The sequence below is a fragment of the Syngnathus acus genome, chromosome 3 (genome assembly GCF_901709675.1).
Source record: "Syngnathus acus chromosome 3, fSynAcu1.2, whole genome shotgun sequence".
Taxonomy (NCBI): Eukaryota; Metazoa; Chordata; class Actinopteri; order Syngnathiformes; family Syngnathidae; genus Syngnathus; species Syngnathus acus.
In genome coordinates, this window is record NC_051089.1 from 5,811,806 (window position 1) to 5,933,701 (window position 121,896).

Genomic DNA, 121,896 nt, shown 5'->3' on the forward strand with positions numbered 1-121,896 from the left:
GATGCTGCTAAAATTACAGCGGGCGAAACACACTTTCGGCAACTTTGCGGCCATTTTGAGTGGTTAACCTTCCAGGGGCCGGCGACAAGGTTGCTTTATTGCCTCGATCAATCAGTCCACATATTGACATGTAAAAATGGTTCCCGACAAAAGCGCAGGCAGTGTCGTTTTTGGGTCAAATTGTCGGCGGGAAACGGCGAGTTATTTAAGTCCTTGTCAGACAAAATGACAAATGTGCACAATCAAGACAATCGCAACAGAGGTAATAGCCAAGTTTTATATTTGAGTGGGATGAACTCATTTTTCACTGACACTTGACTGTCACTCAGATATAGCCGTCCTCAAACAAAGCCGATGTGGAAATACGGACAAATTCTCTCTGGCTGTTGACGTTGCCCACCAAGCTGGAGCTTTTCGTGAGCAAATCCGTTGGATTGTTTTGCTGTCTGTTTGTTTCTCTCATTTGTCTGTTCAATGTACAGTATCCATTTGAAAATACCAAGTGAAATTTGAAAAGGTGAAGGGGTGTGAAATCCGTGTATTTTGTCCTTTTAAGGCTCGGTAATACTCTCCTATCGGTACGGAAATACACAGACACTTTCATTCTGTTGGAGGATTTAGTAATTCATCTGCAATAAGGCAAAACCATATATTTCTTGGGAACAAAAATGACAACGTGATTTGGATGACCTACTTTTTTAAAAACATTGAAAAAATAGGGGCAATGTCTGTGGTGACCCCCCCATTAAATTATGATGAATTCCACTTCAATACAATCACGTATTTCAACACTCCCCCCGGTGATTTCCATTGGCACTGTGACATTTGGACCAAAAAAAATGAATGGGCAGACAAAAGTATTTGTACCCAACATAGAACACAGAAAAAGTTTTCTTGGCATCCAAAAACCGCACAAGCCTTCCAAATGTTGGTTGGCTCTCGCCTTGTTAGGAAGTCTGCATTTTAAGGAGACAAAAGGAATTACGTGGCACTGTAAAATAGCACAAATAATAACCTTTTAAAAAGGCAACACAATAGTCATGCGGTGGAATTAGTAGGTTGTCTCCGGACTCCAGTGAGATACAAACCAATTAAATTTTCTCATGTGAAAGTAATTCAACAACTTCCTTGAAGAAATGTCGGCTGTGTCTTGATATAACGCGAGCCTCAATGCCCTCCAGCCAAGTTGCCTATCCTGTTACTTCCCGCACAGACAGCGATGATATACGGTCTATAAGTTCGCACCGCGGGTCACCATACAACCAATTGTTAGAGTAAATGACGAGTGGCCAGGTTCTGAAAGAAGGGTCAAAGCTAATAAGAATGAAAAAAAGCCATTGCTCGACGCTGTAGAGTAAAACCCAGTCAGACATATATTTGATCCCTTGCAAAGCTTCTATTAAAGTCAATGTGTGTTGAACAATACCAATATCCTGCACATTACATTCAATTTCTATCGAGTAATCCTTGTCTGCTTTTTAATTTATAGCAAGGTTAGCTTGGGTGCTTTCATCTCGTGAGAAATTTTACTCTCATGCAGAAATGTAAGGTATTAATAATAAAATGTGTTTGGGATTTTTACTACATCAGTCGGTATGTAATATTCCATCGCACTGCAGGTGATGTTTTACGTTGATGCACTGGCCGTCACTTTGTAGCCGCTGTTCGTTGGAGTCATCGGGCGGTCGTTACGTTAATCATGAAGCCCCCCCAGTGATAAGTTTTGATGTCAGTGTGTGTACATGTCAATCATTTCATTCAGCAATTGACGTGTTATAATGAACGCCACTCAGTTCTGTAATATGATTGGCTGCTGTGTCCAGAAACGAGATGACAATTTGTGCGAGATAAAACAATCAAATTTGTTAGCGATAGGGTTAGAATTTAGATGGTTTAGTGTGTTTAAGCTAAAATGAATTAAAACAATTATTTTCTAATTTCTTTTCATTCTGTGTCTATTTAAAAAAGTAGACCTCATTTGCATCATCCGTTTTTTTTTTTTTAAATTGTCTCGTCAAAGGCCGTCAATGTATTAAAATTATGTTATTTAGATCCAAATGTTAGATCAGTCCAATATCAGATTGAATTTGGCTAATGAATCAAGTCAATCCCTACGATAGCCACTATCTGGATTCTGGCTCGTATTCAGTTAAGGTTTCGTGGCTGTAAACAACAAAATGCATCTTTTTCTTACAGTAATGCTGTTTTGTTGCGGTGCCACCGATTGCCCATTCAGCGGCGCATTATGCTAATCATCTTATTACGGTTAGAGTTTTAAAGCCCTGGGAAATAATACACATAATGAGCCGAGTGCACGGTCAACAAAAAGGAAAGGGGCACTATTCAGGAGAGCTGTTTAAAAAGCAATGCTCAGGTTCCTCTGGGGCTTGGAGCTGGGCATTGTCTTCAACACAGGAATCCATCTGGCAGAGTCTTAGAAAAAGAACAACCGCTCCATCACGCCGAGTCACTGAGGTCTTCCCAGTCAGACGAGCCTTGACCAACGTCAGCCAATTTTTCTTCTTGCTAAAAATGTGCTTTCCTCCAGGGATTTCAATTGGCAACCAAAGGGGAACGCAGCCATCACTCCCTCCCCCCCATCCCCAAGAGGAAGAGCATTTAAATGAGGCGGACACATCTGTGTTTGCTCGGATACGGGGAGTTGATCTCGCTACGAGCCACGGAGCCCAAAGGCCGGGATGATGAGCTTGTGAGGTCTGCGTTCGGCTCGGCCGCCTCCTCGTCGACTTCAATCAGATTCTCGGTTGGAGGAAAACAATTTGCATCTCACGCCCCAGCGGTCAAGTCTCCTATTTTGTTAAAGCTTTTTCAGGGGTGTTACCCTTACCGGCGGGGGGCCACCTTGGTATTCATCATCTTTCATATAGACTCCATCTTCAACTTGTTAAAGTGATCCAAAACAGGCTGATCGAGTTAGAGGTTGTACTTACATACAATTGTACAGTTTATAGGTGGAAAATTTGATTAAGTTTTTTGGAAAACATCAACAGCCCTTCTTACTTTTTTCCCCTTTATAAAAAACATTATTTTTTTGTCTAATCCTCCACCCAAAAACATTCATTCATGCATTCATGCATTCATTCATTCGCCCAACCGCCCGCCCGCCCGCCCGTCCGTCCATCCTCCTCCTCCTCTTCCTCCTCATTATTATTATTATTATTATCATTATTATTATGAAGTGCTCTATGAATTGAACTGAGTTGACTTCTTTGGAGTAACCGGAGCCAAATTAAGACTGTCGGAACAGTGCCACTTCTGGTCGCAGCCAAGTGGAGCACCATGAGTAAATACAGTGCAGTAGAAAAGAGGCATAAGCCTGCGGTTTTAACCCGAAGCCTTCAGCAGTATCAACTAACCTAATTGAATGGATAACGTAAATGAAATGGCTTTTGACTAGGTAAGTGTGGATTATTGTCGCAGCTTGATGCCAAATCCTTCCCGCTTATGCAAACAGGTTCAGTGCGCCACTCTGTTTATGAGTGAGGTTGATACCAAAGTCCCTACTCTCGCTTCTATCGACATCATCATCGCCCCCCAGTCTCCTTCATGCCTTCATGAAGCGCTCATCAAGTGATGTACCAAGAGGCAAGCGCTGGGTGATAGGCTAATTTCTTCTGTGTCCATTAGTTTGGAATAACTGCTGCAGATGGTTTAAGGCTAAGGTCCAGTCAGCTGGAGAGAGCTGAACATAACACAGCTGTCCCACGGGCTCACACACTGCATTATTGCGGGGAGTCGTTGGCGCGAGGCCGTTCAAAGACGACTCCGGACGCCTTGATGTTGAAAGGTCACATTTTTGCAGGTCTCGCTGCCTTCGAATCAATCCATCTTGTGCTGAGATGCTGTATAATTTTGCACTTTCAGTGGTAAATTGAGAGGTTAAATGAGGACAGTTTGAGTTCTTGATAAGTGAGGTGATTCTGAGTGTTATCATTGAGACGTGATAAAAAGTGACCGCCACTAAAAAATGAATAATTAGAACCGTTAACACCTAAAAAATGCATAACAAAGTTGTTTCAAGAACTGTCCTTTACAAGGACGGACATTTGACAAAATGTGCTAGACCAACAAAGGGTGTAATTGATTAATTATTGTTTTTTTGAATTTCTCTTGATGTTTTAACACCAGTGTAATATTTGAAATTGTGCCATAGTGGATGTCTAAAGATATACAGGACTTCGAGCTTCTTCTTCAGAGAGTATACTGGTCGAAACTAGGGATGTGGTGATATACCAAGAATTATGGTTTGGTACAAATATTTGATTCAAGGTCACAGAGTTCAGCTCATATTCTTTGTAGCAATGTAACAAAATAAAAACTGCTTAAGTTTAGTGTAAACAGGAACTAATTAAATCCAGGTGACCAAACGTTTTGACACCCACAAACATAAAAAATGAAGGCATTGAAGACCACTTTAATGCCAAATCCATTTGACAAAGACAAATCATCTAGTGTAAAATTCTTAGGTCACAGAAAGTATCTTAAACGGGCCTACTTTTGCTGCAACGTTAACTTCGATTTAATTTAAGGCATTTTTCTTATGAAAGACAAAATGCTGTATTTTTCTTGCTGTCAAAACTTTATTCATGTTAATAAAAAGAGCTAGATGGAAAGCAGCACAATTTTTTTGTGTTTAAACTCTCTTGGGTTTGAACTTCATGCACACACAGAAGGCAGAGCCTGCTCATTGAGAGCCGTGAACTAAATATAACCAGCAGGAGGCACGACGACAATAATGGCTATATTTTCTGCTCCAAGCTTGTTATGGCAGAAACATTACAAAATCATTAGCCTCAGATACAATTTCACCCCAAAAAGGCAACGTAAAGTACAGCATTGGCCTTGACACTTCATTTTGCGTGGCAAGGCTCATTAAAATGACAAAAGACGTTCATGGCAGGAACGACAGGTTTTTTTTTCTTTAAAAAGAAAAGCAATATCAAACATAATGAAAACAACAACAGACCACTTGCTGTATGTCACGATGAGACTCAGCCAGAAATGTTGTGACCACAGTACCAGATTATTATGGTGATCCATCCCGACAAAGAAAATTCTTGTTACAATAGTAGACGATAAAAGAATACAAATTACTTGATGACATTTATGGATGGGAAGAAAAACTGCTGTGAAAAAACATGGGCTCATCTAGACTCACTATTGCTAAGTACCGAAACCAAGTATCCGACTATAAAATTTATATCAATCAATATCTGGTCATCATTACAGTAGTTGTGTACCAATGGCATGGGGTAGCCAAAAGATATTTCAAGGGGGCAGCAAAACAAAGAAAACATTTTTTTTTTACAAACAACAAAAATTCCTAACAAAACTTGAAACATTCAGTACATGTTCCCTATGAGACAAATGTGTGTGTGGGGGGGGGGCAAATGAAATACCCAAAGTCTGACTCGGCTTCTGGGGGGGTCCAAGCATATTTCAGGTGGGGGGTGCCCCGTGGACCCGTCTAGCTCCGCCAATGTGTAGGAAATCATGGACTTTCATTAAGCTGCTTTTGACAGTGACAACATACTAGTCTAAAATTATCTATTTTTAATTTTAGCTGAAACCATGTAAATGTTATTGAATATAGCTAGCACTGATAATTTACATAACTACAGTCACACAAAAGGCCTATCCGGCGATTCTGAGACACTCTGACATAAAACTTTGTAATGAAAAATTGCTGATTAGCAGAGACCGATCCTGTTGTTTACCAATTTGTCGATGGTGGAAGTCCCTTAAACTTTTGGAAAACTGTTTCCCCCTAAACTCCTATACAAGTCAAGACGGCTTGCTTTTGTTTATCTTACACTTTACGCAGCAGGTCCTACTGTCAAAATCCAAAATGGTGCTGAAATCTGATTTACATGTACTTATCTAAGGATATTTCATGGATGGGGTTTTACCACGCATATACCGCCATCACGCAAATCGTAACTAGGACACATAGGAGCGCAAAAAATTAATAAATAATAATCAGATTTGCTGTATACGGTACATACATTATACCCGACCATAGAATTTATAGCAGCAATATCAGTTTCATATTCTAATTTCATATCCACACACTGTCTCATTGAGCGTCACTTTCAAATCTGATTGACAGTCACCATAATCCCTTGATGGATCAAATGCTTCTGGGTCATGATGCTGCAATGCGTGCATGTGTGCGTGTGTGTGTGTGTGTGTGACAGAATGATTGCATGCTTGTGTGTGTGAGTAGTCCATGTGGACATGAGAGAGTGATGAGCCATGGAACGTATTAGACATGTAATCAGTGATGCTGTTCATATCTCCATTTGGGTGAGTGAAGTCCCGCGGGGAAAGTGTGGGCTGCGGATGACCCCCCGAGGGTCCAGAGTACCAAAACCTCTCATGCCGGCTTCTGCAGAGCCTCGTAACGCTTGTGCCAGAAAAAGAAAGCGGGCCTGATGAAATAAGGACGTCCCCCACAGAGGAGAGTCTCTGTCAAATCTCTCCTCACTGCATGCGTTCCGGACTGCAATCTTCCGCAGTCTCCTCCACTTTGCTCCAGTGCCTCTTCACTTACGGCCGCTTCCGCACTAGCACTTTTTTATCCTGCTTTAATTGAACTTTTTTCACCTTAGCCTTATTCCTGGTTCCTTTCAGTCAAATGCAAACACGGTAATTGAAATCGGGTGCCGAGCAAATTAACCAATCATCTGGAAACAAACAAATCGGGGCCTAACCTAATTTTCTCAATGAGCAATTGGTGGTGGAGGCGAAAATCCATTATGTTATTTTGTTTTTCTCTTCTTAAACAGAACATAATTGTAGATTAATAACAATAACAACAATAGACTCCCCATAATGATCACTTTTGATTTTGATTGACCAGCTTCCTGTTTGTTCTCAGATAAAGTCCTTGCATAAAACCAAAATGAAATTGAGGAAGCAAAATAAACACAAAGAGAGAAAAAGAGAAAAAAGGCATTCGGAAAGGAGTGAGAAGAAGCATAGCTTTACGCAATGATCAAATAATCAATTGTGCCCGTCATCGGCCTTTAGCAAACCTCCTGACAGCAACCGTATGCGGTTGCTTTTGTGCTTTAATACTATGAGAAAAAAAAAATGAAGCAGAAGCGAAACTAAAGTACAAGAAGAAGATTTCTTCAAGTGTGAAAGTATGCCGAGACGTCCGTCTTGCCTGTGGGCCATTTTGTTGATCTCTCTTGTTGAATATACTGCAATCATTTGTGGTTAAGCAGTTGCTTTGCCATAATATGAAAATCTGACCTCATCTAGCAGCGATCACATGCAATAAACACCTGACAAGAGGCCGAGCTTCAAGATCTAATCTTCTCCGTTGCTCCGGTGTTAGCAAGGTCACCTGCCGTCCTCCCTCCCCGTGGTCACTTCCCGCCATTTATATTTCCACTCCTCTGCTTCCCTCCCCTAAGCGAGCCATCAGATTTATATTGATACTGACCTTTCGCCGAAATTAAGCGTGCCGATCCCCGAGCAGTGAGAGCAAAGTTTAAACCAATTAACGAGCATTTCACCAATCAGCGGGGCGAGGCTAACGTCGAAATAAAAAATTATTTGCACTGCATCAAAAGCCGCTCACGGGGCAAAGAGTGTCAAAGTAATCTTATTAGGTGAGCCATATAAAAAAAAGACCGAAGAAGCTCCTCGGGGTTCTAAATAATACAACAGCAAAGACAATAAAGGCACAAATGGTCCCTTTTGCTGACCTATACAAATAAAAAATGGTGATGCCGCCAATGACAAATAATGTGAGAATGACTGCATGCGTTATTGACTTCCTGTTGTTTAATCACAGCGAGGACTCACTGACATTTAAATAGTGTGACAAAAAAACAAAACAAAGTGATAAAACAGCTATGAAACGTCTCAAGAAATAATAACCACTGTAGTCATAGCTGACCCAGCAGAGTGGATGACATTATTTGCTGACATCTAACTTGGAGGAGTTAATGACCAGAGGGATTCTTCCACTTCATCCCCCGACAAAGTCGCAGCTCTGACACGGAAAGGAGCTACAACTTTGGGCATGGGGGCCGCCTGGATGTGATTATACGCTCATCGCCGTCACCGCCGCCGTCTTATTGGTGGCGTGAGATGTCTGCAGACTGTCGCAAGACATTTGTATGAGAGGCCATCACTCTATCGTTGGGAAAACCAGCCTACGGGTAAACTGGAGTTTGGCAGCAAAAAGCTAGAATAAGATTTGTGTCCAAACAAAAGCAGGGCACGTTACAAGAATCGAGATCTCATAGAAATGGTCCAATTTACAATCTGCTCTCGACAATATTGTCGAACTTTCAATCTGCTCTTCACAACAGGACATATTTGATGTCAGAAAAGGAAGCAGATGAAGAATAAAAAAGTGATGGGACATATGAAACATATTCTTTCTGTAGTGCACATCAAATAAAGCAGATCAAAGTTAAACACTAAGAACAGGAATTCATCTCTTGAAGTTTTTCCCTTTTCTGTCGACGGCCGAGGGTGTACCAATCGTCTCGGATGTGTGTCTCTTTGTTCGCCGTCTGACACTGACAAGGAATAGTGACAAAGAAACGGATGTTTCTTGAACATGTCATTCCTGTCTCATGAAAGAGCTCGCTTTAATTAGCGCTGGTCAAACTTCCATTTGTTCAACTCCGAAAACAGCATTTCTGAATGATATCAATTATATTTGAAAAAAAAAAATGGTGTGCCTTGTGACCATTCTAGGAAGTATCCATTTCATGTTGAAGTAATAAAAATGAATTAAAATGGAAACATCCTAAACTATTACAACCGTTCGGGTGAACAGGTGCTCCAGCCAAAAAACTACTACATAAATAGTAAAAAGCCAATTTCCGTAAAATATTCCCTTTAAGGCTTTTAACTATATTTCACCTCCAATAGTCAACAAACAACCAGTGCTTTGCCAGGGCTGTTTTGCGAAATGGCAAAGCTGTGACGGGGCGGGGGGGATTCATCTCGATGTTTACAACCTTCTCATATGAGATTGATCGACGCAGCATGGCGGCACGGGAGGCTTAGTTTAGCTCGGTGGTGGAAAGCGCCTGACCTTCTATTGACTGTCCGTTCACTGGGTGTCACCTTGTGGATCAATTGCAGTGAGACGCTACCTTTGGGGAGCCGGTGCGTAAAACGCAAGTCAGAATTTCACGTGGAAGATGAGGTGTGGGTGGAGATGAATGGAATAAATCTGCCCGCAAAGCATTCTCCCAATCTAATCTCCTAAATGTTTGTATTCAACAAGCTTGTCACCTCTGCTAATCCGTGCCTTTTTGCTTACTTCTCATTGGACATAAATGCTGCTTTCCCTTCATGTTGAAAAAACAAAATAACAAAAACAAAAAGAAGTCATGAATATTTAACACTTGTACTGACTCAAAGGGAATCAATATCGGCGCCAAAACCCAACAAAAGATTTGCTTTTTTTTCCATGCGAATATTGCCGAGACAAATACAAAAGCAACAATTTCTTTTTTTTTTATTATTATTCCAGCCATGACTCACAAGCCTAATCCAACCTCAGGCGATTTGTCCTCCCACTAGAGGAGATTGAAAATTTTGACGTGTCTCGAGTCGCCACACGCTATTCAAATGGTGTCATTTATTATTCCTGGCCCCATGACAAATCGGGCTTAATATGATATGACTAATGTGCGCCAGTCTAATCTGTATTGCATTTAAAATATGCAAAACGTTGCCTGCATGTGTGTTCTTACGGTGCATTTAGATCAAGGGCAAATACACTGGAATGTGCCGTGAGTCATACATCTCCAAATTGGAAATATCTTGAAGAAATATGCCTCTCAGGCTGGGGAAAAAAAAAAGTTCCAAGGTCTAACCATCAAGCAGGATGTCATGAGCGACTTCTAAAGCAAAACGTGTAAATCTCAAAGATTTTGGAGTATGGACAGCAAAATTAAACTCTTGTAGCTGCTTAGTGCAATTCCTCCATTTGGTGAGTAGATTATTTGTTCATTTTCTATACATTATGTGCTCATTTGAGCGTGCATACAATTTTCTGAATTTGCTGCAATTTTGCAATGTGCTTGAGATCTGTGACTGGCAAAAGTGGTCGCAGAGTGACTTACTCGTATTTCTGTCCTGGCTGCAAAGTACAATGTAGCTAAAACAACATTAAGTAATTTTCTTGTTAAAAAAAATATGGATGACGGTTAAAGACCGAGCTTGCAATTTTCATAAAAAAAAAAAAACTAAATAAAAAAAAAAAACGGTCACATTATCAAGTGACGTGATGGATATGATCGAGAAAAACAATTTACGCGCTTAGTCTCAGATGCAGCAATTTCCAGCAGGTCAATTTATAGGCCTGTTTTTTTTTGACAGTTTATATTTATTAAATGCTCCTGTCAGGTCACATTGACTGTTTTCATGAATATGCAAACTCCCTCTACAAATGCACACAATTTACTATTTATTTAAACCAATGCCTTTAAAACAGACTGACAGGAACAGATTAATCTAATTTCCATTATTTTCAATGGGAAAAAGTGTTCCTGAATACAACTGGAATTGATTTTATTTGGAATTGATTTATTTAATTTTTCGGAATGGGTTTCAACCTATAAGTTCCTCTGTACTGTGAGTGTTATTTTTTATGTTCCCAGCTCTTGCTCACTCTCTCACCCATCCACTCCCCCCACGCCCTCAAGCTGCCGCAGTCCATCCTACCGTCCACGTACTCATTTTGGCAAAAGGGCAAAAGTTTTAAAGGCACAACCACTGGAGCGCTGCGGTGCCCACGGGAAGTGACTTTTGCAGCTTAAGGGGAAAGGTGACGGAGTGAGGCCAGGCTGAACCATCAAGCCGCGGCCTCTGTTCATTATCTATAAGTGAGCCTCGCTGCAGTTCCTTTGCCGGAAAGGCCTCGGAGGATGGTCGGTTGATAGATCACCACGGGCGCTTTCGGCACATGGTCATTGGGCGTGTGACATCATACAGTCGTAAAAGACCCACATGGAGATGTGTCTCGATTGTGTCAATGACATATTGGTATCATTCAAACAGCTAGCTGGTTCTCCATTAAATTTCATGGCTCCCGTCCATCTGTCTGTCCATCTGTCCGTCCAACTGTCCGTCCATTCATCCATCTATTTTGCAGGGGGCGTAAACATTACATTATCTTTAATGGAATTGGAGCGTTTTGAATGTTCTCTTTAAACAGCAGCGATATTGAGCAGAATAATGCTGCCTTATGTGCCATTGCAGAGATGTAGCTCAGTTTTTGACGTGTTTAACAACCTGTCAAATGCTGCTGAACGTTACTATACTGATGACAGGGCCATTTCCTGCAAATTGACTTCTTGCAATTTGTCTCTGAAATTTGTCAGTCTCTCCTTGTTGACAAATCAAAGCATGTGTTTTTCTCTAACGGGAAAAAACTTCCAGTAACTACTGACTACAGAAGGGATCGAAATCAAAAGTACTCAAACATCACAGTCAATTAGAATTAGAATATCTACCCTCCTGGATATTGATTTACGTTGAATATATATATATATATATATATATATATATATAATCATATAATTCTGCCCGTTATCAAATGCGGCAATCGAGTGCATCAACGCACCATTTATGCTCATCTCTTCCCACGCGCATATTCCCACAATGGCTCTCCTTCCTCCTTCCTTTCTGATTGGGCTGCTCCAATTTAATTTCGGCATATTTTTGTGGATTAACCAGAATCAGCGTGCCCTTCGATCCCAAGATGCCCTTCATCTGATTGTCCCTAGATTGGAAACCGAATAAAGGAAAAGATATATTTAGCAATGCTGATTCTTCAGCCTGAAATGAGCAGCAAAGTAAGCTCAAATTGCCAGGACTAGTTACGCCGGGAGAATTCAAAACTACTTTTGGCAATGGGAACTGAAACGTTTTGGCTCCAGAGCAGAAGGAATATCCCTTGATGAGGGAAATAATGTATGTTTCTCATGTAAATGTCATAACATCACAATTCATCATGTTATCTGATAGCTGCGTTACTGCTGTCATTGTATTTTGTCACCAACTGAAAGGAGCATCATTATCTTAACTTCACCTTGTTCTTCCTGGTATACTTTATTCCTTATTTCAATCACTTATCTTGGATCTTGGCACACTAGCTTCTGACAATGAAATGCAGGGACAAAATGTTCCCTCTCCATCTTCTTCTATTCTCATTGTCTCTCCATGCGACCAGACAAATGCCAGGTGCAGTTGGTACGCTCGTCCTCTAAATTGGGATACCGGGTCATTCAATAAAAGGCAGAGATTGAACTTTTCTCCGACTAACTTTGATTGGCAGAGCGGCTCATTTCTCTCTCGCCCCTCCTTCTTTTCTCTTTCACCTGTCACAGCTCTGTTCATCCCCCTGACATCCCATCAACTCTCCTTCCTCCGGATCAAAGGGATTAAGACTGCAAGGACAGCAATTGCTCTGCTCTACCTGGGATTTAATACAGCAAATAACAGACATGTACACTAGGTACTCTGCTGAATGCTGATGATGGCAACAGCAAGATTGGCTTATGACTGAAGGCATTATATTGATGAATAGTTGTGCTAGCTACTATGTGCAAGTATTCAAAAGAACGTGACCAGCAAATCACAAATGCTTTCTAGGACAAATAGTTGGCTCTCTGTACCGCCTGCCAGTTCCTCAAGTGTATAATTAGATAATCAAGTAAATCTTGAATGAACAAATCTACATAAGAGACAGCACTTTCATTCAATAGACTCCGGAGTCATGGCAAAGCCAAAAGGTAAGCAGAGCTGTAGTGTTACCGCGCGCAAACTCTGCCCACAGTTGTCATGGTAACAAAAGCCTGCATTGGTACTGTGTAGGGTGGAAGGTAACAAATGGCTAATTTGCATAAACTGGGGCGGCCCCCTAAAAAACGGCAAATTCCCGAGACTAGAAAAGTTAGCCACACACTTGTTGTTAGCCTTATAGCATAACCCCCCCACGTCATTTTAATTACTGTCAGGTTATCAATAAAAAATATCAATGCAGTAGCTAAATATTTTCTAAATTACATCACTAAAATAGTACTGACTCAGCATTCCCGGAGAACCAATTGACCATGTACTAGAAGTAGCTAGAGAATCTGTGGTTTAGCCACGTCGGTATCGTCAATTGAAAAGGGAACAAATGTCCGTTGACGCAAGAACCCGTTGGGCCGTACGTTGTTGCAAGTTGGTAACTTTGGAAGTGTGCTTGCTGTATTGCAAATGATATATCTTGTCACATTCCTTGGCACAATGATCAATGACCTATTTTACATATGGGTTCATTTTTCCCTTTAATGAAGCTACGATGAATAATCTGCCATATCCTCCCCTCCATTGCTGAGGTAACTATAAAGTAAAGATATGGAGCTGACATACACTGAGCGCTATCTGATTAGTATGTAACATACAAATGCAAGTTTAAAAAAAAAAAACTATAATAATTCATGGCAAGATAGAATCTCAGCCGGAATGGAAATGTCCCAGGAAGGATACCATTAATCATGTTTTCCACAGTCATTGAAGCATGCATACATTTCACCATGCACAGGAAATGATATTTACATATTGCTGAATGGTGCCATCAAGGCCTGTAAATCGGAACTGCTTCATCTGTATCGTCTTTGCAGGCCAAAATTTATTCAGTATCGGTCTGTCAGACTTAAAAAAAAGAAACAAACTTTAATAGTTTTTCTTCTTGTTTAATTTGGTCCCGGTCAGAGTAGCAGACAGTAGACGAAAAGATGAATAAATCCATTGCAACCTCTTATCCAAACAAAACAGAAGGCAGGTTCATTCCAGGTAAGGTTTTGACAATAAATGAATAAAAATAACTTATGGTTGCCCATAAGATAGCAGGTCGAGCTGCATCAACAGAAGAAACTGAACACAGATTTTTCTGCCTTTCTTGTCCTCAAGAATTTGCGGGTTCATACTGTATGTTATGACAGAAACATTACTACCAAACAACAATCCTCAGGTCCAACCTTTAAAAGTATTTTATGAAAATGTCAGTCGCTACGAGGAAGAAATTTAACAAGCTATACTGCTGCCAAATTGTTTTTAATTAGCCTCTTTATACAATCTGTTGGTTTTGTATTTTTCATTTTTATTTTGTCTGGACCGGCCAATTTCCAATAAGGGATGAGGTAACGTTTGATATGGTTAGTAGCACCTCTTTAAAGTGTAATTAAGTGTAAATGTAAAAGTAATAGATAAAAAATTAGCACCTACTTGTTGAATTTAGCATGCTAGATTATTTTCACTCCCTTAACCGTGATCGTTTTGATCATGATAATCACATGCATGTTTCCTTGCACTTCTTTCAGTGCAGGCTGATTTCTATTTCTTCTTCTAAAGCAAAAAGTCAACCTTTTTTTATATTTCCGGTCAGAAGCACCTCTCGGGGGTACGCCCATTTGTGTGTGCTGATGAGATTCCTTCCGTGAATAGCAAATGCTCAGCAAAAAGGTCAGCACAGACACGGAAAAGGGGAAATTTCCGGTGACAAGTAAGGTAAATGACTTATTAAATCAGTAAGGTCCGAAAAGGAGGCTTGGTGAATTGGGAAAAGGATGATTAAAATACTGGTCTGATGTTTGAAATGGGCCCATTTCCCAATGCAAGAATATGATTGGCTTGACAGAAAAATTCAGAAGCGACAGAAAGTTCAGTGGTGTAAAATACTGCAAAATTAAATTCATTCACTATTGTTGTACAAATATAAAAGCACTTTAGAAATAGTGGGAGTTTTCAAGAATCCACAATGGTCTTGGAAATATTATTATTATTATTATTATTACATTACTATAAACAATAATAACAATAACCATTGAATGCAAGTCACGATTTTGTCCATGAGCCTGGACAATGCTCAAGTTGAAAATGTTTGAAAAGAACCTCACTTCTGAACAATATATATAGCTAGCAGATTTTTCATTCCAACATTTTCCAGTGTGATGTAAAGCTAACTTTGTGTCAACAGCGAAACAACAAACACTATTGCCGCCACGCTGCGTTGTGTATTATAGCGTTTTTATCGTTGTATATTTCCAGTGGTGCAATAACACACAGCGGGAGCGTGTACAGTTCCGCTTTGTCGCCTTAGGTGCGGAAGCATGGTGGAGCATTTGCATTTCCTAACTATCAGTATTTGAATAACTACACATGACTCTTTGAAATATGCAGAGAGTGTGTTTGAATCATCAGAGCGGTGTTAAAAACTTATGACCAATGTGTGCTAATCACAGTAACAAGAATCAGCCATAAGTGGTCTCATTATGTAAGATGAATAGAGACAGATTTGTTTCTTTTTTTAATGTAGGCCGAGATTGATTTGTTTCGCTGTGATCGGTTGGCAAGTTTCAGGCAATTTGAAGGGATGCTGACTCAGTGCGCCTAGTTTGCAGCTCTGATGAGTGACCTAGTTATGTGTGAAATTCATCTGGATTTACAGTGGCAACCGGGACTGCGCAGTATTTAATATTTGACACTCTACGACTACATTCTGCAGCCTTTTTTCACACCGTGAGATCTGGATTTTTTGAAGAGCTTTTGATGTGAGTTGCAGAAACACAAGAAAAACCAAAAAGTCGGTTTTATCGCGACTTGCCAATACTATCCAACACACGCTATGTGATATTAATAATGTTAATGCTAATCCTTATTTCTCCAATAAACATGGCAAAGAGTGAGATTTTTTCCAGCCCAACTCACACACTGATGAGAGTGAGCAATTCAAGCAGAACCAATAAAAGACCTATACTAGGAAAGTAGGCAAGAGCATAAAAACATACCTGCTGAGAGTTTTAACAGAAACAGAAAAGCTAGTGGACCAAGCTCACAATGTCATCAAAAGATTGCTCATTGCGAGGGACCCCTCGCAGGGGACAAAGGACCACCACATTATCCTGCACTTTGCACTTTATGAGCACAAAGTAACATCCATCCTTCCATTTTCTGAACCGCTTATCCTGCTTAATAATCCCAGATGCAGTACTTCAAAAATCTTCCATGAAAACTGCACTTAAGGCAAGACACGAAAAATGTATTTTTAATTCAATATTATCTGAAGAAAAAAAGAAGAGCAATAAACTAAACGAAATTACAAGGAACTAGCACTCCATCATGAACGGAGTACATTTTCCTTAATGCTGCCTTTTAATGGGTCTTTCTACAAAGACACTTTTAAGTCTCCGTTTAAGTCTGATGATCTTGCACAGTCCTCTTTGAAAACATGTATGAATTGATTTTATGGTTGCTACGCATCACAGACTCTATAAGTGCTATCTATCGTTTCACCCCGGGGGGCAGCGTGTGGGGGCGGGGCTTCTAAGGAGTCAGAGACCCCATCCACTAGCCAATTATCTCATCAATTGAGTTTCTAAAAGCAAGGGAGGACTTAATTAAACACGTCTATAGTTGTAAGATGTTCGAGTCCAAAGCTGTCAAGGCCACAAGTGATGATGCAGTCCAGTGTGCTCTTCACGCCATCCCAGAGGCCTGCATCACCATATGGCTCTAATGAAATCCTACTCCAAAGCCGCTGCTGTCCACCCCGCTGCTCAACTAAATCCTTTCTATCAATGCTGATGATGCTCTGGAAATCTATTCGCTATTTTTCAACAGAGCTTTTACTGGACGGCTTCCAGGAAGTGCTTGTCGGTGAGGGTGCTGCAGGTCCTTGAGGGAAATGCTAAATCACTTGAAAGGCACAAGTGCCACACAATGGACAAGTTGTTCAAAATAAAAATAGATGTAAAAGATTACAAAGCTTAGTAGTTGGGGTCTGAAAACTTTTAAGCAACAAAACATTTTGCCACTTGCTGTCAACTGAAAATGACATCACATGATGGGCGCAGCTAACAACCAATCGCGGCTCAGCTTGTAGATGTCACATGACCAAACATACTCACATGTATTTACTGTCTTTATATGTATAATTTCACACTCAATTGGTGGACCCCACTTGATGCCCAACTTTTTGAATACAAGCAGGTAAAAGTGAATAAGCCCTTTAATATTGTTTGGCATTTTTCCAAGGTCCAAAGGTCCCTCAAATAACATGTCAAGGTGGAAAGTCATCACGCAGGTGATTCCCAGCCTGCCCACTGCCTTTTACCCTACAAAGTCGTTCTTAAGAATTTTACTCATTGATGCGCATAGAGGCGAGTCCAGTTCAATCACGCTGCTGCTGCTCCATCTTCCACAGCTCCTGTCACCAACAACGAGGAAGGCTTCCACATCCCGACAACCAATTTGCCATCTCAGGGCTCAGCGAGCTTACACCCCCCCACCATCCCCACCGCCTCACCTTGTGATGATGCACCCAACCCAAATATCCTACACAGCAGGAGGTGTGGAACCACGGAGCGATAAACTGTCGCTTTTTTATTTGTTTGTTTTTTTGTGCTTGACAAGACCTCATGGTTGCCATCAAAGCGTTACTCGTTCCTCTTTTTAAAATAGCCACAGTATCAAAGCACACTCCCTTCAAACTCGAAACCAGTTGCGCAATATCTTCTGGCGTCCCCACTTTGCTAAATGTCTGCCTTTCATCACTTCCTCTTGAATAGGGCACAGCAGATTCGCTTTCTTCCGCTGCTCAACTTCCCTGTTTGATCTCAGTAATACGGCTAATGAGGTTTTCCCCTCTGGAAGGAAACTGGCACACGCGCCGACGAAGATGGCGGCGCTCAAATTGTGCTGCGAGATGTCCACTCGTCGTCCAGGACCACCCCCAATCTGACTCGGCTGCCATTTCGGAAACTATCAGGAGCACTGATGAGGCGTAAGAATCATATTTAATTGCCCAATGTTAAAGAATAATCAGAGTTTAAGAATAATACAATATAGGTCAAAGGAGACTTTGACTTCAACTGGTCAAGCCATTTGCCAAATTCAGCTTTAGAGGGTCCACTTTAAAAAAATATATCTTTTGAGCAGCGATTCATCTTATTTTGCCACGGAAACAGGGGAGCAGGGGGATTTGTTTTGCTTGATTAAGTTGTGTTGAAACGCACAGCCATAAAGAAGGATTTTCATGACTTTGAAATATTCACCGCACAGTCAATTGTTTCATCGGTCATGCCCCCATTCCCAGTGAGTCGGTGTCCCCCATCAATTCCGTTTCGGCATACGTCAGCGCAAATGTACATACTCAGTAAAAAATGTTTTTTTTTTCTTTTTTATCTTTACAGTGTGGAATATGAAATGTGCCAGACAGATTTGTCTCTGGAGGGCTGGGGGAACATCTGAGTCAGCGGTCTCTGAGGCAAATGCAAACCTCTCCAAAATGCTAATCTTTGATTTCTTCCAGATTAGTGAGACTCAAACTGATCTCGGGATGCAAGAAACACAAGTAGCTGGCAGCCGTCCTATTTCGCCTGAGCGTGAGATGAAAAGGAAACTTGCGGCTGCATACTGTGATTGTTGAATTAAAGAAAATCACAGCCGTGGGTGATGTTGCCAAAGGAGAGATTTCTCCTCTTTTGTAAGAGCGTTGGGTTTGGTTTGCATTTATAACGTGGCGCCCGATGAAACCCTTGTATCTCCACTTCAATCAGAGTTTGGGATATTTAAAGAGGGATATTCTTTGTAAAGTACTAAAACGGGTGTGTAGCTAAATGATCATGTTCGTTTTGAAAGAAGAGCAAAGATAGAATGTGATTAAAATACAGTTCCGGTTCTTCCTAAAGTAACCGAAAAAAGTCACGGGGAAAGAAGTGACAGACGTTGTCCTAAAGCACCAGTGTCAAACTCAAGGCCCGGGGCCCAAATACGGCACGCCACATCATTTTATGTGGCCCGCGAGGACAAATTGCGCATCGAATTCATGTAAATACTAAAATAACATGATATTGCTAGCAATGTTTATTACCATTTATATTTTTAAAATATTTGAACAGTTTTTATTTGTCTTCGTTTTGAAAACTAGTTATTATTAAAAAGTTTGACACCCCTGTCCTAAACTAATTGCATATCATCACAATCAATTTTTTGAAAGGACTCATGCATGACTCAAAACTAAGACATTGAAGCCTTTTGAAAAACACTGTCAGCTGATATCAGAAATCTCTTGCCCATCTTTTTCCTTAATAAAATGGTGTTAGCAACAAAGAAAGGGAAATCCATGAATAGCTGAGGTCACGTCTGTTTGTACTGTTGCCCAAGGTTTGCTCACCCAAAAAAATGAAAGCTTTTAATCCTTTTTGAAAGCGCTTATCAGAACCGTGTCTCCTCTGTGGCCTGCTTGACAGCCATGTCCACATCCAGGCACAGATGGCATGAAAGAAAGCATGAACCATTGAGAAGAAAAAAAACGGAGGCGTCCACCTCGAGGCTCACGAGGTGGCAGTAGGGTGGAACAAACTCGATGTTCACACCATGAGGATCCAGCAACTAGGGTGCCTTTTGGACTTTTCAAATCAACCAAACTCTCTGCTGTACTTTCTCTGCTTTAAGGGACGGTGGCATACTGTCAAGACGAGTGATCCAAGGTCAATTCTCAGAAGAAACTACTATCAACAATTTTTGAACAGTAAATGTGCAGGGGAAAAAGTTATGTTGAAGTCTTGATAGAGTATGTCCCACCTCAGGAACTTTCAATACCTGAATATGTTGACTAAGCTGGGTTGTTAAAATGACATGTTTGGACAACCAACCTGCTTTATAAAACAGAGAAGGAAGTGTTATATTTGTGAATGTAGCTTAGCTTTCAATACAAAATACAAAAAATGTGCATCATCCAGAAGATATATTGATTTATTGTTGCTGTTTTTTTTGTTTTTTTTTACCCTTTCTTGTCAGACACCTTCGCTCAACTGGATGCGGGAATATTTGACTACTTTTGCATCAATTGCCTCATGCCGTTCAGTGAATTATAATTCAATTCAAAAGGACAACATGCAGTTTTACAAAATGCATGTAGAATCACTATTGGACAATCTTTATCTTAAAAGTAACAATGGTTTATGAAATATGTCACTTTTTCAGCCTCAATGTTTCATTAAATCCAACAAAATGGATGTTTGTTTATCTCCAGCAGGTATGTTGCGGAAACAAACTCATTTGAAATTCAACTTCTCTGCATGTGAGACATCACCTCGGGGAAGCGAAATGGGAGAGTAAAGCAACAAATAGACAATCTGGCAAAGCATTTACTCAGCAAATTGCTACAAGTCTCAGGTGACATATCAATCCTATTAGGTGGAGAAGACTTGTCCCAGGTGCGTAACTCTGCCTCCAAGCGAGGAACCAGAAACACGGGTGTACACGACATGAGAGGGGGATGAAATGCAGTGCAAGTGGCATTCCCTCATTAGGTGCCACGGAATATGTTGACTAAGCTGGGTTGTTAAAATGACATGTTTGGACAGCCGGCCTGCTTTATAAAACAGAGGAGGAAGTGTTTTATTTGTGACTTTTTGACAAGTAGAGTCTAAGGTGAAATTGTGTTGGGGATGCAGCTCATTTTTTAAAGCAATGTCAATAGACATAGATGGGTGGAGAAAGCTTAACCACAGCAAAACAAATATTCTAGGTCATTCTTATGGAAGCCAAAGAAAAACCCCAAAACAGTTTTGATGAACCGAGGTCTTGTTACGTCACATATGATGCAGGCTTTTCTTTTCTTAGAAACAACACGACATCACTCATCTAGATAATATATCATTTATTTTCACACCCCTGTCCCAGCATTAAGTCTGTTTTGGATTTCAGACGACCACTAAAGTCGGTCAACGTTTCTGCTTCATGCTGAAAAAAAAAAGGAAAACGCCAAAGAAAGGTGCAGTATGTTTACCCAGGCATTGACAACTTGTGCCGTAAATATAGTCAATGTCAAGTGATGGTGTGTGTAGCAGCAGTGGAGTCTGCAAATAATGAAGTGTACGCATCTGATAATAATGAGTCGCAGGGCTCCATCAGAGGGTAAGAAAGTGCTGAGCTGGGAAAATAAACGGGAGTCCCCTATGACTCATTTGAGAGGAACAAGGTGCTTCCAGCTGCTCAGAGGCCACCAACGAAAACCATTACAAAATATACAATTATACGTAATTACAGCCTTAAATTTGTGGGCAAAGGGACTCCTTTACCTGCCATATTGGCCCAGGACTCCGCTGTGCCACTAATTACTATTCTCCTACCAGGTTAGAGCCTCCAACTTTGACCTGCTTTGAAACTGCTTTACGAATCATGTTTTAAAGCCTGTCCGTACATCTCTCTCCCTCTCTCTCCCCACTTTAGACAGCAAACTAGCTAAAACTAGCTAAAAGTGAATCAACAGTGCCCCTGCTGGTTACAATCAAGTAATGCACACCATTAGTTTCAAGACACAATCGGCAACAATTCATCAATTGTTATCTCAATGTCAAAAGAAAAACATTTTTTTAAAATACACAAATATAATAGCTCAGGATGCTCATGACGTTTCCTGACTTTGATCACAAAAGAGGGGGAAATTTTCAAATTTGGCTTAGTTATCGGTATGTAGGTTGTGAATAAATGACGACGTGTTGAGTCGACGCTATTACATCTGTGGCTATTGACTTGAATAGCAAAGCCTGGCAGCTAACAGGAAGTTGGAGGGTGGCCTATTTTTGTCACTGGCATAACATACGACGTGTTCTCCGTGTTACTTTCTCCAGTGATATGTGACTTATTTCTCTTCTTATTTATCAGATCTTTTTCTTTGGTCTCGCTGTGTCATTGTTTCCCCCTGTGTTGCCCTGACCCATTTGCTCCGCTCGCTGCAAAATCCAATATTTGTCGATACGCTCCGCGCCTCACTCTCTGTAAATATATTTTCAAAATCCCATTGATGTTTGTGTCTTTTTTCCTCCTCCTCTCTTGCTCTCATTCTCTTTCCGTCGGTGGCTTGTAATGAGATTGATTATTTTAATACAGACGGGCGGAATCAAGCTCTCCCGCACAAGATACTCTCATTCTCCCTTTCCACAGTGTTTATGAAGTAGCAGAGTGAAGAGCTTCCGTTTTTTCGTGTCGTGACGATGTCAGAGAGGACGTGTCAACGGACGACAAAACTGATTATGTGCCAAGTGAATGATGTTTCCTTGTGACATAAATCCAAGCGTCACTCGATAGTGGAAAATATAAATCTCGGTTCCCTTTACACATCATGTCCGAGTGGCTGGAGTCTTAAAAGTGCTCTGTCCTTTAGATTAATGTTTATCTGATAGGTTGGCCCTCTCATCTTGTAGCCCTACATCAAAATGGACAGCACTTTTGAAGCTAGGCCAGGGTTCCCAAACTCTGGGACTTTGGGAAACCCTGCTTTAGGCTAGTAGATGAAAACCTAGCATCGCTCCCTACTTTCCATACAGAAATTGCAACCCTAAACTCTTTAAAAACATATTGTCAAAAAGAGGTGATAAAGAAACTCTCCGTGAATGTTTTTAATAACCTAAACAACAACTACCTGGAGGCTAAGTTTATCCACAGACTACGATAAAATGTCAGTTGCTAAAAACATACCACGCTTAGTGACTCTACTTCTCGGAAATGCCTTTTGGCCAATAAATGGCCGTAAAACTGTATTTGGAGGAAATGGGAATATGGTGCTGACTGCTGAAAGAATGAGAGACAGAACCGAGCCAATAAGTGGTGCTTCAAGAAATGACTGCCATGTACAAACTAAGCAACGACTGCAGGAAGGCTACGTGACACTCCCAACCAATTAGTCAGATTGTCGGTAACGACTGACATGTTTTCTGATGACGGTCAGTAATATATGCAATAATGATGGACATGTAGACCAACCAATAGCAAAGACAGAACTACCTATTTCGGAGTGTTTGTGAATGACATGCAGACCAACCAGAATCTGAAGGAAGACTGTGTGACAGACAAAAACAGATGACAGACTTGTAAATGAATGACTGAATGGAAAATTGGGTGGCAAAAGCTACCAATCAGCAAAGCTGCCTGGACGGAATAATCCAAAGAAAGCAAACGAGAAGACAGACGAGGCCCATTTGTGGTTTTGCCAACTTTGATTGACATGTCGAATAAGTATTGACTGCAGAAAAGACTGTGTGACCGAACCGACCTATCAGAGGTTCTGACATTAATGACTAACATTTAAACTAACCAATCGCCGCAGGCAACTTGCGGACTAATGACGTTAAGCTCTCAAAAAAAGATGTTACAGAAGAAAAGTCGATGCCTGGTTACCAAAGGTGACTGAGGTAATACACTCGCCATTTGTTTTAGTTGCGGACAGGTTCATATTGTTTCATAATGAGGTCATGACTTGGGCTTGAGAATTGCTGGCCCATGAAGCAAATTCTGCGGTGCTTCATCATATATTTAACAGTGATATAATATGTTTTGATGGCTCTTGGGAGTGCACGAGTCCCAAAGGCCTTTGCAGAAAAGGAGTTGTTCCTGTAGCTACAAATGTCAGCATTACAACAAGGTAGGAAGGATGGGATAGCAGGATCTTGGGGGGTATAGACATGTCATTTACGGAGCGCTGTTTTTTATTGCTTTGCTATATGGATCTACACACGACGCTCCGAATATGAGATAAAACAACAAGACAGGGTGCGCTGTGAGCATGCAAATGAATTGAATTTTGTGTTGAACAAATTGTATCAGGTGCTCGATTCCGTTGTGACAGTGTTGATGTCGTTAGTCATTTATATTTTTGCAGTGTATCCTGTTGTGAATAAGAGGGTGAATGAACGCCAAATTTTGATGATTAGATGGGGAACAATAGGGGAGGCAGATAATTGTGTCACCTGTTTGAGACTCATGCAGCAATCGGGACACGATTTGTGTAATTCATCATATTGGTGGTGAAGTGCGGCCCGATAGATGCCCAATGCAGTTTTTGTGTACTTGGGAAATGTGCAGTTTGGGTTCTGCAGATAGATAGAAATAGCATTTCTAAACAGAATTTTCAGAGTCTTATAAATAAACAATGAGCTGGATACAAACTAAAACAAAAGCAGATTGAAAAGCAAACTATTGTGTTTACTCTCGTCTCCCAGTCTATCCACCATATACAGCATAATTTCCTTATACGCTGAGAAATCTTGCGATAAGAGCAGATGTGTCCTAGGCACTTTTATGATTCTATCTCAAGCTGACGCCATTTTCTTCTCTGCATTCTACGCCGACATCATGCTGGACCTGCTTTATAAAAACGACCTAAAGTGATCAAGTCGGTTTAACCACGTCTTGGTGCAGGAACAAAAGAACATATGAGGCACGCGGATGACCCAGTTTGTGAAATTTTTCGAATTTATGTGCCCTCTCGCGCAGAGGGACTACATTTTTCATTGCGTCATATGGCCGTCGCTGGTTTTGGAGTGGAAGTGTGTCGCAGACAAACAGGGAAACTAATGAGCATGTTTGGCTCGCCGTGCTGTGGCTTCTACTTTACTGCTGATAAGTGAAGACATTAGGAGCTACTTTCTAAGAATAATAAGCAGTTCGGGAAAGCAGAGTGTTTCCACGGACCCTATTCGAGCGCTGTGACAATCCTATTAAGAAAACACTGTGTGCTGTTAGTGTGACGTAAATTGGCTACAAGTAGCCTGGCCCATCTCCAGGCATGACTCAAGGTGACGGCACCGCCTCAAAGGCACAGAGTTACTGTCAAGATCAATACAGGCATATTGATGGCGTGGGGCACACAGCCATTTGTTTAATGCGCTGCTCTGTAATGCAACTAAACAGGAAGGTATACAAACCGAGAGCGCTACAAAGTTTGTTTGGGTTTGCAAAATTTGGAATGATCACATTGATACTTAGCCAATAATGACAATAATATTACAACGCAGCGATGGTGATGTAATTGATAGACTCAGTCTACTTTCCCCATTACAGAAAAGTTTCACCACAATGCATTCCATTAACTTTCAAAGTTAAATCTCTTATTGGGATCAAGCATATCTGGAATCATTTGTTCCACAACTCTTGCCATCATAAACACAATTAACCGTCAATTAACCGTACGAGCAATGTTTTAAAAGGGGACACATTATAGAAAATTGACTTTTTAATTGCTTCTATAGAAAGTCGGAGTGCTGGCCAACCCACTGAGTGTGAAATTTAACAACCGAGTATTTGTTAGCTGACTATTTCTGAAAATAAAGTTTCTGAGCAGGTTGAATAGAGGGTTGCTGATTTTACAGACTTGAAATGAATCTGTCATACATGAGTTATATTTCACACCAATCAGCGTTGATGAGGATGCCGGTGATCAAGCAGTCAATGTTGCTAATCTGCGTGAAGCGAGGAAAAGATAAGTGAATCTTCTAACGATGATTATCGCAATGCAACACAGTGACAACGTAATGATGATGCCAAGTAAAATGGCCTTGCTTCCTCTCATCTGTGACTTCATCTTTCATTTAATTAAATCTGCAGTGTTTCGGAATTACGGAGGTGAAGTAGACGAGATACGGGTCGTTTTCAAGAAAAAACTGGCAGTCGTGCGAGAAAAGACGCGAGCGAGCGAGCGAGCACGTCACTTACATGACTGCCAAATGAAGACACGATTTGACACAATGTTGAGTCAGAGATGAAAAAGATCTCAACTGATTCAGTCAAAGGTTGTTTTTTTTTTAATTATCCTCTTCAAAAGCTTTCAATAAGCCAAAGGAGCATTGCTGGAACTTGCATCATTTTTTATTTTCCCACTCTAATTGCACTGCTAAAGTATTTTGGGGAGGACGGGGACCAAAAAAAACCACAAGTGGCGCACGACATAACAATGACCGGCCGTACTTGAAATGGGCCGGCTTGTTTCCCCACCTTTGATCCATTTCCTGCACTGTGTGACAGTCTGGGATCCCGTCGAGAAAATTCCCACAATCCTTTGCCACAATGGCGAAAGAGTGAAAGAGAGAATGCTACCGCAGGTCAGTGCTTGCCTAATGAAATGAATTATAGTTCAGATCTGCGGAACTAAGCTTGTGTTCTCCTTTGTATTCTATTCTTGCGCTCAAACTTTTATCTTTTAATGCAACCATTCATCTCATTGTCTAACACGGCGGGGTGAAAAAAAAGTATCCCGTTTTCTCACAATGGTGAATAAATCATAGAATCCAGACGGAATCCTTCAGAGCGCTGTCGTCTGAGCTATTGTAAAGTCGTTGGTCAGAAAATACTGTATCTTTTTTGCCCTCGAGGAAAATTTATTGGTGTGAAAAAAAAATGCCATTCAAAGATAACTCACCGTTTAACAAAGCAAGCATGAAGTCATCATTTTTATGACAAAACAAAAGCTCATGAGTGATATTTTGGAGGAAGTTGGGAGTCATTGGCAGTCAAGTAGCATGGTAACCATCCTCTGTCTACAAAAAAAACTGAGGATTGCACAAGTGGTTTCCATGTCTATGAGAATTTTCTAATTTTTGTTTTTTTTACTCTTCATATGCAGGGACCAGCCACCAGGGGGCGACACTGCCTCACTTGCCTGCCATGACCGCACGTTCCTGTCATTCTGATGGTGCTGCACAAGCTAGTTGTTTGTGTGTCATTCGTAACCTCAAAACGTCGCTATTGTTGTAAATTGAGCAATTCCTGTTGTTCCCTGTTTTATTTTTTATAGAACCGTTTCTTTACCGCCACGCAAAATCTAACCTCAGCACAGGAAGTGGCTCACTGTAAAACAAACAAATATGGCCCGCCGTGATTGTTTCCCCTCGTTTGTAAAGATTTTGGTAGAGGTCGAGTTTGCAAATGATACCTTTTGGAATACAGTAGTTAAGCAGGAAAGCAGGTCATTCATCACTGATGACTATCCGTGACTCTCACGATTGCAAAGTGTCACTCTCAATCAATACAATCGTATCTCAAGCAGTCAATAAGCTGCTCCATTTTATGTTCGCTGCCGGTGATTTGCTCTAAATGTCTCACAGATTTGCACTGTTGACTTTTTTCACACAGATTATCATCACGTCGCTAAATATTATTGCCATCTTAGAAGCTTAAGCAAAGACCCTGTTGACACAAACATCCCAAAGCAAATTCATTTTTTAAGTGGCTTGTCGGTTAAAAAGAATTAAAAAGTTTTTTTATTTTTCTTCAAACGAACAGATTAATCCCAGGATGGGCATCACATTACGCATTCAATAGTCGCATTAGCCTCAATGATATGGAAAGCCGAGCATAACTGAAAATGTCAAGCGGCTACACTCACCGATGATATTTACACTGATTGTGATGCTGCGGGTCCATAAAGCTAAAAAACAAGGCTGTTTGAGTGACTACTTTGGCATTAAGCAGACACCAGTGGCGATAACAATCACATCAATGAGTCTTCTATGTACATTTGGCCGACGACCAGCCGAGGGTTCAACCCCGCCTTTTGCCCAAAATCGGCTGGGATAGACTCCAGCTCATTCGTGAACCCAATGAGGACAAGTTGTACAGCAAATGGATGGACGGATAAAGTTTTCGATACGACTAATGAATGTCATAGTTCATATTTTTGGAAGTAACAGCGACTGCTATTAAGGTACATATGCGTGTTTTACAAGCACTCACGTTATACCAACGTGGCCTCTCGGGTGCCGAGCCTTGAATATTCCACAGATAGTGCTGGCTGAAAATTTTAACGATAATTCATGAAAATGCGGAAATGTGGGTCCTTCGGGGAATGAAAGTGATTATATATATTATTTTTGCTTCCTGCAGACATAACACTTTACACCCTGTTTGTGTGTGTGTATGTGTGTGTTGTTGAAAGAAAGTAATCAAGCAGTGACTTATTGGTCATAAAATTGGATCGAGGGACATCTTTATGGCTTTATCGTATATTACTGTCATTATTATTTTTTTTGTGTAAACCAGGATATGAGACTTGCAAATAATTAAAAAGTTAGTGTGTAAAACAAATCCCTCATTCATATTAGTTTTTTTGCATGGTCGTATATCAAAAACACTTTGTACATAACTAATCATACAAACTTTTTATGTATCACTGTTTTCATTTTAGGGCAAATAATTTATATTTTATACAGGCAGTGTTTTTGAAGCCCAACAAAACATGTCATATTTATCTACAGCATTGAATGTACGTTCATCCATAGTTTGAGAAAATTCTATTGAAATTGTTGTGGGGGGTTTTCATCTTATAACAAGCCAGTATGCCATCAAAATTATTTCAAATCGGTATTTCCAAGTCAAAGGACTAGTGTTATTAGTATTTGTAGTTTGGCATTCATACCTGCAATTTGATGGTCCTGGGTCAAGAATAGAGGTCACTAATTGGCAGACTGTGGTCCAGACCAGGACCCAGAAGTTTTCCACACAGAGTTAGACCTAAAGCCAAAAAGAGAAATTCATAAAATTGAGTTATCAGCAAAACTGTGCTAATTGCTAGTCATGCATAAACTGCGACTTCAGTTTTGTGTTACCTGACATGTTTTTGAATTGTACCCAATGAATGTTTTGACTGGAGGTATTTGATTCCATGCAGTTGTAATAGCCCAGCCCTAGAAGTATGAGGGTTTATTATAATAATTGTAATTACGAATCAAGTATCATTGTATAAATTGATTGGAAGAGGTGCAATCGTATGGAAGGCGAAACTATGGCATGAGGGCTGAACAAATCTGATTCGCATCCACTCACACCGAGAGCAAGGATTTGTTCTAGACAAAAAAGTCATTTGCAATTTGAGAGCAAGAGAGCGAGAGAGAGAGAGAGATGGACAGAGAGAGAGAGATGGACAGAGAGAGCGAGAGAGAGAGAGAGAGAGAGTGCGAGAGAGTGCCACGGAAAAGCTAAGACTCTAATTTCTAGTGTGTTAACGTCGACAATATTCCGTCCGATATAATCCTCCACGGCGACACGTGCTCCCTTTCCCTTCACGTCTCCGGGTCATACTGCTCCTTTAACGGCAGAAAACAATCTCGGGAACAACATGAATGTGCTTCACTCAGCCCTTCGCCGATCCTCGGGGGGCTCGTGACTCGCAACTTGCACCATCAAGAGTAGATGCGGTTTAATTAAACATTGCCAGCAATGTCACGGACCACGGGGGCCGCCGCCACTGCTGGCTTCAAATCACTACTTCCTTCAGTAAACTTAATTTAAGGACAGCGTTCCAGAATATGACAACGAATATAATGCTGAGTACTGTGTTGTCATGGTTACAGGGCGAGTCCAGGACGACAATATACAGACGTGATGGTGGGGTAAGACGGATATGAATAATTATTTACCCCAACAACTTTTTAATTCCTATGGTATTTAGACTGACAAATAGTAATTACCGCTATGTTTAATGGGTATTCGGATTAAGAGGGGGATGGGGGAGAGGCTATCTCTCCTGTAAGGAGTCCTTGAAAACCCCTGAAGTATCCGAAACGTGAGTGACAAGATGTTCATGGAACAAAATCAACAAATAAATTCATACTACTGATTAATTCTCCAAGCACATGCGGCAATGAATCCAGTTCATTACACATTAGACATTCTTTTTGTTGTTGTTGTTTTTAAAATCAACCAAGCAACACATTCTTTTCAACTTTTTAAAATAATATTACTCAACTAAGCCCTTCCATGCTTTGCTGAGGATATGCTCTTCACAGAGACAAAAAAAAAAAAAGAGCACGAGCCTGTAAAGCATAAATTCGGTAAGATGAATCAACATTTTTCACTTAACCCAAAAGTCTCAACACAGAAAGGCAGAGTAGGCCTGGTCACGGCAGTGAGATTCCAGTCAAAGCCATTATCAAGAGATCATTAGAGCCAGCCCAGTCAAGCGGAAAATGGGATGTTCAGCTGTTTTAGTCAGGTTTAAAGGGCCGATTGCTTTTTGCATCAAGAAGTACCAAAAACTGAATGAATTCATCTAAAGTTGAATCATCTCTTCCAGAATGAATCAGACGCTATTTCATATGATTTCAATCGCTTTGAGCATTGAAACCAGTTGTTTGTCAGTCTATAGACTTTGTATACATTAACAATGAAGTGAAAATTCTGAAGTCAAATAATTCAAAATTTTGATGGACAAAACAAGGTTGAGGCAAGCTACCAGCTTCATGCTACGTTCCGTGAACATGAAAAGATTGAATGTGAAAGCCTTTTGCGGGTCTAAGAACACTTTCATGATAAAGAATAGCATGTCCCTTTCCAAGTCTTGGCCAACCAACTGAATTGACCACAGTTGGAATTTATTTAAGTTTAAGAACGATCAGTTTTCAACACACTGCCTGCATCGTTTATCAGGTGATCCTTGCTCGGTTCCAGTGTAAAGCTAACGTTAGCCTCGCTGGCTGACATCATTGCAACATGATGAATAGCATATAGATTAAGGAGCGCAATTCCATGTCGCTAATATGACTGGAGGTCTCGTTTTGGAGATATGGCTAATCTTTACACGGCTCTCCATCTCCATCACGGCGCCTCCTCTGAAGCCCCAGGGAGACGCCCAAGACCCCAGCTCCCTCCGTGCCCCCAGCCCCCCCCGTGACATCCCCATTAGAGCAATCCTGCTGATAAATGCCTTGCAGAATACACAAAAAAAAGAGGGGGGGCGCTTTCATTTCCAACATGCTCTTTCTTAGGGTGCACTCAAAGATTGGCCGTAGCTTTAAATCAAAACCTCCGCTCCTTCACATGCTGAGATCGTCATACGCTGACGATGAATTATGCATCGGGTTAATCAAGGCCTTTCAGCGGATGGCCTATTGATTGATGTCTTGGATACGGCTCGCTTTAAACTTAAAACGTGACAGGAACAAGCAGCACTACCGGCTCTCATTCACCTTTTTACGCTACATTCACACTGACTGATTCCAATTGAACACTCTTAGTTGGTATTGATATGTTTTTGTGACCAAGGGACTAACGTCGTTCTTTTTTGTGACTGGTGGTGTGTCGAACAGTGTGTGAAGATGACACGAAAGCTGATGAACGTTTTGCCTGTGGCAAAAACATTCAGACTTAAGCATGATTGTGCAGCACTACATCAAGATTACAAAGGTGATAATGGACCCTCACTCATACGCACTCAAACAAATCATGGCCGCCTGACTGCAATGCAATAACCATGCAAATTTTGCAGCTCACAACACATCCGTTTTTTTCGCTTTTTTTGTCGTTTCTGTAAAAACCTTCTTAACCTTATGATTTATTTATAGATTTGCCCGTGTTTTCGCTTCTTAATGTCATTTTTGCGCATTGACCAGAATGTGTGAGAAGGGGCTGTCCTGTTCTTCTTATTTTATTTATTCATGTGACATCTCGTCCTTTCGCCTCACTCGGCCGCCGCGATGCTTTTTTGATAGCGGACCCATTCGAGGGGGGGGGCGCACGTGCGACTGGCTCGGACAACACCATTAATCTCCCTTATCGGCATCATTGCTGTGTCTCCGGCCCTTGAAATGTGTGTTCTGCATTGAGGTAGCTTTGCTCAAAGGATGCTAAATAAACACATTGCTCCCCGCGGCATCGCCTTTTAGTGCAAACTTTACAGCCCTCCTTGGCTGGAGCAAGCATCACTCTCTGAGTGGCATTGACCACTTTGTGATTGTTCTCTCCGTCAAAGTGTTGGCGGCAGTCTCCCGACACCCAATAGCTTGACAATTTTGTAATTGCATTGTGTGATAAAAAGCTAATTAAGTTATAGAAGATGGCTTATCTGTTTTATTTTCCTCGCTGCTATCCAGAGGATGACCTCGATAAGATCAGTCAGAGGCTGCCGGTTGGATTTTTCCTTTTTTCTCCCCTCTCCTATTCCACACAAGCAACGCCTTAATGGGAGACACTTACAACCCCGGCGGATGGAGATGAGAAAGAGGCTCCTTGATGACAGGAAGCTTTACACAAGATACAAAGATACCAGACCTCAGATAAAAGACGGGAGAGCGCCAGAAGGCGAATCATGCGCCGACAAAGTTGGACTTCTTGTGATCCCATAAACAACTGATAAGACTCGAAAGCCTAATGAGTGGATTTACTTTGGTGACACTCGGAACATGCGAGCTGACTTGTGTCTTATGAGAGGAAATGACGGCGCTCACGCTTGCCAATTTGCGCCGGAAGCCACATAAAGCGACTTTGCGAGTTAGTCTTCCGAGGCGACAGGCATAAAACTAAATGGCACTTAGTCTAAATGTCAATACAAGTGTTAGATTAGACCTCTTTGGCAAGCGAGTAGATAGAGGACTTGAGCTAGGCCGTTGTGTCGCTGTGACCTTTTCGCCGGGCTCTGCGTCTTTCCATCTATCTGCAACCTTGCGCACTTACCACTCGAAACTACTTAAGACTCTGGAGTCACACATAAAAAGTTATCAATGTGGTGTTTTTTAGATTAGGCTGCGTTTGTGTTTTGGAGAAGACAGACCGTCTTTCACATCTGGCTGAAAACGACTCAACGGCCCTTTCTCAGAGAATATACAAACATCCAGTCTTCTGGTAGTTAGTGATAGTCTAATATTGTGAGAATTCAAGATAAATGACTGGCAGAAGTTTATCCCAACTTTTCACAAGCAAAGTCCAAAGTAACAGAGTAAAAATTGTTTTCATGTTTTTGATTCTGGGCCATGTCACAACTGAATTATTCATGTTCTTGTTTCTGGCCACATAACACGTATCTCCTGCCACTTGTTGCTAGGTAGAATTCATAGGGCTTCATCATAACTGCAAATAAATAAATAAACGAGGGGGTGAGGGTCATGCACCTGACAATTTAGTGACAGAGTTGTGGAGGTATGATACAAAAGAACTTTTTCAGTCTCTTTCAAAAACATCAAGATTTTCTATTTCAAGTGACTGCAAGTCTTTGGAGAAGAAGAAAAAAAAGAGTGTATGGCACATAACTTCACACTGCCTTGTAATGAGATTATCCCAGCGTAATGTAATTCAAGTGAAAAAAAATCTGCCATTGTTTTGGTTTAATAGGATGCAAGCGAATCAAAAAGTCCTTGGCAAGCACTCACGATGAATGAGTACACGAATATGCCGCAATGTGCTTTTTCCTATTTCAATTCCTTTGGTGGCGTTGTGGCTGCTTTTCAGGGGGAATTTGACAGTGCCCTCGGCATGCATTACCTAAATGAACGGTTATCCCGGCCCCTTGCCGAGGTCTTGTTTGCTTTTCAATAATTCACAATGTTCTCCGTTGCAAACTTCCACTGCATGCGTGTCACGTCTGAGCTTACTTTCTGCTCCTCTGCGCAGAGAAAGATTTTGTACATGGATGTGGAAGACCCTGGTGCCAATTGTGATTCTGCATTGGGAGGAAGTGAGGCAGTAGCACAGAAAATCCAACAGAGGGCGCCGTGTTGAAAAAGGCTTGGTACTTTAAAACCTGTTTGTTATAGTAAGCAAGTAAGCATTAATTCATTCTAGAAACGACTAATAAAGGCACAATTGTCCATTCGAAGAAATAAAATGACATAAATTGACCTTTGCAGCTTGAGATTTGTTATTACTCACTTAATTTTGTTGTCTGAAAAGAACACAACAACTCTCCCAGGGAGCTAATTACCAACAAAAGTTCCCATAATTACAAGCAGTGTAGTTTAACCTTAATAGATATCTGGATTATTTGCACTAAGTGGTTGCTGACATTCCCCCCCACAGTTTTAATACAGTATTTCAACTTTCTCAGCATGGCTTTCATTAAGTCATTCGATATTTAACGGTTTGTGAAGAGAGCATTTCTCCCGATACCAAGATGTACAGAAATCCAATATGAAAAAAAAATCTTACAGACAAGTAGCAATGTGAATATACAAAAAGAGCTTGAATAAGTCTGAGACTGACGTTACTAGCCATACAGAAAAAAATGCTGTAAGCGTGAAATATTCTAAATGTATGACTGAGTGAGAGACAAAAAGACTAAGAGAAAAACGCTAGGGACAAAACTGGTTGTGCAATGACATCAGTTTGGCAAAGTGCAGGTGAAGAGTTCAAACAGTGCTGTCCTTTACCATATGTTCGAGAGGAAGGCTTTTTTCATTTCACCTTAACCCCGTGGCATTTCCCATAATGTTCGTAGGCGCAGCTGAACTTAATGCCGGATTATTGCTTTGCTTGTCTCCATCGTCTTGTTTGATCCATCATCTTGCTTGTTCCTCATATGTTTGTGTGATGTCTAGCTGTACTGACAGGTTGTTTGTTCATTGGTACAAAAGTATTCCTATGATTTTGTTTCTTTGGTCTTTCTATCTTGTGAAGTTGATTCCATGCGTTTATTTCTATTTTGGGCATCATCCTTCCACTGTGGCTCTGTCCATCTCTTTGCATTACAATTCGTATTGAGTGGTTGGTATACGCGTTATACTTATTCTAAGTTCGATTGTCTGTCTGTCTGTCTGTCTGTCTGTCTGTCTGTCAGCCTGGAATTGGTGGCCTTTTTGGTGAGAGTGTATAATGCATTTAAGGCATCATTTTCTCTATGTGCTGTCACAGGATATCAATATCTCATTTAATTTGTAAATTTACGGGTGCGTTAGTATCACCTGACTTGTCAATTTGTCGTCAAACAATGCTTCCACCCTTTACTGTGCTAGTGTGCCTTGGTTCACACTGGCTAAGGCACACTGCATGGATTTTTAATGGACCCCCGCAGGTCTAGTCACGTTAAAAGTCAGTTCACACTGTAGCCGGGGGTGTTATCACATGTGATCAATACACCAATCCATGCTGGCTCTGCGTCTGGGGAGGTTGTCTCACTGCGTTTCTTTTTTTTTTTTTTTTGCAGAAGACGCAGCTCTGTAAGTCGTAGGGTCATAATGGAGGGGAGGCCACGTGCCAGAGAAGTAATTAGCCTGTTGGGCAGTTAAAAATTTCTGCAAGAGAAGGTCTTCCAGGCGAGCCGTGCTGATGGAAGCTTTGTTCGAGTGAAACCTCCCGCTGCACGCACACAAAGACCAGCGTAAAGACTAATGAGGGAAGCTGGAGGTAATACTGCCGAACTTGGATGAAACTACGTTCAAACTCCGCCACCTTCCGCTGCACCCACGCTTTCGAGCAGCTATCCAACAATATTATGCTCTTTTAATTATCATCTGCTTTTATTCATGCCAATACTTATATTACAATGTGGTGTCACGCGGCCACACCCTTGGCCAGAGTCACTCATGCTTACCAATAGGCCATACGTACTGGGAAAAGAAGAAATTCACCAAAACCAATTTTTTAACTATAACCAATAAAACGATTCCCCATTAAAACAGGAGAGTAACATTATAATATTGTCTATCCATAAAGGAGCATTAGGACAAATAAGATCCTGCTATCAAATAATTTACACAATCAGAGTGATAAATGTGCAATAAACATCACTGAATAGTGTCAAGTGTTACAGGAATAGTTATTCTTGCGTAAGGGGGATGAACATGACAGGACGTTTGCCATACAAATTAAAGTTATGCGGTGTGTTTAGGGGTAATTTTGTGGTCCATATCGTGCTAAACGATATTCCAAAGCGTCCTCAAGTAGCGCGCTCTGGCTGATCCTCTCAGCTTTGGAGTGTGTCAGGTCAAAACTACCGCGCTCTCTCAGAGGTGACCTGTTCGGCCTAAATGTGTCAGCAGGCATCAGGCCGACGAGCTCACACAGCGTGTAATCTGACGACTTTGGAGGGCACAAATGTTTAGCGCCGTTCAGAATGTCACACGTTGCAAATCTTCTGACAGTTTTCTTTAGAGGCAATTGGATAGCATGTGTAGTCCCCCCTCTCCCATCCCAAAAAGAACAAAGCTCAAATTTTAATTCAGTTGTCAATGCTAGTTTTAGCACTAACATATTAAATATGTAACCATATAGTAAACCATGTAATAAATAATACAGAAGATTTTGTCATTTACATTTACTGTACATGTTGTTCTTGTGTTAGTACCTGTATTGTTAAAATCTAGTTTTTGCTGCTATTAAAACCAAAACAAACACAAAAATCAGTGGAACACTGTCCAGTGAGTGCATTTATCATAAAATTAGCAGCTAGAAATTAAACACACAAACACATACACACACACAAACCAAACATTTTACAATTCCCAATAGATGCCACATATGGCAACATTTTGAATCATTCTTTGCCTTTTGCATCAGGCAAAATTACTAATTTCAACAAAGGCGGACAAATCACTTGACCTCAGTGATCTAATGTGTCACGTATGCTGCAAAATCAATATGGTTCCAACTTGGACATAATAAATTGTACCACAAAGAAAGAAAAAATGCAGGTGGACATTTTGACCGCAGTTAATTTATCTTTTCTCTTGGGGTCAGATATCATCCGAAGGGAATTGCCATTCCGGTACCATGTCGAGAACCCAAGACATGGCGAGTGGTGTCAAGTCTTTGATGATGTACATGATGTACATTACTGATGTGATATAGTATATTTTTAGAATGTTTTAAATATCACACAATTGTGGCTCCAGAAAGGTTTACTCCTGGTCAAAACAGAGCAGCTTCTGCCATAATGCCATGCTGAAAATATGAGTTACATCTCACGGCAAAAAAAAACCATCATCTTGCTCATTTCCAACTTTCCCGCGCATGTAATAAACGGATTATGAACAAGATGTATCCTCATAACGTCCTAATACAATCTACAACTGATGCGCTGTTTGTATTCATCATTTGCTACTTAATTAGGTCTCGGATCAAAGCCGGGACAGAGGAGGGAGAGAAAGTTTTCTGGAAGCAAAGAAGAGAGAGAGAAAAGAACGACATAAGCAGGATGCCAGATCTAAAGCATCATTTCTTATGGAGAGCCTGCTGAGAGGGAGATACTGCACTCTTATGTAAGTCATCATTATGAAGACAGTGGGAGAGCGTCCCCCCGGCTTTGGGCGTGGAGCAGTAGGAACGCCCACGCCATCTACTGGTGGGTAGGTGAGAGGGAGGGGGGAGTGGGGTCACTATTAATGACCACCCAGGGGTAGGGAGTATCACTTGGGCATTTTTTTAACAATATCGACATGAGTGGTCCGCCGCTGGCTGGCGATCATTCACCATGCGAGACGAATCCAAGACCCCTTTGGCTCCCTTATTGTCATTTTTCTACCTCGAGCACACGGTGGGCTTTTTGGCACAAATCTATGCTCCGCTACATCATTATTATTCTCAGTGTGGTAAGAGACTATGTAAGGGTTCATGAATAGAAAATGCTGACTGTTTGAAATAAAGGGCAAGGATTCTGAAATAACAATGAGAGAAATGGGGATTATTTTGATAGGTTGAAAAATGTCTTTATAGTCACTTATTTTAAATAAAGGTAACCTCTTAAATGACACCTTAGATTCTGGTTGATACTTTTTACCTACCTCTTTTTTTAAAAACAGAAAAATCCAATGAACAATTTTTCTATTTTTTTATTAACATTAGAATTTTCAATTAAAAATAATGGCCCATTACTAAATGTATTGATTAAAGTGTAATATTAATAACAAATAATAAATAAATAAACTGATTTGCTTCCTTCATCCAAATACGGTGATAGAGCTGCTATCATGATTGACACATGAAACCGACCATTGAATTGTGGCTGAAAAAGTGATTCTTTAAAATACAGATAAAGCAAAACTTAAAGATTATGTGTATTACACAGTACATGATTTTCTGAATATGTTCTGCTTTGAACGCTTTACGATATCTAACGTAAGAATTAGCTGAAGCAAAATAAAGGGGGAAAAAAAAGCACGAAAGTTAGAATACCATTTTCCCGAGATGGCTCAGTCCATACAAAAAAGGTTACAGCCTCCAATTCCATGCTGAGGTGGTGAAGTGTAATTGCCTGCTGTTACTCTCATCAAACTGCTGTCACTTCCTGTCGCGGACCCCCCACTGTAACGCCCGCAAAACCTCTTCACAGTAAGCACAACTCACCCAGACAGTTGTGTGTTTTTTTTTGTCAGGGTCTTCCAAACAACTCCGCCTTGCTTATTTTTATTACCGCAGAACCCATGACTGTGCAGGTCAGCAGCAGAGTCAGTTAGTGATCCGTTTTTGTTTGAGGAAACGTCTGACTAACTTCTTGACATTCCTTTCACCCTCCAACTAACAACAAAAAAGCTATGGCCTCTCTTTCCGGGGAATGTTTTGTGCATCGCTGGGCTTTTTTGTTCCACAACCCGGAATTTCCATATCGTGATGTGAAGAGCGATGAGTGTTGTCTTTTATTCCGGCTGCTAATTTGTTAGCAAGGCAGGCAAAAATTTGGTGAAAGAAATTTGAAATCTTCCGAACAGTAGTACATAAAATATTAGTGTTCTTTGCACTGCATCAAATCAAATTAGGCTGATTTTATTGAATCTTAATTGGAGTGAATCCTATTGTATCACATTGAACTTCAGGTTGACTCCAACACCAAATATACAAAAAATGACAACATTTTGAATGTTATATGGAATTAAATGTAGGAAGCCTGAGCGACTCCAATTCAAATCCAAAGCACAAGAGATAATCGATTATAACTGGACTTAATCGTATTATATTCACGCATATTGTGATTGTATTAAAATCTTGGCAGTCTAACGATCCTCACAGTCTCTGCTTAAGTGACAGAGAAGGGCATCCCTGACATTGACTGTGTGAAAGATGGTATGCAACTCTCCAGGACACTTGGCCTATTTGCTGCGAAGAGCAAGCCAACAAGGGAAAATGTCAGCCAGAGAATTACACAAGCGACCAGCGGAGTATAAATAAGAGCGGCCGGATACAGCAATGCACCACACTGTAAGGAAATAACTAAACACGTTGAACCTGCGTGATTTATTGCAATGCCAGGGTGACATTTTCAACATTGGCATGAAAAGCCCTGATTTCTTTTTTTTTTAGATTTTTGTTGGGAAGTACACTGAGCTGTCTGCGTATCTTTCGGGGGGGAAAAGGGAGAATCCTGCTACTCGGGCACAAGAGGAAACTTGATAAAGAAAGCGAGTAGTGCTTGATGCATGACTGGAATAATTAATCCAGACCAGCTATGGATATCATTCCTCAACACAGTGGTCTCACCAAAGTCAAATGTTCTTTGTATTGTCTTTGTTTTTGTCACTGAAGGTGGCCAGTGATGCTAAACGTAAAACCCGATGATAACTACAAACCCGGATTTTTATTGGAACATTGCAACAGTGACAAAAATAAGGATCTCTGTTCTGGCTGCTCAGATGAATATGGTTAGTGCTCCAAATTGAGTTCAGTAAAGAGACGGGGGACAGGAAAAAAAAAAAGTCTGGCAAAGCTAAACTCAAGTCAGCTTTCCAGGTGCTCAAAAGCTTGCCAAGACGTACACAATAAAACTTGTAGAAAAAAAAAAAGGTACTGAGAATTGCTGAAGCAGGAACTCTCTCTCATGCTAAACGTTTGCATATATAGATATATACTTTTTTTTTTTACACAACATTGAATACCCAAATCCTCTAATGTCTTGAGCCGTTTTTGCAATACATTTACAAAATTGTCATTTTAAATGCAAACACCACTGAGCCCCCTTCTACATAAAATGGCTATCATTCAAGACACCTGTATTGTAAAATGCAAATAATAACAGTAATTATTCTGCCTGGGAGATGCCCTCCGTGATAATCCCTTAAAAGTGATTGAGCTGACACCACCAAAATAAATCATGCCTATCGGGATTACTGTAAAACATTTCCCCCACCCCTTTGAATCTATTGTAAGGTTCGAGTTTGTCCACCCGGTGATCCACAAGAGGGCAGCAACTTGTTGACAGTCATTTTGGGGTTAGGGTGCTTTCAGGTAAAAGTTGATGGGAGCTGAGGCTCAAAATAAATGATTATTTATTATTTTTAGATAGACTAGTCATGTTGTGGATACGTATTACATATTATATAATAACCATTATAGTATGTTGCATTGGGGTGCTTTGGCGGAAGACATTGAAACTTCCAGCTGCAGTGCAGCTGGAGGTGTAGGAGACACTTTGGGCCAAGTGACGTTTAACGTTGACGTTATGTGACCGTGAAGCTGCACATGCAAGAACATGTGTGGTGCCGGTGCTGGTGGGGGGTTTATACTAACACAGGAAATTTCCTAAATTCAACACCTCAAAACTTTATTTACTCAATAGCAATATTATGGAACTGGCAGGTCCTGAGAATTGCTGTTGACGTTGCTCTATATTGTTTTTTTACATTCGAATGACATCATCGCTATTACTTTGTATGGGACATGTTGCTATAAATTGAGAAAAAAATGTTGCTGTAAAATGCAAAGAAACAGATTGTGTTCCAATGTATATGTAAAAGGAGACATTATGTCATATAGTCTGGTATTTCAGATGGAGTCCACATGTTCTATACATGCATGGAAAGTCTGAATTATGGCCGCTTTTGGGGAGCGATAGGATTTCTTTGCAGTCGTCATAAACATGAAAGGTCTCTCACTCCTCTGGGGGGGCAGCCGGTGCAGCACAGCGCACTGAAGGTTTGCACCCAAAGAGGCTTAAATCCACGCTCGCAGCCCGACCAAAAATATCCGAACCTTTTAAAGTGTGACCTCCGCATGCAACACCTGAACTAAACAATTAGCATGCCCTTTGTGTATGTGCCAGACGTGCATGCATGTGTATATATAACCTTGAGGGAGGGTGGGAAGAGTGAAGAAGTGGGGGGAAAAAAAAAAAGTGCAAGTGCGGCGGTGTGAAATCGCCCAGCCCATAAAGTCTAATCAGCACTGAAGGCCTCGCATCAGAATGACTAATGAAATCTGGCCGGGGAGGCTGGTTCCCCTTTTAGAAACACAGCCTCTCGGAGGAGATAAGGCCAAAGAAAATAGTTGTTTCGCTCTTCTCTTATCTGTGAGAACTGCATAATGTAATCTGACTCGCTGGCGTATCAGATTCATCACTCTGTCTGGCTAAAGAAGGGAGGCGGACTCGACGAAGGGAGGTGCCGGAAAATAAAGAATGCCTTACCAATAGTGGTGACTAACGTTAAAACGCAGAATTAGTTTTTCCACTGCCCCATCACAGCGTAAAATGAAAATCCCCAGATAATAAATTGAAACACCAAAAGCTAATAGGTTTGCGATCGTATAACAGCATATTGCAGCAGTCTCCGGATCTTGAAAAAGTAAATCGTTTAAAACTATGACACATCACAGCGTATCGTAGCAGTTCCCTGACACTTTACTAAAATGCCCAAAAAGGAATTAGTTTTGCAATCACATCACGGCATATCAAGAAAAATATTACACTAATGCCGTCATATATTTTAATCAATGATTAACTCCGTCCATCCATTTTCTATACCACTTGCCATCATTGGGGTTAAAATGGAGCCTACACCATCTGATTTGAGCAAAACCTTGGAAACTCCTTCGACTAGTGTTCCAAGCAAACGCAAGTCACATCCAAACAACTATTTACAATCTCACTGACAACTGGTGTCATGTGTGGAAACAAACAAATTTTATTAAATAAGGAAATAAATAAACTGAGGACTCAGTTTGGCAGTGGCTTGTATCTCAATCTTGGCTGTTTAAATAAAAAAAAAAAGGATTACAGTCTGTGCCGGGACTAAGTTCTCAAAAATACAAAAGTAATCAACCGAAAATCACTGCCATATGATTATCCTTACATTTATCCTCATCATAGATTCCATTCCGCCCCACATCAAACTCCCCATTGCTCAATTACCACTTTACTTTTTCGGCCCTTATTTTACTTAGCATGCAAAGCGAGAAGCACTTTGAACGTGACGGCACATCCGTTACGGTGCAGAACAAAATCATTTGAATAACATTACAGCGGCCATTTGCGCTTAATATAGGCTATGATCAGCAAATTAGCCTTGGTGGAGGGTTTGGAATTTGGAGATGCCTTGATCAAAACACAGTGCCCCTCATTAGAGGTCTAATGACTCTTAGCGTGTGTGTATCCTAGAGTGTACCTTTGTAAAAATAGTTCTATTTAAAGGGTCCCAAAAGATACCACCCCAGAAAACTTACTCAGTTGCAACGTCTGGAAATTTGGAATTTCACCAGTCAACACAAAATTTGATGAGCACGCCTAGCATTACAGGACCTAAAACGTAAATTATGAATAGGTGGGTTCGATTATTTTGATGGCTGGAGTAAACGGTGAATAGCCAGTGATTCCCTGCATTCTTTTTATGTGTTTGACTCTTTTCTCCTTGAACACTATCAAGCGGAGATGTGAGATGATTTCCGATGCGGTTGTTGTCCGTCTTTGTCGGTATATCTGATTACCGGGACCTTGTTGTGTCGTCTGGAGAACATTTCCAAATGGGGAGGGAGTGGAGTGAACGAGTTGGAGGACAAAGGGGTAAGCCACACTTCTCTGGGACGTGGACACAAGACATCCGTGGAGTGGATCCTTTTCGAAGCGCCAGTAATGAGCCTCGGTGACAAAATCGCAGGCCTTCACCCAATATCCCCAGGAAACTGAACAGCAATGAAATTTTCCGAGGTGCCTGAACCCATCTTCATTTTCCGTGTTTCTTTTAGGCTTTGCTACGCCACCGGTAGCCGTGCCCCCGCTATCCGTAGCCTTTTTCCAGAGAGACCTAATTGGTATTCCTCAAGCAGAGTCGGAGCCGCATCTCAGGTTCACCTTACCCATTAGCAAAGCCCGCGGGGCTGTTTGCATTACAATCTACGATTCAGATTGGGGATTGCCTCGTTGCCCTTCCCTTGAGGTTGAGCCGTCTACGCCGGATGCTGTCGTCATAATGGAGGCGAGCTCAAATTGGCCCCCATCGTCCTGACCCCGCTTGGTTGGTTTGAGTCTACTTTGAACTCATTCGAAAGAGCATCATCAGAACGTGAATATCAGTGGAGAACGATAAAAAAAAAAAGAAGCTAATGGGCGATCACAACACAGCTGAGCTCAGCATACGCTCCAACTCTTAGTACTTTAGTTCACGTCTAAATTAAGTTTTTATTTTGTCCTTATTCGCCGGCACAATTACAGATTATTGCAATAAACATGTGGTGTGAATTTCTCCTTTCCTTGAGAATCCATCTGATTTCAGTAAGAATAGCAAAGACGTAAGCAGGGAAATGCATCCAAAATTATCTCATGGGAACAATCAGGACAATCTTGGCTGAATCGAGCTCGGAGTGAGTCTCAGAGGCACATTTTAATTGACTCAACATTGGGTTACTGTACAAAGCAATACGGGTGGAGTCAGTCTTGGGGTTTTGCACAGCCTTTTTTGCAAAAATGTGTACTGCGGGGCAAGTTATTATCTTTACTTACAAGTTCCCAGCATTCCTAGTCTTTTTATCTGCTTTTACTGCCTTTCCCAAATTTGAACTCAGGCCATTACACATATTGACCTCATGGCAGCAGGATCTCTGTAGTAACGGTCACTTTTGTTGCAACACAGTGATGTAAAGAATGAACAAATAACATTTTGATATTTGTCCCAGCTGATTTACTGTAGTCGGTATGATATGTCAAGACAAGCAACTGTTCACATTGACATTCCCGACAATTTAGAGTCGTCAATTAACCTAACATAGGCCACAGAGTATTTTGAGGATTTGGGTGGAAGTCACTGTATCCACAGGAAACCAAATAAGACGTTCCAAACCCTGCACAGAAAGGCTCGGGAAGAGATTCAAACTTGCAACCAGACGTGCCCAATAAATCAAGGCCATATAAATATAATCTATTTGATTTTGGAAGTAACTTGGCCAACAGCTCTCAGAAGATTTGCAAACACACTGAGAACACTAAATCAGTTTTCCGCGCTCATTCTCGACAAACCAAACCGTCACTTTGAATCTCGTTGAAGAGAGATCACAAGGTCCATTTGAACACATAAGAGTTATCTTACGCGCTGAGGGGCGTTTGTACACCGGAGCGCAGGTGCCTGATGACTCTCCTTGAATGAAAATGAAATTAATGCAAAGCAGGTGAGGACTTCAAAAGGGTGCGGACGTGAGCGGAATGGCCCCCAATGTGTTTGCAATCACCGGCTTGAGACGCCGCAACGCTGGATGGAAGTAATAATACGTGGCTATTTGGTGCGAGAGTGAGCAAAGTAGATGAAAGCGAAAAAGAACGGGCGGTGTCAAGGGAAGGTCGCGCGCCTTTGTAGTGCGGCCATTGCCACCAGTCTCCTTTCATAACTAGTGTTGTTGAGACTAGTGATGACTTCATTTTTTTCTTCATTTTTTTACTGGAAGGCATTTGAATGGAAATAAGATTTTAGCATGTGTTATCCTTGGAAGTGCCAACATTGCTTTGGTCGTGTGTGTTTTTAATGTAGCTATGGTGCTTTAATTCAATTGTCTGAATGTCTGCATGCTGCATTCATCCATGAGAAAAAAACATTGTGTCTCTTAAAGTGGCCAAGACAGATGGAATGGGATGAGGGACAACTAATTGATGGCAAAATTTAAATTGTTCCTAACTGTCTATATTCATATGTTTGAAACCACAAACACACCACAAACTGATCCCAAAACACACTCAAATAATGTTAAACTTACATTTCCAGCAAAAATAAATGGCTTGCAGATGATTTGATTTGGGAAAATATGTACTGAAAAGACACGTGCCAAGCCACTTCATACCTTCAGTTAAGAACCAAGGTTAAATCACACTCCACTCTGACATGCAGTACAAATAGGCATGGGTGGATATACGCTCACTCTGAGGCGTATGAAAAGCACGAGCAAAACATATTTTGATCACAGGTCGAAAATGGATTGATTTGAAATGATGGGCTAATAAAAACAGCTTTTTTTTCCCCCACTGAGCATGCATGGCAGGTCATGTGTAGAGTTCAAAAGAAAATAGAGAATTCCATAAAGTCAGATCAGTAACGAACTGATGTTAGTCATGTCTGGACCAAGAGGGCCAAAAGCTCCATTAAAGTCAAAACGTAGGTAGAGCTGCATTTAGTATTGTGGATGCACACAAGTAATATCAATGGGATCAGTTTCAGAAAGGTCAAGGAGGTCATTATTTCAAACATCGGTAACAGTCTAAGAGGGAATCGAGTCTGGACTCGACATCTGAAGCATTGCCTACCAATGCTACTGCGCCAATCAAATCAGATGTTTTTGCATAAATTAAGATGACCTCCAGATTACCTCTATGGTGACTCACAACAAATGCACAATATTACTAAAGTTTAATAATGATAAAAGAAACATGACCTAAATACTGTTTGCAGTACAATGTTCCAGTCTTTGAATTAACGTTTTCAGAAGATTGTAAACAAAATACAAAGCTTGAACATTTCTTAGATATAAAAACAGATTTGTTCATCAAAAAGCTCTCTGAAGTGTAGCATTATGAATCATTCAACAGTCTATATTTGACTGTCTTTAGCAAGAAGTTTACCGTCTTCAGCAATGGGAATAAAGTTAACAACCTGAACTTAGTGCTTCGTTAGTTGACTGACTAGTGCACTGCTTAGCTGTGTGATATTGTGTATTTTGATTATGTTTTAATGTGTAAAACAGGATTTCACTGCTAGTTAGCGCAAAAAAGGGTCAGGTGACCTCAAATTGGAGCTGGCTCGGGGGTGACTGATAAGTGCGCTATAGCTCTATGACTGAGCATACCACCGCCCTTCTGTCACATTGAGTCAGGAGTTGACTGCCTAGTAGCCATGACTCAGCTGACATCAGTTCAGTGGTTACTAGCGATCTACCGTTTTAGTGTTGGCTCACTGAATTAGGAGTTGACTTCTAGACTTTAAGGAAATGATTATTCTAACTTTGCCTGCTAATGCTAGGTGCTTTCTGCATAGTGACCAGCCTGAGAGGGAGAAATTTGTTTTATTTGTAAAATTTGAATTGAAGGAAAAAAAATTATCTGCTATGAAAATGAGCAAAAATTATCAGCTAATGCTAGTTGACGGACTAGTGCGGTCGCTCAACTGTTTGAGAAAGCAAGAACATTTCAATGTCAAGACATCATGTTTACGCCAGAAGTTTACTGTCTCATATGTTAACTGCTAGGGCTAGCTAATTGAGGGTACCTTTTTTAAATCCTTGTTGAGGCAATATCTTTCCTTGTAAGCACCTAATCATAATAATCAGTGCTGCAGGAAAAGACAAAATAAAAGGCTCATTGTAAAAACATATTTTTCCCCGCAAAATCATGGGACTTCAAGGACGTTGGGCTTTAGCAACATTCCACCATAGTCTCATTTCACTTTCCTACCCTGGGCTCTCATCCCATTCTGCACACTCACTCCTATTAAAAGCGCTTTTTTCAGTGTAGTTCTCAGGGGCACAACGTGACAAGGCACACGGCAACAGAGAAGGTGGAGGCAACACACACAAATATGAAAGGGGGGGAAAGAAACTCGGCAAATCTCGTCGGAATGTTCCACTGACAGCATTTCAAGACATTCCCAATATCTCTTGCAGCAGTTTTCTTTAGCAGGAGAAAAATCCCCTGGGATCAATCTGTAATTAAGCACGAAGAGAATGGGGGGGGCAAAAGAAACAAAATGCCCCAAGCTGTATCACCTGAAAAAACCCAATCCAAGAGTATCATTAATTGCTAAACTAGAAAGAAAAACAAGGCTTTGACCTGCATGCAAACAAGCTTAGAATAAATCACTCTGAAGGAACTACGATGTACACCTTGATCATTAGGAATGTTTGAGTGAAATGGGAAACTGACCCAATTTAAAAAAAATTCTGCTGAGCTTACACATTGTCTCTCTGATTTGCTTTAAATAAAACAACATGGAAACATATAATAATTTGTAGTACGTTGCTCTAACAGGCAATGAAATTTGGAACATTAGAAGGCTACATTTTCAACTCTTAAGAGAGCCTATTAACATTTTGTGCAATTCAGTTCATTATTATATTAAAGTAGCCGGAAATTGTTTGAAGATCAACTAATATTTCCCATTCAAAGAATGCAGCCTATCACATCTACTCATTTCTGCTTCTGAAATAAAAACTTTAATAGCAGTTTGATTAGTGTGTCGCTTCTGATAATGGATATGTGAAATGTGTATGTAAAAAGAAAATGTGTGTTGGGGTACAACATTTTTCCCTCCATTCAAAGCATGCAGCAACAGCTACTGAAATGTACTTCAGTCCCAAATATGACTATTGATGTTGGGTGATTATGTTAAAAAATATTTTCCTCATAAAAAGCCCACATTCCGATTCTAAACTACTTAAGTAAAGGCAAAAATCCCTTGTGGTCAATAAGTCAAACAAAACTGATTTGCTACATGTTTTGTCTACCTCTACCTAGCTTGAACTTGTGAGTAGTATGTTTTTTATTTAATCGTGTTTGTCAGTTGAAAATGAAACAAAAAACTTCAGAAAAACATGGAATTGAAAACCACTGAAAAGGAAATAAATCCAGATGTGCAATTTTTCCCTTGACCAAATGCACTAAAGTGCCGCGTTTCTATGCGACTAGAAGGGAATGTTAAGGCCCAGAGGAATGTTGTCCTTCCTTGGCTTTGTGACATCGCTGTATGGCCAGTGGCTTCCAAGGAAAACACCTTCTAAACTGCTGACTTTGATAACAGAGGGAAGGATTGTTTTTTTTTGTGTGTGTGTGCCTGCGTGCACTTCAGCATGTTTCCAATCCCACGTGAGCATGTCGACTAATGACTCGTCTCTGAACATTTGCGCAAATTAAAGTAACCCGAGTACATGCAGCACCACTTTGATAGGGCTCAAGCGTGTTTCGAATCAGAGGCTCAGGGGGTCTTTTTGTGTGCGTGTGTGTGTGTATGGGTGTGTGTGTTTGGTTATTGATGGGTGGGGGACTGTTGAAGTTTTTGTGCGGCTGTGTGTGTCAGGATATGGGAGGAGAAAACATGTACTTCCCACTATAACAGGGTTCATTGACTATAACAATAACACTAATATTTTTCTATTTTACTGTTATATTTGCATTATACTTGTATTAAAATAAATTATATTCAATTATGAAAATATATATTTCATACATATGTATAATAAAAATGATAATACCAGTACATTATTATTTCTTTGCTGAACACATTTAGTATGCTAATTTAGGAAAAATATGAAAAAAAATGAAAAGAATTATATTCTTAATTTTGTTGAGGAATTGATTTTGAAGAAAAAAAAAATTTAACTGCATATTTGTCCCTTTAGAAAAAATATAACTTTATATAAAATACATATTAGGGTTAAAAAAAAAATAACTTGTGAATTACAAAACAGTAATTAGTACCACTACTTACCAATGTACTGTCAAATGCAATGGGAAAAGACTCAGTTAAAGGAAATATAGTGTATATTTGTTTTAAAACGTCACATGTTGATGTAACACTAACTGGCTATAGCACTTGAACGCCCGATCTGATTGAATTATGCATTTTCAAGCATTTCCGGCATGTGCATGACTCCAAGGAACTCACTGCTTGTTTCCTTTCCCTTAGCAACATGTTCCAACCATGTGTTCATTGTGTAAGTATACCCGTTCTCTCTGACAGAATGCTCACTGTTACCAATTAAGGCCTCACATCTGCTCGTCATTATTGTGGTAGAAGTTTAAAAGGTAAAGTCATAGTGTAATAGCAGTCATATAAACACCTGTTGCTCGCATATCTGTATATGCGTGTCTATGCGACACAATGTGAAGAGTCCAAGAAGTTGTGAGAAGTGAGGTGTATTTTACAGTACATGCCTTTGCAGATGGTAATGTTGATTCTGGAGGCCTCACGGAGGGCTGGCCCGCTGCAGGCCAGGAAACATCACTAGCACTAGGGCCATGTGGGACCTCTCCTTAAAAACAGAGAAGAGAAAAAAAACCTTTGAGATTTTTTCACAGCTCATTGTGAGCAATCAGGCAAATAGAAACTTGCAGCGGTGCAGCAGCCAGGCAGGAGCGTCTGACGTGGGACAGACCACATCTTTCACCTTCCTCTCGCTTGTCAGGAGAAGACCTGCAGATGTGCCTGAGCAGAAGCCCGGCATCACCTCAACACCACCCCAGGAACCAGGACACTCATGTTTTTTTGACGGCGCTATAGGGGTTTTGAGTCGGAAGTCACAATGCTGCCTGTTATTTGTTTAGTGTTCATCCTGGCGGGATTGGGGCAGGCCCAGAGTCAGAGTCGGACCTCCGGGCAGGAAGGCTCGGCCACTCCGTGGCGGCAGGTGATCCAGTGGGAGAACAACGGTCGTATGTTCAGCCTTCTTAACAGTGGATCCGAGTATGTTCCCGCTGGGACCGACACGCAGGACAGAGATCACCAAATAGTGGTTGCCGACACCCCCTCTCAGTCGTCCCGTAGAGCTCAAGGAGGCAATGTTCGCAGACAAGCGCCATCACGGGGATCCTCTGAGACTATCCGCGGGCAAGCCAGGCATCCTTTCGGTTTTGGGCAAGTGCCTGATAACTGGAGACAAACATCGGGCTCCACGGCTCGGGTACCCTTCCAGCGGTCCTCCGGCACCCGGGTCAGACAATCCACAGGGTCTTCATCTACCTACCCTTCAACACCTTATAGCATACCGTCCTACCCTCAGTATCCCATTCCTCAACAGCCCGTCTACCAACCCGTGCCCTTTGACCCAAGTTATACGGACGGATCATACAGGGGCTATGAGCCGCCCTTTCAACCGGTTCCCGGAGGAAGTTACGCCGGTGGATCGTACGCCGGTGGACAGGGGTACACCGGAGGGGGGTACGGCGTGGCTCCGGTCCTACCTGGCTCACCAATGGAATTCACAGATGACGGGTACCGTTTCTACCAGTCCTACAGCTATGGGTCCAACCCTGTGGCACCCCCACAGGCCGCCCAGCCTCCATTCACGGACGGCCTGGACCGCAGATACACCCATAGTCTATACAACGAGGACCCCGCTGCCTCCGTACCCGACAGCAGAGTGGACCAGCCAGGACCGGCCGGCCAAGCACCGGTACGAAGTCCTCAGTATGAACAGTTCCCACCATTTGCAAGACCCCAGCCTCCCTTTCCGCAACCTGTTCAGCCTGGCAGAAACTCTCCAAACTCTGCCATTGAGCAAACCAACGTTGGGAACATATACCAACAAGAGCAAAGAGGTAAACTAAGCTCTTTTGTTGCACTTGGAGTAGTTTGCAAAAATGACAAATACGGTGTATGCATTTTGTTCTGGAAATTGGCTCTCCGGAGAGGTTGAGGAGTTTGAGGTACACTTTTAAGTTCTGTAAATATTTCAGAGTCAGACAGACTAATACTTCACTGCAGCCACTGAGGGGATTTTTGCCTTTCTCATTGAAATTCCTCATGATGCAAAAAGTTGAGCACTTGCTCTACCGCCCTCCTAAATATGCAATCATCATTTCTGAGCATGTTTATCAGATGTCTTCAGCAATCTTTGTGAAAATCAGCCTCACTTTTTTTTTATGGCGGAAATGCGGTGCACATTCATCTTATGCTGATTTGTGCCACCCTATTTTTTTTTAAGAAAGCTCAGCACACAAGAAGCACTGTTTGAATATGAGGGGGTGCTCTGTGTGCTTCACGTGCAGTTTGGGTACAGCGATGGTGACCTCATTGCGTCTGGTAAGAGGTGTGGCTCCCTCCTACACTTGGGGACAAGAGAGAGTAAACAAGGTTTGAAAAGGGTGGGTTGGGGTGAGAAGGGGTGGTTTATACAGCAAATCACCACTCCCCATAGGGAAGGGTGATATGGAAAGTCCCTGCAAGAGTCATCAAAAGTAAAAGTTGATGAAATGTGTAGAACAAACACTACTTTAGATAAACTTGTTTTTCCTACCAACCCCTTGAGATTAATAGGCACAAACTGTATGATGTGAGATTTTTAATGTGTGCGCTCAAAATTAACATGACAGATTTGTTTCTACTGGTCTGCGCTCATCCTCGCAGAATCTTCATTCATTCAGCACCCAATGAGCTCCCAGCACAAAATGACATCAGGCGTGCAGATGTCTTAGTGAGCTCAGTCGTCACTCTAGCCCAGTTTGTTAGAGATTATGGGAGCAACAGCGGAATTAGTCTTCTAATTGCTGCTTCACAGAAAAGAAGGAAGTTGTTCTAGTACTGGTACTGTCCCAAAAATGAAAGTTTTCATGTTGTTGGAGGCAAAATGTACAAGGACTCAGGGAGACAAGACCAGAGAGTAGTAGTAACTCAAAAAGACATTTAAAAAAAGGAATTTTAGAAGAATAAATGAACAAAAGTCCTCAATAAAACAAAAAATTCTATGTAATCCACAAAAACTGGAAATAAGATACGACGCAGTCAACAAACGTGACTGACAACAACAGCTACTGAAACAATGAGCCCAAAAACACCAAAAGAGAGCGCTAAATACAAGCAAAGTGATATGTTGGTACGTTACCTATTAAAACAGTAAACCTTATTTTATTTCCTGTCGGTTTACAAGGCGACACAGTGTGCCGTGAAAGCTGCGTTAAAACGATGAGTCACTTGTTCGTCTTTAATTTGACCTCAATAAATGTGAAATACTCTGATGTGTCGTTGCTCTGCGGCTCGTCGTCTTTAGCTTAAAAGTATCTTAAAGGCAGGCCTGCGCGTCCTTTTTACAACTTCTTTGGTATATAAAATGCCTGGCAAGGTCTCCAAAGCGTGCCCCACTTAGAGCGTAATATGTGGCATTGTCACATGCTGCTGAGAGCCGATCAGCTTTGGTCCCTCCAAACACTTCATCCCTATAAAAGAGACCCAATTTCTCATTTCGAAAGATTAGCGGGGGCAGAGAACAAAGTCTTTTTCTTGGGTGGAAGCGAGGGAGAGAGAGTGAAAAAGCAAAACCGGGGTGGTCTCACACGGTTCTTACAATGTTTACATGGTCCGCCCCAGGAAGTGTGCCCTGTCCTAATACATCGGCCTCATACGGCGAGTGAGCGCTGAGAAGCGATGTTTGCGTAAGAAGCGAGTGAGCCAAAGCCCTTATTTAAACTCACCTGCATGCTAAACACTCAGCAAACACAACATGTCAAAACTTCTTACGCAGTTACTATAAACACACCACAAATATTTGTCAAGTCACTTAAGATATCGTCTGCTTTTATAAACGGTTAGAAAATTAAAGTGTACTGCATCAAATAATCAAAGAGGATTGATAAAATGTGAACGGTTACATAGCTAGCGTGTTGTCTTGTGACGCCATGCACCGCCAATGTTTTGTTTCGGTGCTTATATTAATTGAATTGCGAATACAGAATCCTTCTAAATATCTGATCACATGATCAAAAACTATCTATAGCTAGATACCTAGATATCTGTGTTGAAAAAAACACGAAGGTAAATCAATAAAAATGAACATCTTGCCCAATGGCTGGTTTCAAAGAATATTGAATGAAATGCTAACATGCGAGCATGAAGATTTTGCACCATGCCAAGTTTTGTTGTATAGGTTGCTATCTTGCTATATGTCAACATACCAACTGTTGCTTAGATTTTTGTTGTTTTTCCTTCACTGCCATATGGCATCAAGTGGATACAACTTGGAATTTAAATGTTTCCACAGGCAAAACCCAGAAGTCAAGACTCGGAGGTACTATTTCTAGTGCCTGGTCAATGATGTTGCAGCAATACCATATCGGTGATGTAATTAGAAATGACAAAAATAAACACCCTGCATCTGTCTGCTTGCTCTGTGTACTACAGTATCACACTCCATAGTCTCCACTTTGCTCCAGGAGTCCGTTTGCTTGCTGCCCCCAGTCTCTCCTCTGATAAAATGTATCTCCTTTTAAAAGTAAATTCAGGAGACGGTATGTCTCCACTGTTTCGGATAGACAAAAGAAATCAAACTTTTCTGTTGTAACATTCACACAGACTTGTCAGTGTCCCACTTTGAAACAAAAAAACAAGGAAAAAAAACAACAGCAGCACTGTGAGATAACTTGTTTTTCCTCGACATGTTCATTCTTCTCTCGCATCCCTTGAGTAAAGTATGACAAACTCACGCTGAATAGGAATAAGCCGTCCCGTAAACCAGCTTACATGTTTCCAAGTAGAGCTTCATCCTCCCCCCTGAAGGTAGAACTCATCAACCTCCGCATTTTTTATTAAAGGTTAACCTCAAGTGACAGGTTCATATTAAAAACGAGCGTCAGAGTAGATCACATCACATTAGCCGAGGCAGCGTATCATCATCTGCATAAGGCATCAGCCTGATATTCATAATAAGTTACATTTAGTTAGAGGCTTAGTGTGTATTATGTTCCCTTTTGGGACAATTTTACACAGTCACACAAAATGTGACCCTTTGGCACAGTCACCCCATACTCATCCCTGGTCTGGAAAGGCCTATGGAGCATCTCATTAGAAAAGCGTGATAATCATCTGGAATGTATGGTAATTAGCAGTGGAAGGCTCTCGGCACCATGACCCATTCTTGAACCGCTGACCTCTTCGCTGTTGCCCCCTCGTGTACTCCATCAGCGCTTTTATAAATGCCAGGAAATTAAAAAATGGTGACAAATATATGATGGGGCCGGAAGGGCTGGGTTGCAGAAAGATTGGAAAAAATGTTCCGTGTCAGATAGCGTGTCATGGTCGACTTCGATTTCTTCAATGGAATATCTGACACAGTCTATTATTGGATGATTGACTTGCAATTTGAGCGGATTTCAAAACAATCAAAAGTAATGGAATTTAAATGAATTTGTTCAAGAGTCAAACTGTCACCTGCATAAAACATTACGTAAGACCACCATATCTTTTTTTACCATTCTTACCAATTCTAAAACTGTTCAAGGTAAACACTTCTAAGTAAAAAGAATTGAACCTCCAAAGTTGAAAACAATCCGTATATATTAAATGAATGAGAAAATTGATGAGGTCGTGTTGGTAATGTTGCAGTCATGTATTTCTAGGTCCACCGTTTTTTGAGACATGACAGTCTCGATTGATTGTTGTGGTCCCTGAATTTCTACTGAGCTTTGTGTTTTATCTCGTCTTCATTATTCATCAGGGTTGCCTGACCTAGTTCCCGATGCCAACTATGTCCAGGCTTCTACATACATTCAGAGAGCTCGCATGTACTCGCTGCGCTGTGCTGCAGAGGAAAACTGCCTATCAAGGTAAAACCGTGTGTTGATATTGTACAGAAAATGGAGACCTTTCGGTTCTCTGCTCGTCTTAGTGTAACTGTCTTAATTAACTTACAGATCTCATTTGCAACTATCTTGCCTTGTTATTGTTGTCCCCCTCATTTGCCATTGATTATTTGGGTCTTCAAAACAACAGAATTTGCTATTTATCATTCTAGATCCGATTTCTGGCAAGCTTATTTTTTTAGATACTGAAAGATCTACAGGTTTAAATCATTTTCTGGCATTAGTCCTACTAAAACAATGCCCACACCTCATATGCCTGACATTTACTTTTAATAATGGGTTCATTGCTGTTTTTTATTTTTAATTAAATTTTTATTACATGGTTTTAAAAAGACAGCAAAGCCAAAACAACAGATTAGAAATGAGAATAATCTTAATTGGCCTTGTTTTCATAGAACTTTTTGACTTTCACATTAAATGAAAAGCACAACTTACACTAGAAATGGCATTTGAGCTAGTCTACACAAAATTGGGTGGGCATGTGAATCACACAGGAGGCAGGAACATATCTCAAAGACACATGAACAAAACTGAAAACAAAATAGTCGATTTTGGTGCGAAATTGCCATTTTGAGCATATTCTAGGTTTTACACTTGCCCAGATTTGCATGATGAAATATTTTTAGTCCACTCCAGCTTCTAAATTGCCTATCGCCGCCTAGGCAGTCTAGACCATTTCAAGTATTCACCATGAGGGCCGTGTGTGAAGGCTTTATGATTGAGACTTGAGTTTCATTATATTGTAACCTTTTTTGTTTAAAGTTACCTTTTAAAAAGGACATTGTAACAATAAACTTTTTTTTGGCAGGGAAAAAAGAAAATCACGCAAAATACCAGACTACCATTACATTTAATGTCGTTCATCCCCCAGGGTGGTAATCCTTGCTCGAGCTGCCTAGCACTAAACTAAGAGAGAATGTGATGCATTTAAACAATCTAAATTGTGCTCATCTTTGTAGGCTTGAGGCCTCTTTGTTAAGTCAACGGAATGCGTAAACCCCAGAGCCACAGTTTTAGTATGGCTGACTCTCCCGTGAGGACACCACCGAGATGACGTCCAGAAGAGCATCCAGCCATCCCTCAAAGCCCTTTCATATCCTGTCTGAGTTTGCGGCAATCACCGCCAGATGGGCAGCCGTAATTTGCCGTACGCTCCCAATGAAACAAGCGCTGTAAGATGAATGGCTCGGATCTTCCGCGGTTAAGATTGCGCCTCGTCTTATTTCGCACCAAAGTGAATCCTGTAACAAGAGCGTATATCATCTCGGTGGCTTGGCTCTCAACAGGCGATGAGATGCATGTAATCTGCGGGATGAATTATTCACCATCCCGCCTGCGAACCTTTCCAAGTCTTGCTCTAAGAAAAACAAACCATTTTTTTCCCCTGTTCATCCCTCAGCTCTGCGTACGCGCCGGAAACCACCGACTACGATGTCCGAGTACTGCTGCGATTCCCGCAGAGGGTGAAGAACAAGGGCACTGCTGACTTCATGCCGAACAGGCCGCATCATACCTGGGAGTGGCACAGTTGCCATCAGTAAGCACTTTACTGGAAATACATGTTGGTCATTGACAGTCACCTTTCAGAAGCCCATGTAAATGTCAAGCTGGTCAGCCATTAGCATTTGCAACGTGAAAAGAAGCAAGACAGCTGATCATGACGACTAGGTGCCTCATTTTAGAGGAAATGTTCACATCAACGGCTCATATCTCAAAATACTCTCAAGTCGGGTGTCGTTTGTATCTCAAGGCATGACAAAGGACTACTTTGGTTATCTAAAGGCTTATATCCTAAAGGTTTGTAGAAGAATGCCTCGCTTGTAACATTGTGTCCATGTAGCTATGACCCTGGTTACCTCTATCAACTTGGGGGTTGGCTAACCATGAAAAGCATTCTTGTTTTGACAGGATTCCCATCTAGGTGAGTCCCTTACAAATCCCGCGTGAGAACACAAAGGCAGATTCCTGTACACCATGTACTATAAAGACATATTACTGGCGTCCTTAGCTCCGTCCGTGGAAATGTTTGACTTGGCTCGGCGAGGCCCCCGGTGAAACAAATTGAATGTCACTCAGGAATTCCGTGTGAATTCGGTTGGGTGGGGTGTTATTGCTCTCATTTTTATGACGGTATATTCCACGTCCTGCCAAGACGGCCCGACCGTCTTCACCGAGGAGGAATGTGAGCAGCCATTAGGAGATTGGCAGTGTTGTTGTTTTTTTTTTTTATATTTGTCAGTCGGCATTGACACACGATGGCGACGGCGGCTCCCAGGAGGCAGCAAGCCAAGGCAATCATTCCATTGACAGACTTGACAAATCAATCTTTTTTTGGAAAAAATCGTTTTATTTTTTTCTGTCAATCCGTGACACCCGATCACATAGTTGTTTGAGTGCCACAGCGGGAATATGGGTTACTGGGGCAAAGTGTTTGCTTATGCAAGAAGTCTCTTACTATAAAATCTGCTGGCCTACATTTCTGGTCAATAAGCTCTCCAGCTGAGAACTTTATTCTCACGTAGCTTTCTTACCATAGTATCAATGAGAAAAAGCTACTTATTTTTGCCACTTTTATTTGTTGCCATGGCGACCCACTAAATTTTTTGTGGTTTACATCAGTAGTCCCTAACCATTGGTGCAATCATAGATAAAATAGATACATTAATATTTCTTATTCCTTTCAAACTTGTGTGGATTTATACGTCATAATCGGGAAATAACGGGGGCATCCCAGTCAATAATATCTGAACAGTAAAAAATAAGTTAATCTTGAACCATTCCTTGCCCCTCCTGGACATTTGGTAGCTAATCTCTATAAATCGGCCACCAAAACGTTTCTGTAGACGTCCGAGTTCATTTTTGCTGCTGCCTTGATGTGTTACATCATCAATGAAGATTAGCGAGCACATTCCTAGAAGGAGCCGAGTTGCAAAGATTGGCTCGTATGATGGGGATCATCGTCGGAAAGCTTTTTCCATTCTTTCGCTTTATCTTTGTCTCATCAGTCCATTAAACTTACTGAAGGAATTTTGGAGGTTTGTCCCTGTACTTTTTGGCAAATTCCAGCATCTTACTCGTGAGTTTGCATCCTTCGGTGGAGCATCTGTGCTTTTTGCCTTCTGAAAGTCGTTGCTGCTACTTTTAATTGCTTTTGGGTCTGTCCTTGGGTAAGCATTCAAACATGCTGTTCCCTTTTCATGGAATAACTTGGATTCGAACCTTCCGGAACTTATGATTTGGAAGACTTCAAATCCACTGTAAAGGAATGTGAAACTAATACTATTGGACAATGTGACCGGTTCTAAATTTGGCGCAAATTTGTTGACGTATTTTGAACTGATTTTGATTATGATTTTCTGTCAATAATCGGAAAATAGACTTTTAATCTCAATGAGCTTTACAATTGGTTGTTTTTCCACATCAGTTGCCCCTAACCAGTACACAGTGCCGTTTGACTCCCATGTTTTTTTCCAAGCATCACACAAACAGGCACACACACGCATAATGCAATACATTGTATAGAGAATGTAATATGCAATAAATGATAGTTTATTGCTTGTTTATTGGCAGCCTTGCACAGGCATTCCAGAAATGAAACAACAATGAAACACATGCTTTGAAATTTCATAACAAGGGATGTCTTTGTACCACACGAGGAGGTAATTGGTCACCACTGGAAAGATTGAGCGCAAAAATGATCACCCCCCCGCCCCGTTGAGTCCAACTTGCTTTCCAAGACGTCGTTTGGGTTTTATTAAAATTAAAATGACCGTTCCTGTAAAAATGTTGTTGCAACATGCAATATAAAGCAATGTTTGCACAATCCCAGTTTGTGTGACTTTAACGGTCCTTAGCGCTTACCTCACCGTAAATCTCCCAACTGGAGGTAAACTTCTATTTTATTACACATCATATTTATTGAAACTCACAGTATATTCCATAATGTCCTTTGTTCTGGGGACTATTTAATGGGAGTATTTAACTGATGCAAATGCCACTTGGTAATGCGCCTTGTGTAGTTATAAATTATGAAAGCCTCTGAAGTGTCATTGTATGAAAGTTTCATTAAGGATTATGAAGGTAATTATTCCTCTTAAAGACATCACGGCTTCCTCTGTGGAGTTTGCATTCTCTCCCTGAGCTTTGATTCCGTGTACGCTGGCTTCCGCCAACATTCCAAAAACATACCGTACATGTTCTGGTCTGGTTCTGATCTGGCTCTATTGACGTGCCAAAGCTGCGCAAATATGCGCATAATGTAAGTCTTGTGTCCCTCACACGCGTATTTCCATTTGCGAAGTACGTAACGTGTTGATTTGTCATTAATTAACCTCCCTTGGCTGTGAAAGATCTTGTTCATGTGCGTACGTCACCGCACGGCATTACACACCAAAACACTAACACATGACTTCACAATATTTACATAAACATTGCACCGCTTCATTGGAATTTGCCGAACTCAAGCTTGTATGAATGTTTGTTAGCGACCGTTCTTTTTCTCCTTTGTCCCGCTGCAGGCACTATCACAGCATGGATGAGTTCAGCCACTACGACTTGTTGGAGGTCACCTCGGGTCGCAAAGTGGCCGAAGGTCACAAGGCTAGTTTCTGTCTGGAGGACACTACATGCGACTTTGGACACCTGAAACGTTATGCGTGTACCTCGCACACTCAGGTAACGGCAGCTGTTCAGTAAACTGAAAATAATTGCTCATTTAATTTTTTTTAATTGATTGATTAAATTTAATTGAAAAATATTTCGCAATATCATGTATCTGTTTGTTCAGGGTCTCAGCCCAGGCTGCTATGATACTTACAACGCCGATATTGACTGTCAATGGATCGACATCACCGACATCCAGCCTGGAAACTACATATTAAAGGTAAAAACTCCACCATTTTTCCCCCGCTTTTAACACAAATCTGATTTCTTTCCTTTTTTCTTTAGCTCACAGTCAACCCCAAATTCCTGGTGATGGAATCAGATTTTACCAACAATGTTGTCAGATGTAACATCCACTACACGGGACGTTTTGTTACGACAACCAAATGCCAGCTCGCTCAGTAAGTCAAAACTTGTTTTTTTCAAATTATTTCTTCAGTAAATCACGTTACCCTCACTGTCTTGAACACATACTTTGACCAAGAGTTAAGAAAAAAAATTACAATAACTTTCGACAATACAATTAACTCCAACAGTCCATTTTGCAGGTTCAAACTTACCTAAATTGAATCTCCACATATTGATCAGGTGTACCTAATGTTTTGCCCATTAGCAAGGACTGTAAATTAGGTTTCACATCATGTCAACCTACCACTGAAGCACAATTTAGAAATGGCACTTTTTTTTTATGGCAACTCAATGAAGAGCATCAAAGTGTATCAAATTACTTACGACTTATTAGTGGACTTAATGGCTTTCTCGGCCAAACTATTTGATGATTTAACAAATTATGTTCTCATTCTTCAATTAAGATTAATGGCCTCTGAAACTTTTCCTATTCTTTTCTCGCCTCGAAGAAAAGATGCAGAGGCGATGAACTTTTCTTGAGCTCGATTAGCAGTACAGAAGATGCACAAAGCGCCAAACTTGGAAATATGCTCACAAAAGCATTTCTCGTCTTTGATGAAAGAAAAGTGGACGAAATGGCTCACTTTGTACAGAAATGAGTCAAAATTGCAGAAGCAGATGTGTGGAGCGTGACCTCCATTATATAAAGACAACCACTTCAAATGAGCTCATCTCTATAGTCTCTGTGTCTGTTAATCCACATTACGTTTATGTTGCAAAGTCTTCATCGGATTTAGATTAAAAAAAAAAGAAATCGTTAAAATTCATCGTATTCACATTTTCGTGATGCTGTGTTAAAGGTGTTAACAAGTTTGAAGAACAGCCAAAAGAATTACAACCCTTTTGCAAATTTCTAACTCTGTTCTTTAGGCGTCATAGAATAATCCCTCAAATTTGGTAGATCAGTTGACTTTAAATGAAATTGTTTAAATTCATACAGCATTTGTGAAACCCCAATCATAAAGACATTCTTTCGGGTTTAGTCTCTTAAACCTGTTTCTTAATTCTCACTAGGGGTCACTGTAGTATTGGAAATATCTCTAGACTATCGATATATGGTGATCCAAAACGCCATTCTAACTGTGTTGCTAACCAAAACAGTAGCACTTAGAGTAAACACTGAGATGGGTTAAAACGCAAAGTCCGACCGACCCAGTGATGTAAATGAGTTCCTAGTTGAACAGTATGACGAAGGGAGACTGGCCCCATACTAAAAATGAATAAATGTTCTCTTCCCTGCTTACATTGCAGGTCTTGATAAGGCACTGGAAGACCAAACGAACACCCACACTCAAGTGATCCTAACTGCTCTTCAATTGGAATGTGAATGGGACTTGTCGGCTCGCTGTACTGTGGTTGTTTGTTTGTCTTTGTTGTTTTTTTTGTTTTGGTTTTTTTAGCGCTGTCTCAGATTCAAGTGGGATCCACTTTTGGCACTGATTCAATTGGTTGGGGTGAATTATTTTAAGATGGGGTGGGAAATCTACCTGTATTTGATCTGCAATGCCATGCAAATTCTAAAAACAAACCAAAAACTCTTGCTGATGATAACTGCATCCAATTTTTACCTACAATACATTCTGTCTGGTCCTTGGAGAGCTGAAATGGCCTCTAATACCCATTTAAAAAAAAGGGGGGGGGGCAGCCCCTGTTTTATGTGACCATATTGTACAATGCATTTTTGTTTGCTGTTATGTTATTATGCTATGAATCAACTTCCATACCCCAGGAGAGTCCTCATACTAATATCATCCTGACAATTTGCTTTCAGACTCTGCAAAAGTATGTTGTATTGATTTTAATAGGTGTGTGCTGTCAGGTCACACTCCCTGCAGAGTTTTTGTTTGAACTATGAATAAAAAATGACCCGTGCCAGTGATGGAAATGAGGCTGATGTAAAATTGGGTCTTTAATAGATGCACATTGGCTTTTTTTGTCACAGTGGGTCATGCTGGACTTGGATTTTGTAGTACTAATCTTGCTTAATGTGATGACAATACTTCTTTTAACTCTTCAAAGTCCATTTGTACTTGAGGTAGTTCCTTCAAATAGACACTGCAATTAAAAACTCTCTTTCCCCCAACCAAATAGAAAAAAAAACTCCTCCAAAAAAGTTACAGTAGCTGCTTAAGTTGATTGATGCTATTCTTCACACATACCATATTCCCTCAGATATCGGGCCCTATTTTTATTGCACATGGGTATCATCCTACGAATAAGAAATAAGCGTTCCTCCCCAAATGGGTCGTTGAAATTTTGTCAGTTTCAACATGATATTGTGCAAGCGGTGTGTGAGAGAAGTTCCAGAACTAGTGTCACAAAAAGTATATTTTCAAACCAAAAGGTTTTGGTCTTCTTTCTAATGATCTTCGTCCCGCCTCGCACGGCAATGTTTTTTTACTGTTGGAACTGTCAGATGCTATGGCTAAGGCATTTGATCCTAATCTGAGAACAAAAAACTCTCAATTTGTCTTTGATCTTATCTTTATCTTTTTTTGAATCAGTACTTGAACTTTTTGACACCATTTGTAAACAAACAAATTAATCATTTGAACTCAGTTGCTAACCAAAACAGCAGCACGTAAACCGTCTTTAAGATGAGGTAGGGTTGTTGTAAACGTTCCCGAAGCAATAATGTTAAGTTATGTGGGGAATCGTCAGCAATTAAGATTCCAATCCTCCACCCTTATTGATGCACATCCCAGTGTTTTAAAAAAGAAGGTGCTCTAAAAAACAAGGCTCATGACTATTGTACGTAAGCTGTATGGTTTACACTGTCTTCAACTACCAACACTGGTCAGATGGCACATATATGGTCATCTATGCCTTTTTTTTGGAAGAATGTATTAGCAAATATTCCATTGATGCATGACTGACTTAAATGGTGGTTTGGTTTTGATATAGTTGTAACTATTGCATTTGTTCAGTCTGTGTTTTATGGGTTATCCGAATTTGTGCGATCATGGGGTGAAATAAAATGCTACAAACTCACTCAGTTGTGATGCAGTGCCAAAAAACAACAGGAAAATCTTCGAATCAAAGATGTTATATTATATTATATCTTACATTACATTATATTTTATTATATCCATTTTCTGAACCGATTTTCCTCAGGAGAGTTGCAAGCATGCTGGAGCCTATCCCAGCTTGTTCCTTGGGGTGTTTGAAAGAAAACACATAATAACTGTTTGCCTTCATATGTCTTATTTAAGTTTGGCATGTAAAAATAAATGAGCAAGCTGCACAAATGTAGCAAAAGGTAGGGTGAGGAGGGGACAGCATGTGCTTCAGCAAAGTGCAAAAGAACATTTTGCCCTAGGCGCGCACGGCAGAGTCAAAACCCAGCAGACACCCACTGTGTTGCAAAGATACGCGATCTACATAATGCACATTGCCAGAGATGCCAATGCCAGCGTGGTTTCTGGGAAAACTGGAGCAGCGGGAGACTTGAAGTATAAATCAACGCTGCAATCTCCACGCGGGAGCACAGAGAAGCTGTAACGGACCAGAGGATTATGCAGAGAGCCTTTTGATATTTGTCTGCTTGAACTCGCGGTTAAAGCCTGTATTTAGGACGGAGCTCTAGTATGACATTTAATGCATGCATGTTACATTTATCAAAGACAACAAGGCTGACTTAGCTTGTTCAATTTTAATGTGCATATGCAGCAACAGTTTCATACACTGTACATTTTTTATGATCATTTATAATTGTTTCATTATATATCACTTTCAATAATATAATACTTCTGCCTCGGTGCTAACTATACAAACATTACGAGAGCATAATTAAAACACATTTATTAATTGTTTTTTCCCCTCTTGCATAGATTAGATTGAAATTTATTTTAATTCCTCTTAAATGCTGTTTGCATTTCTCTTTACTTTGTTGCATTATTAATGGGAGTATGTATGTATGTATATTTTGCTGCTGTGACAATTTCTCTCCATATGGTAATGTTGAAGTCCAGGGAGGCCCACTTTCAGCCAGACTTTTTATCATCAAAGCTTTGTGTAAATGTGTTTTACAGTAAGAAAATAAAGAAGGCACGTCACGCTGCGCGGTGTTTATGTCGTTTTAGACCGTCAAAGATCAAAACTAAACTGTCTATAAATGGGAGTGCGAATGTTTTTTTTCCCCCTGCTGTGAACGACTGGCGACTAGTACGAGGTTTATCTTCTCATCCAAACTCAACTGGGATAGACTGCAGCTTATCCCGTGACCCGAGTGATGATTACACTGCTCAACGGCAAGTTTTAATCAGATTCTTTTTTTTACACAATATCTTCTATCACCTCAGATTTTTTAGATATTTTCTTTTTGTTTGTAAGTTTGACCTATAAAAGCTTGTGCAATATAGATTTTACTGTGTTGTAATTCATAGCTAAAAGACCACCTGTTGTTCACCCTAACCTTAATTATTAGTATTATTATTATTATTATTATTAATAAAGGGAAAATATAATATAAATAATATAAATACATAACTATGACGTACAGTACAATTGTGTCTTAAAGTGTGGATACATGGGAAAAAAAACAAAATTTGAATTTCAACAGATAACATTTTCAACAACATTGAATTGAGTTGGAATACCGTGTTTACAAATTCCATCTTTTATATGATTTGCAACATTTGTGACGCAAAGTGTGATATGTTTTTTTTTCCCTGGGGTTCACCCTATGTAAGAATATCTTGCAATACAATAATGGCGAGTGGAATCCCGTTTAGATGAAAACAATGGACACCAGACCTGCTGGGCAAAATACCACAAAACAAACAACACGTTCTTGTTTCAAGTTGGGGAGGAAATGTTATCTGCTTGCTGTTCAACCACAGATCTTTAGGAAGACAAATATCCCCCCAGCGAGTCACATGTCGGCCCCCAGTCTCCCCATTTTAGACAACCTATGTTGCAACAAGCGTTTTGCAGCTGCAAGCGTAATTGCAACTGAGGATCAAATGCAGTGAAGCGAGACTGATTAGATCTTGCAAGCGTACCTTCGCAGCGGGGATGTCACTGACGCCGCAAACTGCCCGGGAATTCTGTTACCGAGGAAAAATCAAAGGAACGCCAGGAGACACCTGTTGGTCTCCAGCTCGAGTTTGCAAAACCACCCCAAGCTTGTACATCGTCACGCTTTAACAGAACGGGAAAGAGCAGACCCGATTTTAGCTAAGAATTTAGTTTTTGTTTGAGAAGCCCTGATTTAGTGTTTTTGGCTACTTTTTCGAAACCGTGTGTGGCTGGGCACCAAGGCCGCGGGTAATTCATCTTGCCACTGCACGCGTCCTGGCTTTGCGACCTAATTATGAGAATAAAGATGCAAAGGAGTGACTCTGCCATTTCTGCGGGAATAAACTTATCGTTGCGTGGTGGAGGTAGGAGCTGCTGGCTGTGGCCGCCTTGAGCCAGTCGGTGGGCCTCATAACAAAGACAACTTAATTCCCTCATTTTTCCTCCTTTGCCAGTTTTATGGAGTATGTCCTCCAGTTGTCATAAATTCTATGAATTAAACTCTTCTCCTTCATGGCAGCTAATGTTCATTTTGAGCACAGCATTTTATGTCTGATTAAATTATTACATTTTTCTTGTATTTACGATCTTTTTTTTCTGAGACAGACGGTCCCTTTGGTAGAGTGATTGGCCTAGCTGATATTTGTAAAGAGGGCATTACCCTGTGACAATTCCAGGGTGTAGCTTTAGTTTCACGATCAATGGATGGGCAACCAATGGGAGTAGGAGAAAATTTCAGTTTTATTTTATATCAATTTATTATCTTGCCAGAATTTAATTTCTCAAGACTTTAAGGATCCATGGACATCTTAAATCGACAATCATCAACTGGTGGCATTAAATCCAGCCCGCCAAACCGTCTGATCCTGGATTCCATAATTATGAGGATCAAATAGAAAATATAATGTGATTTCATTATTCTATTGGAGGGTCCAGCCTCCATGATGATTATGTTGGGTAAAAATTCTGTAGCGGGTGACCCCTGCCCCAGATGTTCGTGTTTTGGCTAGCACCTGACAACCTGCTAATGCCTCGTCATTGGATCCGACACCACCCATTGGTAGAGCAAGGGTCGCAGGGTTGACACTTTTACAGCTGGCATTTCCGTGGCAACCAGTGCAAGATGCAGTCTGTCGCCGTAGATGGCGACACAAATGATTGCAAATTGAGGTAAATTACCATTTCGAGACTTTTCACGTACTTGAGGACACAGCGCCAGTCTTCCTCATACCGGTCACGTCACCCAGAGGATAGCAGCCCGCATTGCGCTGAGGTGCGCTCACATGAGACTCTTACAGGAGCTTCTGTTTGAAGAGCGAGCTTGGTAGACGTTGTCCAGACGGCAAACGTACGTGCGTGTTTGTTCAACCGCATGAAAGAGCACTCTATCCACATCCCCCCCTAAGTTGTAGAACAAAACTCTCCTCTATGCTCTGTTAGTTTAAAGTCCTATATGAGCATTTTAGGTGGGGAAAATACCCAAAACCATCACCACCACGATTTACCTTGCCTCACCCCCAGACTCCTTAAATCTACTTTTGACAAATCATGAAGAAAATAACTCTCTTTGACAGCCTCTAAGCAATTGAAATGAAAAACAATTACCTCAGTGTAGACTACCATCGACTTGAGGAGTTCTCCATTAAGGCAACAACTTCTGTGGGGGAGTTTTTGTACTGAAAGCAAAAAAAGTACAGCAAAATAACTAACGGGAAGGCGACTGTGAGGTATCCCTGTAGAGCAATCATGTCTAAGTGCCTTTCAAAGATCATAGTTTTCTTCCTTTGACGGAGACCAATTAAGAGCAAAAGCAGTTGGAAAAGTGTGATTTTCAAGTTTGCGTCTGCCCTGTCAAAGGAAATACCGTATTTTCACGACCATAAGTCGCACGTAAAAGCATTTAATTTTCCTCAAAAAACGTAGGTGCGCCTTTTAATAAAGTGCGCCTTTTGTGTGTGTATAAAAAAAAAGAATAGAAGCCAGTTGTGAGAAATAAAACTTTTTTTAAATAGATTTTTAGGTTTTCAGCTATGCAGCAAAATATCCAAAACTTAAAAAATCGTAAAAATATTTTTGTGAATTTAACAATACGTCTGCCTTTGAGGTCCCGTCTTATATGTGTCGACATCACTCAAGCGTGCTGTCTATCCCGGAAGGTTACATAATAAAAGAGAAAATCTATATTTGAAGTCATGTTATCATGTTTAAGTCCTCAAATGGAAGCTCTCTGTTGTAGTTGTGTGTTTTTTTTTTATTGATTTTAAAAATAACCAGAAATGGGAGTCCATTTTTAGCCAGTGTAGAATGATAGTGCACTCTTGGGTAAGGCATGTGTGTATGCATGCGTGTGTGTTTGTGTGGCAATTAAAGCACTGCTTGGCTCCTGTGGGAATACCGCTGCAGTAAAATGTCATCCCGGTGTTGTTTAATTATTTCACTACCGGAGAGGAGGGTCCCACATAATCAATGCAAGTAAGGTACAATATATTTTTCAGTCTTTGACGGGTGTATGAGTAGTTATAGCTATAGTAGACACTTCATTTTGTATATCTGTCTCATAAAATGCAGGTAGGATTAAGATATATATAAAAGTTAAAAAATACATATAACTTTTTTTAAACTGAACAAGATGAGGCTGTATCAGAATAATAGGAGAGAAAAACAAACGGCATGCAAGTAATGCAGTCATGTTAACTGAGACAATTATTGGTGAAGAATAAAGGAAAGGTTCGTCAGGCTTGAAATTGTTTATATTTCATACTAAATTCCTTAGCGCCTCCCTGTGGACAAACAGGCACATAGCCAGAGGCGGGTCACTGCTTGACTGTACATGTAAGTTTATAAAACATCACAAACTATATTGAACGACAGCTTTTTAAAAAAAATAAAATAAATACAGGACTCGTAATAAACTACGGTTCAGCAAATTTTTACTTGACATACGTACTCAATAGAATTAATGTTTTAGTTAAATACGTCACCTGCAATAATGCAGATTTTCTTCCCAGTGTTAGAGTTAATATAAAGGACTACACTGAAAAGATCAAAACCCCTGGAAATTACTACCAAAAAAAAACATGACAATAAAGGTGATCTATTAATAAAAAAATATTACATAAAAAATGTAAAGAGCGACTTTAAAAATTACTCAACCTACTAACCAGTTGTTAATAGGACTCTAATCTTCTAATGTAAAATATTTTACACGTAATACTAAATATGTAGCCCTAACATTAATTTGGGGCGTTATAATACTGTTTAATTTTAACAGCATTAAAAAAAAAAAAAGTGGCAAACTGTTTGGAAATCGCATATACTCCTGAGGTAACAGTTTTCTTTCATAGTGCAAAAGTCTAGTAAATGTTCACTTTTCTTTGGTTGATGCAAGATCTACAGTCCACAGTCATAATCACAAATCAACACTAAAATACTGAAAATAATAGTGCATTTAAAAACTATGCGACGGAGTTGCCCGATCAGGTGCAGCGAGGAGGCCGCTGCTATTAACACACATGCATACCACGGACCTTTTTTTCCGCATGTCCTGTATCGTGTCCGTTCACCCCATTCCTCCGCAAAATGCACGTCTGTCATCCATCGCGATGGTTTTCGGTGCACACTGGATGACAGCCAAAACATCTTGCACGCCATAGTCCTCGTGCTCCACGAGACGCCGGCGTGTGACGTCATGGTAAATACCGGATATAAAATGCGTAGATGTCAAATAATTTTCTTGTTTTTGAGCAGTCATGGGGCGCAGACTGGTGGTTTTTTTCTGTAACTATGAATATCTCGTTAAATTAAATAAAGTACATTAAATTAAGTAAAGTAAATTTCCCCGCTGTGGGATGAATAAAGTTCAGTCATCATCATCATCATCATTAATCTTGTTAATGATAAAAAAATCTATTAACTTGTTTAGGGGAGGGGCCGATGCGCTTTAAAGGTGACCATCCAGAAGGAGCCAGCTACTATTTTGGTATTTGTGATGACAGTGAACCCCCACAATTCACAGGGGACCACAGTGCCACCAAATGACGCCAAATGATACTTTGGCCGGAGCACAAAGAAGCTAATAAGTTTGTTTTTCAATGATAAACAATGAATTTGTGATTGTGCTAGGGTTCACTCTATGTCACGTGAAAAGTTATAAAATATGAACAAGAAACAGCATGAAAACACACTGAATTATTCATTTCCAATTCAGACCAGATGACGGATGAGGCTACTGTTCAAACTTTGGCCCCAACGATAGCGTCGCCGCTGCAACATTTGCGTGTTACATCTGGTTGTCGTTGTACTGCGGAGCCGAGTACTGATCCTGCATGCCGCCGCTGGCTGCCCCCATGGCGGCCTGCTGGGCGGCCTGCTGGACGTGAGGGTTCTTCCAGGCACCTGTGGTCCACTCCTCCTGCGCTTTGGTCATGCTGCCACCACTCCCACGGTAGAAGTTGTGGATCTGCCACAGTGTAATTTTGCTACTGTCATTGGTTTGAAATAAAAAATCAAAATGCTTTTCTTGCTGCTCGTCCCTTGAAGGCTCGATTTTTAATTTTTCTTTATGCCTGGTGCTAAATGAATGAAGTGGGACTGTGCTATAAAAGAAAAGTGTCACAATCAATCTAAAAAGTTTGCTTCTTCACATGTTACCTTCGTGAGGGCGATGAAGGACAGCGAGGCGACGGCGGTGAACATGATGGTAGGCACCAACATAATCAGAGCTATCAAAATATTGTAACTGAAAAAGGAGATAGTGGCCAACCAGCCGCTGAAAGGGAGACAAAAAAGATTACCTTTCATGCATAAAAATGACTCACGATTTGATATAAGACAATATTATCGCCGTCAGCGCCTACTTGGCCATCTGGACATTAAATGCCCATCATTTAGCTGCCTTCAAAGTAGCGGCGGATAAAAGACTTTGCAGCACTTTGCGCATACAGGTGTGCATCCAAACTGCCCGTAGTGACATTTCTAAAGTTTATGAAGGCTGCCATTTATGGGCATCAGGCCGAATCAGGCGCTCGTTAACGGCAGCTAAAAATCTAATAACAGAGCCGTCATAAAACGTCTACGAGGCTAATTCCTAATGGTCCATCACAGTCATGTTAATGGAGATGACAGACATTGTGACAAAAGCATGTTTCATTGAGGAAAGCAGATTATATGGTCTGCTTTACACATTCTTGGATGACTTATTGCTATACACTAATGGCTAAAGTCATGTGCTTGCAGTGAATGAAGTTTACATTTGTCCTTTGTGTATTTAAAATGATCAGTGTACATTTTTGGAAATATTATATTCCCTAAAATGTGGTCGTGTGTGCTCTAATTTTATTTATTTATTTATTTATTTATTTATTTATCTATCTGTTATTTTGTATTTTATTTAAATTATAGCTGTATTTTACTTGTTTGAGACTCTAGTTTCATTGTTTATTTACTATAATGTATTTGTTCATTTAATTTGTACTTGTAAAATCTTCATATTAAAGTGAATGTACTTGTTATCACTTAAGTTGTCGTTATCATTTTTTATCAACTGTGATCAAATAAATTGTCAATTTTAGATAATATACAACGTTTTTGAATTCCTTAATTATTTTTCTATGATTTTGACATATTTTTGATGAGGTTGACTCTTACCACACTCCCCATCCCGGGATGCCAATGCTTTGAATGATGCTGATGCCCACTTGAGCCATGAAGACGAAGAAGAAGACCATGTAGTTGAACGAGCTGTCACTCCTGAGGGAGAAATATGATTTCAGAAATGACGCTAATAGTGAAATAATATTACCAGTAAGACAAAATTGATCTACCTGTACAGTGAATTGACAAGGATCTAAAGCTGGATATCAATAATATTGAAAACATGCTCAAACAATTTTCTGTCACCCAGTTATTATCCCACATTGTCATTCGAATAATGATTTTATTACATATCTATTCATTTTACAATGTGTTTATTCCTGCAGTTGTAATTTGCGTGCAGAAATTGCATCCCCTACCTGAAAGCTTTGTAAATGGGCCGGAACCAGCAGACGTACGAGCAGGGCGTGAACATGAGCAGCCAAATGATTGACAGGCCAAAGTTGGTCACGCCCCCTCCTCCGAACATCCATGCAAAGCAGCCCACGAGATTAACTGCCAGCGTGGCGCCGTTTACTAAGAAAAGAGAAAGGAAAGAAACTTCAGTTAATCAATTATCAACACGGTTGGTGGGTTTTGCTTTTCCTTTGACTTTTTAAGGTTTTGTTGGGCCAATTACTCCAAATTATGTCATTGGGTAAAACATCACGAAACTACGCAAGACTTTGCATGCTGCATACTACTGTCATTAGTTTGTGTGTGTGTGTGTGTGTGTGTTTCATTGTATAATCTTACATACAGTTGCATCACCATTTCAGTGCAAAACTAACAAAGCCTGAGCATCGTTTTTAATGTAGTAACTTTGGCAGTCCAATTGCTGCAGGGCAAAAGCTTTATAGCCGATCTTTTCGCCCTGATTGTTCACGGTGTCATAAAATGATAAAAGCACTAGCCCTTAAAAAGTTATATCATTCTATTCCAAAATGCCCCCGCTAACCTCATCAGCTCAAACCAAGACCATCTGCTCAGTCCCTTGTCTCGTTACCAAATTAAAAGAAACACTGTGGACAGGCTATTATTGCAGGAGGGCCCTTGTAAAGCATCTCCCCTCTTATCACGAGTGGTGAAGACAACAAATCGGGTTGATTAAATCTCTTAAGTGAAGCTCTTGAAAAGCGGACTCACACATCCACAGGTGGTACATCTTTTTGCACAAGCTGCGGTGTTGCTCGGGGATCTCATCAAAGTCCTGGTAGAAGCATGGCTTGAGCGGAATGAAACCGGGTAGCGGCGGGAAGTTGGGCTCTGCAAAATAGATGTTTGAAACAGAGCAACCACTAGGAATAGCAGAAGAAACATGCATAACATCACCTTCTTCAAATAATGGTTCAACTCAAGTATTTGGTTCCGTTTTTTTCATTATTTTATGAAGGTGCTGATAAGCAAGTTGTTGTATTAGTGCCGTATTGGTACTGACCAGCCATGGTGACGTTCGATGCACTTCCAATCCCGTCGCTTTAGCCTGTCACAACGGAGAGATCCGATACGCAACGCAATTCAATAGGAGACAACGCACAATGGTGTGATACAGGGGTGTCAAACTAATTTTGTCACGGGCCGCATCATAGTCATAGTTTCCTTCCGAGGGCCATTAGGACTGTCAACGCCTTATATTATACATTATAAGATACACAACAAACTAGTTTTTAAAGACTCGTAAAACTGTTCTATTTTAAAAAGATGAATGGGAATTAAAAAATGCAAGCGTTATTTCTATTCTATAACGTGTAATTTGTCATTTTAGTATCGACACATGAAGTTGATGCACAATTTGTCTTCACGGGCCACATAAAATGATGTGACAGGCCGTATCTGGCCCCCGGGCCTTGAGTTTGACACCGACGGTGTGATACGATCCCGCATGGCCGATTTGATGCAGTGCAATGCGGTCAAATACAATAAAATACTAAGTGCAAAAAGAAATCATCCCATATGTATCTCATCCAAAATGATGAGACAAGACGTGATTAATTCTTCACTCTACGGAATGTATTGAGTGCTATTATGACTTGTGACGATTGTCGCTGCAGAAGGGGGGAGGAGGTGGGGGGTAAAGAATCGGTTGCTATTAAAGTGATGGAGGCAAAAGGGGCGGGGGTGTGGGGAGGTGACGCCCTCTGTTTCATGTTGAAATGTCCCGAATAATAACTACCATGCATCCACACTATATAAGGAAATAGGCCTAAAAAAATAGGGCATTGCAAAGACGACATATGGACAGAGACATAATCTTCTTACCTTCTCTCGTCAGAGAGCAGTTTGCCCGTGTGGTCTCAAACACGTCAGGCGTAAAAAGAAAGATCTCAAAGGGTTGCAGGAATATGCAGAAAAAAATTCAATCAGGTATTTAAAGAGAGAAAAGGTTAAGTCAATTATAGTACGTACACCAGATCGTACAGCCTGGTAAAATCCCACGTCTCTGACCTGTCAATCAAGCTTCCTCTCAAAACCATTGGGTGGGATTAAAGTATTCTAATCCCTGATGGCACCGCCTCCCTGTCCATGGTTCTGAATATAGTAGATGTAAAGTACTAAAGAGTTTATATTAACACAGAGGACATTTGATCTGTAAAAAATAAAATCTAAACAATTTTAAATAGGCAAATGTCAAATTAAGGTTTGCTCTTTGTATGTGCATGATATTTCTTCTTCCCAGGCAGTTTTTGTGGAACTGCATTTCATGTATTTATTTATTTAAATTTATCCGAAGATAAGAAATATAAAAACTCAGCAAAATCAGATTTGACACATTTATTTATTGTCCTTTAATCTCAGTTTTGAAATAAAAAAGGCCTTGTCGCTTTTTATTTTTGCATTTTTTTATTCAACAAAATCCATCAAGAAGTTTTTTGTGTGAATTGAACAGTACACCTCTGCATCAAAGTGATTACATCAAACAGGAAGTTTCATGAAAACACACCTTGTGACCTTTTAAATCGTATAAATTGCTTTCACACTATTTTAAACCATACTGTGGCAGAAAATTGTAATGACGTCATTTTTCCACGTGAGGTCACTGTTTCACTGTGAATAAGCTGCCCTTGCCCTTACTTGGAGTAATTCAACGTGTGAGCAATAAAAAATGTTGCCTTTACAAACCTATCATGAAGCATATTCATTCATTCAATAATAACAAAGTTGTAGTGTAATATTCTATTTGCAAATGGAAAAAAGTAGCAATCAAATAATTGTTTTCCAGAAATTCCAATTCTTAGACCACAGAGCTTACAAAGCCTCAGTGAATCTCGTTATTTAAGTCTCTGTCAAACCAAGAGTAAAAAAAGAATGTCAAAGGCATTAAATGTGCCATAAGACAAAATTGATGAAAAGAAAAAAAACTGGTGTTATACAAAAGTACAAAGCACTGTAATACATTGACTACATGAAGTCATTAGGCTGCACCGCATTAAATTATTCATAGTCAGAAGCAGGAAAACAATTATCTCTGCATGGTTACTAACCATTCTGTTAGAATGTATAATTTCAGTTGTACACACTTTTGAGAGTAAAACAAAAAAACTGGCTGCCTAGTCGCCCCTCCTATGAGCCTGTGTCCCGTCATTGTCTTGGTCGCCATGGAGACGCCTTTCCTCTGGACCAGGCGTACTGTCCGGGGAGAGGTTTGTCCACAGCACCGCTTAAGTGAAAGGCGGTGAAATAACACTCCCAGACTAAGCGGTTCAGAAAATGGATGGATGGATATTCAAACATGGACATCTTACTGTTAATTTGTTCACCATGGTCGATTCAAAGCAGTAAGGAATATATCTTGTCCATTATTACTATCACTGGTTGGATGGATTGATGGATGGAGAGAGAGAGAGAGAGAGAGAGAGAGAGAGAGAGAGAGAGAGAGAGAGAGAGAGAGAGAGAGAGAGAGAGAGAGAGAGAGAGAGAGAGAGAGAGAGAGAGAGAGAGAGAGAGAGAGAGAGAGAGAGAGAGAGAGAGATTCCATTTTACGGAATGATCACACAGGAAAACAAGCCAAGGTATTATTTTGCTGCATTAAAGAAGCATCAGTGGATATTTTCTGGCTTGCATTCAAGACACTCAACCCGCTGCTTTAAGCTGCCAAGAGGAACCGCTCAAAAGTTTGCTCTGCTAATTGGTCTCTGTGAGATCCGCAGATATCACAATTAAGCCAGCGTGTACTTCTAAATATGTCATGCCCTGGCCACCCGGAGTTTACGAAGTCCACTGAGGGCTCTCTTTTCCATTAGTGGAGTCACAGCAAGAGAGCAATTGCATAATATTTGAATGGCAGATGAGTCAAGATGAAGTTCAACTCTGGGGATGGATGTTTAATGGTCGTTAAAATCGTTTAGGAAAGGCTGTCAGAGTTTTTGTTAGGTAGATGTGGTGCGCCAACTTTGTCAGAATGTTAAAGGGGGCGGAGCTTGAGTATTTGGGGAATGGGCTAGATACTTTTTTTAGGATGTGTGTTAGGAAAAGATGGTGTGGCCAAAACACACTGGGATTTTTTTTGTGCACATGGCACGAATACATTTACTCCCCTTTGAAAGAAAAAGAGAGGAAATTACAGTTTGACCACAATCACATGGGACTCGGCCATCCCATAATTCACATTTGCTTTAATCATACACCTGGGAAATGACCGCATCCCATTTCATTTCTTCAGACCAAATCAATCTCGCATCCGCGTGGGGAGATGTGCGTTATATTACTAAAGGGAGCGTCTCCATTAAAGCCTTTAATCATCGTGTCTTTGCTTACAGTTAAAAGACGAGCGATGGGATTTGCCACACATATGTGCTTTGTGCTGCCTTGACTGTCTGTCATGCTGCATTGGAGGCAATTTTCTATACTTGAATTCGGACAGCAGCAGAGGTAGTGTATGCATACGCTGGCTCTTCATCACTTTGTTCCCTTGTGGAGGATGTCTTTTGTGTGGAAGGCAGGCGGCCAGGCAGAGCTCCAGCTGGCTGCCCGCGATGTGTTTGCATGTACGAGTCAGTGAAGCCCTCAGTACTCAGCGACTGATTGATTGGGAAGCACACCACCAGGCTCCCCGCCCCTCCTCTTCTGCCTTCTGCCCAATCTTGTAAGAATTTTTTTTTGACAAAGGCTGGGAAAGACCCATTTTTTATGCTGCGTGTGAGGAGAGGTGTGCACCATCTCTGTTGAAGAGGGTGGTTGGCTTAAAAGTTTTGGGGAATGCATTTTTTTTATAATGTTGCGTGTGAGGGAACGTGGTTGCACCAACAGGAGGTTGAAGTGGGTGGGTGCGTGGCTGGAAGAGTTTGGAAAGGCACCTTTTTTGTGTGTGTGCGTGCGTGCGTGCGTGCGTGTGTCTGAATAGGGTGCACCAACTGTGTCGAGATGTTGAAGGGTTGCTCATCTTAAACTCTTTGAGAAAGGCAAGGGGATCATGTCAACCATCTGGTTGAAGGGGGCGTGGCTTGAAAAGTTTGTGGAAATGACGCTTTTTAGTGTGTGTATGAGGAAGAGGCGGCGCACCACCTCTTTTGGGAAGTTAAAGGCGGTGCATGGCTTGAAATGTTTTGGAAAAGCAGACTTTTTTAGAGTTTGCGCGTGCAAAGAGACCATGTGGCTAATTTGTCGGGCAATTCAAGGGGTGCGACTAAAATATTTGGAAAAGACAGGCAAAAGTACCTATTTTAGCGTGTGTGGTGCAGAAGTGGTGCGTCAACCCCGTTAGGGCATTCATGGGGTGCGTGGCTTCGAATAATTGGGACAAGCACGCTGTTTGGACTCAAGGGGGTACGCCAAATTTGTCAAGTCGTTCAAAGGGCTGGTGGGGAATCTTGCAGACATGGGGTGCACCAACTCAGTCAGGAGGTTGGTTGGTTTGCTGAGTTGCGTGCTTAAAATGTTTGGTTAGTTGGGGTTTAGATGTTGTTTGGGGAACTGTATTATTGTTATTATTATTATTATTATTATTATTATTATGCGCAGCTTGCTCCAGTGAACCTTGTCCAACCAAGCCAGGCAGTAAGTCAGTGTCAGGCAGCGTGCACGCGCACAATGAACGCGCACAAGTGCGTGCGTGTGCAAGCGTGGAAGTGTGTGTGCATGGATGGATGTGTGTGTGCGCGCGCGCGTGTGCAATCGTGGAAGTGTGTGTACATGGATGTGTGCGCGCGCGCGTGTGTGTGTGGAGCAGCAAGCAGAGGCACACCACACACACCACCACCTTACCACTACCACACGCCACTCTTCAACATTGGCTCGTAATATGGCGTTGACTCGCCGAGGGACAAGACGGCGTTATTGTTGTTGGGACTACTAGAGAAGCGTGAGAGTGAGGTTGTGGGCAGGGGGGGGGGGGGGAGCTTTGGCGTGGGGTGAGAGACTTTCCCCTCCATAAAACAAAACTACCCGTGCAGACAATAGCAGACTGACCACCCGTGGACAAAAAGAAAATGCATCGCATGTGGCTGTGACGGTCGAGCCTGGCTTGTGGACACGGACGAGGACACCCACGCTACCCCACTGGTGGACCCCCCTCCTCACCAAAAGGCTGTACATGGCGGTGGAGAGCACCCCTTGGCTCATCTGTGTGCTTTTGCTCTTTTGCGCTCCATCCAAGCAAGGTAAAGGCAACATTTCCATCCATATACGCATGCTTTTAGGGTTTTCTTTTTTTTTTTTAGTACGGGTGCACGGAGAGCGGGGTGACTCGTGCACCTTGCACTGTGCAGGACAATACTCTCAATACTGGACAGCATTCTCGATACTCTTGTGCCGCGCTTGCATGTATTGTGTGTCCCGTCCAGGAGTTGCAGCAGTTGCCAGCAAAAAGAGCAACGAGTGAGCTTCCAAAATAGTGTTGGCTCGTGAGTGAACGATTCGTTCATAAAGAGCGGCCCTTTTCAGTGAACGAGAGTGAACGAATCACTTCCTAAAGTGATTCGTTCTTTTTTTCCTTTCATATATAACTTCAACCAGTAGATGTCAGTAATGCCCATTGAAGCTGGTGCTACCTCGCCGTAAAACAGAACGAAGAAGAAAATCAGCCAATCAGCAGGGGGGATTCATTGAACGATTCGTTTGAACGAATCTTTTTAATGAACTGATTCTAAAGGTTCAATTCACCTAAAAGAACTGGAATGCACATCACTATTCCAAAACAGGATTTGGGCAAGTTTTGTATTTTGTCAAATGGACTCACTCGCAAGTGTTTTTTTACAATTTTATTTAGGGATACACTCGCGTGCTAGTGCTGTTCTTTCTTCATCTTTTGGGAGGATATGACAAGTTAATGGCATTTAAGTAAAAGTACGGTAGTATTGTGCAAAAAAAGTAGTCTCCAAAATAGACTTTTTGTAAGGACAAATTACAATGTTTTTTTTTAATATAGTGTTTTAATCTTGTGTCATGTACATTGGGTATAAGTTTTTTTCTTTTTGTTTAAGATTTGTCAAGATCTGTTTATTTTGATGAGATTCATCATGTCTACGTAATGAATATAAACAGATTATTTTGTTCAGACAACAGTTTATAGTTGTTACCTTGCTGACAGTTTCGACTGCTTCGACGGCTCTGAAGAAGACTGGAGTAGCAGTCGAAACTGTCAGCAAGGTCACAACTAAAAACTTTTATTGTCTGAACAAAAGAATCTGTTTAGAATCTGTTTTTGTTCATTAAGAAGACATGATGAATCTCATCGAAATAAGATATCGTTCATTTAAATACAATGTCTTTCTTTTATCTTTACTTTGACAGTAAATTTAAACTTGGAGTGAAAACAGCACGACGCCTCAACAATTGTTCACTATTTGCCAAATGTCTGATTATCGTCAAGTGTGTTGTGTTGAGTTCAATGAACCTATATCACTTGTTGCTAGGTGGAGTATATAGAGGCACGATCATACCCCTTAAGTTAAAAACAAAACAAAACAGTCATGGTCTCAGCCATTGGACCAAATAATGAAATTCACATTTTACATTTTGTGTCACTGCTCTGCGTTAATTATAAATTACGCTAAAACAATAGCAGTATGATCATGCAGTTGCTAACATTCTGGAAAGTATTCAGTTTTCTTTGGAATCCTTGTACATTAGTCTTCAGCAGAGCTTTTTAAATACAAATCATGAAAGGCCACAGATTCTTTTCACTAAGTTCCATTAATTAAGGTCAGTCAGACCACACGATTACATAATAACATTCATAACAAAATGTCCTCATCATTAAAAAATAAATAAAATCAAATTTACATTTAGACAGAAAACAATCCCTTCCTGACTCATTATAAAACCTTGTAAACATCATTAGCTGAGTATTATCAGTGGACCCATCCACAGCTAGCAAATGCACTTTGCATTTTTTATTTCATTGCAGCACTGCTTAACTAAATCACCAGCTGGTGCCTCAGTGAGTCTGGTTGCAGTGGAATCCGAGAGGGTAACTTCTTGTGCTTGCTTAACCCAAAATCCATTCCACTGTAAGTGACCACTTTGTTGCTTTGCTTTTTTGTTGGCGCCACAGATGTGACGTATACGCAATTTCAATGCATTTTTATTTCTTGTTCTTTCCTCTGAATTTTGAGGTAATGTCTTCACATTGGAAATTTCATCACGCCTATTGTCTCGTGGCATATTGAGCACATGGTTCCTGGAAAGGAATACAAATGATTGCCAATTTTCACCGTCCGCTTTTCTGTTTAAAGAAAAAAAAATATGTACACCACTTTTGTGCAATCTAAGTTCCCGCAGCTGTCACAGCAAGTGTCAGTGAAAGTTTATAATTGTACTTCCAGCATTAAACTCAGTGACCTATGTATCGTTGTCATGGAGACAACTTGAAGTCCCGGCGTGGATGTGATGATGACCTAACCAAAATTCATTTTCAATTCGGGCACCTTTGAAGCTCTATTGAGGTGCCTATGCTGAAACAGAAATGAACCTACAAATATAGTACATTCTGTAGCCATACAGCTTGTAGCTTTAGGGACCAAAATGAACTTCCATTATTCCCTTAATGGTGTACTTCACTGTTGAATAAGTTGATTTCTCAGCCAGTTTAATATCATCCAAAGCAGTTTGGTCCCAGGCTTTTATAAGATGCACACACTGGAGGTGTGTGAGAGGATTGCGCAACGTTTGATGCTAAGTCTTTTGCAAGATCCCTCCGAGGGCTGACACCAAGAGACGCTGCAGCGGTGGATGTAAGTGGCCAACGATGCTCAGGAAAAGCCTACCCACACGGCCCACGAACACGGTGAACCGATGGCCCACGAAAACAAAGACGGCCGTCTCGTAGGGTTGAGACGAATGCGAGTTGCCATTGGAAGTTGCGCAATGGTGCGTCTAGTGGTGAAGTGGTCGCGGAATGGTATCCTTATTTATAGAGAGCTCAAACAACTTCAGCCTTTCTGTTCAAGATGCTTGCGTCTGTTATGAGGCTTTTTTGAAGGAAAGGTTTTTTGTCACTCATGAAGTGTTTCTGAAAGTGATCATTTTGGTTGTCGCCAACACAGAATTTCCGATAGAGATCAACTAGAACCATACACGCAAATTCTAGGGGGGGTCAGGATTTTTCACAGGTTTGGCCACATATTAGTTTCCTCATGCTATCAGCAATAAGGTCCATTGACCTGGTATGGTGATGGTTACCTTTCTTAATGAGCAGTCTAGTCAGGCAACGAGGTCGTCCCGTCTCTCTCCCGTTCAAGGACTTTGCTTAAGACCTTGCTGTTCTCGCCTCTGAGCACATTTGTTGGGCCAACGTGACAGGTTGCTTTCATTACTGCCATGCCGACAGTGAATCATGAATGGATCATAATTTTGCTCCATGTGCGCATTTTGTGGAATTGAGAAACAGTGTGGGAACTCGGGGAGTGATTTTGGGACAGAGATGAATCAGCGGGAGGAGGCGACGGAGGCGAATTAGAGGGCAAGGGCCACGGCTGAATCCACAAACAAAGAGCTCGTTTTGTCTGTTCTAACGATCACAGGGAAATATGTCAACTTCATTTAACACGTTATGAACACATGAAAGGGAGGAAAGCGGCCCCTCTGTGCCTTTGTTTCTACTGTGCCTCAAAAATTGTACAATTTGACTCACGTTTTTATTAAAGATACATTTTTCTCACGTTTTTAAAATAGTTTCTACAGCCGTATATTTGTGACCAACTTTCATAAAAATATCCTGTGGATCAAGAATGCAGAAAAGTTTTATAAATCCTATTTCTTGTTTTTGTGAAATTACCGGTTTAAGAGGCCAACTCCACACAGTCCATTTAATGCTGTTCCAATGGCGAGTCCGGATTTTGTGATCATGCTAATGGAGGCGGCGCTCAATTGGGACTTGAACATGTAAAGCCTGCATCTTCTACTTGTGGGAGCAGAACCAAAAACTGGCCTATAAAGATAACAAATCAGCCCCCACTGCAATTTGGTGACGATCAGCTGTAGTCAAATGGATGTCTGGACACTACACAAGAGTTGTATTTGGCAAGGAGAGTAGAAAGGCTAACAAAATAACTACGAGTAGAACAGAATGCTTAGTAAAGGTCAAATATAATTGATCTCAATGGGAAACTGTCATGGATTGCGGTTGACCTTCAATGTATGAGCATGGAGTCCATCGAATGTGGTTGTTATTAGAAGCAAGACTCATTTCATCAACTAAGTGAAACTGCAGCACAGCAACAGTTGTATCTTCCTGTCATGTTTCCAAAGAAATATAATTTCCCCCGTAGTGTTAATAGTCCTTTAATCCACCCTTTCAGCGTGAAAGTTCACATCTCATTAAACAGCTCAGGAGTCATCATCTTTTTTTTTTTTCTTCTTCTAAGGGTTGATTAAGCTAACGGGATTCTTTTCTATAGTGTTCAGCATAACTTGCGCACATAAATTAAGAAGACCGTTGGTCACTGAGTGATGTCCTGATTGAACGGGTACTTTATATTTCTCCTGTGTCAGCAATCTGTTACTGTCCTCTCATTCAAGTAGTTATCATGCAGACTCCCCGAGCGATTGGTTCGGTCGCAGCAAAAATGAGTTTAAAACATTTGGTGGGTTTTGTGTTGTATGGTGAATGGTTAAACTTCATCACCATCTTAGGCATACAAACAAGGATCAAAACTCGAATGGTTGACCATTTAGTCTTGCCCATCTCCAGGCTAATCTAAAACTGCAGCTTCAAACCAAAATTGTGGACTTCTTGTGTCTTTTCAGGTCTGAGTTGATGGATTTTTTTTTGTGTGCGTCTACTTGTGAGACACAAGTTTTCCTAATGCATGTTGCCGAATGAAATTGTCACCAGGGCTTGAATTTAAAACCCCTCCCAGGTATGTCTTTGATTGACTCTTGTAAATTGCCAAAATGACCCTAAAATGTGAGCTTCAATGTTTTTTTATTTTTGGGCATTTTAGGATTCTTGTTTTTTCATGTAAGACTTCCAAATTTTATCCTGCTAAGTTAACACAAATACATTTTTACCAGGATAGGAACAAGATATTGGCTCTGGGAGCTTTGCACGCTCTTGAGAACTTTTAATGGGTTGACTCATGTTCGGCTTGTTAGACAGCCTATTTAATCTTTTTCTTGAGACTAGAAAAAAATACTTTCTGTGTATAGAAAAAACTCATTGTTAAACTTTTAATGGGTTGACTCATGTTCGGCTTGTTAGACAGCCTATCTCATCTTTGTCTTGAAACTAAAAAAAAAAGACTTTCTGTGTATCGAAAAAATTCATTGTTAAAGGCAGACTTTCCATGGTGCTGAACATGATTAGATGCTCTCAGTCCTGCCGAAGACAAAGAGTTGACAAATTCATTCAAGTATGGGAGATGCACTGTATCATGTGTCTTGTGTCATTTACTGATGCTCAAACTGTGACATTCGCCCACACAGACGGTAATCAGAACCAACTTGGGATTTTTTTTTTGCCCACCTTCTCTCCCCAACTGAGAATCATAAATAAAAATGCAATCAAGCATGAAGAGTTGTTATCAAGCCAGGACAGCCATCCTGCTGTCAACAACATGCTGAGAATCCATTTTAGCGGCTGATGAATCTCCCGTCCCCGGTAGGGTTTGACATGAGCGGCGTCACACGCAAGGCCAGAGCGACGTGGCCGACGCGCCGACAGCCGAGTGTATCCGTAGGTCGGCTTATTACGCGTTTGACTCGCGACCCCTGCTCGCTGTCCACACGGAATAGACAGATACTACTCGGCACAAATTTATTACGGACTCGCTTTGTCGCTGTTATTCTAAGGCCATATAAATCACCATGGTGTGTTTTACACCCCATGCTAGCCATGGTCATTCTCATTAAATTTACACGTGGAAGAGTTGCATTTAAAAAAAAATCACAATAAAATACAGCATTACAAAAAATACTAAGTCAACTCCACCAAAAGATCATAAAAGTCTGACATTTTAGTCTGATGTGGCTGCTTCAGGGACATTTTTGGTCATTTTCAGGTGTCCTTCAAAGACATCTTGTTGAACATTTGGGAAATTCAGCCTGCAGAGTCAGGTTCCAGGTGGCAACATGACATCTGGTAGGCAATTAAACATAAATGGTCCCACAAAAAAAGTCTTAAGAACCCGTACCTGAATAACCACAGCAGGCTTATTTCAATTGGAAACGGTTGTTTTAGGGTTGTTAGACATTACCATGGTTTAATCTATTCAGATTTCTACACAGTATAAATTGTTATGCCCATGTTAGTCACCGATGAAGGAATGGATTACTTCTGTGCAGGCAGCATGACTTCAGCTCCCATTTCAATGACAGTGTGAATGGTTGAAAAGCCGATTCCAACCATGGTGTTATGAGTGGCTGTTCGGAGTGCTGTAATTCTTTATCTTTTATGTGTTTTGACAGCAGAAGGTCAAACACCCTTCATTAAGATACTTGGAATCTCTTTGACTTAATGAGGAAAATGCATACCATGTCACCTTTGTAATTTGCCTTCATACAAGTTGTAATGAAGCCTCTCCACATCACAGTTAATATGCGCCCTCCCCACTGTGCTTTCAAAGTACCACAGTCTACCTCTGCTGCGGAAGGATTACACTGTTGTATATCATCGATCAAAACATAAATAAAATAAAACAAAACTGTTATTGTTCCCTATGGTCCAAAAGGTCAGACCTTGTCAAGATTGGCGGCTTGTTCTTATAAAGTTTGGAGGGAAAATTACCATATGGGATTCCTGCGGCTTAAGTGACTCGGTGCAATGTGAAGCACGGTAGTGGGAGGAGGGGGTTGGTGCTGTGGAGTGACTGAGTCAACCATTTATTCCTCACGCTGCACCAAGCAGAGTATACAGGGAGCAAAGTCCACTTTCTTGCTTAAATATCATAGAGGATGGAGAAACAGGTTGTTGTTTTTTATGTGAGGGTATTATGCAGGTCTGACAATGTGGAGTTATTGCATTGTATTTGTGGTATGCAAAAAAGATATCACATTGGAAATGTTTTTTTTTTTTTTTTAAACAAAAGGTCTCTGACCGTTTTGGAGTCGAAATACACAAATGAAAAATAATTACTGCTCATAGCAATCTGAATTGACTGTTCTGTCTCATGCAAAGAAGCCACTGCTCACTTCTCCACTACAGTGCCAATATCATTGGTTTGTTCAATTAGTCCATTTATTTTACTTATTTGAAATTAATCTCATTTATTTGCTGTTAAAATGTATTTATTCTCCATGATTGGCTGGAAAGCAGTTCAGGGTGTCCACAGGCAGATGAAAGTACATTCATTCTTTCAACGAATGCCATGATTTGTATCTAGGTTCTACTTTTATCACGTAGCTAAGTAAAATATTATGCCTGTACATTAAAATTCATGGAACTCAATTTATTGTCCTCAAAAAAGGTAGCGTCAGATGTGCTCCATTACTCCTGAGACTTAAATAAGAGTATATTGGACAGTGGTGCCTGAGGAACAGGCCGTGACACATTAATTCTAAATTGGGCATGTTTGCGTGTGTGTGTGTTTACTAAAGCGCGTGTGGCTGTATTGTTTTGTGTAAGCGAGGGGGCATCAGCTGTGATTTGTCACTGCATTTTGATTTCGTCCCTTGAGAGTCCATTTTAAATGAGGGTATGTATTATTTAAAGGTGCCTTTGGCTGGTTTCCATTTGGACGTGCTTGTGTGGTGCATATTTGGATTCATTTTATTTCTTGAATATCTCAATTGCTTTACCTGGATGTATTAAAGTTCAATAATTAATTGTTTTTCCATGTGGGTTCTTATTTGAAGGCACGGCTGGCCTCATTTCAATGACGTGATGGTCATACTTAGTAGAACCGAGGTCTTCTTTCAAGTGCTTCTCTTAAGAGTTTGAGTGAGGTCATACTTCACGAATGCCTCCCCGCCGCTGTGATCCGACTCACATGGCAGCTAAGAGACACGTCTCTTTTTTTTATGATTTTGTCTCCCATGGTCTCACAGTTCTTTATCTCGGATGGGGTTATTTAAGAGATAGCAGAAAGAAGAAAAATGCTTAACTCGTTTCATGGAAACGTTTCAATGCCGTGACGCTGCATATCCGAGTGTTAACGTGATCTAATTTGTGTAATTGATTTATATCTGTGTCTCATATTGCAGTGGTTTTCTTTCAAAGTTGTATAAAATGAGTTCAACTCATCCATCAGACACTCATTTCCTTTTGCGCTTGTTCTCGTTAGCGTCATGGTTGAACTGAAGCTTATCATAGCCGACTTAGCAGAGAGAGTTATTTATTCACATTTATGGACATTTTAGATTCTTAAATAAACTTAACATTCATGTTTTTGAAAGACCTGGAGAAAAGTTATGGATTCAACATAGGAACATTTTGAACCGTGAACCAGAACTGAAGCAGACGTGCTAAGCTAACTATGCTACAGTGTTGCCCATCACAGTCTATTGATGACAAAATATAATTCTGGGATGATCAGCAACTAAATGTATCTCATGGCTCACAGTTTAAACCTCTCAAAGAAGGAAAACTCAAAAAACTGCAATTAACACACCATGAGATACAGACCTCATATTTTGAGCAAAGGTTCTCAAAACACCCGCCTCGGTTCAAGTAAAAAATATATGTTTCTACCCCTATGGTTTTCCATAGGAGGCTTTTGTATGTTGTTATGGAGTCGTGTTTACAGCACGGCACGCTTCTCTCAGTCGTCTTCTTATAGGAGCTGACATTTCCCACCCGCTAGCACTCTTCTTCAGTATGTATTGTAAGTGCTGTATTTACATTTATCACCCGCACTCACCTGCCTTCAATTGCTTTGTCGCGCTTGTATGTGGAGTGATTGGAATTGATCATTTTGTTGAGGCATTTGAATCAAGTGATATAAGTGGGTGCAACGAGGCAGCTCAAACCTTTTATCAAAAAATTTCAAATTGGCCCAAAATGTCAGGCTTAGCTTTACCGCATTATACACAATTTTTATTTTAACTGTGCCGCCGGGTCTTACCTAAAAACATGATTTCATAGTTCTCTCTCTCTTTGCGGAACGGTACCTATACTTTGAAAAATGTCAGTGAATATCTTCGTGAGTACCATTCTGAATCCCTTAGCTGACTCTTCAAGTACATCCAAATCTAAAAAAATAGATAGGAAACCTCTGCAGTTTTCCCCTACACATCAAATCATGTCCAAGGATATCATAAGAATGAGCTCATTGAAATAAAGTAACTTCTCGATTCTCTCAAGAATTCACCGAGCAGACAATTCAATTGGTGCCAGAACCATAGCCTGACATTCACATATACACATTTAGCTGCAAAAGAATTACTTTTTTCCAGCGGAATAAGACACATAAATGAGCATTGACAGGACCTGATATAAAGTAATGACTTGGGAATGAGTTATTTGTACAGAAGGAGCTCAGCTGGAGGTGGTCACGCGCATGCAGATGAGCGTGAATAATGGTGGAAACGTTGATACGTCACCGCTACGTGTTCCCCCGGTGTCACGCCGCAGTCTCATTTATCATTCCGGCGTGAGATGCACGGAGGCATTATTAAGTCCGTGCGTGTCACCTCGGTGAGCAGGGACAGGGAGGAGAGAACTGCCTTAGACCTTTTGAAATCTCTGCCCGTATGTTTTTGCTTATCTTTGCGCCTGTTGCTTCCACTTTCCTCCTGTAGGCTCTTAACACCTTTGGGGCAATTTATTAAAAAATGCCAGATTTGTCCGGCATATTCATTTTGTTTGAATCTGCTCTGAGTTAGTTGGAATCTGACTTTTTGGTTCTTGTCATGGCCATGCGGAGGCCCCATGCTTGTGGGAGGCCCAACATCCAAGAGGGGCCCTGCCTCTCTCTGATTGGCTGACGCCAGGCAGGGATGAATGAGCACTGTACATAGAGCAGGAGGTATGAAGGAGGGCAGAGCTACCCCCCCACCCCCATCCCCCCCGGCACTCTCATTCTTTGGCTTTCCCTCTGTCCACTTCTGTTCTGGTTCCCACACACATACACTCAATGGGGATGCATGAGCCTGCCGCAGTTTGATCGCATCACGGTTTGCCCTTCCGCTCGCCATAAGAAGGCTAATTAATTATTCAGATGATGTAAAGTACAAGCTGGATGCTGTGCTGAACACGTAAAACCAGCCTTGCGTTTCATTAGGGACTCAAGGGTTAACCTGCAGGGCTTTGCTTTTATTTGTGCGGAGGTCTTAAAGTGCCGCCTGGTCATGTGACCCTAAGTCAAGGACCGACCCATGATATTTTCATGCGGATCCATCCGAAGGTGTCGTTTCTTGAACCGTCATTCTTCCAAGGTTCTCGGGGCATTGAATCAATCGCTGCTTTGTTTGTCTCAGACATTTGGCTTCTCTTTTGTGAAGGCTTTATCAGTTCGTGCAACAAGGTTGGGTTACCATTTGGAACAGAAATGAAGAATTCCCAATCCAAATCACCTTCTTAGACTGTAAAAAGAAGCGCAGAGAAATGCTCTTGCTAGTTGTTCATCTTTGACAACTTATTATTGCTAGCGGCTCGCGGAAGTTGTGAACGTTTTTGCGGAGAAGATGAGTCGCTGTGAGAAGCGCATTGAAGTTTCGTCATGGGAGGAAACGCAGCTGGAACGTCTGCGCTTGTGATAGGGCAGCTGTTCACATTGTTGAGTGAATCATAGCCTCACAGCGGCTTCAGGGAAAAAAACATTGAGGCCTTCGTGGAGCGTTGCAAATCCAACGAGATCCGACGCAAGAGCAAAAAATATCTGGTTTAATCGCGGAGAGGTTTTGATTGTTAGTAGTTGGTGCAAAAGCTTCATAATTCTCCATCCATGCATTTTTTTTTGTACTGTTGGTCCTGATCAGGGTTATCTGAAGTCAAACTAACTGGCAGACCAGATGTCTGAGCACCAAGCTCTTAGAAGTGCTAATGGTGGATATTTGATTGAAGTCGTCTTGTTTTCCTTTAAAGCACCTTGGTATGGTTCCACTTTAGAGGATTGCCGAAACCTGAGCTTTGGTCTCGCTGGGGTCACCCAGGGTCACACGGGTTGTGTGTTGACAGTGAGCCTGACCCGGTGAAATGTTCACTTGGCAGCGTCACTCGCAATGAACTCGCCCCGCCGCCCCCATCCTCTCGGTTTCTCTCTGGTCTCTGCTTCTGAAAATCTTTTGAAGAACGTAAGTCATACATTAACAGAAAGGGGCTATTTCAGCACGAGATTATTATTATTATGTAAAAATGTGACTTGCTGAAACTATTCGTCTAGATGCCGGAGCCGCTCTGTACTGGGAACATTTTTCATATTTGATACAAAGAAGTGACATATGTAAATACATTTTATGATAATGCTCGTAACAGTAGGTTGTCCCAGGTCCTTCAATCTTCATTTTTTTTAAATATTCATAAAGCCTTGATTGTCTTCTGGGGCAATTCTGTTTTGTCTTGTTTTGAGCCTTTTTGACTCTATACAGCCACCATACTTATCAGACAATTCAACCCAAGTTGGGACCTAGTTGACATGTTCAACAAATCATTTGTTAGCATAATTATAATATTGCATTTAAGAGCGAAATTAATCAATAAGAATTATCAGGATGTTTTTTTTTTTGCTCTCACCTAGATGCTTCTATTTTACGATATCTTGTTCCTATTTAGTCATGCACAATACCTTTAGAATAATCTATTACGTATTTGTTAGTGGAATTTGTCCTTTTTCAGCAATCTCCCTCTTGTCTTGTGTAAAATGGCAAAATGAGTACTTCAGGGACACCCCCACCATCCCACCCACCTTCCACTGTGCTCTTTAAGAGCGACACTGGCACTTATCGAAAGGGCATACATGCACTTTGATGGCTTCATGAACTAATATACTGCTTGTGTGTGTGCGTGTGAGCATGCATGTGTGTGCTGCATATGTCCACAAAATTAGGTCATTTGAAGTTGTCTGGACTGTGTATGTGTGTATACATGCAGTGTTTGAGTCCCATGTGGTCTCTAGTAGGCCATGTCAATCTCGGTGTGTTATCTTGGTTTTATGCTCTTATGTAACTACACTTTGGTCAAGAAGTATGTGGACAGTTTTTATTCTTTAAAGCTTATATTCAACTTGTTCGATTGATTAATATTCAGAACAATGGAAAAGTCCAACATCCTCAGTGAAGATCTGAATCAAAAAAGTTTAGAATTCCACAATTCGTATAGAGATTATTCATAATTCAACCAAATACTACCAAAATGCGGGGTAAAAACATTTCAATAAATAAAATATATTTTGATAGTCATTTAGTTGACCACAACCCAATAGAGCATACACTTCCGACGAAAAGACCACCAAACAAGCAAAAACGGAAGGCCCATTTTTCGGCACATCTGTTTCATCACGCACTGCTTATCCGACACAAATAGTTCCCGATCCCTTGCCTTTTGCCAAGTTCTCATTGAGCTGGGTAATGGTTGTTTTAATGACTTAATGACACTTAATTACTGCATTTGAAATGCGGATCAGGAGCTTTGGAGCGTATTGGCCTCTGAAATAATCTTTATGTGTGTGCCTTGGTTGCATTTAAATGCACAAAATGTATATGTTGTCTCCATCATGTGCTTGTGTGTGTATGTGTGTGTGTGTTTCGAGAGCATCATGCAGCCTTTCTGTGAATTACCCAGACTCTTCATCAGGAAGTGAAGGCGGGGGGTCAGGCCTCATTTAATCAAGGGGAAAATTCCATCTCCCATTAACGTAATTAATCCAACACCAGAGTAAGAGAGAGAGAGAAAGATTCAGGACATCGATGTGTGTGCGTGTGAAGAATGTGTTCACAAGAGTAAAGTCGGAGACTTCTAGAATGCGCTATAAGAGGGATGCATAGAATCGTAGTATAACAAAGAAAAACTGTCCGTCACTACTATAACAAGAACTTGACGCAATAGATTATGCAAAAACAATATCTTTCTGTTCAAAGATAAATGAGGAACAGGAGGCAGACATGTCACAATTTCTCATAAAGATTCATTCCCCCCTCTCAGAATAGGCCATAAAATAAAACAGAGCATCCATCCCAGAGAAGATAGAGCAGCCGATTCATTTATGAGGATCAATAAATTTGCAATTTTTAGGAAATGTGATGCAAGTGCTTCTTCAAAGTTGAGATAATTCAACAGATGTTGGTGCATAATGGATGAAGATGCAGTAATGGTGGAAAATGCAGCAGTGGATAAACCCAATGACCTGGCTGCCTTCCAAGCACAAGATAGCAGCTTTAAGCATCACCGTGTGTGTATTTAAGTGGTCTTTGAAAGCAATTCCAGCGCAGTCCATTTTGCCTGTTCTAGCCTTGCTCCTTATGAAAACCGATCACGTGTTGGCCGCCCGTCACAGATATTGAGTCTTCGGCTCCTTTTTATCTCTCACTTCAGTCATTAGGACCTTTTATCCGAAGATTTCATCCCACAACACCCGCCCCGTTGCTTTCTCTGAGATTGTTGTGTTTTCGACAGAACTACATTAAAAAGCACTTGCAAGAAGCAGGGAAATAAACCAGGTTGAACTGTGAAGGCCAGCTGCAATTCATTTAAAGACAAAGCAGGAAATTATAAAAATGACAAATGTGTTCACATATGGGATAGTAAAAAGGTAGACAAGTGAGCACGGAGGAGCATCTTGACTGGGAGGGAGATGTGCTGATTGCTTGATTTAGTTATTTTGTTTTTATTTTATTATTATTTTTGTATTTTTTATATTTATTATGTTTTTATTGTCTTATTTTTAATTGTTTAATTTTTTTATTCTTTCATTTTTGAATTTAAAAAAAAAAAAGTTTAATCCTGATACCATATTAATAAACAAAAAATATATAATGACACACACGTGTGTGTATTGTTTTTATTTACAGCACACATTTAGTACATTTAGTGTGACCAACAAAGGCAGAAAATAAGATATTTTTTGTCTTTTCTGAAAAGATCAGTCATTTGTCATCAAAGTTAAAGTTGATCTATTTTTCTGCAGTTAAACTTTTTTCAATATGTCTCCTCACAATTATTTAATCCTTAAACTTTATGTGTAATGCAAGGAGAGTCTCCAGCTCCTTGTAGCTCTAAACAGGATAAAAATCTAGAAACTGGATGGATACATGGCTAGAAATAGGAAGCAGGTGTTTATTTGTCTTCAGTGGGTGACACCCTGCACCTAATTGGGAATGGAATCCATTTAGGGACAGTCACTATTTGAGGAAGCACGGTATTACGTACGAGGCATGAAGTGAAACTAAATCGGAGGAATCCGTATCCTGGAACGTTTTGTTCCAGTTCATGTCAGTGCGATCCATAAACAGGATTAAGAAAAGACAATTCCTCTATTCATAAATAATATTCACAAAATCTCATTCCATTGCCACTTGTGTGGCATCATGTGAGTCATCTCCCAACACCTCTGGCTCTAGGACTTGGCCTCTCTAAATTTAATGTTCTGGTGATGACATCCGAATCCTTTCCGAGCGGCGGTGCCCGTTTCATTCCCAAAGCTCCTCTAGCTCCGCCTCCTCGGCTCCCTCACTCTGTCCACGATACACCCCACCTCCGATCTGTGTGTGAGTATGTGTGTGTGTGCTGCCAGCACTATTGGCTCCATCCAAGTTGTTATGAAATAACAAATAGCCCGATAGCCAAAATCGCAATAATCTAATCAGTGAAGGGGAAAATTGTTACGTTTGAGTTGACAGCAAATCAAATCCTCGCTACACAATTGTGCTAAAACACACAAGATGTATTAGTAATCTCGGAAGCATCCGGACCTCTCAGGTGGTCTGGGGTAGGTTTATTATTTGAACTTGAACAAAATGAATCCGAACAGACTTCCACAAAACCATCAGTTCATTTAAACCAGGACTGAAATTGTTTACCGCAGCATTCTCATGAATCTATTCTTTATTGTCTATTTTAATCCCCATTTGCATATTATCTTTTAATTTATCGAGACTGTTGCTTGGTTTTACACATTGTAATCTAATTACTTTCGATGATTTTTATTACAATGTTTGCAATGCTCATCCATCCATTTTCTGTACTGTGTATCCTCACGAGTGTGGCGAGCGTGCTGGATTCTGGTTATCTTTCTGTAAAGCTATTAATATTTTATGTAAAGCACTTTGAATTGTCTTGTGCTGTATAAATAAACGCGCCTTGCCTTGCCTTCATTCGGAGGCCAGATGAGTCACTTCCCCCTTTTCCCAGGTCACCATGGGCCTTTTCTAGAAATTACTGTTCTTTTTTTTCCAATTCACAGATAAGCCTGTTTCGGTGGAGCTGAGCTGCGGAGCCGGACCCAGCCATGTGGTGTTGGAGCCGGGGTCCCCTCTCACACTGGACTGTAATCTGGGGGCCAGCGACACGCCCCTCAACATCACCTGGCTGCACGAGGGCCAGCCCCTCCCTCCAGAGGGTAGCGACTCGCGGCGGTATGTCAGCGACAGCTCCCTTCTCCTGCTGCTTTCCTCCGAGGATGGAGCGTCCCCTCAGGCTCTGGAGGGAGGCTACAGCTGTGTGAGCACCAGTGCACATGGAGCCTTGACCAGCCGGACCGTCAATGTGCTGCTGGCGAGTATGTGGCTGTCTACCGTCTATGCCAGGGGTGTCAAACTCGTTTATTGTCGCGGGTCGCATCGTACTCATAGTTTCCTTCGGAGGGCCATTATGACTGTTAACCCATATACATGTATGAAAGTCTCATATTATATACAGTATAGGCTACACAACAAAACCGCGGGCCAGAGTTTGACACCCCTAGCTATGCAATGTGCATATTAACCAGAAAAGTTTTTTTCTTGAGAAGGCTCGTTGGTGAGAGAGCAGTGACAATTGGGGTGTGTATCTATTTCCCAAGGTACATCGGAATAATGCTTCTGGAAGCACACTCCATATGGCCCAAATTGCTTCTAGACAAAATAAATCAATAATAACTTCCATACAGCACAGAGAATTCTTCATGATCTATGAATCAATTGTTAGAGCTCTCTTTAGCCACAATCGAGGGAAAGTTATGAAAAGAATTGTTAAATCGGCTCATTTGTCATCAAAGATGGATTTATATATTTAGGAATAAAAAAATGTGCCACTAACAGCTTCACACTTAAGGGTACGTAAACATTCCCTATTTTTTCTTTTTTTAACTGTGACAACAAAACCTCTGTCCCACAAGTATTTTTTTTATATAACACTCATCAGTCATGTTTTTAGTAGTGAATTGCTTATGGAGCACACTTATGTGCTAGCTCACTGGTTTGTCACTTTTTTGTCGCAAAATCTTTGGACACAGACTGCTAAAACAATTTTTTTGCGGAGAAGGATTGGGAAGTGTTGTGTGCTTTTAGTATATTAATTTATTGTATTGTATTAATTGTTATTGTATTTATTGTACAGCATTACTGAAAGTAATACAGCATAATTAAGAGCAGGAAGAAGAGGCAGATAAGGTCCCCAACTAGTTTTGTTTGCTCTCGCTGAGCAGAGAATTTATACTTGCGAGTATTGTTGCAAGCTCTGTTTGTGTGTTTCTGCTCTGTGAGTGTTACAGTAGAAGTCGTTATATAATTATTTAGCATGCATGCTAATTCCAACGTACGCTGTACCTCTTTGGAGAACTTTGCAAGTGAGCGAGTGCAAACAGGTGATGGGGAATACTTTAAGAAGTTTGTTTTAATAAGTGTGAATTAAATGTGTTTGAAGCGTGTGAGAGGCTGCCATTAAAAAAGGACTCTCAACAAGCGCATTCTTTCAAACGCAACAGTCAGGAAAGGTTATGAAAGAATGTCCGCAGGTGTTCGTCGCTCGGAGTAGGATCGTCGTCCCTTGGTGGGACGGGAGGACAGACAGTAGCTTTTTAATGGTCCCCACCAAGGAGGGCCTCTTTGTCAGCGGCTCTTAGGAGGTAGTCTTTATTGAGTCATTAGCTTTGTGGAAAACAAGACCGTGTACTTTGCCGATGCCCGCGCTTTTGTCAGCTGTCACATGCCTATTTATAAGGAGCTCTTGTTTGAGGGACAATAAGTCGGGCGGGCAGGCGGGCACAGAGGATAGGGGACGCGGGGGCTCCGTCATGTGAATGGAGGGGAGGCGGATGGTGCCGGCAAGTAGTCATGGTGAAGGGAAAGGTCTCCGAGACCATTACGTGTGACCTTCAATCTGTTTGTGTACATGCGGTGTTTGAATTAAATCAGCTGCGGCAGTTCTACGGGGGGAGATTTGATCAGCGTATTGAGAGGTCGACAGCAAAGTGCTTTAACATTGACATTGAGCGGATGTTCTCCTTTTTGCTAGAAAAAAAACCACCAAAAAAAAAAAACATATCTCACATCGCATCTGCGAAAGGGTATTACTCAAGCCACCTGCCTTGCTGATTTCTCCCAGTGGTGCCATGCGCGGGAATGTGAACGGGAGTGTGGATTTAAACGGAAACGGAAGCGACAACATATGGCCTGCATATTGCTTTCCATAATCGTCAAAAACAGCTTTTGACATTCATTGGCCTAGTTAACCTTGCCCCTTATGGCCTGCCAAAGTGAGTGTAATTATATCTTCATTCCCATCTTAAGCTTGCTGAATATTGGATGCTATTCCATACTGTGAGTTTTTTTTAATGGAAGATGTGATTTAGTGCCTAGCTCGTCTGCATCGCAGTTGTGAAGTTCGGGTTTCAAATCTCTGGCTTTTGCGTGCTCTCCGAGAGTGGAGATTGGCTTATCTGAAAATTCATCCAGTAAACTGATTCCAAAATATGTTGGAAATTTAGACATTGTTGACAACTGGGTAATAAATTCACTTTTCTGGTGCTCTAATTAATAGCACATATGTGCTCCTGTGATGATGAAATGGTTAGCATGTTGTAGTCTACTAGCAAGCTAGCTAATATAATTTGTTAAATCACTCCGCCAAACATTTTATCAAAACTACCTCCCACAAATCAAATGAGGGTTTGGCTCCATTTTTCAAGTTGATACTTGGCACCATCACATCTGTCTGTCCCAGTACTCCCAGTTACTGCTCCACATTTTCATACCAAACCAGCGCAATGTTTGATTGGGTTTCATCGTTTATCACTCACTCAAAAAAAGAGGTCATTGAATGGATGCTTGCACAAGTGGAGGTGGGAGGGGGGGCAAATAGCTGCAATCCGATAGCTAAGGGGCCAAAGAGTGGGGCCACTGGCTGACACTGACACGGAGACAGGGTGAAGTCATACTGCAAATATTACGATGGTGTCAGCCATTAAAAAACATTAGAAAAACATGTAAATGATATGACATGTATGCAAGGGTGCGAGCTCTGATAGGACTCTGGTGGACTTGATAAATTCCAAAACAATGCATTGCGTCTTGGGAAAAGATTTAATAGATGATACTGTGCCCTCTCTCTGGTCAGCTGTTCTTCAACTTAACACACACACTTTGGTGCCGATATAGTTGATGTGTTTACATAATGATGTAATAGATGGAAGCTGAAGTTTAATCATCAGCTTGTCCTGTAAAGTTTGCCAAACAAAAATCAATGCCAGTTCTCTGAAAAGATCTTTTTTTTTTAAAGCTGTGTCCAGTTGTTATGAATAATAGTGTCTCAGTCGGCCAATTGTGAGATGTTAAATGAAAAGGTTATGCGATGAAAATTGTAGCATCTCAAAGAACAAACTCAATTCATCTATAGCTCTCAAATGAAAAAATTAAATTTGAGAAATAATTCAGTCCAGCGTCAAGCTGTTGTAACTTGTAAATAACATTAAAAATACAGTTGTCCTGATCTGATCACATGATTTTCAAATCATCCAAAAAAAATCACAAAATGACAAATTCATCCTGAGCAACAAAAATATTCCCAAATGTAACTTTGGGACAATTTACTGAGAATTTGCGGATTGCCACTAGAATTTAGTTTGACTTCGCTAACATCCATAACTTGACAATCGTCTCTCTCTCTCTCTCTCTCTCTCTCTCTCTCTCTCTCTCTCTCTCTCTCTCTCTCTCTCTCTCTCTCTCTCTCTCTCTCGCTCTCTCTCTCTCTCTCTCTCTCTCTCTCTCTCTCTCTCTCTCGCTCCATTATCAGTTTTAGAAAATGTGCAAAAATGTGCTGTTAGCCAAAGACAAAAAAACATGTAATCGTCTGCGCACTTTGAACGGAGAATTGATGAGTCTGCACAATTAGCAGAGAATTTAGCTTAAAAAAATCCACCAGTACTACAAGTAAAATCAAAACACACCACTTTAGTCCTAATTATCTAATATTATTTTTGTACTTGATACTTGGTAGAACAGACTGAAAAAACATCATTCAATGATTGTCAAAGTGTCATTTTAGTTAGGAATGGATACATTGGAATTTCCCTCCTGTGTTTCCAAAAGGGCCGCGGGCCAAATAGTTTTGTTCCCCCCTTCAAGAAAGCCCACAGGAAGGGGTCAAAGGTAAAATCTCTTTGAATCCACCCCCAGTCATCGTGCTTAGTGCTGCCCCCTAGTGCTCAGCGTCATCTAGCAGGAAACGTTCCCCCCTGCGTGTGAAAGTGCGAAGCTGTGAACACTGGAGCCCTGCCAACAAATTCCGGCTAAAGAGACCAAGTAACCCCGCCACACTAGATTAAATCCCAGCGCTTTGTCCCAATCACAACGTTTAACTTCACTTAGTCTGAACGCGGTGCAGAGAAAACTTTTGAAAGTTGCTATTTGGTAGAAACCAAAGCTGAGAACAAGTGCCTTATTAAAAAGAATGATGTTTCAGAGGCAAAAGTCAATGATCCCTGTGTGCACGATTAACATTCAAGTGCAAATGGCTAATTTTATTAGCAAGGCGAGGAAGATAAACTATGTTAATGTTTGTATGAATAAACAATTCACGAGCAATGTAATTAACAGAGTAATTTATTGTCAAAATAATTCTTAATTTCAGCCCCACTGTATTCATATTCCTCAAATATTCTGATAATTTTTTTTCACATTTTCCATTCTTCTGAGTCTCTATAAATCGAATGATATAAGAAAAACACTCTTTTCGTTTGTTTGTGAATTGAGGTAGAAGGTACAACTGGATGTCGGAAGTGCCTGATCACGTTGCCTTTCGAATTCATCTCCTTCCTATATTGGCGCTGTTGGAAAGGGATTTGAGATAATTGCATCGCGTCAGCTGGCGAACGACCTACATCACGTCGTGTAACCGACATGCTCTCCTTTCGCAGGTCTGTCCTCCTTCCGTCAGGAACCTTCACTTCAGACGGTGCCTGCTGGGGGGGCTGCTCGCTTTGAGTGCCAGATCGATGGGGTGCCCACACCTGTAATTACTTGGGAAAAGGACAAAGTCACTGTCCCCCAGGACCCAAGGTGACTCAGCTTCAATTGCTATCATGCCTCATATTATCTTTCTTCGACTGTTTTTTTTCCCTCTCTCAGGGTTCCAGCATTGCTGCAAGTCTAAAATATATGTGTGTGTGTATCCATTTATCGCGTCACCTTTATATTATATTATACGCATCTGCCCACACACAAATACAAAAATGTCTTTTGATGGCATTTTGTGCAAACACAAATGACGTAAAACTCCAATCATTGTTCCCCATCTAAATGAGGCGGTAGCAATATTAGTCGTTTTTCGCAAAAGATAAATCATTGAGGACTGATATTGGCCCCCTATACTGTAAGTGCGCCGCCGATTGTGTTGAAATATCTGTTGCTTTAAGAGTTATAAAGCAACGACACCGATGGTATTCACTCGCTTGTCTGTGTTTGTGGGATTTGCTGCAGATTTCTGCCTCAGAAGCTCAATTGATTCATCAATAAAGTAGCAATGTCTAGACTGCAAATGATCCACTTTTATACGGATGTGCCCGTGAATGTCATCCCCTGGACTGTTCGCAGTCAGACAATTCCCGAGTGATGCATGTTGGTCATTTGGCTAAAACTCCATTAATGTCAAGTGTTTCATTTTTTTGTTCTTGTTAATTAATGACAAAATTGTAATGCATCACATTTTCTATTAAATGTCTTCAAGAGGGGTCTGATGGAATTTATGACTTGAATGCACGGTAAAATAAAGTCAATTCTATGCTTGTGCTATGACCTTGGTTATCAAGATAATTCAGCTAAGTGGTTTTTACTCTTTGATGAATACAACGAGCGTAATACAATGCACCAAATATGATGGGCTTATTTTCCTTTACTAACATTTTTCTCTTTTTTAAATTGTATTTCAAGGTGACAAATGCTGCTAAGAAACTTTTAGACACGAACGCCATAATTCTATTAGATGACGTGATATGTCCTCTTTTCCTGTCAATCAAAGGTTATTTACTTAAGGTTTAAGATTTTATGGGATGTCACAGAGCCACACAGAACATGTAAAGTAATACACGAATGAATGTAAATGTCTGTATATGAGAAGAAACAGTTTGAAACTTTTACGGTTTTCCCTATTTGTAGCTAATATTACCGAATTTTCCGCACTATAAGGCGCACCTAAACACCTCCAATTTTCTCAAAAGCCGACAGTGCGCCTTATAATCAGGTGCACCTTATATATGGACCAATATTGAGCCACTACAGCAGGCGTGTCCAAAGTCCGGCCCGCAAGCCAAATGTATATATCTTATATATGGGCAAAGTTTTAAAATGGGCCATTCATTGATATCATTGATTATAATCCGGTGCGCCTTATACTGCGGAAAATACGGTAATCGAAATGTGTTTTTTGGCATACTCTTACTGTTTGAATAGTAGTATCATATTTTTGATTTAAGAGATGGGAGTGCATTGAATTGAACCTTATCGAATTGTTCGTGTTCAAAATATTTTGAAATATGTATTGAATCGTTTAATATTGGGGCGAGATATCTTAGAAGGAGAAGGCACATTTCATTTGTCAAAGGTTTCTCAGATAAATGAAAGTTTAGAGTCCCAACCACATGTTCAAATAAGTTTAAAGGCAATCTTACTTGATACAGAGACGGCGTCTTGATGTTGTTTGTTGCCGTGTTGTTTATGTTTTGGGCAGCTATGCAACTTATTTGCTAGCAGCCGGTCTGTCTCGGCCATTTGTTGGTGGTTTTCAGCATTTTTGGCGCCCGACTCGGCACTAATGGCTGCCGTAGCCCCGCGTGACCTGCAAGCAGCTTGACACTTATGAGGGCTCGAGGGTGAGATGAAGCTCTGCCACCTCAGCCGTTGCTAATGGCCTGTCACTAAGAGCTGGCTTTTTGTCTTCCATCACTGCTGCTATGATGCGCCACCTTTTGTTTTTTTGTTTTGTTTTTTTACTCTTTGTTGGCTTGTTTTATCCACTGTCCTATTTTACCTTCTTTTTGTTTCTGTAATGTCCATCCTTTGGTTCTCTGGTTTTAACGAATATTTCCTGATACCAGTCACATCCTCATGATTTTTGGAGTGGAACTATTGGGTGAAACTCCTCTTCCTTTTTTTGCATTGTCCGCCAGCTGATAACCGATTGACTTGAATTCGAAAAGCAGCATGCTGAGAATTGTTTCTTAAAACCACTTGCTACTTTCCTGTACGCCACAGGTTTGGCGCCATCTTGTGGCATCTTAGAGCATTAACCAAAGTGCAGTTAAGTTTTACTAAATGCAGTGAATAGATTCGACTGCGTAAAAATTTCTAAATGGTGAACTGGAAATTGGCCAGTGTTCACTGATTCGATGTATACCTGACCTGAAAACAAAATAAAACGAGTAATACTAGAAAAGTATAAATTGTTATTCTTATGTTCGCAGAGCGATGTCCTTGCACAGCCTCTGTGAAATTAAAACGTGTTTTTAAAATCTGAATCATCAATTAATCGACCAAATAATAAGAGATTAATCGATTCTCAAAAAGTTTAAATTCAAATGTTTTTTAAGAAGTTCAATTTGTGTGATGAACAATTCAATTCCCCGACAATCAACATGGGTTCACAGTAGGAAATTTTTGTTTGTTTTTAATTTCACTTGTTAATAAGATTGTTTAAAATTGTGTGACAAATGAACCCATGTCCCCAAATATATGCCCGGGCCCTAGCTTTTATTTTCAGCAAAATGGTAATCATGATAGGTTCATACTGGACACCATGCGGAATTGCAGCTCATCTTTCAATTTAATGTCTTCATAGAGCAGACCTCGACTGAGTCCAGTCATAACCCTCACGTTGTGACTGCACACAGCAGTCTCTTTCTTTAACAAAGACTATCGACACCCTGATAGGACACAGCCGGAATCCCGCCGACTCGACACGGCCGTGTCGACTCCCCGTGTGTTGTTTGCTTCTGACTCTCGTCTTTCTTTTTCTCATCTTCCCCCTGTGTGAAGCAGGTTCATTTCCCTTCCTAATGGTGTGCTCCAGATTCTGGAGGTTACCAGGGAGGATGAGGGCGCCTACCGCTGCGTTGCATCCAACTCTGCCGGGAGGGCCGTCAGTCACGCGTCCCGGCTCACTGTCAGCACAGGTCGGTTCGCTGCCGAGCTTTGTGTTATAGTTGTTGTTCAAGTTTCCCCCGACAGTACCTGAGAACATTTTTAATAGTGGAGGATAACCGATATGGAGAGCCTCATCAAAATTACGATTTTGGCTGAAAGAACAATAACAATAAAGTGATTTCAAGAGAGCCTTTGCACTACTGTGTCCTTTTCTCCAGGCTCCGCAGAAGCCCTGAACAGAGTTACGATCGTGGCTCCGCCTCAGAACGCAACGGTGGTGCTCGGCCGTCCAGCCGTGATGGAGTGCATGGCGCAGGGCCAACCCAAGCCGCTGGTGTCCTGGAGCAGACTAGGTAAACCACCCCCATGCCTTGACACAATTATCGGCCTTCATCCCCTCTGCTGTCGATTACTCACTCATTGTCTTCCCAGAAATGTGTGCGTTCTAAACTCTAAGTTTCACAAATAATGAACGACATCTCAATTGTTCCATTGTTCTATTGTGCGGTGCTTTCCATAGGTGATTTGTCATTTCAAGTTCAAGCGCACAACACACTCCATTTTTACCATTGTCGTTTTGTTCTATGTATTTTATTAGCTGTATGCTAGTATTCTAACCCAACAAACCAACAGATCACCGGATGGTGGCTTCTTATTACTAAAAGTGTTTATTTGCTTTGATCAGACGGGAAGCCCATTTCCACAGACGTGATTGTCCTCGCGACTAACTTGGTGATCAGAGACACGAGGAGCCACCATGGGGGAATCTACGTGTGCAGGGCCAACAAGCCTCGCACCAGGGAGTTTGTTACCGCTGCTGCTGTACTGCATGTGCCTGGTAAGTGACAAATGCCTCTTGGGGTTTTGATAGCATCAGTCAGCAAATGATTGAACAATGTTGAGCTGTAATTGTGTTCCACAAGTGACAGGTCTGGGAGACATGGTACCATAACAATTTGAACAGCAATACTGACCAAAACATAATATATTTTTTGATCAGCTGGTAGACAAGTACAATGAAGTAGATGTCAAATTAAGTTCCAAGAAAATTCAACTAAATGGGAGCCAAACCAGCTGCATTTTTGCATGAAGAATATAAGCTGTGCCAACAGAAAATATTACTTAGCATTTGTTATAAAACTGACATTTTAGCAAAATAGTAGTCGTCACCACGTTTTCTTTGTTTCATTCCACATTTGTCACTTTTCCACTTAACCTCTGTTTATGTCAGCCTCAACTGCTAAAGGCAGCAAATAATTGAACAGAACACTTGCTATTATGCCATTGTTTCTCTAAGGAGGGAATACAGTCAAGAAATAGCTCCCATTTGTTTGAACCAATTCCAGCGACACAATAGGCTACAAAATTTAATAGGCCCTGGAAAAAAACAAGAGAAGAAGGTCCAGTAATAAAAGACTTTTTCAAGGCTGGCCCCACTTGGCATTAAATTAATGAAATCTGGAGATGGGATTACTCAAGCATTTTTTTTTCCAGATAGAGCAATGTAGGTCAAAACATGATTGGGACACAAGTCTGCCTGTCTCACCAGCCCCTCCAGTCATTCTTCAGCCACCGGAGACGGTGTCTCTCTCCCGGGGAAACACAGCCAGGTTTGTGTGCAACAGCTCTGGAGAGCCCACCCCGGTGTTGCGCTGGTTGAAGAACGGCAAGCCAATCCGCTCCCTGCGTCGTGCCAAGATCCAAAACCCCGGCGTCCTGCTCATCAATCAGCTGGGACTGGAGGACGCCGGCTACTACCAATGCATCGCCGACAACGGCCTGGGCACCGCCTGCGCCACCGCCAAACTCACTGTTATTGTGAGGGAGGGCCTCCCCAGCCCACCTCGACGCCTCTCGGTAACCCCTTACTCCAGCACCACTGCCCTGCTTACGTGGGAGAAACCAGAGTACAACTCGGACCAAATCATCGGCTACTCTGTGCACTGCCAGCAAGTTGCAGGTGGGGGGAAAAAAATTGGGACCATACTAGTGTCGTGATGTCACCACTTGATTTGTATTACTGCTCAGGTTCAGACAACGTGGAGTACCAGTTTGCGATGAACAACGACACCACGGAATATCTCGTCAGGGATCTTCTCCCCCACACAGCGTACTCCTTCTTCGTGGTGGCCTACTCCCCCATGGGAGCAAGTCGCCCGTCCCTGCCCGTTACTGTTGACATGCTCGAGGACGGTAAGTATTATACCTGCGGGAGATGAATCTCAATTCTGAATTCTGGCTTTGTTATTCTCGTGCCTGGAAAGACTTTATGGCCTCATTTGTCTTCCAGTGCCGAGCGCGCCCCCTCAGCTGTCAATTGCCAGCACATCGCCGACGGACATTAGGTTGATGTGGCATCCGTTGTCCTCGCAGTATAGTCGAGGGGCTGTCACCAGCTACCGTATCGAGTATAGCTCTCTTGATAATGGTGAGAAAGTCTTGTGACTAATGAACGTCAGGTCACTTTGTTTTCTTTAACTGAAAGAGAGATTTCAAAAGTGAAATCTTAAGTAAGATATCATTTCTTAAATTCAACCTAAATTTGCTTGTTTTGCTGTGTTAAGGTAAAAGCTAGTTTTAAGTACGATGAGGCTTAAAACAAACACATTTTAAGATGACTGTTCAACAACAAAAGAACCTTAAGTGTGGTTTCACAAGTTGAATTTGCTCATTTTTAAATTTAAATTATATTACTTGTTTCAAGTTTCATAATTTGAATTTGCTCATTTTTAAAGTTAAATTGTATTACCGTAATTTTCGGACTATAAGTCGCACCGGAGTATAAGTCGCACCAGCCATAAAATGCCCAAAAAAGTGAAAAAAAAAACATATATATGTATATAAGTCGCTCCTGAGTATAAGTCGCCCCCCCACCCAAACTATGAAAAAAAACCGCGACTTATAGTCCGAAAATTACGGTACTTTTAAGTTTCAAGACTGCTGTAGATATGGGCCTAGTAATATTTTCTTATTTTATCAGAAACTTGTCACGTAAAACTTTCTTGTTCTGTTGGCAGATAATTTTGCTTATTTTAAGTATTATTTTTTTCAGTTTAACATATTTTTTTGTTAAAAATCCAATGGAATTTTTGCAGTGTTCAGACACAACTTAGTGTTTCAAAATTGACTCCAATAAAGATGAGCCAGTCCAGTCAATGCTATTTTCCCACAGCGGACACCGTCTTCTCGGTGGAGGTGGGCGGTAATGAGACCCAGTTCACGCTCAGGGAGTTGCAGCCCAACCAGGCGTACAGATTGAGAATAGCAGCTGGAACAGGTGTCGGCTTCGGGGTCCCGTCCGAGTGGGCTCAGCACCAGACGTTGGCCCACTACAACCACACTAGCCACCGCATGGGTAAGCCTTCGGACTTCGGACTTGTTGTGTGGGAATTCCCACGTCTTGGGTGGAGGATTTATGTGTTTGTTTTATTGAAGAAAGACATATTTTGTCGTGTTAGGTTTAACAACGCGGCCTGGTTGGTTTGGTCTGACTTGCAAGAATACCCCCCCACCCCACCCACCCACCTCATCCCCGCCCCAACGTGCCACGCACTCATCACAGTGAAGCTACCATCCGAGCACTCATAGACATTAGTCGGCAGCGTGAACAATGCGCATGGAACAATGTGTCTGCCAGCCTCGGCAGAAATTGCATCAGCTCGTCAGCCACTCACAGCAGATAAAATGTAGGGCACGTATTAATTTAGGGGGAAAATGCAGCTCGATCAAGCGCTTTATTAATTTCTTCAGAGCAAGCATAATGAACATTTGGATTTAATATCACGCTAAGAGGTGTCAGTCAGCAAAGTGTCTGCCCACCACAATGAGACGCACGCTGAGTTATATGTTGGCCACATGGGCACTTGAAGGTATTCATTAGAAGACGGGAGGATTATCAGACTCAACAAATTTTGTTCATTTTCCATTTAACCTATCCTACATGGAGGACTTTTTCTGGCTATTGTCCAGGTGTTCTTTTTTTCTTTTCTTTTTGAATTTCCATCTCTGTTCTTTCAAGGAGCCCAAAATAACAATGCTACCAAAAAGCAAGAAATGTGTTCCTTGTGCAAATAAATGTCCCACTAGAGTTGTCATTAGTAAAGTAAAATGTCTGAACTATTTGTCCACCTAAATCCCACGTCATCAAAATCCATTTTGTTTTACCGTATCAGGTCAAAATGAGTCTGTGACCTGATAGCTTAGACCTAACAACACCTCAATTATGGAATTATAAGAAATTATAGACAAGAATAACCCAAATGTTTTTAATACAGAAATGAAGTAGGAATTGACTTTTTGAAAAGTGTTTCCAATGTGTTTAGTGAATCTACATAACATAGCTTTCAGGTAATTGGTCAACCTGCCAGGACACTAAAACAATCATTCCCTCATGTCCAGTGATGTTCGCTCCTACTGAACTGAAAGTGCGAGCGCAAGCTAGCAAGCTCAACGTCACGTGGCAGCCCTCGCCCAATCACACGGCTGTGTCCGGCTACAAGCTAACCTGCCGAGAGGTGGACGCCGACGGGGAGAAGACGACCCAGACACACGTGGTCAGGCTTCGTAAAAAGGCCAGATACCATCTCCTCACCGGACTGGGTAAGATGCTCTCATGTTGTTTTAAAACCTCGGAGATGAATCTTATGAATCGCTACTTCACAAATCTTGTTCCTTATGATACGTTTGTGTTAGTTCCAGACCAGCAATATGAAGTGAGAGTCTGGGCGTTCAACAAGCAAGCAGATGGCTCCGCTGCAGTGTGGAAAGGAAGGACCGAAAAGCCTGATAAAGGTAAGAATAACAGCGCACCCCGATTCAAACGTTTTTTCCTAGTCTGAAGTGTTTACCTGCAGTTAAAAAAAATTAGGAATCCTGTTCACTGTTAATTGAAATTAAAATTGCCGGTGCGTACAGCTAAAAGGCAGTTCGAATCAACTTTTAACCTAATGTTGTTATATCATATGACTGCATTGAATCAAACTGAATCGAATAATTCCGCTTTGAGATATTGATGCTTACCCCTATCATGCCACATTTACAGTACTGATAGTTTTTGTTATATATGTAAAATGACAACAAGAATATCATTGCATCCTACCTTTGTGAATTGAGCCATAACAAATTGAATCGCAATGAAACTGAATCCTTCCAATTGAATCATATGAGACTCCATGTATCAATTTTCCAAGCTATGGATCAAATTATTTGAGATTCACAACCCTAGTTTTTCATGATCGATTTTTCAGAGCCAGAGGCTGCGTTAAATCAGGCAGAAATGTCCACATCCTAAAAATTGCCTATTTTTACATTCAAGCATCCTCGCTACCCATGCGGCCGCCCCCTTTACCACCGATCAGCATTCAGGCAGCGGCCAACAGCTCCACGTCGATCCGACTCCGCTGGGAGAAACCTCGCTTCAGCACGGTGCGAATTATCAACTACACGGTGCGCTGCAGCCCGGCCGGAACCACCAACGCCTCGCTGGTCACGTATCACACCAGGTGAGCCTGGATGTCTCTCATCATTTGCATCATCAATAACTCGTCTTGGCCTCTCGGGGTCGAGACAGGGATTCTATGTTTAAAGTAGTCTTTGTACTACAGTCAAGTGTTTTCACTGCACCCTCTACTTTCAAGTGACTCTTGACTGACTTTTTATACTTGACATGTGATGTTGCAGTGCTGCTCAAGAGATTCTGATTGGGGCGCTGAAGCCTTTCACCCGCTATGAGCTGGCCGTGCAATCCAACGGCATCGATGCCGTGGGACCCTTCAGCGGCACCGTGGAAGAGTCCACCTTCACTGACAGTGAGTGTTTTTTCTTGATTTAAAAATAAAAAGATATATATACAGACAACCCTCATTTGTTCAGATTAATACAGAGTGGGCCATGTCCGGACGTTGATAATTGTGTACTGTACAGCAGCGGTCCGCAACCACGGGTTCATCCCGGCCAGTGGTTCTTGCTGGAGGTACCTAACCACTCCAGTTTTATACGCACATTCGCCGAACCCCTCTAGTGCATTATTTCTTTCAAATTCAAGATATTAATGATTTTTATTGGTGCACAAAATGAGCTGTGCATGAACATCACCTTGTTCAAAGATCAAATCCAACACAATGCATGAACTCGCAACAAACAGGGCTGTGGACTCGGTCGGATTTTTGCACCGAGTCCGAGTCCGGCCTCTTGACCACGAGTCCGAGTCCGGCTGTCCATTTTTTCTGTTAATTCATGTGACTGCTTAGTCTTTATTCAAGGCTAATTTAGATCAAAATCTAAATAATTACAACAGTTTTGTGATGGCTTTGTCTTTATTAAACATATAAACGAATACAATAAACAGATACTTTCAAGTTTTAATCATTAATTACACCATTATAGCTCAGACATTTATCTAAACACAAATAATTAGTGACGATCCCACAACTATCGAAACACATCAATGATATAAGCTGGGTGACATAATCGTCCTTGACATTGGTACATAATGTAAACATTAGCCTAAGTGCAACTCAACGTGGCCGCATTGATCGTAACTTGCGCTCCGTTTCCCCCCCAAATCTAGAGGCAAAACATTATTCTCTCGCTGCTCCCGGGTTCTTCCATCTTGGCTGCGCGCGGGGCATTGTGGGTCTTGTACGTGCACGCACGCAGGCAGGCAGGCGTGGGCGCGCACGCAACAACTAAATTTGTCTTCATAACAAGCAAGCAGGGCTGTGGACAGTATTCCTACGCGCAGCATGATGAAAATAAAATTGAACGTATTTTTTTTATTGTCGGACTCGGTGGACTCGGTCAAAATCGGCACCGAGTCAGAGTCCGAGTCCGGCAAAAATGACCGAGTCCGAGTCCCCGAGTCCGAGTCCACAGCCCTGCCAGTGTGACTTCTGCTGTTGCATTTGTGACATCAGTTCAGATGTGCGTCCCCATAAATTTACACAACAAATCAGGTGTGTTTGGATCTCTGCAGTGGAGGCTCTGCGCAAACCAAGACCAACTCACCAAATCCCTAGGGTTTGATTGACACCAGGTTAAGAACCACTTATCCAGATGCAGGCGACGCAGGCAGGCTGTCGTCTTCATCCAGGTGCAGGCCAGGCAGGTCGAAAGGGAGGCAAGCAAGCAAGCAGGCAGTCAGAACACCACCCAGGCATAGGCCAGTCAGGTAGGCAGACAGTGATTGCTTCATCCAGGCGCAGGCCAGGCAGGCAAGTAGTCATGTTTTTATCCAGGCGCGGGCAAGGCAGGCAGGCAGTTGTCCTCATCTAGCTGCCGGCAAGGCAAGCAGGAAGTCACAGCTTCATTCAGGCACAGGCCAGGCTGGCAGTCATGGCTTGGTCCAGGCTCAGGCCAGTCGTTTTCATCCAGGTGCAGGCCAGGCAGGCAGGTTGGCAGTCACAGTTTTATCCAAGAGTAGGCCAGGGAGGCAGGCAGGCAGAGAGGGAGTCATGGCTTCACCCAGGCGCAGGCCAGGCAGGCTGTTATGGCTTTGTCCAGGCGCAGGCCAGACAGTCATCTTCATCCAGGTGCAGGCCATGCCGGCAGGTAGGTAGTCACGGCTTCGTCAAAGAGTAAGCAGGTAAAAAAGGGCAGACTCCAACCCTCACTGGGAACGGATCTGACTTATTGCCGGAAATGTGGAAAAAACTGGCATCGATACAGGGATTGAACTGCTCTTGTCAGTTGACTCGGCACTCCAAACCTTCCTCCAAAGAACTTCCCGAGGGGCACGATCGAACGCCTTCTCCAAGTCCACAAAACACATGTGGACTGGTTGAGCGAAATCCCCTGCCCCTCGAAGATCCTGCCGAGGGTATAGAGCTGGTCCACTGTTACACGGCCAGGACGACAGCCACACTGCTCCTCCTGAATCAGAGGTCTGACATCCCGACAGACCCTCCTCTCCAGCACCCCTGAATAGACCTTACCAGGGAAGCTGAGGAGTGTGATTCCTCTGTAGTTGGAACACAGCCTCCGGTCCCCCTTCTTAAAGAGGGGAATCACCATCCCAGCTTGCCAATCCAGAGGCACCGTCCCCGATGTCCACGCAATGTTGCAGGGGTGTATCAAACTGGACAGCCCCACAACGTCCAGATCCTTCAAAAACTCCAGGCGGATCTCATCCACCCCCAGGGCCTTGCCCCCGAGCTGTCAATCAAAGTTTGGCTCGGCAGGTAATATGAGATTGTGTGTTCAAATGAAGTGACCACCGCCAAACTAGCTTCCCTTGCCTCCCACTCTTCGGGCTGTACCCAGGTGGCTACAATATGAGGACGCAGATGGTTGTCGCATAGCATTTCCAAACCCTCACTAAGACAAAACACACACACGCACCCCAGCTGAGAACCTTATTTGTGGCTTTTAATTACCGACTGCTGCACCCACAGCTCACTCCCTCCTGTTCTGGTTCCATCAGGGCCTTCCTCGCCGCCGCAGGAGCTGCGCCTGAGCACCATCGACCCGTCCTCAGTGCTGGCGAGCTGGCGGCCTCCGCTGGAGCCGAACGGTGTCATCATAGGCTACAGGATCCTGTTCAGCAGCAACCTGAGCCAACCTGAGCATATGTGGAAGAACCTTTCTCAGGATGGTAAGCAAGTAAACACTTCAGGATCTCCATCACAAGAGATGACCATTCATTTGTTCATGATTTTTTTTTGCACCTCCCTAAAAATAAAATAAGAAGCAGATACTAACATTATTGCACTTATTACACACTCCAAAACATTTGTTTCTATTTTCTCTACCATACAGGCAGCATCACCAGTCTTGCGGTGCGGGGGTTATCCAGTGGCACCCATTACTTTTTCAAGTTGGGAGCATCCACAGAGGTTGGAGCCGGCCCTTATTCTCTTGTAAAGGACACTCACACACCTCCTGACCAATACGGTATGTGCCATTCATAACCCATCTGCATTCCTTTAAAACAGAAATATCTTTTCCTCAGTTTTAGATATTTCTCATGTGCCATTAGCAGTAGCTCTTGGGGACTGTGTGTAGGTGGCGCACACAGCAAACACAAAAACACACATTCAATGTCACGCATGACAGGTGGGCAGGTACTCCAGAGTAGACACAAAGCTATTTATAAACAAGCCATAAAAAAGTCAATGTTCCATAATATGTCCCGTTTAATATGAAGTCTCAGTATTATGCTTATGTTGTCGTCATGGTCTGCTGTGCTGGCTATGATGCACAATGAATGGGAATGACATAGATGGCGTGTGTGTGTGTGTGTGTGTGCGTGGTGGTGTGTGTGTGTGTGTGTGTGTGTGTGTGTGTGTCCATCTGTTTCCTTTCGACTCTGCTGCCAATAGGATAAGATGGCATAAATGAATATCAATGAAGAGATTTAAATGGACTGCTATTCAATTTTAGCCTTGTCTTACATAAAGAGGTGGCGTTCACTTTTGCTTTATTTTGTTCTCTTTGCAAAACAGGAGCTATTTTGTCCACAAAATTGACAAATTTGGACAGCAAGGTGTATTTTCTGGGAAGAAAATACAGTAAATAATTGCCCTGTGTATCTGCTGCTCCTTGGTGGATTGTTGAAAAATTGGCAATAATACCTCAAACATTAACGGACAGATGTGAAAATTCATTCGAAAAAAATCGTTGTAGATGAAAACATTGCGTAAAGACTTGAGTACCTTTCAATTGAGAGCTTCTTTGTTACTATTAAGTCACAAATTAAGTAAATGGATAGATTGTTTGGGGTGTTTTTTAATTGTAAGATGAGCATTCAACAACATACTTGCAATCTGGTCTTGCAGAAAAAAGTCAAGACAATTAATATAAATAAAGTATAGATAAATCTTTATGGAATATAAAATGCAATATGTGTGTACATCTCTGACACTAATATTTTTTTTCCACTAGAGCTGGACATCCATGCAGTGACAGGCATCATCGTTGGAGTGTGTCTGGGACTCATATGCATCCTTCTCTGCATGTGTTTCAGTTTCCGCAACACAAAGACCAGGTAATGCTACTCACTCAAATATCCTACCCCAAGCAATACACAAAGTCAAGACAGTAAGAGTGGGAGTCACTTTTATGTGTGCCTCAAATAGTGGGGGATCTGGTGGCCTGGACTCCACAGCTGTGACCCCCCAATACAGGAGAGGGGGCTACCCAAGTCCCAGCCGCCCACCAGAGTGCGGCGATTGCCACGAGCTGGAGTCACTAATGCCTTCCACCGGCCAAGAGTCCGGTCAGTCGTTGGCAGAAGCCCCCGAGGAGCAGAGCCTGATGGTGAGCGCCCCCGTTTGTGTTTCATGTATTGATTGTGGCGCATCCCATCATCATCGCCATTTGCAGGCTGTTTGGAACGGCTCCATCAGTCACAACTGGGCCAATAGAATTACCCGATACAGAGATACCGTCACAGAAGACTCACCGGGATTCATCGTTGGAGAGCCCGATGTGACAAACAATGCGGTAAATGAACATCTCACGTAATGTAATCATCCGTCAACCGCCCAGACCATCAAAAAGATGACCAGTGATATTTTGTGATGGGTCAATTTGGGTTGCCGCAACAATTTGTGAGAAGTTCCGTCCTTGCAGGATTGTCTGAGTGCATCCCCGTCCAATAACCAGGTGGAGGCCGAGGTCATCGTCCACTCGGAGATCTCCGACCCGCTCGGCGGGAAGGTCAAGGCGGACTGCCAGCGGGTCAAGGACTGCAAAGTCACCCGGGGCCCTTCGTTAGAACAGACCGAGGAGAACCTTCCCGGTAAACAGTCGGCAGCAAAGCAGAGCCAGCAAAGTCTTCCCTCGACAAGTTCGGCAGCCGAGGAACCGGAGGCGGTTCTCGCCGGCCCGAAGCGTGACTCGGCACTGACCAACGGCTTCCACTCGCCGAAGTCGCCGCGGCCCTTGCCCAAATCTGGGGAAAACGGGGACGTTCGATGCTGCCCTTCAGCACAAGCAAAGACCAAGTCTTCTAGTCTCACCCCGGTTCCTTTCGTCACTTCAGGCCTGGTCCACCCTACCTCAGTAGCACACGGTTACTTGTGCCCGTAGTCTCCACACGCCAAACGGAGACATTCTTAACAGGGACGATTGTGACTACGAGACTCATTGTCAGAATTTCTTTTGTACTTTGAAGCCACACTTTCATACATATGTAAGTACATGATAGTCTATTTTTAGAGGTCGAGTGCTTGTTGTCGGGGTATGCATTGTAACCATACATTCCTCTGAGCTGCGGAAGCAAAAAAAAAAAGAAAAATTGCGGACCTCTCGATGACGGGAACCAAAACGGTAGGCGCCGGTCCAGTGGGTCTCACTGAGGGTCCAAAAACAATTTTCAGAATGTCCAGCACCGTGTCTCCTCCTGGCCTCATGCTGTCTCAGGGTCACATACAACTGGAATGTGTGCCGTCGTATCTCAGCGATTCAAACCACACACGTTTTGAAGTGTGGCGTTTCGTATTGCCGTATCCTCAATGCACAACACTTGACTGCAAATGAGCCATTGAGAGCGAGATTGGGCTCATTCCATTCTGAGTTCTATTGGCTTTATTTTCATGATAAGTTGTTAAGTAAATGTTTCGTGTTAAGTAAATAAAAAATGAGCTGCGTGTGATAACCCTGCTGGCGACTTAAATCTTTCCCCACTCCTGATGATTTGAAATTGAAATTAAATCTGGATTTAGACAAATATTCTTCTGGAAAATATATTTTTTCCCTATTAATTTCTTCACTTCAACTTCAAAATGACAAAAATGGAGTTTGCCCATTTTAGTTCTTAGTGGCTCAAATGCAAACCAGTAAAAATGGAGTGTCCATGACATCTTATCCCCACACCCATACAGACTTTAGTCAAGGTTTATTTGTTTTTTGTGTTTGCTATGTTTTGTTTTATTTTATTTACAAAGAAGTGTTACGGCCGCACAGCGTAGGGAAATAGAAAAGTTAACAACTATAAAGTCAAAATATTACAACAGAAAGTATTGCCATGTTGCCAAAAGTTTGAACCAGAATCAAGTATCAAAACAACAATAAATTCAGATTTATAATACGAAAGTTGAATTGAAGCCATCCTTTTGTGAGAATAATTGTAATTTTAAGTTAAAGTAAAAAATGTTGTGAGAATAGTTGTAATCTTGACTGCACACAAACCGAATCCCGCTATCAAGGGAATTACATTTGTTTTATGAAATTACTCAATCTTGTGGTCATTATTTTAATTTGAACAAATCTTAATTTGTTACATAGAACTATTATGGGGACAGTTATGTTTTTTTCATAGGGGGGGGAGGAGTCATCTTGCGACAAATGACAAATCGGAATATGGGAATGTATCATATTTGATTCGGAAAAAAAAAATTGCAAAATAGACATCGGTGCAAAATTCCTCATGAATGAACAATGAAAATGTATTCTATAGAAAGATTTTTTTAAAAGTGTCATCTTGCATCAATGGTCGAATTCACAAATCTAGACACAGCTGTATTCTAGTGAAATTACATCAAATGATTTACAACTTGATGCTGACATGTTCTAGTTGACTCTTGTCAGAATTTTCCTCACATGAATTTGACTTTTTGTCATTTTAACATCATCTGAAAGTTTTTGTTGTTCTTTTAATTGTGGCCCGAATACCTACTCTGTATTTTTTCAATTTTTAATAACTGATTTTGAGAAGCATGTAAACATTGTGGAGCTTGGTTTTATCATGAGATGTTGCTGCCATCTGCAGGTAAATAGGTCACAACAACAAAAAAGCATCCACATTCTTCAGGGATCATTTGGGGGGACTCAATAGTAAAATTCAACACACTTAAGTTTTTGATGGCCAAACAAAAATTTGAGTTGGAAAAGTAATGAAGTAAAAAAAAAATGAACTGGTGCATTCCGACTCCTTATCAACCACACTACCTCATTTTTTTTCCAGTTCAGGTCTTCGTTGTGCTTTTATGGCATCATTGTAGCTCGAACCTTTTCCAGTGTTATTCTTCTCATATGCCAAACTACCGCAAATTCAAACAACTGATCATAGCATGGACCATGTTACCGTGTTAGTGCTTTTGGGGGAGGATTCTCCCATACTAGGAATTTTCCACCATCGTCAAAATGCAGTCAAATGGCCCATCCCAAGTCTCAACCAATTTGTGTATTGTTACATTTTTCCAAATGTCCATAATTTAACGATGTCATGTTGCATTATGTTGATGCGTTGTGTTGTTTCTAATGCTGAATTTAAAAGAAAACAAAACTGAAGAATGTGATTTTTAAAAAAATTGTTTTTACTCCTTGCACATGGGCAAATTCATCTACAACCAGCTTGAAGAAATGTTATTGATGATACCATACAGTAAAACATTTGTGTTATGTTTTTGTTGTATGAGACGTCATAGTTTATCACAGCTATTATGGAAATTGGCATGACAATATGTCGGTATTTCCGCTGAAGAAGAAAATTAGTAATAGTGACTGCATTTTGTACTTTGTACTGTATTTTATTTTCCAAACGAGAATCTCTGAGCAATTTGTGCAAAAACGCTGACTCAACTTCAGTCTCAGGATGCTTTATTTCAGTATTATGGAAAATGACTACATTTTGTGCTAGATAAAATAAAAAATATCTTGATTAATGGTACAATACCCGTAATATAGATTTGGCGATTTGGTGCCTCCTGCAGGCCATAAATGTTTGTACATCCACTTTTTTTTTTTTTTGCCATGGTTCTGGTATTCTTTTTTTCACTTTGCATGGCCTCTTATTCACAATTTGGGCAAGCTTTTTTCATGTCTTTGGTTTTGTTTTTCTTTTGCTTAGCTGGTTACCAACAATGGAACGAAAGCGTGTTTCTTATGTTTGCATGTATAATTGTGTGTACTCAATGCACAGTTGGTACCTCAAAACCTGACCATGTACAATATAATAAGTACATCCCAATGCAATACAATTGACTTTTTTTTAAATTACTGTACATAATAGCAGTAACGCAAGTGGGGAAAAATGAATGTGTTCAAACCACATCATGAACTCTGTCAGTTCCATCTGGTACTGTATTATTTCACGATTGAGTTTATTGCAATATTTCTACACAGAACACACACCGACGCACATTCATGCCAACTGTAAATAATTATTGGATGTTCAGAGAATAGCGCCACAATTAACCCAAGGGAAATATTAGATCTACATATATTTCCCAAGTACATTTCATTTGTGAATTTGTGCACCCCTTACCTCACAAAGGCTTTCTGTAATCGAACCTCTTCTCGTGAGAATTTAATAGGACTTTGAACAAAAACACAACATTATTAAAGAAATATGATCTGTTTGAGCTAAGGATGCCTTTCTTAATCGTTTACTATATATATTCTTCCTGTCTGTGAGAGGAAATAAAGCTTTGTGTTTTTCTTTTGGAGTGATGCGCTTGTAGATGATGGACAAAGATGGCAAAATAGTAACAATAAATTAGAAATTTGCTAAATCCAACATTTATGTCAAAATCCAATTCAAGGAGAATTATGATACCGTTATTTTATCGGATCTCATGGAAGTGTAGCTGTACCTAAATTTGTGACTGCTGGACATTGTTGTCATTTATATTCCAACCACAAAGAGGCAGTGTGGTCATTCCCAAAGATTCCCTTGAAGCAGCCGAGATTAAAAAACAGAAGAAACGTGCCACTCCCATTAGCTGTTTAATCCTGCAATTCGCTTGCAGTGGTGAGCTCGCTTTTAAATATGTAGATGACGTTCAAAATATAAATAAACCTGTTCATTTAAAAGACTGTGAGAGCATATTGTCAACACAAGTGAAAGGTGACAGTCAAGACAGACGGTTTGTTCTGACGTCACATGTCAGAATCCCTGGAGAACTACAATAAAGGCGCATGCAAAGCACGTCACTCACCTCTGCTCCGGTGACAAGGTGACATATTTATTTCCCCATCATGTTAGTCACTTAAACCCTTAAAACAAAACCGATGCATTTAGGTGTAAAAAAACGTGACAGATGGAGACATTAAATGCAAACTATTTTTGCACATAGTGTAAAAATTTTCCACGATTGCTTGCAGATAAATGTGTGTGTTAGCATTAGCGTGTTTACATCATTGTTTGCATCTTGTGTATTTTCCCTCCAGCTGCTGAGAACCCTCCAGGCCGCATCGTCATTGTATTTCATTTGAGAGTGGAGCAAAGAGTACGGCAAGTCAAGTAAAAAGTGAGATACTATCTGTGACAGGAAATAAGGTTGCAATCACCTTTCATTTTCTTCTTCCATTGCACTGGCCAACAACCTATTACTATCTTTTTTAATCAGTTGTGCAAGTGAACCTTTCTAGATGAATTTTTCAAACTGATTCCGAATCCGCATACATTGCTTGACTACCTCTTATGTAACATTGCATATAAGATGAAAGTTCCTCAAGACAACAATGTTTTTAGTTAGTAATATTTAATGATTTTTCAATTAAACCCTTTGCATCAGGTTACCCGGAGAGAGCATTTAATGGCTTTTTAATTCTCTTAAATGTATGTCCTGCACTCATGCATTCCATTCTGCAAAATGACTTTCAACACCTCTTCCAGTTAAGATGCATTTTCCTCCTTGTCAGCGCAACTGTGGGCTATAACCTGCCAATCAAATATTCCCTAAAGCAAACAGAGACAGAATTAAGAAGATTGCAATGGAAAGATAAGGGAGGAGGTAAATGAATGAAGTCTGGGAGAGAGGGATTTGGAAAAAGCCAACTTCAATTAAACTTCTTATCTCCTGCCTTAAATTCTACATAAACATCCAAAATGGCCACTAAAATTAAAGGTTGCGGGGTGCACAGCTTGCAAAAAAAAAGCAGGAAACTGGCACTAATCCTTCTGAAGGGTCAAGCGTAGCTTTTGCATTCCTTTTTGCTACTGTAGGACAAATTTCTCTTATCATATATATTATGTCTTATTTTTTGTCCCATATATAGATTCCATATTGTGCTATTTTAACAAATCAAATTTAACTCTTGTCATTTATTCACCGAAGATGTCGACACTCCGTTAAAGGAGACATTACCCACACACACTCAATTTAAAAGAGTTCCGAGTCCCTGACATGCTTTTGTCAAATTTATATTGGTGTAATTGGCTCATTTTAGCGACTCATCAATTTCATTCATTGTGCCAGTCCTCATTTTGCTCTACATTGCTGGGCTAAATGGATGCAAGTGCTGTATTTCACAAGCTAATGCTGTTATTATAACCACTGCAGCTTTGCTTACTTCCTGGAATTGGCAGTTTACAAATTCACATAATTGCTCACTCACAGAGAAATTTTCAGTTCTCAAAATATGTTGGAGTGCCTCTTAAATGTCACACTTGAAGAATGGGCAGGCACTCCAGAGAGCAAGTCCAACATGTTATCCTTTTAGCTTGTATTGACAACTGGCAAAAACGGTGAGTGATTCACTCAACATGAAAACCAAGATGAAATGTTTTGGATAAACCAGCCAGCGTTTGGGAGAGTAAGCAGCCTTGCTGGCAGTTCCCGATGCAGGAAAACTTAGTTCCACATCGGTGAACAGTACAGGCGGACTCTCAGAGGGCCGGCTGACCCACTTTTCAGCTCTCCAAGTAAGCGTAGCGCATCACACTCGGCCCATTATCTCGGCTGCCGACCTCGCGCAACGGCAACAACGCATGGCGGCCATTAACGGCACATCCTGAGAAATATCATTACCATTCATTTGTCTTTGGGTTCTACTGAGACTGTCGCTTTATTTTAGTCTTGTCATTGGATGTCTGTGAAAGAAGCAACTAAGCTTTCTGTTATGAAACATGTGGAAACATTTTTTTTTAATGTGTATTTTTTTTTAAAATAAATTGGCCTTCAGATCATGTGTAAAACTAAGCAACAAAGTAGATATTATATAAACTGCCTATTTCCACAAAAAAGCTGTAAACTGTTCTGAATTTTGCCAAATTGTGACACCCCACTCCCTAATTTACATAACAACCACCCCACATGGAAATTCTCTACTCATGACTCGGAGGCTGGCCCGGGGGAAGATGCGACACATTCAAGAACTAGCGAATCAAAGCCAAAAGTGAAGCGGAGCTGCGTTGTTTTCAGGGTTAGCTTCCGATAAGCAGCACATATGACAATGTTCTTTAGCATGATGAAATTCTTAAAAGTATTTCCATTACAAATCAAGACTCCATTTCCAAATTTTGATCAAGCTCTGTATTGTCCAGGTGTCCCTAATGAGGCGTCCCATCGAATCACATTTTTCCGAACATTGACTGCTCGACATAAGGTCATAAAGGTCAATTTGAGTGAAGACCAGGAAGCCAGCTGATGTCCGACTGATCTTCACATCAAGGTACTGATATATGGTTGTTCACTTTCATGTCAAGTGTGTTACCATGGTAACCCAATGGTGCTGCTGATTATTTGATACGAATGCTGACTATTTCAACATTACTGCTATATATATTTTTTTTGGGTGAAATAGTGGTTTTAATCCAAGTCCTTAAAATAACCTCAGTACTTGACATCATGACATCATGAATTATCAGATGCAGCAATAGACGAATAAGAATAGTTAAAGTCTTCGGGATTGCGATGCTCAGTGAAGAAAAGACAGTGTAACTAATAATTCCGTGGTCTTTATGGTGTGAGGAATAGTTTCTGGGCTCTGAGTGAAAATAAACGCAGGGCTCATTGCATACAAGAGAGCTCCATTCCATAAAGTTTACAACAGAAAATGTGTGAATCGACGGCTTGGCTCGTGATTCTTTGTTTGCTAAAGCGCTGGCACATTAGAATGTCATTCGAGATATTGGTCTTGCCTGGTGTTCGTCAAATGTGCTTTTTGGGAAAGCATATACTACCCAGAAGTGAGAAAGCCGTTATTTCTCCTGATATTCTTAAAGCGACATCTAATTTGACGATTAGACTTTACACAATGGTGATTTTTGGGAGTTAGTAAATTAATTACTGAGCCGATCAAAACATGGAATACTGTAATGTAGTGTGTCTATTTGAATAATTTTAATATTGACAGCAAATAGCTAACCTGTGAACTGTTTATGGACCATCAACAAAAATACTCTCTAGGTTTTTCGCCCGTGTTTGACAATTTTTGTCATTCCCCAAAATATGTATTATTTTGATTTTTAATGACAATATATAGTTGCTTTGCGACACACAATTACAACTGCAGTCCTTTTAGTGGGGAAAAAAAAAGTTCAAGTATTGCCCTTATTTGACTGTTACCAGGCAAATTAGGCAGTGGGTAGCAGTTAAGATTGTTAGGTTTAAGTAATAAATATTTATTGGATATATATATTTTTTCTGTCTGAGTTTAAAATGTCCAAATGCATTTGTATACACCTCGTCTTGTCTTCTGTTAGCGACTCACTGAATTAGTGATTGAATTTGCATTTTGCAATAACGTTAGATGGACAGATGGTTGGATGGTTAAACAACAACAAAAAAACACCTGACAAAGAAAATGAGTTGTATTGACACGAGCTGCAAGGATCACACTCCAGAGGCAGACTCAATCCCGTATTGATTTTCCCCACATTCCCCAGAGACCACGTTGTCCTTTTGGACTGGGCCTCGTCTACTCCTTAGGGGGGGAATCACATAGATGAGTTGATTGCAGCTGCAGTTTGAAGAGAAAAAAGGGTCAAGTTCTGCTGCGAGATGAGAAACTCGTCTGAGAGAGGGTGAAAGTGATGAATGAAATTCTGCTGAGCGCACACGCTCACTTTTGAGGGATTGCCTCCGTAAAGTTACTCGTATGTCCACATGTGGGTTTGTGGGGCACCTCTAAAAATATCGATAGCGCTGACATAATTATCTCGGCTCACATACAGCCGCACATAAATCAGATGAAGGCACATGAGCCAGGTCACTTGTATAAGGGATTCGCTTGCCTTCATTGGAAAATATTTCAGGGACTCTTTTACACTACTCAGATTTCAGATGAAAATAAAAACAAAATAAAAATGTTTAGTACATTTATTCAATTCCAAACTTTTTCAAAGCCTTTTTTAATCTAACGCATAAATAAATAAATACATAAATAAATAAATTAATTAAAAAAAAGAATATGTTTAGTACATTTATTCAGTACCAAATTTTTTCAAAGCCTTTTTGAATCTAACTCTAAACTTATATATAAATTATATATAATTACCTGGTTTTGAATGTGTGGAGTCTGAAAAAACTTTACAGTATGTCAACTTGTGTGAATACTGCGGGAATATGTCCAATATCGTTTTGGCAAAGGCAAGGTTGGATTGTGGGTGATGTTGTCGCCCCCCCATAAAACTTTATTAACAGCACAGATAATGTTTTAAAGAGGGACATTATGGAAAATTGTCTTTTTAATTGCTTGTATACAAATGGTAGTTTCTGGAGTGGCTGCCCAGCAATCAAGTAGCAAATTAAATTGCATAACGGAGTTTTTTCTTTTTTTGCCTAACTCCAAAAAATGCACAAGCCATTCAGAAATTAGTTAGCACCACACACACACAACTCCGCACACTAATAGAGTCCACGACCACAAGTGAGGTCAAATTCCATCAAGTTAATTTTACATGCAACAAATAATTTTCAAAGTTCCTCTCTACTGCATATAACCCCCATCCCCATTGACTGAAATCCATTTCGTGTACTCGACATGTGATCCTTCGTGCCGTCAGCCGTGTGCATTAGTACAATCCAGATCACATATATAGTCACTCTTAAGGTTTTTTTCTACAGCGGCACTCTACATGTCATACATCACAAAAGACAGGATATGCTTGTCCCATCGGGGCCATTACCTTGAATTGCGTTCATTGACATATAAAGGTTCTGCTGGAACAGCGAAACCATTATTTCGGCCTTTCTCGCTCCATGCAGCTCCCTTGAGTCATGAGCAGTAAATAAATAATACAGTTCAAATATTCATCAGCAAAATTTTCTTTCATTTTGCTCCATTATTTGAGTTCTTAGCATAAAAATTGACTAAAACCACAATTGATGCTTTATTTGTTTCCACAGAAAAATAGCAAATGAGTGAAAACCACCAGTGGGTAAAGGCTCACTGTTCCAACTGTTTAAACTTTTATAAACATTATCTAAGCTCCAGTTGCTCCAGACATAACACCAACATTCTATTCCGGGTGAAAATAAACACAATTAATCCTTACGGTTACTTGAAATGCCACCGTAGTCGCAGTCCGACAATCCTCGGGAATCTCAAATGCCAAGCGCTCAAGCACATGTACACTTAACCCCGTAAGTAAATATGCACAGGCGCAAAAAAAATAGCCTCACAATATCTTGATATGAAATTATTTATTACTATGGAAATGAGGCGCTCACCTCCAACGTGGAATATGAAGAGTGAAAGGTGGCGCGACCGCAGCGACTATGATTAATAGCAAAACTGTCAAAGTAGCATCTGAGATAATGCTACGCTGGCGTTTCGACTCGACCGCCAGTATATGCAAACGTCTCCATTAGCACGTACACGGTGCACAGATAGTTTTTATGATGCTTTCTAAATATTATGCCGAAGTCGCGCGCAAATTCAAGAGGTATTTTAAAATAAGCTATTTGTCATGATTATACATCTGAAAGATTGCACGTAAACTGAAAAGAAATCAAGACATGTTTGCCTCATGTGAGACCTGCATGAATATTTAAAACACTCTGGTTTTGACTTATTTAAATCGGGCCGGGTGCTCGTGTTCCTCTTTTTGGAGAATTTAAGTCTTCAGTTCTATGGAAGGCATTCAGACTTATTGAGATGCTCGTTTTGCAGTGAGGAGGCAGTTAATGAAAACGGTTGTGCAGTTGCTGCTTTTCAATCACTTGAATAGGCGGATGCATTGAGGTGTGGAGACGACAAAAATGCTTGGAGACACATCGGAGCAAAACAAGACTGTTTTGACAGAGCGGAATATAATTGATCCAACACTGGCAGATACAAACCAAATTAACAGAAAGCCCTTGGGCTGTGGCATTCGGCAATTTCGTCTCTGTCAGTCGACAACCAAAAATAAAATACTCCATTGCATATAAATGTTTTGAACACAAGTCTCCCGTTTATAGGATGCTGGTCACCATTCATGTTCTGGGCTTCTGAGGTAGAACGTGTTCCAAATATTCTGAGAGAGAGAATCCATGAATTCTCGCCAGATTTTGCCTTGTGAACTAGAAACATAACAGGGCCTTTGTCAAACTGTTTGCTCAAAATCAGAAGCGCGTAATACTTCAAAATCATTCGAAACGAACCGAGATTTATCTTATCGTAACTTCTGATTGATAAATGAAACAATTAAGTGCGTGTGTGAGTCAGCAGGGCCTCAGTATTGGCCCACTGAACCTTTGGCCAAGAGGCTGCCGAACAGAGACTGCCGAGTGGAAAGTGATGACACCCGTGAGGATGTAATTACGCGAGGAGCAGATGGTCTTTGCAGGAGGACTCGCCTCCCTCCCGGTCGGGGCGCTCGCCACCCTCAAAGTGAGTCGGACCCCTTTAAAAGGGAGCCTGGCGTGCGAAGTTTTGCGGAGGTGCTCCATCTCTGTTATAGCTGCCCCACTGCAATACATCAAATCAGGGGCAGGAAATAAAGACGCTGACTCATTGTCGTGATATAGCTCCTTTTCCCATGCTGGTCAAAATCTCATAAAACAGACAGTGGGAACTCGGAAGAGTTCACCAGAATTCTATCGGAACCCTTCGTGACACGCGGAACATTTGCTTTTATTAAAAAGTAGCTTAGCATACCAAATGTGATGCTTTGGGATTCATTCTCCAAATTTGAATCAAAACAGGGCTTATTGCAAAAATACTAACCACAAAGGCGCAAAACAAGTGACCTGCCTTACAAAGATCTGTTCTTTTAATTTTATTTTTAAGAATAGCAATATATTTGTTTACTCGCTAGCTTCTTCTGAATTCCAACATAGACGACTTTCCTCCTCCACACTCCCACAAGGATGAAGACGCCAACTGTGTGCAGCCATAACCTTTTATCATCTGGGTCGTGAGTGAGAAATATCGCTGTTGTTCGTTAGGCTGGAGGAAAACAAAAATATTTCATGCCAGAAAGAATGTGTCAAATCTAACTTCGTGCAGAGTAATTAGGGATGTCACGGCATGATTAAGTGGAGTCCCAGCGCAGGGAAAAAAATATAAGATGCAGGCATTTATCTTTGCTTAGCCCCAACAGTCCAGAAAGTTTCGAAATATGTGTATCATCCATTTTCTGAATTCCAGATGGAGTTATTTGTTATATCGAT

General features: G+C 41.1%; 3 protein-coding genes across 4 annotated transcripts; 2 read left to right on the forward strand and 1 right to left on the reverse strand.

Moving 5' to 3' along the window:
* The first annotated feature begins 48,767 nt into the window (after positions 1-48,767).
* Positions 48,768-62,113, forward strand: loxl1 (lysyl oxidase-like 1). The gene is made up of 7 exons (XM_037247908.1): positions 48,768-50,020; positions 53,908-54,016; positions 55,452-55,589; positions 58,570-58,726; positions 58,839-58,934; positions 59,000-59,115; positions 60,374-62,113. The coding sequence occupies exons 1-7, from the start codon at positions 49,006-49,008 to the stop codon at positions 60,378-60,380; spliced, it is 1,638 nt and encodes a 545-aa protein (XP_037103803.1). The 5' UTR covers positions 48,768-49,005; the 3' UTR covers positions 60,381-62,113.
* A 4,760-nt stretch (positions 62,114-66,873) lies between these two features.
* LOC119120993 (secretory carrier-associated membrane protein 5-like) lies at positions 66,874-72,228 on the reverse strand. Its single transcript, XM_037248301.1, has 7 exons — positions 72,032-72,228; positions 71,211-71,255; positions 70,919-71,038; positions 70,153-70,309; positions 69,788-69,889; positions 68,792-68,909; positions 66,874-68,600 (listed from the first exon to the last, which is right to left on the reverse strand). The coding sequence occupies exons 2-7, from the start codon at positions 71,215-71,217 to the stop codon at positions 68,421-68,423; spliced, it is 684 nt and encodes a 227-aa protein (XP_037104196.1). The 5' UTR covers positions 71,218-71,255; positions 72,032-72,228; the 3' UTR covers positions 66,874-68,420.
* Positions 72,229-75,923: 3,695 nt separating this feature from the next.
* On the forward strand, positions 75,924-112,481 carry igdcc4 (immunoglobulin superfamily, DCC subclass, member 4). 2 transcript variants are annotated; one of them, XM_037247915.1, is made up of 20 exons: positions 75,924-76,368; positions 91,483-91,797; positions 96,412-96,553; positions 99,524-99,660; positions 99,850-99,984; positions 100,317-100,469; positions 101,181-101,591; positions 101,660-101,824; positions 101,922-102,059; positions 102,804-102,986; positions 104,030-104,230; positions 104,324-104,422; positions 104,946-105,132; positions 105,311-105,438; positions 108,051-108,221; positions 108,386-108,520; positions 109,511-109,613; positions 109,705-109,885; positions 109,952-110,071; positions 110,201-112,481. In XM_037247915.1, the coding sequence occupies exons 1-20, from the start codon at positions 76,302-76,304 to the stop codon at positions 110,657-110,659; spliced, it is 3,630 nt and encodes a 1,209-aa protein (XP_037103810.1). In that variant the 5' UTR covers positions 75,924-76,301; the 3' UTR covers positions 110,660-112,481. The 2 variants fall into 2 exon arrangements, with proteins under 2 accessions (XP_037103810.1, XP_037103811.1); XM_037247916.1 differs by having other exon boundaries at positions 99,527-99,660.
* The last annotated feature ends 9,415 nt before the right edge of the window (positions 112,482-121,896 follow it).

Bases quoted from the DNA above. Each gene is read 5' to 3' on its own strand.
- loxl1 (XM_037247908.1), top strand. From the start codon at position 49,006: ATGCTGCCTGTTATTTGTTTAGTGTTCATCCTGGCGGGATTGGGGCAG. The intron at 50,021-53,907 runs GTAAACTAAGCT...ATTATTCATCAG, and splicing joins ATACCAACAAGAGCAAAGAG to GGTTGCCTGACCTAGTTCCC. The intron at 54,017-55,451 runs GTAAAACCGTGT...TTCATCCCTCAG, and splicing joins GAGGAAAACTGCCTATCAAG to CTCTGCGTACGCGCCGGAAA.
- LOC119120993 (XM_037248301.1), bottom strand. The intron at 70,310-70,918 runs GTGAGTCCGCTT...CTCTTTTCTTAG, and splicing joins GATGTACCACCTGTGGATGT to TAAACGGCGCCACGCTGGCA. The intron at 69,890-70,152 runs GTAGGGGATGCA...TTTCTCCCTCAG, and splicing joins CCCATTTACAAAGCTTTCAG to GAGTGACAGCTCGTTCAACT.
- igdcc4 (XM_037247915.1), top strand. From the start codon at position 76,302: ATGGCGGTGGAGAGCACCCCTTGGCTCATCTGTGTGCTTTTGCTCTTT. The intron at 91,798-96,411 runs GTATGTGGCTGT...CTCCTTTCGCAG, and splicing joins CGTCAATGTGCTGCTGGCGA to GTCTGTCCTCCTTCCGTCAG. The intron at 108,222-108,385 runs GTAAGCAAGTAA...TCTACCATACAG, and splicing joins GAAGAACCTTTCTCAGGATG to GCAGCATCACCAGTCTTGCG.